General features: G+C 54.3%; 4 protein-coding genes, 1 long non-coding RNA gene and 1 other non-coding gene across 8 annotated transcripts; 5 read left to right on the plus strand and 1 right to left on the minus strand.

Moving 5' to 3' along the window:
• Window positions 1–23,998: 23,998 nt before the first annotated feature.
• LOC122233990 lies at window positions 23,999–41,402 on the minus strand. The gene is made up of 3 exons (XR_006211674.1): window positions 39,725–41,402; window positions 24,932–25,138; window positions 23,999–24,034 (listed from the first exon to the last, which is right to left on the minus strand). It is a non-coding gene; the product is annotated as an uncharacterized LOC122233990 (long non-coding RNA).
• A 2,475-nt stretch (window positions 41,403–43,877) lies between these two features.
• Window positions 43,878–47,133, plus strand: LOC122234006 (translation initiation factor IF-2-like). Its single transcript, XM_042968095.1, has 2 exons — window positions 43,878–43,911; window positions 46,115–47,133. Exons 1-2 carry the CDS (start codon window positions 43,878–43,880, stop codon window positions 47,131–47,133), a joined length of 1,053 nt encoding a protein of 350 aa, XP_042824029.1.
• An 11,684-nt stretch (window positions 47,134–58,817) lies between these two features.
• SPG7 (SPG7 matrix AAA peptidase subunit, paraplegin) lies at window positions 58,818–91,278 on the plus strand. Of its 2 annotated transcripts, none has more exons than XR_006211637.1 (17): window positions 58,818–59,148; window positions 61,599–61,701; window positions 63,764–63,853; window positions 70,920–71,161; window positions 73,144–73,283; window positions 74,164–74,266; window positions 75,847–75,972; window positions 76,294–76,456; window positions 76,824–76,997; window positions 82,741–82,865; window positions 83,594–83,696; window positions 84,397–84,507; window positions 86,302–86,417; window positions 87,908–88,064; window positions 88,472–88,638; window positions 89,139–89,289; window positions 90,865–90,945. XR_006211637.1 is itself a non-coding variant. In XM_042967938.1 (17 exons), the coding sequence occupies exons 1-17, from the start codon at window positions 58,966–58,968 to the stop codon at window positions 91,063–91,065; spliced, it is 2,382 nt and encodes a 793-aa protein (XP_042823872.1). In that variant the 5' UTR covers window positions 58,826–58,965; the 3' UTR covers window positions 91,066–91,278. The 2 variants fall into 2 exon arrangements, 1 of the variants encoding a protein (XP_042823872.1); XM_042967938.1 differs by having other exon boundaries at window positions 58,826–59,148; window positions 89,212–89,289; window positions 90,865–91,278.
• A 5,012-nt stretch (window positions 91,279–96,290) lies between these two features.
• On the plus strand, window positions 96,291–98,655 carry RPL13 (ribosomal protein L13). Its single transcript, XM_042967939.1, has 6 exons — window positions 96,291–96,391; window positions 96,601–96,721; window positions 96,869–97,010; window positions 97,206–97,379; window positions 97,784–97,840; window positions 98,474–98,655. Exons 2-6 carry the CDS (start codon window positions 96,618–96,620, stop codon window positions 98,630–98,632), a joined length of 636 nt encoding a protein of 211 aa, XP_042823873.1. The 5' UTR covers window positions 96,291–96,391; window positions 96,601–96,617; the 3' UTR covers window positions 98,633–98,655.
• Window positions 97,061–97,138, plus strand: LOC122234405. The gene has a single exon (XR_006212200.1). It is a non-coding gene; the product is annotated as a small nucleolar RNA MBII-202 (small nucleolar RNA).
• Window positions 98,656–112,307: 13,652 nt separating the features above from the next.
• On the plus strand, window positions 112,308–125,418 carry CPNE7 (copine 7). 2 transcript variants are annotated; one of them, XM_042968749.1, is made up of 14 exons: window positions 112,308–112,473; window positions 115,168–115,242; window positions 115,395–115,469; window positions 116,112–116,195; window positions 116,867–116,956; window positions 117,081–117,179; window positions 117,518–117,604; window positions 117,939–117,998; window positions 118,918–119,051; window positions 120,261–120,315; window positions 120,828–120,879; window positions 120,961–121,094; window positions 123,739–123,975; window positions 124,745–125,418. In XM_042968749.1, the coding sequence occupies exons 1-14, from the start codon at window positions 112,453–112,455 to the stop codon at window positions 124,928–124,930; spliced, it is 1,389 nt and encodes a 462-aa protein (XP_042824683.1). In that variant the 5' UTR covers window positions 112,308–112,452; the 3' UTR covers window positions 124,931–125,418. The 2 variants fall into 2 exon arrangements, with proteins under 2 accessions (XP_042824683.1, XP_042824682.1); XM_042968748.1 differs by having other exon boundaries at window positions 112,419–112,473; window positions 117,947–117,998; window positions 118,937–119,051.
• Window positions 125,419–130,489: the final 5,071 nt, after the last annotated feature.

The following is a 130,489-nucleotide window of genomic DNA, read 5'->3' on the forward strand; positions in this document are numbered from 1 at the left end:
CGCCAGGCTTTCCTTTCTGTATCTTGTACTACGGACACGTCGTACGTCTTCACTCGTAAAACATCCTGTTACACACCAGCCAATGCGTATGACGAGAATTATTCTGCCATCACTGTCAGTCCTCTCTACATCCTCAGTGCCCCACCGAGGCACCCAGCCCCACCTGGGTGGGCACCCGCCACCTCCTGAACTTTCACCCACAAGGCCCTCGTCCCCGACCCTGTCCCCAACCCTGCCCGACCCTCAGCTGCCCTGCATGCTTAGGCTCCTCTACAGTTCTATCCACTTGGTCAACTCCTAACCCGCGCCACAGAACCCAGGCCGGGAGTCCGGCTCCTCAGAAAGCAAGGGGACTGCCCCGGGGCAGTTCTGAGTCCTGTGAAAGCCGGTCACGTGAGCCGGCCACGTCTCTCATCGTCTCTCATCTATTCGGGAGGAAGCGGCCCCCGTTTCCTCTGGTCTTTGGAGGCAGTCCCGCCCGTGACAAAGCACAGCAAAGCTTCATCTACTAATGGGTTTCATCCTTCCCGAGGCTCCGTGAAGCACCCAGTCGTTGCTGTGCAACAAATATGGAACTGCCCTCGCTCGGCCAGACCCGGCGTGCGTCTCGTCGGCAGGGAGTGGGCCCTGCACACACAAGCACTTTCCCTTTCCTGGGGGAATCTCGGCGTGACTTTCCCAAAGACGTTCCAATATCAACTGCTTTCATGATTTTTAGTACCAACAATACACAACTCAACTAAGCTGACAACAGTGTGAACGACGATGACCAGGTCCCCCCAAGGGCCGGGAGTTCCAGCTCGTCAGGACTGTTGCCTGTGTCCATCCGACATCCCATTTCAGAGTCGTAAAATAATAGCTTTTGGGATCCATGGGACAGACACAATACCTGGTTCATAAGAACTGTTTTCTCAAACACAGCAAAGTCTCCCCAAGGGCAGGATCTTCCTTCTCCACTGGCATCCTAGCCCAGGCCCCGGAACAAGCTAGGTGTTCAATAAATAGTCACTGAAAAAATAAAGCAAAACAGAATCTCGAGAGGTGCAAAGTCCCTTCAAGGTCATGCGGGCCAGGAGTTCTCGCACTTTTCTGAACACAATCCACAGTGAGACACACAATTCACACCCTGACCAGGATACACCACACACGAGCAAAACGAAAATGTTCAGAGAGAGTATATACTGCACATGTGCCACACCAGTGTTTTCTATTCTGTGTCCTTAAAGGAACTGCCAAGACCCACTCCTCTGTGCTATCCGCTACCCTACCCAGCCAATGACTGCCCAGTTCACCCATCTAGGTACCATATTCCTAAGTGTTTGCCATAAGCATGCACTCACTTCCCAGACCGTCATTTAGCTGGTATTTTCTTTAAATAGAATAACATTCTTATCCCGTTGAAATGAAAATAAAAACTCCCTTTCCTAAGAGCACTATAATGAAAACAGAGCCCCAAAATGCACCATTGCCCGGCCCTCAAAGCCCTTGCTGCAGCCGTACTAGGAAGCAAACGCTGTGAGCCCCTCCAGGTGAGTCCCTGAGCCCCACCCACCTCCCAACCCTGCCAGAGCTCAGGGCAAGTTCCAGGGCTGCAGAGAGGAATGGGGGTCAGCCAATCCCTCAGTAGGACAGGAACGAGCCTCTGCGCCCATTCAAATCACCATCATCACACACGCTCACAAGTGCAACACTCAGCTCAACAGCAGTCTGGGAGTGTGAGTCCCACACTGGGCTCTGCGCTGTCGGGTCCTCTGTCCCCCTCTCTCTCTGCCCCTTCCCCGCTGGTTCTCTCTTTCTGAAAGTAAGCTCTTAATAAACAAAGTAAAATTTAAATAGAAAGGACAAGTACAATTAATACAAATGCAGTGTTCAAGAAAACACTCTCCATGATCTGTCAGAATTCACGCTGTGGGTTCCAAATCCTGCCAAGGTATTCAAAGTCTTGGCCTAAACAAACCTAATGCAGCATCTGAACACCCATTTCTGTTATCTTACAAAAACAAAAAAGTCTTAGTGTCGTATCACTAAAACTCTCAAGCCACAAACTGAAATTTAAAATACGAGCCTGGGGCACGTGGGTGGCTCGGTCAGTTAAGCATCAGACTTCGGCTCAGGTCATGATCTCACAGTTCGTGGGTTCAAGCCCCACACCGGGCTCTGTGCTGACAGCTCAAAGCCTGGAGCCTGCTTTGAGTTCCGTGTCTCCTCTCTCTCTGCCCCTCCCCCCGCCACACTGCCTCTCAAAATTAATAAACGTTAAGTAAATAAACAAAAATATAAACAAAACAGAAGCCTGATGCATAAGCACAAAAAGACCTTTCGTGTACCATTCATGTCTGCCTTATTAAAAGCAGGCACTAACCCACACGCATTTAACGTTTACGGGCAAAGATAAAGGCCAAGGCAGGCAGGGCAGGCCTTGCAGTCCCAGAAAAAACGTGCACCAGCGCTATCCCGGACACCAGCACCCACTGAGAGGGCTTGTCACCCCCATCTCTGGCTTGCTGAGTACAGCAGAACTCACTGCCTGGCCTGAGGCCCTAACGTGCCGTGGGCTCACGCACCACTTGCCCACACCCTTTCCTGCAGTCCTTGTTAGCAGCTACGAACCGTTTTATGAGCTAGCTTGTTACATTCTTCGCTATTCCAAATCAGCAAAGGAAAGAGAAAACCCAAGAACAGAAACACAGTAGTGGAGAGAAGTCAGCTATAATAGGCCAGTGTAAACAAGGTTGGTGCTTCAAACACAATTAGACACACACACACCTGGCACGCTTACATCCCTGTAAAGGGCGTGTATACCTTTCGCAGCGCTGCATGTCTCCTGAACAAGGTCAGTCACAAACTGCAACAAGGAGCAGATGACATGCTCCAAGCGGCACGGACAGGGTGGAGCCACACAGGGGGGTACAGCCCTCCTGGCTCCTAGTCCGGCCTCCTTCCACCACAGGTGCGCCCCCCACACGACTCCTGCCATCTGACAAGGGAGCACGTCTTTACTGCATGATTAGTAAAGGGCATTCTTTTCCCTGACCTTGTCACAGAGGTCTAATTATTTCTGTGTGGAGCATCTGACTTCAAGATGTGTCAACACTGGGGGAGCCTGGGGGCTCAACTGTTTAAGCTTCCAAAGTCGGCTCAGGTCGTCATCTCTCGGTTCACGAGTTTGAGGCACCCTCTCCCCACCCCCCCACCCCCCCCCCCCACATCAGGCTCTGTGCTGACAGCTCAGAGCCTGGAGCCTGTTTCAGATTCTGTGTCTCCCTCTCTCTCTGTTTCTCCTGGCTCACGCTCTGTCTCTCTCTCAAAAATAAAATAAAAACATTAAAAAAAAAAACCCGCATCGATCACCTTTAAAATAAAAAAAGATTTATAAACACTTACGCATTTGTTAAATGTGTCCTATTTCCCTCCATGTTACAGGGAAAGTGAACGGCTGGAAATACAATGGAACAATTCTGACTGTGCCCTCGGTTTCCCCTCGACCCCATGCCCAGATTGTCTGTCACGTGACTACTGCAGATCCCTCACTGAGCACCCAGCCCACACAGCTATCTCAGTTACCCAGCAGTCCTGAAAATTCTGGGAGCCAGTTTCTACTTAAAGGACATGCCATAAAATTTTTAGTCATCAAAATTGAAATATCTAAGAAATTCCCCCACCACCATGTTGTTACATATCCCTTTTCAAACTTAATTATAAACGTAGTGGGGCCAGGAGCAGGTCACAGTGTTTGTCAAACCCATTTTTTAGCTCCAGGAAACACTTTTTTTTTCATTATCGGTTCTACATAATTTACCTCAAATTCACTGATTACCAGTAAGACAGAACCATCTTCTTGTACTAAAAAAAAAAAAAAAAAAAAAATCACAAACCATTCTAACCTGTGCTCCATGTGTCTTCCAAGGAAAACCAGCATGGGCTCCAAGAAGGGACGCCTGGCAGCGTTAAATAACCCGAAGGCAGTGCACACACCTCGAAAGCTCTACTCTGGGGGCAGGCAGAGTCAGTGAAGTTACCCAGAAAGGCAACCTATGCGTTTTTACAGAAATTCAGTAGAGACAGAGGGCGACCAAGTTCATTCACCACTTAATCTTCCTCCCGAACCTCCTTTGTATCTCAGACACAAAAGTCATCAGAAGGAGAAAAACTATCTGAACCACCCCAGGATAAAATTCTGCCCTCAAAGAAGCCCAAGACAATTTCAAACCATGTCTCAATTCTATAGCATACAACCAATTGTCCCAAAACCAACCCAACAGTGCATTAATGCAAAAGGGCCAAACAACATTACATAGCAGAAATAAATCAAAATAAATCAGAAAGTGGGGTGCCCAGCTGGCTCAGTTAGTGGAGCATGCAACTCCTGATCTCGGGGTTGTGAGTTGGGGGTAGAGATTACTTATAAATAAATAAGATCTTTTAAAAGTAAATAAGAAAGTAATACATGATGTCAGTCACAGAAGTGGAAGCTGACTTATGCAAGGTCCTCACTATTGGTAATACTGTGAATGTCCACTTGAGATCAAACACCAGAGGAAGGAAAAATAAAGCCCACAGGTCAGAAGCACAAAGTCCTGAAGTCATGGGGGGTGGACTGATGATCCTTGGAGGTTCAGGGTGAATCCAGGCTAACTCTCAGTTAGCTTTTCACCTGAAGCTTCCTTGTAAACATGTGTCAGCAATGCATTCCCGCAGGCAGCAAACGCAACAGCACCCACAGCCTGGGAGAACGCCACTGCTGTCACTGTCCATGGTGTGTGTGCCTCAGGAAGTGGCAAGTGGGGGTGGGAGGAGAGAGGGTGAGGGGAGACCGCTGGAAGTACCCAAGTCCTGGTCTATAAGCCCGGCCCACAAGCAAGGGTCACTCCACTAGTAATGAACACTGTTGCCCCCATTTACTGGAGACCCGACCCCAGAGGCTCCAACACTGGGGCTCTGGGCAAGAGTGACAGCAGAGGGGAGCCCATCTGTAGGTGAGGAGAAAGTAATCCTCAGCAGAGGAGGCACTGTGCAGTTAGGGGGGAAGACAGGTGCATGCTAGAATCCCTGACTTTAAAAGCATGTATCTTGGGGCACCTGGATGGCTCAATTAAGCGTCCGGCTCTCCATTTCAGTTCAAGTCATGATCTCAGAGTTTCTGAGTTCGAACCCCACGTCAAGCTCTGCACTGACAGCATGAGGCCTACTTGGGATTCTCTCCCTCTCTCTCTGTCCCTCCCCTGCTCTCATCCACTCTCTGTCTCTCAAAATAAATAAGTAAACATTAAAAAGAAAAAAAAAAAAGTATGACCTTGTTCTCAGTGGTATCCTGGGAAACTTCTGTGTTCTTTCCTCAGATCCCAACGGAATGCCTGGCAGTTCAAGAGGGGGAGAAGAGAAGGGCACAAGAGAGTAACAGTGGGAGCAGAGAACCAAGATCCACAGCGCTGACTGGGGAAAGACCACAACTAAACAGTATACACTGTTTCCTCTCACATTTAAAAAACGTGGCTCAGTCAGTTAAGCATCTGACTAGATTTCAGCTCAGGTCATGATCTTACAATTTGTGACTTTGAGCCCCGCGTCAGGCTCAGTGCTGACAGCACAGAGCCTGCTTGGGATCCTCTCTCTCTCTCTCTCTCTCTCTCTCTCTCTCCCTCCCTCCCTCCCTCCCTCCCTCCCTCCCTCCCTCCCTCCCCAGTTCATGCATGCACACACATGCTCTCAAAATAAACTTTTTTAAAACATTACATTTTAAAATATATACACTTATTTTCATACACATCAGAAAGGCACTGCAGATTCTGTAAGATACAACCACCAACCGCAGTGCAGCTCTACGGAGTGGGTAAATATAGGGTTGCCAGTTTCTGCTGTGAAGACCTGAATGTTGCTCAGAATATTGTGCTTTTATAACTTTTGTAAAAAAGGACACAAAAACTTAAGACTGGAGACAGAATGTAAGAACCAGACTAAGTAAAGCTGACTAGAAAGATAACTATGCAGTCTGCCAGGACCATACCCACATCTAAGGGTCTAGAAGTACTTAGTTCTTCCAGTTAAATCTAACCCTGATCCATGTTTAAAATTCTCAAGTTTTAAGTGCTAAACTCCTCATTTTCATATTTATTGCTGATGAGTGCTTACTTATGAACCTACAAAACTCAAATCCTTTCTCATGGTTACAGTTCCCAGACCATCTAAAACCTACCATTTACGAATGTACTCATAAATTCCTAATTTCTCTGAATCGTCAGGATACCCTTAATATCAGCCATCGACATCACTGGTGGAAACATAAACTACCATGACCTCTAATCCTGGTTTTGACACAAAGTACAACAGGCTCACACCACTTTACCAATTATCTATGGCTACTCTCGTGGTTCATTGGCAAAGCTGGGTCCTTGCGACAGAGACCTATGTATGGCCCACAAAGTCCAAAGTATTTACCACCTGGCCCTTTATAGACAAAGTCTGCCAACCCCTTGACCTGTGCTCAGAGCCCAGGGTTTTACTCAACCAAAGATAAAGCGTTCACATGCTAGATAAGCAGGTAAGATTGCTGCTTTTAAAGATTTTTAAGGGCTTTTATTTTAAAAGTTAATTATCTGAATGACTTAGTCGGTTGAGCGTCTGACTCTTGATGATGGCTCAGTTTGTGACCTCATGGTCATGGCTCCACACTAAGCATGGAGCCAGCTTAAGATATTCTCTCTCTCTCTCTCTCTCTCTCTCTCTCTCTCTCTCTCTCTCTGTCCCTCTTGTCGCCTTGCATGCACTCTCTCTCTAAAATAAAAAAGAGGAGGGGCACCTGGGTGGCTCAGGAGGTTGAGCATCTGACTCTTGATTTTGGCTCAGGTCATGGCCTCACAGGAGTGTCAGGCTCCATGCTGACAGTTAAGGAATCTGCTTGGGATTCTCTCTCTCTCTCTCTCTCTCTCTCTCTCTCTCTCTCTGTCTGCCTTTCCCCCACTCACTCTCTTTCAAAAAAAAATTTTAATAAATAATAAATAAATGATAAAATCTTTAAAAAAAAAAAAATCCTGGGGCGCCTGGGTGGCTCAGTCGGTTAAGTGTCCAACTTCAGCTCAGGTCGTGATCTCAGTTTTAGGATGGAGCTCTGCATCTGACTCTGCTGACAGCTCGGAGCCTGGAGCCTGCTTCAGATTCTGTGTCTCCCTCTCTCTCTGCCCCTCCCCTGCTCACACACACTCTCTCTCTCTCTCTCTCTCTCAAAAATAAACATTAAAAAATATTTTTTTAATAAAAAAAAAATCCTGAAGCAGCAATCCCTCACAGAGCATTTATTTCCCTATTAGTTTCCTCAAAACTTCTAAAATGAATTTATAGGGTCACCTGGGTGGCTCAGTTGGTTAAGCATCCGACTTTGGCTCAGGTCCTTATCTCACGGTTCGTGGGCTTGAGCCCCACGTAGAGCTCTGGGCTGACAGCTCGGAGCCTGGGGCTGCTTTGGATTCTGTGTCTCCCCCTCTCTCTCTCTGCCCCTCCCCCACTCATGCTCTGTCTCTCTCTCTCTCTCTCTCTCTCTCTCTCTCTCAAAAATAAAGAAACATGAAAAAAATTTTTAATTAAAAAATCAAAAACATAAACGGAATCTATAGCTAAGTTAAAGCACTAATTAGCATAATTTCCCTCCCTTTATGCTACGAGCCAAACTGCCCTTCCTGTGAACAAGAACTGCCTGCTGCCATGGTGTCACCTAGGACAAAGTGTTAGTAACCAGCTTACTGGCGCTGGTCCTGGGCACTTCAAAGGGGATGGCTAGCAGGAGGCAAGAGAGATGTTTCTTGACTAAAACTACACAGCATCCTTTCATGAGCACGAACACGCACGGGCAGACAGAACAGCACGACGAGAAGATGTCAGCACAGGAGATACAGCTACCAACAAACAGACTTGTCCCCCAGCTCTATGGTTACGTACCTGCCCAAAGGCGGGGAGACAGCGCAGGTGAGCGACCAGAGTGGGGCTCTGGAGCCAGCTAGCCCGGGGGCTTGCCAGCCCAATTTTTCAGGCAATGCCAGCGTTGTCACTCATGACCTGTGTGACCTGGGCAGGTGGCTGGGCCTCTCTGTGCCTCGACGTACCCTCCTCTGCAACAGGGAGAAGAGCGGCACCAGCGCCTTGGGGGCACCGAGGTCAAGTGAATTACTGTGGTCTGGCACACAGAACGGCACCCGGCAAGAGGCCCCGTAACTGTGCTGCGGCACCGGGACTCACGGGGGAGGGGCTTTATGAAGGGCCCGGAGGTGGACACCACGGGGGAGGAGCAGAGTCCACCAGGAGCGGCAGAGCCCTGAAGAGCTGCTTTCAAGTAACTGAACGTGCAAAGTCCTGCAAAGTCCTGCCCTCCTGGAGGGGTCACGACCCCTGCAGGCCCGCAGATAAGGCCGAGAATAGACAGAGAAGAGCGGTGAGGCCAGCATTTAGCCCAGCATCGACTTTGTTCTAGATCAAACTGTTCTAGATCACCTACACGTGTAAGAGCCTGGCTCGCAGTTTGCAAATCCTCCACCTGACCCAATGGGTAAGGGAACCTTTAAGAATGGGCAAGTTCTTAGAGCAACCGTGCTGCACCCAGTTAAGGAGGTAATTTTTTAATAAGCCCTCCTCTTACATCACTGGCCAACTTTCTTCTTCATAAACTGCAAATTGGAGCTTTTTATTTTTTTATTTTTATTTTTTTTTAAACATGTATTTATCTTTGAGAGAGAGAGACCGAACATGAGCAGGGGAGGGAGATCGTGAGATCATGACCGTGAGATCATGACCTGAGCCGAAGTTGGACGCTGAACCGACTGAGCCACCCAAGTGCCCCTAAATCTGAGCTTTTTAAATGCAGCCTCCACAGACAAGTCCTCAAACTCCAAGTTCTTCAGCAGTGACAACGTCACAGACACCTCTGAATTGGTTCCACGTGAGGCACTGTGGCAGGGCACATCTCCGCAGCAAGACAAAGTCATGAAGACACGCACAGGTCTCAAAACATCACAGCAGGGGAAGATACCACCCAAAGGGACAGAACAGAGAACTCCAGGCCTCTATCCCTCCAAAACCGGCAACGAACAAGCAGTCAAAGTGGTCACAAGTACGAAGTACAGGATGCAAGGAAAAGCTCCCGTCTGAGGGAACAACAGCACTTAACGAGGAAGCTACTGGATCTCCCCAGGAGGTCACTGTGCCGATGGGCCTGCTCGCCAGCCCCCCACCCCCAGCCCACCCCCTTGAAGACAGCTGCCCACACCCATCAGGCGGGACGCTGGGAGCAGGGGGCGCGGTATTCTCAAAGAACCGTGCATGTGCTCCTGACCTATATGCTCAGGAAGCAAAATGATCCAACTACTGTGAGGGCCTGGTAATTCTTCACCAAGTTAAACACAGAACGGCCACATGACCCAGCCATCCCACTGCTAGGCATACGCCCAAAAGGTGTTCAAACAGACCTTTGCACACATGCGCTCCCAGCAGCACTGGTCACGAAGGCAGAAGGGTGAAAACAGCCCGCATGCCCATCCACAGGTGGGTGGCAGAATGTATCCATCCATATGGTGGAGTGTGGTGTTTTTTTTGTTTTTTTTTTTAAATTTCTTTAGTTTATTTAGAGAGAGAGAGAGAGAGAGAGAGAGAGAGAGAGAGGGGGAGGGGGGGAGGGAGGGAGGGTAGGGACGCAGGCGAGGGGCAGAGAGAGAGGCACAGAGAGAACCCCAGGCAGGCTCTGCATTGTCAGCTCAGAGCCCGATGTGGGGCTTGAACTCACGAACTGTGAGATCATGACCTGAGTCGAAACCAAGAGTCAGACGCTTAACCGACTGAGCCCCCTCAGGCACCCCTGGAGTATTTTTCACACGTGAAAAGTTCCAACATATGCTATGACATGGCTGAGCCCTGAAGACGTCCTACCAAGTTAAAGAAGCCAGACGCAAAAACCCAATCTTGTGGGGCGCTGTCAGCAGAGCACACGACTCCTAATCTCAGGGTCATGAGTTCAAACCCCACACTGGGCACAAAGATTACTTAAAAGGGGCAGGGGAAAAAAATCTAGTATGATTCATTTATATGAAATGTCCAGAACAGGCAAATCTACACAGAGCCAAAGGAGACTGCATGCCTGGCAGGGCATCTGAGGGAGGGAGAGGGGGCAGGAGCAGTGGCTGCTTAACGGGACAGAGTTTCTTTCCGAGGGTGGAAGTCTTCTTAAACCAGGTAGTGACGGGCGCAGAGCACTGTGAGCACTGCATTTCTTGTACTAATTTTTCCTCCATTTAAAAAAAATATCACGCTGTGGGAGTGACAGGAGACTCCAAATACTGCATGATTCCATGTATGCAAAATTCGGAAACAGGCAAAACACACCCGTGCCCAAGGAAAACCGGTGTCCGCTCAGGGTGAGGCTACAGCTGGGAGAGGGGGTTACAGGCTACAGAAGAACTTTCTGAGATAATGGGACTGTTCTAGATCAAAACTTGCTGTCGGTTACATGGGGTTAACACGACTATGAAAAGTCATTTAATTGCAGGTTTCAGAACGGGCAATTGTATTGTCTGAAGTATTCCTGTAGAAATGTCACCAACACATTCCCAAGTACATCAGTGATTATCATAAGAAACATGCAAACAAAACAAACAAACAAACAAAGGAAACACACAAACAGGGAGCTGGATGGACCAGGAGAAATGACACACAGAGGTTAACATGGGGTCAAGTCCAAGGACAGAGGCCATGGGTCTCCTAGAGCGAGCGTCTGTCGATGCAGTTGGCTTGGGCTCTCAGGGTGACACCGCTGCAGAGAAGTGACCACAGTGATGCTAAACAGTGCTCTAGCTTACTTTACAGTTCCAGTGGACGGCTAAACATGACCCTGGCGCATGCAGACGTGTTCCATTAATCACCTCCAAAGCTGCTACAAAGAAGCTGCTTCACTTAACAACATCGCAACAAAACTTGACTTAAATTCCCCCCAAACGAAAAAACCCTGACTTATTTCTTATTTACGTGTATCTTTTACATCCTAAAACTGCTTCCAATCCATCCAGTGCCGCCAGCCCTCAGCCATTTCCCCTTCGCGGTCTCCAGAGTTTCTCTACCCCGGCCGCGAAAGAAGAAGCGTCTTGAGATGAAAACCACCATCATAAAGGTTGAAGAGAGACCGTCCGTCCTCTCTCTGGAGTCCGTCACCTACTTGCGAGGAGGACCAAAGTGCTGGCAGCCCCGACAAATCCAGGCAGAATCTCCATCCACACTCCAGCCACACTCTTCATCACCATCCAATCCTAAGTTTCAAATGCCAGTGTCACTGAAGACTGCTCTGGGTTAATCAGCAAAAACCAATTTTATTAAGTTTCGACAAAGGACTACAGGTCATTTGAATCCTACGACAAAACCACAGAGGGCATGAAGCACACCTGCTGGAGGGCACAGTGTGAGGCCCTCGGGGAGAAAGCCCGTGTCTCGAGTGCAATTTGCTACAGAAAACCAAGTTGTATTGAACACGTGACACACCACAGTCACTCAAGTAAATAAACGTCAGTATTTGTGATCAATTATAAAATCTGCGCTTTCAGGAAAAAATACTAAAGTTCTAGAAAGTCCTGGCTTTGCCCAAGGTGGATTAAAAGGAACTGGACCTCTACTCCCCTTAAACCTGGACAGAAAGGAGGAAACAATGGTTTTCGAGACACTGGACGTCAAGCGATGAGGAAAGCGACCCCCGAGAGATGGAAAATAGGTGAAGTGAGCTCACACCTGCTCGGCTTCCTGCTTGGGGAGAGCTTCCAGGCCACGGCGTGGGCAGCGCAAACCCAGAAGAGTGGCCTCCCCGCCTGGAGAGGAAGACGCCATGCTCCCAGCAGCCCAAAGCAGCCGGACTTGGCCGCGAGGCCACAGAGGAAGAAGCGCACAAGCAGGTGTGAGGTCGGCTACGGAGCGCACGCAGCACCGGACCCCACAAAGGATGAAATGAACTAACAGAAGCAGACTGCTTCAGGGGGCCCGAAAACATCCACACCAGAGCCCGAGATGTTTGCAGTGATACAAAATATCCAACCACAAGTGGGATACAATGACCAGTGTCTGCAACGCCATCAAACATCGCCCAGCTCTGCAGAGAAGCAGGAGAACCTGAGCAGAAGCGAGACCCAGCAGCCAGAAGCGACACAGAGAAGACGAGTGAGAGTTAGGACACAGGAGACACGTGAAGATCTGAAAAGGGCCCAGATCACACTTCTTGAAATTAACACCACAAGGAATGAGGTAAAAAAAAAAAAAAATTGATACAAGGGGCACCTGTACGGGTGGCTCAGTGGGTTTACGCTTCCAACTTTGGCTCAGGGCTTGATCTTACACTTTGAGGGCCTGAGCCTCAGGTGGGGCTCCACACGAACAGTGCAGAGCCTGCCTGGGATTCTCTCTCTCCCTCTCTCTGCCCTTCGCCCACCTCTTTCTCTCTCTAAAATAAGTAAATAAACTTAAAAAAATTTTTTGAGACAAAAATGGCTGACATTTTAGACATTACAGAAGAAAAGAGTAGTGAGCATGGAAACACAGCAACAGAAATTATCCAAAATAAGACACAGAGAGGGGCGCCTAGGCGGCTCAGTCGGTTAAGCTTCCAACTTCCACTCAGGTCATGATTGTGAGTTCAAGCCCCCAATGAGGCTCTGTGCTGACAGCGCAGAGCCTGCTTGGGATTCTCTCTCTCTCTCTCTCTCTCTCTCTCTCTCTCTCTCTCTTTCTTTCTTTCTTTCTCTTTCTCTCTCTCTCTCTCCCCCCTCCTCCTCCTCCTCCTCCCCCTGCCCCTCCTCTACGTGTGCACACGTGCACACACATGCGCTGTCTCTCAAACAAACTTTAAAAAATAAAATGGTCAAAGGACTTGAGCAGACATTTCTCCAAAGAAAGTACACAAATGAACCATAAACACATGAAAAGATGCCTGACGTCGGTAGTCATTAGGAAGATGCAAATCAAAACAATGAGATACCAATCCACACTCATTAGGATGGCTACTATCAAACAGTCAACCAATCCAATCAATCAACCAAGAGCCGGTGTTGGCGGGGATGTGGAGAAAGTGGACCCTGCGCATTGCCGGCAGGAATGTAAGCTAGTGTAGTCGCTGTGGGAAACACTACACACTATGACGCTCCTCAAAAAGTGAAACAGAATTTTACCACTTGATCCAGCCACTCTACCTCTTTGTACACACACAGAAGTAGTCAAAGGAGGGACTTGAACATTTATTTGCACACTCGTGTTCACAGCAGCACTACTCACAATAACTGAAAAGTGGACACAACTTAAGTGTTCGTACGATAACGTGTCCAAATGATGGATTTCAAATAAACCAAATGTGGTCTATACAGACAAGGCAACGTCACTCATCCTTAAAGAGGAAGGATGCTCCAACAGCTGCTACAACATGGGTGAACCTTAAAGACATTATGCTGGGTGAGATAAGCCAGACAGAAAAGGACAAAATATTGTAGGATTCTACTTATATGTGAGGGACTAGAATAGTCAAATCCACAGACAGAAGACAGAATGGATGCAGGAGCGAGGGGAGGGAACCGCGGAGTCAGAGTTTAACGGGGAAAGAGTTTCGGTGTGGGAGGGAGGGTGATGAAACAGCTCTGGACACGGACGGTGCTGATGGCTGCACGGGATGTGACTACAACGCCACGAGACCGTACACTTAAAAATGGCCACAACGGCGTATCTTATGTTAGATATATTTTACCACAATAGAAAGAAAACTCAGGTTTGCAAGAATCCCGTTTTAAGGCGGGTTTAGCAGACAGGGAAAATTTCATACAGCCATTTCTTTACCATCCTATTTCAGCTGCCTAACTTTTCTCCAAACTTTTTCTCGTCATCTAGGAAAAGAAGGCTAAATGTCTCCTCGAACACTAATTAGTAGGGTCAGTTCTATTAAAATATTCCCTTTTAAAAACTCAGTTCTCTCTAAAAATCAGTAGCTTTACTACTAATTCAGCCTGTCCAACACTTTCCAGACTAAACCACCGTGCTCTCCCCCCTCAGCACCTGTGTGTGAGGCTCTGCACAGCACCCGCCACCGCGATCTCCACCTCCGTGCACCCTTAGCGGACGGTCTGGCGTCTGTCACAAGCTTCAGTTTACAAGCAGCCTTGTTAGCGCCAGCTCAGCCGTCCCAAATACTTCACGTCGCTTTTATTCCAGACCAAAGTGTTGAGTTCACATTTAATTCAAAATTAACGCCTGAGTCTAGCACGTGTGCACGACTGTTAACAAGGGACAACAGCTTTCTTTCCTCACCCCTTCTGGACAAGTCTGTGCACGTGTGAGGGAGGGGCCTCCTGTCCAGGACGCAATTACGCTCACAGAACATCAATGCTGCCAGATCGCAGTGCTGATCACTATACCCTTTTCGTCCAAAAGTTCTTAAAGTGACATTTTGGAAATACAGCCACATAAGAGCACCGGAAAACAGGATGATACACGCCAGGTCAGGTGGACAGATAACCCAAGTCTAGAATCACCGCCGAACAAACTACGCAGAAGGAAGGAGCAAAGTCAAAATTTCAGCAAAGTGAAAGAACCCTTCAAAGACCAGAGTCAATGTCGAGTGGTGCTGCGTTCATGTCATATGACAGGGTACGGCAAACAGAGGCCAGAAGGCACAATCCGGCCCAACGCCATTTTTCAGACAGTCCACAACCCACAAATGGTTTTACATTTGTATCTGATTCAAAAAACGCATTTTGTGACCACAAAAATTACATGAGATTCAAATTTCAGTGTCAGTAAATAAAGTTTTATTTGAACACAGCAGGTGTATTTGTTTATATGTGGTCTGTGGTCCTTTCATGAATTGAGAAGGTGGTCCACAAATGTAAAATATTTACTATCTGACCCCTGACTGAAAACCTTTAAACACAAATTTAAAAAGACAAGTCTAAGGGCACCTGGGTGGCTCAGTGGGTTAAGCACCTGACTCCTGATTTCAATTCAGGTCACCATCTCACAGTTTGTGGGTTCGAGCCCTTCATCAGGCTCCGTGCTCCCAGCATGGAACCTGCTTGGGATTCTCTGTCTCCCCGTCTCTCCACCCCCTCCCATGCTAGTGCTCTCTCTCTCTCTGAAAATAAATAAATAAAAATTTTAAAAATAATAAAAATAAAAAGACAAGTCTGCATATTGAAAGAGCTACTGAATTATGAGCAGTATGAAAATGTCAAATCCAAACCCTAATAGTCATGAAATTTCAGACTCCCTCAGATACACAGAAAATCAGGTCGTCTGGGGGGGCTCAGCCAGTTAAGCGTCCGACTCTTGATTTCAGCTCAGCTCATGATCTCACAGTTTCGTGAGTTGGAGCCCCGCATGGGCTCCGCACTGACAGCAAGGAGTCTGCTTGGGATTCTCTCTGTCCCTCCCCCTCTGCCCCTCCCTCTCTCTATCTCTCAAAATAAATAAATAAACTTTAAGGGGAAAAAAACCACTCCTGTAAATTTCCCATAAAATCCTAAAAGATTACCTACAAAGCTTTACGAATCAGATTGGCGACAGACTTCTCTCAACAGCAGATGCTCTGTGTCAGAGAACAAAGATCAGCAAAGTTTTAATATCAAGAACAAGACAGCGACTGTGTCCCTCTGCGGAGCCCTAGTTCCTGCCCATACACCTCAGCGGAAAGCTCGAGCCCAGAACAGCTGGGCCAGCAGGTGGCTGACCATCGCCCCTCCCCCACGAGTCCACAGCAAGACAAAGGAAAACCCTCTACAGAGCATCTGGCAACAAGCACATGTTTCTTGTTTACTCCCAAGATTCCCCATCTCCAGAAAGAAGCCTACTCAGCTGCACAGTCACCAGTGACACTTTCAAAAATGTCAGCATGCTGACAACAGGGACAAGAATGAGGTTATATCAGCATAAACTCAACACCGTGTCCAGAAAAAGATGCTGGCAAGACATGCGCCTCTAGCCGTAAGGCAGATACCTCATGCTAATGTATGAAGAACACGTAAATGCCCCTTTCTGTAACTAGCCCAAGTCTGCTGACAGTTCAATTCTCCGAAGAAGAAATTATTCTCCCATTTATCTTAAAATCTGAAAGCCTTACTTCTTAACCTCCTCGCTAAGCTTCACTCTGGTCATCAGTAAAATAGAAATCATCCTGCTGACCACACAAAACCATGCGGGGGGGGGGGGGGAATGCATACAATTAAGTACCTGGTAAACATTAACATTACTGTTGATTAAAAACTAAACAAATTTGGGAAGAAAATCACCCCGACATGGCGGGGGGGGGGGGGGGGGGGGAGTTACCTGCTCTCCAAGCTTAGGGGCCACAACAAGTCCTCAGTTAACATCTTGATACTGATAAATTCAGCATCAAAAGGCAGGGACCAGACTGGAGGCACCAGCGCCCACACTTACACAAAGCCATAAACAGTGCGTGCTCACATCCACTGTGCACACACAGATACATAATCGAGCACAGCATCACGGGATAATAGTGCGTGTTTATACACATCAGGCAGACCTGTGTTCCCTGCTACCATGGTCTTTAACACTTCACAACACTGTTACCAGGAAACCTAGCAAAGATCTGCTAATTCGGTCCTGTTCACCTGAAAAGGAAAACCAAAGCGGAGAAATGCACATTTGTTAGGATAATTAGAGCAAAACTAAGAGGATGTGGGTGTCTGCTCCTGAGGCGGCTGTGCACCACCGGAGACAGAACGTCCACACCCGCACTGGCCCACTGGCCGCACTGGGACTCTGAAGCACCAACCTGCCAACGGGTGCGTGGTGGGATCCAGCTCACTCCCCTTCCGTCCAGGCTGGCCTCGGGACTCGTGACCAGAAGCATGAGGCAGAAGTGACGCTCTGCAGGTCTTACGGCCCCTACTCTCGTCCTTCCACGGTTCTTAGGAACACAGCAGCTTCCACTGCATGGGGAACCCAAGCCCCGCCGCTGGACGATGGCGGGCACACGGCTGATCACCCACCCACCAGCCAGCCGTCTAGACAGCTAAGTGGCTTTGAACCCTGGAAGACAAGACCGGCTTAACATCTGAGAAAGAACCAACGCTCTTCACATATTTACAAACCAAAAAAGCAAAACCATACAATCAACTAAGTACATGCAAAAAGCTTTGGATATAATCCAACATCCATTCCTGAGAAAAACTCTGCAAACGTGGAATAAACGGGAACTTCTCCACCGGATGAAGCGCATCTCTGAAAACCCTACCCTGCCATTACAGGTAATGGTGAGAAGCTAGCACTCCCCTCCCACAGTAACAAGTGAGCCTCAGACTGAGCCTCGGACGCAGGTCTAGTCTCCCCACATCTGTCCAACACTGTGCTGGAAATTCCAGTCAGGGCAGTCAGATCAAAAGAAAAGAAGGGGCGCGTGGCTGGCTCGGTCGGTGGAGCACGTGACTTTTAATCTCAGGGTCGTGAGTTCAAGCCCCATGGCGGGCGTGGAGCCTACTTAAAATAAAAATGAAAAGTATCCAGATTAGAAAGAAGAAGAAAGACAGACTTCATTTGTGAACCACAACATCATCTATACAGAAAAAACCAACGGGGTCTATTAGAAAGCCACTAGCAGTGGCACGCCTGGGTGGCTCAGGCAGTTCAGCATGTGACTCTTGATTTCGGCTCAGGTCATGATCTCACGGTTCGTGAGTCTGAGCCCTACGTTGGGCTCTCTGCTGTCAGCACAGAGCCCGCTTCAGATCCTCTCTCTCTCTTAAAAATAAAGATCAAAACAAAACAAAAAAAAAGCCACTGGAACTAGTGAGTTTAGTGTGGTTGTAGGATACAAAATCATTTTTCTTAAATTGACACCTGTACTAGTGCCAAAATAATCAGAAAAAAAGTTTAAATGCCGTTTACAACAATGTCACAGTGTGAAATACCTTACGGATAAATGTAACAAAAGACGTGCACGAAGATTCCAACACTAAACACGGACGGAAGCACTGTTGGGGGGACTGCAGCCCACTGACTTCAACGGGAAGATGTGTTGTGTTCACGGGGCAAAGTCTCAACCGCACCAGACCAGCTCTCTGCAACTCAGCCAGGCAAGGCCATCCCCCTCCAGGTCCCGGCAGGCTCACCTCTACAGCCGTCCAGCCACTAAGCTGTAACCTGGAGCTAATTAACCCTCTGTGTCAGCTACACTTCAATTAAAAAAAGAAAACCCCCAGCAGGCTTTTTTGTGTATTTTGACATATTGATTGTAATATTCGTACGGAAATGTGAAAGACCTAAGATAACCAAACAACTTTGAAAAAAAAGAAAACACAAGCTTGAGGACTGATATTCCCAGACTTCAAGGCTTATTATAAAGCTACCAACATGGTGACACCATGCCATGACAAGGACAGAAATCGATGGGGCAGAAGAGAGTGTCCAGAAACAGATCCACCTGCATACAGACAGCTGATTTTTGACAAAGACACAAAAGGCAACGGAGAAAGAAATGATTCCATTTATATAAATGCTAAAAACTTCTGGAAATTTTATAAATAAATTATAGAAAACACAAAGTATTCTACAGCTACAGAAAGTAGACTGGGGGCAAGATAGGGCAGGGTGGGAGGGAGGGATTATGAAGGGTTCCCAAGAAACTTTCTAGGATGATAAATATATTATTATCTCCACTGTGGTACATAAATATGCCAAAATTTACCAAATTGTATACTTTAAGAAGTAGTTTATTGTATGACTGTACCTGAATAAAGCTAGTAAAAAAACAAAAACAAACAAACAGTAGTTACCAAGCATCAAATGTCACCCTTGGCAAAGCAAACCAGGAGGAAAAAAATAAAATTATTATTTAGGGCTATATGCAGTCACTGTGCTAGCTGCTTTAACAGTCATTAGCACATTTATTGTTTTTTTATTTGTTTGGGGTGGGGGGGGAGATGGCACACACGCACAGAGCAGGGGCATAGAGAAGGGGTGGGGGGAGAGAGAGGGAGAGGGAGGGAATCCCAAGCAGGCTCCGGACTCGGGGCTCAAACTCACCAAACCGTGAAATCATGACCTGAGCCAAAATCAAGAGTCAGAGGCTTAAATGACTGAGCCCCCCAGGCACCTGGTCATTAGCGCATTTAATCAGGAAAAAAAAAAAAAAAAGAAGCCCAGAGAGGCAGATATAATTCCACTTCTTACAAGAAAAGCAAGAGGGGCATTTGGCTGGCTCAGTTGGTGGAGCAGAAGACATTTTTTTTTTTTTTTAGTGTTTGTTTATTTTTGAGAGAGAGAGAGAGAGAGAGAGAGAGAGAGACAGAGTGTGAGCAGGGGAGGAGCAGAGAGAGAGGGAGACACAGAATCCGAAGCCGGCTCCAGGCTCCGAGCCGTCAGCACAGAGCCCGACGCGGGGCTCGAACCCACGAACCCCAAGACCATGACCTGAGCCAAAGCCGGACGCTCCACTGACTGAGCCACCCAGGTGCCCCTCTGAGCATGGGATTAGAGCAGGCCAAGGAAAACCCCGGGCTCAGCTCCACAAGGACCACAAGAGCAAACACACTGCCCGACAGCCCTGAGGAGCCCAACAGGAAGAGTGCGCTCTACCAGAGGCTGAAAGGTTCAGGCCGCCGTGGAGATGTTTAAGGTACAAGCAACTGCCCAACCCGGGCCCTAGTTCACACGCAGCGCCACACAGAACAGAAGGACAAGGACAAGGACAACCGTCGGCAGTGTACCGTAAGCACTTACGCCCTAACCATCGGGCCCTGTCCCCGAGCACAGGGCAGCTGGCCACCAGCACCGGGCAACGTAGCTTCACCCAGCGCAACAATGCACGTTTTATCCTGATTTTTTAAAAACTGTATTTACTCTCTGCCAAAGGGTACGTGAGCAGTAAACCAAACGTGATTAGCACCGCTCCCCACTTAGCAGGCATAAGGCATCACAAGTCAACACACAAGCCTCTGTGAGAGCAGAGGCCCACCTGCCCCCATGCGAGGCCTCCTCCAGTCTGACATCCAGGTGACTTCTTGTAAAGGCGCTCCCAACGGAGAAGGAGCCCCTCAGGATCACGGACAGAAACATCAAATGGCACCATGTTTCAGGGTTCTAAGTCCAAGAGGACATTGGCCATCCGTATTCTGAGGCTGAAATTGCAGACAAGCACTCCCAGGGCACAGAGCAACAGCTAAAAGGAAGCAAGAACGGGAGACAAGCAAGGACGTGGCCTTGATTCTCCAAGTTCCAAATACGGACACCACCTATGCTTTTATTTCTGCACAAAGAAGGAGAGGGAACCCACCTCTCTAAGTTAGGTGCAGTGTTGGGGAGAGCCAGGCAATGACTATGAGAACGAACTTCAGACTCACACAACAAACCCAGCTGTGAAAATAAGTAGATTTACTGACACTGAAAGCAAATGAAAAGCAAGAGGGTCAAGGCTGCCAGAGCCCAGGACTCACAAACACACCGCTTCCCTCTCAGTTCCCTCTTGAAGGCTTGCTGTGCGGTGATGCTGTTTCGCGAGGGGCCTGCCCACCAGGAGTGTGCCAAGGCCCGTGCCTGGTGTCTGCAGGCAGGGAAGACACCTAAGGAAGACTGTAACACAAAACCTGAAGTTATTACCAGAGAGTGGGGCAGAGGGCACCAGTCTTGCCAAGTGGGGGCAGAAGTCACACACGAGGAGGAAGCTAAGCCAGGAGACCAAGAAGGCTGCCTTGGAAGCTGAGGCCGGAAGGGTGAGCGTGCACTGCCGGGAAAAATGGGGAGCAGAGAATTCCAGGCAGAAGCCACACCATTTAGGGGCGCCTGGGTGGCTCTGCTGGTTGAATGTCCAACTCTGGATTTCAATTCAGGTCATGATATCACAGTTCATGAGATCGAGCCCTGTGCCAGCTCTGGGCTGACAGTGCACAGCCTGCTTGGGATTCTCTCTCTCCCTCCTCCCCTGTTGGGTCGCCCTCTCTCTCTCTAAATAAACTTAAAAGGAAAAAGAGAGACAGAGACAGAGACAAGTGGCCAATGCTGTCCAAAAGGCCTCTGAGCATGCTCCCCACCAAGGGTCCCACACACTCCACAGAGCCCAGGCTGGAGCAGCAGGACATCGGCGTGGCTAGAGCAAACTGACAGCCTGGACTTACTCCTAACCCTAACCCACTGTCACCCCACTGCCTGGAGAAAGACAAGGGGCAGTTTGGTTCACTTGGCTCGGAGCCTGGCATTCCACGGGCCCTGCCCAGCTGGCTCACTGACCACACCCATCATCTGCTCTTTACCACAAACCTGCCCGACAGGAGACACAGGGAAAATGTCAGCAGGTAGCAGGGCAAGCATCCAGTTCAATCCAAACTCTCTTTTCACCCAACCTGTGGCCATCAGTCTCGGTCCTACTCTCACCAGTGCAAGTGGGCCCAACAGCACAGAGAACAGAACAAGCAATCGGGGGAGAGCGTGCCAAAACAGATGCCACCCAAGACCGGCACGCCAGAATCTAGGGACTGAGAGCTCTAAAAAGCACCCCGTCCCTTGGGGCGCCTGGGTGGCTCAGTCGGTTAAGTGTCCGACTTCGGCTCAGGTCATGATCTCGCCGTTCATGAGTTCAAGCCCCGTGTCAGGCTCTGTGCTGATGGCTCAGAGCCTGGAGCCTGTTTCGGATTCTGTGTCTCCCTCTCTCTCTGACCCTCCCCCGTTCATGCTCTGTCTCTCTCTGTCTCAAAAATAAATAAACGTTAAAAAAAATTAAAAAAATAAAGTTGATATATTAAAAAGCACCCCGTCCCAATGGCACCCCAGATGGCCCACAGACCCTAAGAAGACCCCGCCTCTGAGGGGAGTCACTTCACCGGAGTGGAGAGTGGGTGGGACCCGTGACTTGCTTCTACCCAATGGAATATGGCAAAGGGTAGAGGATGTCTCTTCCTTGGTCAGGGGGGCAGTGTGGCAGAGCCAAACGTGTCGGCACCTCCGTAATACCTCCTGTTACGCAAGACCCCATCTTAGGCTGGAGCCCAAGACTTGCTACCTGTGAGAGGCTACCTGTCAGGGCAAGTAACTGCGGGGACCTCCCGGGACCAAGAGTGGGGACCTCCAGGTGGCGGCACAAAACAGGGACTTTACAACTGCAAGGAAATAAATTCTTCTGATGACCTCAGACCACTCCCCGCCCCCGCCTCCAGCTTCCACGGAGGCCACAATTCCACCTGACATCTGGACTGTGACCAAGTGGGACCATGAACGGAGGACCCTGCTAAGGCATGCCTGGACTCCTGAGCTACAGAAACCATCAGGTAATACCTGTGTATCGCTTTAAGCCACAACCCCCTGTGGTCACCTGTCCCGCGGCAGTAGGCACAGAACCCACCCGCACTACTCCACACGGCCTCCTTACCTACACAAATGACAGCTGGATACAGGCCTCTCAGCCGTGCATTTCAGGAGAACGTCTTCAGAACTTTAAGTCTCCGTTACAACATACGATTCAAACAAACTATGCCAACCGTGCTGAGACCAAGTTCTTCCTCACAGACCTTGTAGCTTCCAACAGCCACTGTACTGCAAGGTTTTCTTAGTAAGTTAACAGAACGCTGCTCTCTGGGGTGGAATCTGCCACCTAAGGACAGTCCTAAGGACGACGCACAACAGATTTGAAAATCCACAGTTCACACACAAAAAATCTCGTTTAAAATCGAACTTAAATCTTCAAATTGAAGGCACTGATCGCCTTCCTCCCTGCCCGGCAGGGTGCAGGGCCCTCCCTGCCCTCTCTTCCTGCCCTCGGCTGCAGAGAGACACAAGGGTCTCAATTGGGGGCTGGCTGCGGGGACTTGCACAGCTCAGGCCAAATTGTAGCATGTCTTAGTTAACAGCGATTCTCAACAAACCCTCCTGCCTGTGTCCTGAGAGAGGATCTTACAGGACAGGCGGAGAGGCTGGGAGACAGACGCACACACAGGAAGGAAGCCCAGGACCACTCAGCCAAAAAACAAAAGCCCCCAGCACTTAAGCTGGAGGGAAAGAAAATCACACTGTTCTAACCATCCAGATCCCGAAACCTCTGTGACCAAACAGGGTGAGAGAAGAGGACAATTCGGGGCCCTCCCTCCCGATTCCCGATTCCCGCTGCAGAGAGCTGCAGCGGGTGAACAGGAAGGGTAACCCAGCACTTGATTAGCACTCACTACCACACCTTACTGTTTCCATAGCAACCAGAAAGACACTGTACAGCAACCAGCTTTACATGAAAATCATTCTCCATTACAATGAAATGCTACAGTCAGGAGAAGCATTTTGATAAAGAACTAGATAAACAGTGACAATAATGCTAACTAGTCACCATCCACACAACCAACCAATTATTCTAAAATAATTTTATACTGTCCGCACCAGAAATCTCAAAGCTATTTTATGAGTACTAAAACTGCTCTCAATGAAGTACACCAGGTCCTCCGCTTTTGCATCCGGGAGCAGGGTCAAAAGCTACCACAAAAGCAATTACAATCAAAATCAAAAGTACAACCAAATCAAAGTTCTCACCTTTGTTCTAACATCTACATCAAGCAAGAAATGCCCTCCAAAGCCTGAAAAGATATAAGGGACATAAAGATCGCTGAGCAAAACAATGATGGAAAGATAGAAACACAGATTCTGAGAAGAAAACAATTCTAGCCAATACTCTCTCACAGCAAGACACAAAATCACAAAGCCAACTCAGGTCCTGTCAACCTGCTGTCAAAAAATGGAATCAAATTCACAAGACCTTGAGGCCCCAGGGCCAGCTCAGTCAGTGGAGCGTGCAACTCTTGACCCCGGGGCCTTGAGTTCAAGCCCTACATGGGGTGTGTAGAGATGACTTAAAGAAAATCTTGGGGCGCCTGGGTGGCTCAGTCGGTTGAGCGTCCAACTTCGGCTCAGGTCATGATCTCACCGTTCATGAGTTTCTGCCCCACGTCGGGCTCTGTGCTGACGGCTCGGAGCCTGGAGCCTGGAGCCTGGAGCCTGCTTCGGATTCTGTGTCTCCCTCTCTCTCTGACCCTCCCCTGCTCATGCTCTGCCTCTCTCTCTGTCAAAAATAAGTAAACATTAAAAATAAATAAATAAAACCTTAACAAAAAAATTCAAAAGACCTTTTCTTCAACACCTGGAGAGCTAATTCTTGCTTGTCACGATTCTTAATAACCCAGCCACACCCAGGAGGTAGAATCAGAACTCTGAATTGCAAGACGGTTAACGTTAACATTTCGTGTTACTCTCTGTTCTGAGCTTGTTTAAAGAACAGTAAAGCGACTTGCTTTGTAATGATATAATTATTATTTACATGTCAACATGAGGAAGAAATACAAACAAAGCTGGCCAAACCAGGAGAGGCGTCTGGACCATGAGGGCCCACACCTGCCTCGGACGGACCAGGCAAGCAGGCAGATCCGGACTCCGCGGGGCGGGGCTCTCCCAGCAGCCGCTGTGGATGGGGAGCCCTCCAGCTGCAGGGACTGGGCAGCCCAGGAAGACTCTTCTCCCTGTTCGCACACGGGGCGGGGTGGGTCCTTGTTCCCCCCAATGCCACTGTGACCGCTGCCACTCCATGCACAAACAGAAGACGACAAAGGAAGTCACCATCCACCACCTTCTTCCTGGACTTGGTATTCCTTCCCCAAATCCATTTGTGCTTCTGGAGACCAATCTCTGCCTTCAGAGAAGACAGTCCAAGAGAGACTTTCCCCTTCTTCCAGAACCAGATACAACCTTCAGCCGAGAACCATCCCCTGGCTTTGCAGGTGACTTGAACCTCCCAAGCTGACATGGTTACATGATCCTTGCGGTCCACAAGGGCTTTCACCATCATACAGACATGCAAACGCACTACAATCATGGCAAATATGAATAACATTAACTGTTTAACCATTAATTTTTTCAGCTTTTCCTAGACAGAAATAGAGAAATCTCTGTAAAATATACCCACCAAACACCGGTCCCTCAATGTATGAAACCTTTCCATCCATTCAGAAAGGATGACTGGTTTGACGTTCTCTCAAAAGTCAGAATTTTGCCCCAAGGTCACTTGGAAACATGTAGAACACGAAGCAGTTAAATGGTCTTTAAAAATAAATTGGAAGCATTCATACATCATTGGTGAACATGAGCCAGCACCATCTCAACTGAAAGCAATCTAGAAAACCAAAACAGAATTTTTTAAGTTTACTTATTTATCTGGAGAGAGAGCATGTGCCTACATGGCTTGCGCCAGTGGAGGAGAGGCAGAGAGAGCCCCAAGAGGGGCTCCCAAGCAGGCTCCTCAGGCTCAGCATGGAGCCGGACATGGGGCTCGAACTCTCGAACCACGAGATCGTGACCTGAGCCAAAATCCAGAGTTGGATGCCCACCCGACTGGTTCACCAAGGCGCCCCTAACATCGAAATTTTAAATACCCATAACCCGTGACCTAGCAATTCTAGGAACGCAGCCACTAGATATGACTTACACACACATACAAAAATGTTCCTCTGTCACAGTAAGACGCGGGGAACAAGGACACGCCGCCAGTAACAGGCAGGTTAAAGAAGCTGTGGCACACCCGCATCATGACGATGAGGGACAACCAAGCAGCTCCATACGTGTGAGTACGGAGTCGACCCCCAGAGGAAGTGCACAAGAGCGAGCCTCTGCCTCCAGCACCTGCACCAAGCACTGCACACGCTCAGCAGCGTGCACGCGCAAGGACCACCCCGCGGGGACACCCAAGGCGTGAAGCACTGGAAGGTCGAGGACCAGGGGCCAGACTTCCCGTGCCGGCCGACACAAAAAGAATCACAATCTGCAACACGAAAAGTGAGCATAAAGACAAAAGCAGAATAAGACCAAATTGCGTGAATATAAGAATATACAAAATTGTAGCTCTCACGACAGAATCAACCTGCATCACCATGCGGTCTTAACAACCCTAAGTACAGGGACTTCCGTTTTGTCCTATTTCACCTGAAAATTCTAGCCAACCTCTGTCAAATGTCAAGATTTTACTCTTCGTGTTGCTTATATATTCTCTATCATAAAAGTGGGCAAGACCTAAGCCATCTAACACACAAACATCTCTGTCTTTCATTCCTTTTTCCTTTTAATGTTTTTATTTTGAGAAACAGAGCATGAGCAGGGGAGGGGCAGAGAGAGAGGGAGACACAGACTCCCAAGCAGGCTCCAGGCTCCCAGCCCTCAGCACAGAGCCCGACGCGGGGCCTGAACCCACAAATGCGAGATCGTGATCTCGCTACCTGAGCCGAAGTCAGCCGCTGAACCGACCGAGCCTCCCCAGGAGCCCCCGTCTTTCATTCTTCACTCCTGTTTACTACCCGCACTGGAAACCGACACTGGAGCACACCCCACCTTCCTCCCCACACCTTGTCCTCTCCTCACTTCCCTAGGAACCTGGCCCTCTCAGAGGCATCAGAAGAACCGGGGCGTAGACCAGACATGGCCCTGACTTCACAGTCTCTCTGCAGACCCTTCCTCTTCTACAGGAGGACACACAACACACACTCACATATGTGCACAGACTGGCACCCAAGAGCCGACTGGCGATCGGTAACGCGTGGAGCTCTTCAAGCTCAGAGCTAATCAAGGGTAAAACAGGAAAAATGTGCAGAAGTCTACTCCATGAGCATCTATTAATGAAGACAAGCAGCTTAAGAAACAATGAGAACAAGGTTCTTTGGTCTCGTCCATCATTAAAAGGACACGGTTTAAGCATGCTAAATTTACCTCACCAAATGGTGCGGCAGGAAGTACTTCTCCCACTTTTGCGTGGGCACGTGAAACAGAGAAAAGATACGAACTAGCACAGGTACACGTGCCGGCCCCACACAGACTCAAAGGCTCACGCTTCCTCTCCGTCTGCATATCACTGGAGCAAAGTTATCGCCAACAAAACCACAAAATCATTACCATGCAGAAGCAAAATATCAGGGCACCTGGGTGGCTCAGCTGGTTGAGCATCTGACCCTAGATTTCAGCTCAGGTCACGATCCCAGGGTCGTGGGATCAAGCCCCACATCGGGCTCTGCACTCAGCATGGAACCTAAGATTCTCTCTCCCTCTCCCTCTGCCACCCACCCCAGCTTGCATTCTCTCTGAAAACGAAAGGAAAGGAAAGGAAAGGAAAGGAAAGGAAAGGAAAGGAAAGGAAAGGAAAGGAAAGGAAAGGATAGAATTCAGATTAATCATCTGATATCTAGTTCATATGTAAATGTACAAATGTCCCCATTTAAAAAAAAAAAATTTTAGAGAGTGAGAATGCATGCACAAAGGGGAGGGGGACAGAGGGAGAGAGAATCCCAAACACGCTCCAAACTGTCAGTGCAGAGCCCAATGCGGGGCTCAAACCCACGAACCACGAGAAGCCAAGAGTTGGACACTTAAACAACTGAGCTACCCAGGCGCCCCTCCAAACATTTTTTAAAAGCCATTGTGTTCCCTGCCTCCAAACCAGGATCCAAGCAAGGCTTCCTCATTGCACATGGTCATTAATACAGACTCAGGTGAAACATAAGGTAAGAACATCTGATAGATGACACTATGAATCAGGAGTGACGAGGAGTTACATCACATGGTTAAGGTAGGGACCACCAGGTCTTCCCACTTACAAAGAAACACATCAGGGGCGCCTTCTTGCCTCAGTAGGTAGAGCACACGACTCTTGATCTCAGGGTTGTGAGTTCAAGTCCCACGTTGGGCATGAAGCCCACTTTAAAAAGAAAAACACACACATGACCCTTTGCAACCAAGAAGTAATCTATGGAGTGATCCTTCATCACGATATGAATACTTTGAACCAATAATTTTGCCTATGTGGGTAAAAAGTGTTTAATCTAACTTTAATCAAGCCTTTCAACCGAACTTCCAATTTACAGGAAACACAGGACAAGGAACAAGTTAAACCACATAAGCAGGAAAAAGCCAGACGACTCAAGAATGCATTCCCCTCTACAGATGACTGGTCTGGACTCACGAAGAAAAAACAAAGCAAGGAGGGTTATTTGACATTAAATGACCAAAGACAAGCACATGAATGGGATGAACACACGTGTAGGTTCGACCTAGCATTATCGACCTAACGGGCTGTACTATCTAAAATGGTTTCTTAGGCGTAACGTGATGCTGCAGAATGCAGGGTGCAGTCACTGTACAGAGACGTCCATGAGGTAGAAGGGTCATGAGGTCTACATCTCACTTTCAATTTTCAGGCAACAGGACACATGGCAAATGTTAACAAAGGTTTAATCCAGATGGCAGTACACGGGGTGATCGCTGTACTCTCCCTGCTTCTCCGTATTTCTGAAAAGTTTCATATTAAAAAGTTGGGGTGGGGGGGGAAACACTGACTTGTTGCCCAAGTTTAGTAGACTAAAAGGTGCTTACAAAATCAATTAATCAAAGTACTCCAGGAGCACCTGGGTGGCTCAGTCGGTTAAGCATCCGACTCTTGCTTTCAGCTCATGGGTTGATGAGTTCGGGCCCCAGGTCAGGCTCTGCACTGACAGAGCGGAGCCTGCTTGGGATTCTCTCTTCCTCTCTCTCTGCCCCTTACCTGCTCTCTCTCTCTTTCTCTCTCTCTCTGTCAGAATAAATACAAACAAAACAGAGTACTCCATAAACTAAGCATTAAGACGACAGAAAATTATTGTCTGTTATGTTAAGTGTGACAAAGGTAATGTGACTGCGTAAGACACAGGCCTAAATGAAGTTTAAATAAAGTGTACGGTAAAGTGCTAATTGTTAAATCTGAGTGATACGCACAGGATGTTCATTTTACCACTCTACTTTTCTGTATTTCATGATAAAAAGTAAAACGAACGCTCCTTTAAAAAATGTGTTACTGGCGCAGCTGCTGTGGAAAACACGTTGGCAGTTCCTCAAAAAGTTAAACATAGAATCACCATGCGATCCCGCAGCTCCACTTCTGGGTATATCCCCAAAAGAACGGAAAGCAGGAACTCGGACAGACATATGCACACCAATGTCCACGGCAGCATTATTCACAGTGGCTAAGACACGGAAACAACCCAAGTATTCATCAACAGAGAAACAAAACCGGCGGGACGCCTGAGTGGCTCAGTCAGTCACAGTGGCCGACTTAGGTTCAGGTCATGATCTCTCAGTTCGTGGGTTTGAGCCCCGCGTCAGGCTCTGTGCCGACAGCCTGAAGCCTGGAACCTGCTTTAGATTCTGTGTCTCGTTCTCTCTGCTGCTCCCCTGCTTGTGCTCTCTCTCTCAAAAATAAATAAACATTAAAGAACAAAGAAAAAGAAAACTGGTATGTACATACAATGGCATATTATTCAGCCTTAAAAAGGAAGGAAATTCTGCTCACAACAGGATGAACCTTGAAAACATTATGCTAAGTGAAATAAGCCAGACACAAGTGTACAAATACTTATGATTCCACTTAAAGGAAGCACCTAGAGTCATCAAGTTGACAGAAAGTAGATGATGGTTAACAGGAACTGGGGGAGGGATAAATGCGGAGTTACTATTTAATGGGGACAGACTTTCCGTTTGGAGTGATAAAAACGTACTGGAAACAGTGGTGATGATTACACAACACTGTGAATGTCCTTAATGCCACTGAATTAGACACTTTAAGATAAAAGGGTAAATGTTGTTATTTATAATCACAATAAAAAATACAAAATAAAGATGGGGAGTTTATGAATATACAGACCAAGGTCACAACCCCCAACTCTACACCAGAGAGAGCTCTGGCTAAAAACGAACAAGTACAGATAACCTCACTTTTTTGAAAGTTTGAGTTAGGCCACTTGACTTTTATGAAAGACCTATACTGGTACCAGCTTTCACTAACCGAAAGAAATCCAAAGAGCATTTTTGCTTTTGCAAAACAAGAATTTCAGGGGCACCTGGGTGGCTCAGTTGGCTGAGCGTCCGACTCCTTGCTTCGGCTCAAGTCATGATCTCAGGGTTCACGGGACTGAGCCCCGAGTGGGGCTCTGTGCAGACAGTGCTGAGCCTGCTTGGGATTCTCTCTCTCCCTCTTGCTCTGCCCCTCCCCTCCCTCAAAAATAAATCAACTTAAAAGAACTGTTTTTACAAAAACAGAATTCAGGGGCCCCACCCAGCTCCTTCCCCAGGAACTACACTCAGAATCCTAGCATCAAGGGGCACCTGGGTGGCTCAGCTGGTTGAGCATCCAACTCTTTGTTTCAGCTCAGGTCATGATCTCACAGGTCCTGAGTTTGGGCCCCGCGTCCAGCTCTGCACTGGCAGCCTGGAGCCTGCTTGGTATTCTCCCTACCCCTCCTCCGTTTGCGCTGTCTCTGTCTCTCTCAAAATACAGAAATACAGCTTAAAAAAAAAAGGGGGGGTGGCGCTTGGGTGGCTCAGTCGTCTAAGCGTCTGACTTCGCCTCAGGTCACGATCTTGTGGTTTCAGAGTTCAAGCCTCCCTACAGGCTCTGTGCTGACAGCTCAGAGCCTGGAGCCTGCTTCTGATTCTGCGTCTCCCTCGCTCTCTGCCCCTCCCCCCCACTCATGCTCTGTCTCTCAAAAATGAATAAACGTTAAAAAAAATTGTTAAAAAAAAAAAAGAAGAATCTCTTCATCAAGCCTCCAGAGCTCTGAACTGGATCTTTAAGCTTCTGTCCTTTACCTCGATTTATTTTGTGTGACCATTAGCAGGAGGTGTCCTGAGATAGGAGAAAAGCCTAACAGACGTTTTTTGACTCTGGGAACACTCAAAATTTTTCCCATACAAATCAATGGTAACTGCTTCCTTGCTTTACATCATTTCAGCTTAGAAGAAAGCTTCTTAGGAGCGATCTACTTTCGGACAGGAGGAGAAACTTGTAAAAGGCAAAGATCAACCCTGCGATGCAGGAACTTTCTAAACTATTCCCTGAAAACCTGGCTAAGTATTGCAGTATTTAAGATGAGGATCACCCTTTTCTTTTCTTTCCTCTTCTTCTTCTTTTTTTTTTTTTTTTTTAATGTTTCCTCATTTTTGAGAGAGCGGGAGAGGGGCAGAGAGAGGGGGACAGAGGATCCGAAGTGGGATCTGCGCTGACAGCAGCGAGCCAGGATGCGGGGCTCAGACTCACGAACCCTCACGAACTGTGGGATCGTGACCTGAGCTGAAGTCGGACGCTCAACAGACTGGGCCCCCCAGGTGCCCTGACGAACACCATCTTCCTAACCAGCTTACTTCAACCACATCTTTAATGAAGATACCTCTTCATTAAACTGACTCACCTGATACAAAGTGCTTAGCTACGAGCAAGCTCTATCAAAATCTTGATAACGAGGACCCAGAACCCTACGTCAAAGCCATTACCCTTTTTCCTCAACACACTGGACGTAAGCTGACCTCATTGGACGCTAGAGCCGCAGAGAAGTTACAGGCAGAACACAGCCGGGGCGTGTTTTCTTCCTTTCTTCAAGTTTTCAGAGCACTGCTGATTGCACACCTTTGGATATGATTTAATTGTGCTTCATGAAAAAGGGCTCACCGTAAAATACTTTCAGAATTATTAAACACGACTGACACATTTTTAAATGTTAAACATTCGACCTCACATTTGTTTCTGGGTATTCTTCTATATCCAGCTTATTACGGCTTCAAAAGAAAAACAAAAGAAATGTTTTTAATGGTTTAACGTGCAGAGTGCTTAATAAATTGGTCCTGAGGCTTACTTTTTCAGAAACAGTTCCCAACTAGTCTCCACCAGGACACAAAGGACAAGTGCTCGGCCAGCCTGGACCCAGACTGTGGGGAGCAGCACGCACACCCTCGGGGCTGGCAGGCTCAGGCCCAGAAACTCCCCCACGACTCGAGGGCCGTGCTAGGACTGCCAGACTGCACGCGGGAACCATCACCCTGACAGACGGTCCGACTGCAACAACGACAGAAGGAAAGACGACAAGCAGAGGATAAGTAAAGGCAAATCGTTGGGGTCTACCCTTCTTTTGAAATCTCTCAAATCTATACAAAAATAAGAGATCCTATTCCTCACGTCAGCAGCAGTATGTAGACCCCACCCTACACCAGTAACCAACCTGATGTCCCCCGTCCCTCCAGAGAACATTCTCCCCTCACCCCCCAAGTCAACACACAGGGTCCCAAAGAGCCAGCGCTCGGGCCTCACAGCATCCCCCACAAGCCACCTGGAGGTCCTTCTCACGACAGCCTGGCACCCTTGCTGTACTCAACACACAGCAGCAGCGGGAGGCTCCTTCCTGGGACTGTGTCCTGTGCTCAGACCTGATGGCTGGTGGAGAGCAGTCCTCCGGCACATTCCTGGCACAACCACCAGCAATCAGCAGCTTCTTCCTAGGAATTTTTCGTTAGGACTTCTCATAAACAAGTCTCCATGCTTAATGAAAACCCTTATTCCCATAACTCTCACATCAAAGAACCACACCTCAACAAAATGAAACCTTGATCATTCCCAAGTTTTCCACAACGAGGTGGTATGGAAAACTAAACGTGCCTGAACTGAGCCACCCTCCGGCGACCCACGGGCCCTCACATGAAATGACCCATGCCAGGTAAACATCCCACCTCTGCTAACTCTACGGACAATGTGCCACCCTGCTGCCACAGTCCCTATGAGTTTTGGGTGTCAGGAAACTGACCTGGGAGAGGGTAGTGTCACCAGAAGAACATTAATTACCAGGCAGGTTTGCCTCCTCTATGAAACAGATGTGACTTGATACAAAAAAGATCTCATTACTCAGAAACGACTTTTCATAAAACTGAGGACTATTTAAAGCAGCCTGAAAAACTACTTCCCTAGACTAACCAGCACGTGACACTCACTCCTGTTATCAATTCGGTTTACAGACTATGTGTAAGTGCTAACCTTTCACATCTTTCCAAGCAAAGTCGCCCTACAGACGCACACTCCGGCCACAATGACTGGGCAGACAGGAGCAGCGGTCAGAGCCGGTGAGCCATGTGGACTTCAGAGCACTCCCAGCTGCCACAAAAATCCCGTGGCCTCGCCCTGTTCAAGAGGTTTTTAAATGGCACTCCTAGCACTAAGTGAACACCAGCGAGATCTTGCCATGATCTCTGTTTTTTTCCAGTTTTACTGGCAAATAATGGACACACATCCCTGTGTAAGTTTAAGGGGAACAACAGGCCAGCCTCATCTATCGTTCCTGTGTAATGATTTACACACCAGGTTCAGCTAACATCATCTTCCCACACAGACACAACAGAAAGGAAAATGAGAACAAAACCGTTTTCTCCTTGTGTAGAGAACTCTCAGGACTTACTCTTAACGACCAACCGTCCCGTGTGTCACACAGCGCCGGGAGCTCGGCACGCCCCTAGCGCTTACTCATCTGATAACTGGAAGTTTGTACCTTTTCACCACCACCTCCAAGTTCCCCCTCCCCCCACCAAGTCTGATCTCCTTTTCCGAGTTCGGCTTTTGTTTTGTTTTGTTTGGATTCCATAGAGTATTTATCTTTCTCTGCCTGACTTATTTCACTGAGCACAATGCCTTCAAGGTCCATCGTGTTGCCACCCACGGAGGATTGCCTCCTTTTTTAACGACTGAATAGTATTTCATCGGACCACAACTTTTTTATCCATCGCCTGTCAGCGGGACATTTAGGTTGTTTTCTCAGCTACCGTAAATAATGCTGCGATGAACGTAGGGTGCGGACACCTTCTCAAGTGAGCATCTGCATTTCCTGGGGATATATTCCTAGAATTGGTTGCTGGATCATAGGGTAGTTCTATTTTTACTTTTTGAGCATCCTCCATACTGTTTTCCATAATGGCCGCACCACTTTGCATTCCCACCAGCAGCGCTCAAGGGCTCCCTTTCCCCCACAGCCACGCCAGTATGTGTTATCTTTTGTGCTTTTTACCATGGCCGTTTCAACAGGTGTGAGGTGACAGCTCGTTATGGTTTTGATTTGCATCTGCCTGATGCCTAGTGATGCTGGGCATCTTTTCATGTATCCGCCGGCCTTTTGTACATCTCCTTTGGAGAAATGTCCACTCAGGTTCTTGGCCCATTTCTTAATTGCATTATTCGGGTTTTTGTTTTTTGGGGGGTTTTTGCTATTCAATTATATGAGTTTTTTATATATTTTGCATATTAACCCCGTATCAGATATATGGTTTACAAATATCTTCTCCCTTTTCGTAAGCAGTCCTTCCATTTTGTTGATTGTTCCCTTTGCTACCATGAACCTCTTTGTTAAGGAAAGCTCCATGCGACAAGAAGAGAAAACCCAAGTGATAACATGATGTTAACAACAGAACATTAGTATAAACTCACTAACATCTGGAACAAACTTGACTTTTACGTTTTACGATCCAAAGAGTAACTTTTACTGCTTAATTAAATCGCAACATTTGAGAAACAGGCCCATATGGGAATAAAAACTTAAAACCACTGCCTCAGTTATACAACGCTCTGCCCACCTGAAATCACAGCCCTCCAAAGGATTCCCGGACAAACAAACAATAACAACCCAACCTAGTGAGGGTGAGGAAAGGCCACGACTGCTGAGGGACTTTGCAGGAGTCCTCCAACCCACCCCCCTCCCTGCTGTGACTGGCAGCCGTCATCACTGGAGTCAGGGGCACCCGTAATTTACAAAATCCAGACTGCGTTGTTCTGCAGCTCTACATGCAGTCTGCAAATCAAGAAAGGATGACTGGCAGGGCAGCTGGGTGGCTCAGCGGGTTAAGTGTCCTCCTCTTGGTTTCGGCTCAGATCATGAGCCCTCGGTTCGCGAGTTCAAGCCCCACGTGGGGCTCTGTGCTGACAGCGCAGAGCCTACTTGGGATTCTCATTCTCTCTCTCTCTCTCTCTCTCTCTCTCTCTCTCTCTCTGTCTCTCCCCCCTGCCATGCACACGCGTGCTCTCTCAAAATAAACAAACTTAAAAAACAATTTTATTTATTTTTTTATTTTTGTACCAAGAAAGGAGAAGGGGCAAGAAAGGCAGAGACCTACAGAACTAACCATGGAACCAGAGGCTGGATTAGCTCTGTGACAGTATAACAGCTATAAAAATTTTTCTCCCTCAAAGAAACAGCAGCTGTCAACCAGTGGAAGGAAAAATGTGTAATGTTATAGAGGGGCTGGTAACAAGGAGATTTAGCCGAAGTGTGGACAGTGTAAGTAAAAGTAAACACAAAGGGGGCGCCTGGGTGGCTCAGTCGGTTGGGCGTCCGCCTTCAGCTCAGCTCATGATCTCACGGTTCATGGGTTCGAGCCCCACATCGGGCTCTGTGCTGACAGCTCAGAGCCTGGAGCCTGCTTCGGATTCTGTGTCTCCCTCTCTCTCTGACCCTCCCCCGTTCATGCTCTGTCTCTCTCTGTCTCAAAAATAAATAAACATTAAAAAAAAAAAAAGTAAACAGAAAGAAGTTAGCACACCACACACGAATAGTCCATCCGTGGCCGAGGCAACTCCCTTTAAGAGCACCCTGTCCTGGGCACCTGCAATGGTCAGGCTGTCCGAAACACGTATTTGCGCTCTACCCTGATTTCTGCAATGCGATGAAACTACATTCAACTTAGAGTCCAGCCAACAGAGACAGCCACACAACAGAAAGCTGCCTACGCCAGACGCCCAGAGTCTCACTACTGCCCAACCACAGACAGACACAAGGACAAAGCCCCTCTGCCCCAGCACATGGTAACAGTGCTGTGACGGAGCAGGAAAAAGCCTACATTCTACTGACTTAAAGCAAATCAGGAATACTCTCACTTAGTTAATATGCTTGGCACACGTTCCAAGTGTTACATGTTTGTTACATGGAGTACACTTCCTGACTGGTATCCTTCCTCTTCTCAAGCCACAAGCCCGTTTTCTAAGTCATTAACTTTTAAGATTGATCTTTCACGCAAACACTGATCAGGTATCTATTGATACATGCATTGACATATTTAAAATGTAAAACAAACACAAGTCATAAGTCTAACGAAGTACGGGGGGGGGGGGGGGGGGGGGGGGGGGGGTGTCTGGCTGGCCCTGTCAGTAGAGTCAGAGTGTATGTACCCTGATCTCAGGGTTGGGAGTTCAAGCCCATGCTGGGTGTAGAGATTACTTTGGGCAAAATAATAAGACAGCAAATCCTTCTGCATTGCCTGCACTAGCAGGTTATTTCTCCAGCCCCCCAAATCTCCAGCCCTCCTATATGAACCCAAAACTACTATCCTTGGCCTGCAGCTCACACGGTCTCAACCAGACTGCCCCTGTCTTGGACATGAGGTCTGGCCTCCTGGCCTCCGCCCGTCAGACTGCACCATGACAGCAGGGGCGTCTCCACCCCCTGGGCCCCAGCCCCCCTCCTGTCTCTCTTCCACGGCCTCCCACACTCCATCTCTGCCACACCTCCTCACCTGCCACCACCTCTCGCCAGACTGCCCCTCACTTGTCTGCCCCATTCCATCCACTGAGTCAACTCAACTCCCATTTTCCAGCATTGTGTATAAATACGTGTTAGTCAGCACCACTTGGCCTGGACGACTCGCTCACGCAGCGCACCTGAACCCCCTCCCCATTTCAAGGTCCTCTAGATGCTTTAGGAAGGTCTTAGCCCACGCTGCCCTCCTCCGATGACAGGGCCGCCTCCCCCCGCCCCCCGTCTGGGGCGCTCCCCAAGCTCTGCCAGGCCTTCGGCCAGGCTTTGTCACAAGCCCCCCACTCCTCACTTTTCTGGGATGGGCCTTGCTGCCACTCACTTGAATTCAAGTTATGCTCCTACGACAAATTTTACACCCCCCATCATCCATTTCCAACTAGCTGTTTTACATTTTTACCTGGAAAACGGTGCACCTACTTTCTACAGCAGTGTTGCTGGTGTGAGCTTTCCTAAACCTGATGATTTGCCCAGAAATGGACGGCGGTGGTCAAAGTACGAACTGGAAGACACAAGGCTGACCCTGCATTCACCTGCCTCCAAGAGCGGCAGCCAACTCCCCGTTTCTCCGCTCCTCCTCGAGTTCAGGCCCAGGAGCGCTGCAAAGCCTCCCCCGGTGCCACTCTGACCTCCATCTGGCCGTCCACCACCTTCACCCTGGGACACACCAGGGGCAGTGCCCCGCACCCTCCTCAGCAGACCCGGTCTTACACAATTTGAGCCCAGTCCGTTTTCCCAGCTTTATCTGCCGCGGTTTGTTTCCAAGGGCTGCGTGTTCAAACAGGTCTAGCTGGCAAGTCCCACATTACAGGCTATCTCCCAGTCCTTCCCACAGTCTTTGACAGCCTCACCCTGCGTTCTGCACCCCGATATCTCACCGATTCTTTTCAGTTTTTTTTAATGTTTATCTGCGAGAGACAGAGCGCAAGCAGGGGAGAGGCAGAGAGACAGGGAGACAGAGAATCCGAAGCAGGCTCCAGGCTCCAAGCCGTCAGCACAGAGCCCGACGTGGGGCTCCAACGCACACACGGCGAGACTATGACCTGAGCCAAAGTTGGAAGTTTAACAGATTGAGCCCCCCCAGGTACCCCTTTCACGGATTCTTAAATAACACTTCCTCCGTGACATCTCCCAGACTTCAGAGCCAGAAATGCTTTCTCTCCTCTCAACTCCTATTCTCATGTCACAGCACCCCCCCCCCAACCTCTCTTCCTTCCCAACCTCAGGGTGGGGCCATGTCTCAGTCCCTCTGTGCACCCACAACACAGCCTGGCCCAAGGAGCAGTGAGTAAGAGTGACTAAACCAATATAACGTGGGAAAAGCAAAGTGTGTCTAGTCTGACGAGTCCCCTGCATAAGACAAGTAATTCATTCCAGTTGCAAAAAAAATTTAAGACTGCTCTCCTACTATAAGGCAGCCTGCATTTAGAAAAGCAGAGAAACCCAGAAGTCAGTGGTACAGAGCTCTGTAACTGTGCCAAATGGGTGAATGGTTACAAAGACATAAAAACAAACCCTGTACTCTTCAAAATCGCCAAGGTCATGGGCACCTTGGTGGCTCAGTCGGTTGAGCATCCTTGGTAGGGGCTCAGGTCATGATCTCACGGTTTGTGAGATTGAGCCCCATGTCAGACTCCACACTGACAGCATGCAGCCTGCTTGGGATTCTCTCTCCCTCTCTCTCTGCCCCTCCTCCACTCATTCTCATTCTCTCCCTCTCTCTGTCTCTCTCAAATAAACAAACTTTAAAACCTGTCAAGGTCATAAAAAACAAGAGCCGAGAAACTGCTACAGACAGAAGAGACTAAAGAAACAGTAACTAAATGTCATGTGGGACCCTGAAACACTAAAAGGACCCCAGTGGAAACATGGGTGAAGTCTGAATGAAGTCTGGGGTTCAATCGAGAGTAACATACCAATGTTGATCTCACAGCTTTCACAACCTTAGCAGTGTTATGGGAAATGTTACCATTCAAGAACCTGGCCTAGTACTACTGTGTGTCCTACTTCTGTATATCTAAAATTATTCCAAAATAAAAGTTTATTTTATTTATTTTTTTTTTAATTTTTTTTTTTTTCTCAACGTTTTTTATTTATTTTTGGGACAGAGACAGACAGAGCATGAACGGGGGAGGGGCAGAGAGAGAGAGGGAGACACAGAATCGGAAACAGGCTCCAGGCTCCGAGCCATCAGCCCAGAGCCTGACGCGGGGCTCGAACTCACGGACCGCGAGATCGTGACCTGGCTGAAGTCGGACGCTTAACCGACTGCGCCACCCAGGCGCCCCAAAAGTTTATTTTAAAAAACAAACAAACAAAAAAGCCAGACCTCATCCAGGACAAGTATTTCTACCACATTCACTAACTCCCCATCAATGCCAGACTACACTGGCTGACTGATGGCTGAGTCTTCCCAGAGCCAAGATGGTTCTGGTGAACTGAGGCAAAGCACCGGAGCCAGCTCTATGACCTGATCCAACCTCACATGATGACCGCATCCATGGAACCCTAGCATAGCCAGCAAAACACTGCTCCCAAAGAGTCCCTATTCTAATCCCTGGAACTTGTGGGTATTTGAAGTCACACGGCAAAGGGGAATTACGTTTGCAGGTGGAATTAAGGTCTAATCAGCAGACAGGGTGCCTAGGCGAGATTATCCAGGTGGGCCCAATATAATCACAAGGGTCCTCAAAAGTGGACGAGTGAGACAGAACAGAGTAGAAAGGAGATGTGACATTGGAAAGTCAGAGAGATGCAAAACTGCTGGCTTCAAAGATGGAGAAGAGGGGGGCACCCGGGGGCTCAGGCTGTTGAGCGTCTGACTAGGGCTCAGGTCATGATCTCACAGCTCTCAAGTTCAAGCCCTGCATCAGGCTCACTGCTCCCCATGCAGTGCACAGTTAGAATCCTCTGTCCCCCTCCTCTCTCTGCCCCTTTCCCACTGGCACTCTCTCAAAAATAAATAAGACATTTTTTTTTAATTTTATAAAAGCCCTTAAAAAAAAAAAGAAAAAAGGTGGAGAAAGGAGCCACAGGCCTAGGAATGTGAAGAGCCAGTAAGAGACGAAGAGGCAAGGAAACAGTGTCCCCCGGAGCCCTCAGCAGGAAATGGCCCTGCCAACACCTGGATTTTCCCCCTTGAGATTCGCGTCAGGCTCCTAGTCTACAGGACTGTACAATAACACATCTATGTGGTTTTAAACCTCCAAGTCTGTGCTAATTTGTTACAGCAGCTATAGAAAAGTAAGTGACACGACTGAAATACAAAAACACAAGCGCTCCTCCCAAGTAGGAGTGCACGTGTTTCCCTCACCCCCCCCCCCCCACGTCCTGTGTCACCATCGAACGTAACTCACCCTTCCTCATCGTCTGTTCCTCAGCCCCCTTGGGCCAACACATTTGGGGGCGTCAAAGAAAACTATCAAGGAAAGGAAAGGAGGAGACTATAGGTTAGATTCCAGGACAAAGATGTTCTTCCCAACTTGCTAACCCCTCACTGCGCCTTTAGCCTTCAAATAGCCTTTTGCAGAAAATGAGAGTTACTGCTTCAACACAGTCCTCTTTAAAACGTCACTCATCTGGGGGCGCCTGGCTGGCGCAATGGGTGGAGCACGCAGCTCTCAACCTCAGGCTCGTAAGCTCTAGCTCCACGTTGGGTGTGGAGGCTGCTTTAAAAAATTAAGATAAATGAAAATAAATAAAACGTCCATCATCTGATGAGAACCCACTTTTAGAAGAATTAGATCTAATCGCTTCTCTGAAAAGAAATAAAGCTCCCGTGTAAATTTCACTAAGGCTGCATCTGCAGAAAATTAAACCATGAGCAAAAGCACAGATCACTTTTCCAAGCTTCATACATAAAGACAAAGGACACAATTCAAAGATTACCTCTTAAGTGTTAAGGAAAAATTTTCCTACAAGAAAATGCTTTGAGTTTTAGCGTATTTAATATAGTAATCTCGAAACTAAAATACTTCAAATTTCAGGTGGACTGTTCTCAACGTAATCCAAACACATCAGGAGCAAATCATCTACGTCTGGAAAGGAAAAGAGTCACAAAGTCTAAACACGCCTTGAAACCGGAGCCCCAGGAAGGGCTGGGGCATTAAACTAAGGACCCTGTCAGTTTCAGACCCCAAAACCTGGGCTTTCTTTCTATCATCCACAAGGTCAGAGTTTTTCTTTTTAAGTGTTCTGCACATCCTTGAAGTAGCCAGGCATTTTTGTAATTAAAAAAAAAAAAAAAATTCCTTCAAGAGTGCTGCTTTGGGGTTTTTTGTTGTTGTTGTTCTTTATTTTTACTTCCTGTTTTACAGGATGTAAAACCACACTTTAGAAACATGGTGCGTGCTAGCAAGGCTTTCTCTCTCAAGAGTAATAAGGTTCTTCACTGCTTCCCTCACCTTCTGTATTTTAGACACATTTATACGGTACACCTGCAATGATTTCAAGTTTACATCATCACACAGAATTAAGTGAAAATCTTATTTTGCTAGATATGAATGCAGTGGAACACAAAGCAATCATAACTTAAGCCAAAACCTTACACAAACTTCTCATTATTTAGAAAGTCATTATTCCAGGACATTAGCATCCTGGCTCTGGAGCTTGCCATTACAAGGAGTGGGGCACTTTCTATTAATGCCCTGAGAAAAGAACTCTATTTGCTACATTTTAGATGAAAACTAACCTCTGATATCACATTTATTAAGCACTCACAAGTTAAATTTCAATTTCACCATTCTAAAAGGTAACATTTTACAGTTAAACAATTGGAAGGGAGGGGGATTTTATGAAATTTTACTTAACCTTGACAAAAATTGTGATCTAGGTGATCAAAAATGTTTTACGTTGAGAAAAGGCCAACACTTTTATAAAGTGAACTGGTGCGCACTGGTTTCTTTACAAGTGGAAAACGAGTGCCTACAGATTTTGAGGCTAATAAATAATTCACTGCACAGATGCCAAGGGCAGAGCTGGCAACTTGGGTCCTGCCCTCAGCCAGCCGGGAAGGACACGGTAACTCCCACAACGGCCTCGGCCTAGGCTGGGGAAGGGGGGGGGGGGGGGGCGGGCAGCCTCCACCGGCAACAGAACTGTCAGTCCTTCCAGCCCTTGGAAACCTCAGCTGTACTAATGGGACAGACCTCTTTTATTTTCACAATGCAAACCCACTCAACTCTTTAGTCACAGATCAGCTTCAAAACTGTGGGATTTCTTAAGTTTTAGAATGGTGTCCCTAGATGCTTTCAACCACAACCAATTCCCCTCACCCCTTACTTACCTAAAAAGTTAAAACCACACAAATTAAGCACACTCTTATCCAAACCAAAAATTCAAGTCTCTGTCACCCAAATTATAGCCATAATTAGTCTCTTCAAAAATCAATCTTTTTGCCAATTACGTAACAGGTTCATTTTTTTTTTTTAAATCAGAAAACATAAGTGGTAAAAAAAAAATAACATACAGTTCCATTTTGGTGTATTTCCCTCCAAAGAGATTACTTTTTTGGTCATCAAAATGCTAAAACTGGGGTAGGAAGGACATTAAGGCACCAACTCCATTCTGGAGAATTTATATTTAAACAGAAGCTTTAGTCTCAAAGCTCAGGAGCATTTTTATTACAACAGCTTAGGAGTCAAAAAAAAAAAAAAAAAAAAAGGTAAGATAAAATGCTAAAACTTTCCAGGTACTCCACTGCCATACTAAACCACTGCTTACGTTACAAGGGGCCAGAAGGTGCTCAAAGTTCTAAACTAAACACAGCAGGAAACTACACTCAGCAGGCTTTCACCTTTGCCCCGAAAGCGGCAATCTCACTAAAACCGCTTCCAGGAGGCATTTTCCTTCCCACAAAGACAACCTTTCCGTTGATTATTGTCCTTAGGTGTTGTTCTGTGCCGATCTTAAATGTCATATCCCATACCTTTGTCTAAATTGTGAAGAAAATTTGTAATGAAAACAAATGGAAAAATGGCTGAAATCACAAAGCATCATTCCTAGTCAAATAAATGAAAGTTCCTCATCCCAAGTTTCTCCTTTCAAAGTCATTCAAATACTGTATTTTCATATAGAGTCTTTAAACAATTCAACAAGTCTTTCTTGAGCTACTTCTAGAACAAGTGTCATGCCCTAGGAGCAATCACGGAGACCAACCCTATTGTCACTAAGCATGCAGTCCTTCTTTTCACAGGGCAGATGTAATCCAACCCCTGCGTATTCCATCAATTCTGCTAAGTCCTTTTGTATTTATTTATTAACGTCTTCGAGAGAGGCAGTAAAGCAGGGGAGAAGGGGGGAGGCGGGGGGGTGGGGGGGGTGGGAGAGGGAGAGAGAGAACCTTAAACAGGCTCCACGCTTAGCGCAGAGCACAGCGCAGGGCTCGATCCCACAACCCTGGGATCATGACCTGGGCTGAAATCAAGAGCTGGAAGCTCAACCAACTAAGCCGCCCAGGCCCCCAACTGTGTTTATGTGGCTCTAACAAGGTGGGGTGGCATATTCCTTGGGAGTGAATATCTGACTAAGACCCAGAGGCTGGAGGGAGTCATCCTGTAGCTCTGGACGAGCAAAGATTTGCAAGGGAGGCAACAATGTGCACTCAGCAGGGCCCTGTTCCAGACGGAGGACCAGCATGTGTCGAGGCCATGAGAGAATACGGCACGTGTCCCGATCCAGGAAATGGAAGCCAATGTAGCCAAAGCATCCGGAGTTAAGAGGGAGAGTGATGGGGGATCACATGGGGGGCTTCGGGGAAGAGGTCACGCAATTAGGGTTAGATTGTTAATAACCACTTGGGACCTTACCATAAAAATAACATTTGTAGTTCTACTGTACCATAAAACACTATTTACAGACAGTTTTGAGTGTGGAGGGAGAGAAACAGAGAGTTAAGCACAGAAGAATAACAAAAACCAACAAGGAAACACATAGCTTGGTCTGACTTAGCTTAAAAGATACCACGAATAAGACCCATCAAACAGAAAAAAGAGCCACCTCGGAATAGAAACACCTTGATCAGAATTAACAACCTAGTTGTTAAAGTGGATCATTTCCTAAGCCTTTTAGGCTTTCTATGCTGATTATCTCTAACTGCCTGAGTTCCAGGAGCTGAGGACTGACCCCTTCTTTCCTACAGCTGTAAAATAAAACTGGAAAAGTTGAATAGCACAAAAAAATCCATTTGAAATACAACTAAGAGAACACATACTGGGGCACCCGGGTGGCTCAGTCGATTAAGCGTCTGACTTCGGCTCAGGTCACGATCTCACGGTTCATGGGTTCAAGCCCCCCCTTGTCAGGCTCTGTGCCGCCAGCTCGGAGCCTGGAGCCCGCTTTGGATCCTGTGTTCTCCCTCTCTCTCTGCCCCTCCCCCGCTCATGCTCAATCTCTCCCTAAAGGTAAACAAACAAAAAAATTAAGAAAACGCAGAGTAAAAAATGTCAAGACAATGACTTTTAGTCATTGGGGTTCATTTAATTTCTTCAGGAGGCTCTCGTCAAATGGGCCATGCACCGACCCAACGGCAGTGACACAGTGCGCAGTCAGCATTCTGCCCTTTAACTAGCAGATATCCTATTAGAGAAAGCTCACCCACCACGCTTACCATGTGAGGGATGAAGGGCCTTACGCGGGGCAGTGGACGGATCAAAACACTTATTTTGGCAACAAATGCAGATTATGCTCTGAACCAGCATTTACTGACACTCTCTAATTATGTTATTTCATTGATAATGGGCTCATTGCCCATATGCAAAATAACTGTGCTACACTGGATAAAACATAACCTTACTGTATCAAATGTACTTAAAAACCCAAGGCACACACAGCTTCTAGAAAAATACTCTCAAATACAAACAGCAGAGCTCAGCTCTGTCCGTGGAAAGTTCTGCTTGTCACCGTATCAACACTGTAATTACAGAGAACATGACAGCCTCCAGTCGTAAGCAGCCCATCTGGTTTAGAGAGATGAACGGCGGTGCCGTGTGATTAGCGTGGCTGGTCTGCAGCGGGTCTAGAACATCTGACAGGCCCCAGCGAGGAAGACAGCTGACACAAAGTTAGAACTGCAAATGAGGAACTTGAGACGATGTGACACCTTTCAAAACAAACTTCTGGTAAATTCTATGTATATTTTGCCACAACTTAAAAAAATATTGAGGAAAAAAACCTCTGAAACTTTCAAAGTTGGATCAAGTTTAGCAATATCTTGAGGGAGCTTTTTAACTAAGTCAGGAGGCACGCACAAAGGACACAGAAAAATGTCAAAGCTACTTGGTCTTTGTCTCCTCCCAGCCCATTCAGGAGGGCCAGCCTATCGACCGACGGGTATCCAGCTCGGAGCACCAACCACACAGAGGACAGCAGCTGAATGGAGGGCGGGGGAGGCAACTCCGAGATAAGGATCCGATTCAAGGGTCACAATCAAAGTTGAGCAAGATGTTTTTCCTTTTTTTCTTTTTTTAACTGCACTTTCAAAGGAATATCAGAAGACTTGTGCAATCAGTCTCCAAAGACACAACACAGAGCAGGTCTTCCGGGACAACATTTCGGATGAGAAATCAAGGTCCCCAAATGAACGGAACACACGTCTGGGGGTCTCTGATTTGCAACTATTCAAGCTATGCCATTGACCGGGTTTGCAGGAACCAAAATAGCAACTGTTTCAACTGCACTGTTTCCACCAGCAATATCCTGTTACACAGCTTTGCTGAGCGCCGCTCCTCACTCCGCCACAGGCACCAAAATATTCCAAGGTTTGCAACTCAACAACTGTGAGCACTTTCACTCCTTAGCTTAAAAGGAATGTTGAGCATACTGCTCAAATCACTTCAAAAACTGCCACCTTACAAGAAAGCCTGAAATGCGATTTTTCCACCGGGAAATCTGCAAAACCATCCTGTTCTTGCAAAGGGATAGAAAACTTCCTATAACCTGTAGGAACCAGGAAACCTAGGCATGCCGCATCTCAACTGCGGGAGAGAAAATGGTTTTCAAAGCACGGGGCCAGCTTAGGCCAGCTTAATCTTTCAAAGCCTCTTCCAAAAACCCTTGGACGCCGAGATACAGGCTAGCTTTCCAAAAGAACAGCAGAAGCAGTAAAACCTTGATGAGGCACCAGGAAAAGAGCAGACCTCAAGAAAAACGAAGAGTTCTTCACCCCCATCCACAAACGGCAAAGATACAAAATTTAACAGCACAATCCCTCTTTGAGAGAAGACTGAATCCATGTGGCATGGCCAGCCACACACACACACACACACGCTCACTCACATACACACGCTCACTCTCACACACACACACACACACACACACACACTCACTCACTCACTCACTCGCAGCTACCGCCCTGCCAGGGGATGATGAAATGAGGAACGGAAATTAACATTTCAGGCAACGTCTCACATTGTTCCTTGAGGCCAAGGACTGCTGTTGCAGCCGCCACCGCCACCGCTTCCCTCCCACCCGCCCCCCAGTCCCGCCTACCCTCCCCCCAGACGACACCCCCGCGCCGCTGCCCCGCATTCCTGCCCCTCCGCGGGCCTACGCGCGCCTCCTGCACCCCCGGCGCCCCCACTCTCCCTTCACGACTCCCGTCCGCCCGCCCCCTCCGGCTCGGAGCCCGAGAACCGCCTGCTCCCATTTCAAAACAGTGATAATAATAGGGACGCTGGGAATAACAACTACAACCGACACTGCGAACGCACCCCTCCCTCGGGTCAGAGGTCGGCGCACCCGCTCCCCAGGTGCCCGGGGCCCCCGTCGGCCCCTCACGGCCGCCCCGAGCCCTCCCAAGTCCCCCAGGCGCACTCTCAACCCCTCACGGCTGCCCAGCCCCCCCCCGCCCCCCGCCAGGCCCACCTGGAGCCCCCGTCGGCCCCGCGCGGCTGCCCAGAGCCCCCGCAGGCCCCTCACGGCTGTCTGGGCCCCCAGGCCCACCCAGAGCCGCCGTCAGTTCCTTCACGGCTGCCCCTGGCCCCGCAGGCCCACCCAGAACCCCACCCGGAGCCCCTCACGGCGGCCCCGGGGCCTCCAGGCCCACCCGGAGCCCCTCACGGCTGCCCGGGCCTCCCAGGCCCACCCGCAGCCCCGCGTCGGCCCTCCGCGGCTGCCCGGGCGCCCCCCCCCGCTTCCGGCCCCCCCAGGGGCCCCCCGTCAGCCCCTCACGGCTGCTCGGGCCCCCCGGAGCCCCAAGTCGGCCCCTCAGGCCCCCCGGCGCCTGCCGCGCTGCTCCGCCAAGAGAGGAGGCCTGCAGGCCTCGAGGCGGCCCCACGCCCGGGCGCCCGCCCCGACCCCCGGCCCGGCCCGCGGCGGCTCTCACCGGCTCCCGGCTGCACGGCTCCGCGGGGCTCAGCGGCGGCGCGCGGGCGAGGCCATGCAGCCCCAGCCCGTCTCCCGGCCCGAGCGGGAAGGCGGCGGCGGCGGGCTCCGAGCGCCGGCGAAGCGGCGAGGCCGGCGGGAGGCGAGCCCGCCCCTCGGGCGCGGCCAGGCTCGGGCGGCGCCGCGGCGGCGCGGGCGCTCACTGAGGGGACTTCGGGCCGCGCGCTCGGCGGCGGCGCCTCCCCGCCTGGGGCCCTCGCTCCATCGCGCTCCGGCTCGGCGGCCTCTGGCTCCCGGACCCGGCGGCGGCTGCGGCGGGCGCCGGCCGCATGAGACGCCGCCGCCCATTGGCCCGCCGTATCCGCCTCCGCCATTGGCCCGCTGCGGCCGGGCACAGGACTGCGCACGTCACGGCGTCGGGGAGGAAGTGCGCCGGCGGGGGTGAAGGGGCGGCAGCGAGAGGGACAGCTTCGGTGACAGGCCTGGGGCGGGACCAGAGGACGTTCCGGGACGGATTGGTCCAAGTCGTGCGTCCGGGCGCACGGCACGTTGGGAAGCGAGCAGCTGGATTGGCTGCTTGCCTCGCAGAGGGGGCGGGCCTTTTGTTCCCGGACGCGACGATTGGTCTTTCCAAATGCCGGAAGCGACGAGGGGAACGGTCGAAAGCCGGGATCCAGCGTCCACGGAGCGGGGAGATGAGGTATCGGCGGCGCTGGGCCTCAGCCCGGCAGCCTCGGCCCCTGGTCCGAGTCCCCCCGCCCGCGCGGCTTGAGGAGACCAGGCGGCGCGCGCTGGTGCGGGCGGACCGCGGCCGTCGCGCCCCTGCCCTGTGGTTAAGTGGAGGCGCGCGCGGTGCTCCGCGTGCGGCGGGTGCGGGCAGCGCGGGAAGCAAGGACCGCGCCCGCCTCGCAGGGCCACCGGGAGGACTGCGCGAGGAGTGTGCGCGGCCCTTGGCAGGGGCTCGGCACGTAGGAAACTGGAAGCGGTGGTCCCTCCGCAGCGGCTGCCTTCCGGGCTCCGATTTCCCCGCTCCCAGCCAGTAACTTCCCTGGGTGAGCGGGGCGCCGTGGGCTGTCGAGCACCCTCGGGATGATGACCCAGGGGCCCGGTGGACACCTCATTGTAAGGATTCCCTGGGAACACTGATAAAATTGGGACTCCGGCCCCCACGCCCACTTGCGTAAATCTAGATGGAGGGAAGGAGGAATTAGGATTTTCTATGTTGGTCTCTGATGATACTCATCCTTGGAAAATTTTCAAAATCACTGACCTTAGCCAATCCAATACTCTCTAGAGGGAGTTTGCCTTGGAAATAGTCTGACAAGATAAAAGCAAAGAATTTTAACAGAAACAGAACTTGTAAGTAAAAACTACAGTAGAGAAAAGAAATGCAGAGTAAAGTGAACGAAGCCATTTAGTGCATTTATTCACAGAGGTTTATTGCCATGGGCCAAACACTATATCAAGCCCTGGAAAGTCGACGGGAACAGAGCAGGTGGAGTCTCTACCAGCTGGGATTTAGCGTCAGGCGGGGAAAACGTGTTTATCAAACAGCCACACAATATGCACTTTGAGAAAGACGTACAAGGAGTTATGAAAGAATATTGAGTGAAAACCAGGTCTAGTCTGGGGGAGCGGCTTGCAAAAGATTTCCATAAGGTGCTACACTCGAACTGCTGCTGTCAGAAGTCTGAGGAAGAGGTGAGTAGATGGGAGAATATTCTAGGTCTGCTGTCCAATAGGATAGCTTCTAGCCACATAGGACTGTTAAGTCCTGGAGATGTGAGTCCAAACTGACATGTACTGTGAATATAAAATACACACCAGATTTCAGACTTAGCATGAAGAAGAAAAGAATGTAAAATATCTCAAAAAAATGTTTTTTATTACACATGGAAGTGATAGTACTTTGGATAATGGCATTAAATAAAATATAGCTTTGAAACTGATTTTATCCTTTTTTTTTTCCCTAATCATTGCTACCAGGAAATTTTGTTTTTATTACTAAGAAATGTTACTTTGTATAAGCAGGCTCCACACCCAACATGGGCCTCGAACTCTCGACCCGGAGATCAAGAGTTGGATGCTCTACCAACTGAGCCAGCCAGGCACCCCAACTGCTAGGAAATTTTGAATGCCATCCTGGCTGCATTCAGTTTCGTGGGCAAAGGAGCAAGCTAACTGGTGCCCTTAAGTTGGAGAGGGTTGCGGTGGCCCAAGGGGCCATATGCACGTATTTAAGGCTTTTAAGTGCCCGCTGTGTTTTCAGCACTGTTGTAAGACCTCCGTGAAATACAGGGCAATGGGGGCAGAGGAGGCATGCTGTTTAATATAAGTTAGTAGGTGAAGAACTCAGATAAGATCATCTTTGAGGAGGACCCCTCAAAGGACTGAAGCAAGGCGTGATTTGGAGAAAATCACCCCAGATGGGGCAGGAAGGAGCCCCACAAGCACAGAATAAAACCCAGGCAAACAAGATGAGGAAGATCACTGAGCAAGGGTCCCACTCGGAGTTGGGAAATCACCCGAAGCCACTGCAGGGTCGCAGGACCACGAGCCGTGGCCTGACCTGTTGAAGGATCACGCGAGACGACGAGAGCACAGAGAAGGTGGGGCGAGGTAGCAGTGCCATTATGCCCGCGAGTCTGGGATGTGTTTTGAAGACAGAGTTGGCAGGACTTGTGGGTTGTAAGAGAGAAGGGTCTGGGCTGAAGTCAGCACCGGATGGCAGGGCTCCAGGGGGGATAGAGCTTTGGGCTGAAAAACTGGGAGTTTACTTTTATACAGTTAAGTGCAAGATGCTTAGGTCTCCATGTGGGTAATGGGTTGGGGGGGGGGGCAACCACAGAAAGCAGAGAGGTAGCTAGGCACAGGTGAGGCCTCGCAGGCACACAAATGATTTTTTTTTTTTTTTAAGTTTATTTTTGAGAGAGAGAGGGAGACAGCATGAGCAGGGCAGAGGTAGAGAGAGGGAGACACAGGAACAGAAGCAGGCTCCAGGTCCCAGCTGTCAGCGCAGAGCCCGATTTGGGGCTCAAACTCACAAACCCAGAGATCGTGACCTGAGCCAAAGTCGGATGCTTAACTGACTGAGCCCCCCAGGTGCCCTGGCACACGAATTTTTTTTTTAGCCTGCAAGCAGCACCTGCCAGTGAAGGGCTTTAATCAGGAAGCACAGGGACAGAGTCCTGTTCTAAAACACCGCTTTTGAAACAGTGTGAAGGTTGAGACCATGATGAGAGGCCAGGTGGGAAGCTGTTGCAATAGTTCCAGAGAAAAGAGAAACAGGAAGGGGGGTGGCGAAGCGGTGAGGACGGCAGAGTAGGAGAGCAGGGGCCAGGTGGAGGTAGCATCGCTGAGGCTGGGGGGCTTGACGGGGGCTACCAAACAGCCAGCATTGCCACACCTTCCATTTTTTCCATGGAAACCAGAAACCAAATTTTTATAGGACAGTTCAGTAAAAACAATTTGCCAAACATGTGGGCCAAACAAAACAAATTAGATCTACAAATTCCTCCTCTGGATCCCCACAGGCTAGTTCTCCGCAGGGTAGTATCCTCCCCACAGGCTTTCCTGGCAAGCCTGTTTGCTTTAATGCAGTTACCTGGACCCACCGGGAGATTCAGGTTCAAGAAACCAAGATCCTGCCCAAAGCATTTATGTTGCAGTATGTCTCTGTTCCCCAGGAGCCAAAAGAAGAAATTATTGATTAAACATAAGCCAAATGTGGCTTCGGAAAAATCCAGTGCCCTGGTGATGCTTGACGCCCTCCCAGAGAAGAAATGATGTGACCTTTTACTCCTAAGCCAAGCTGCTTGAAGCGACTCTCCACCCTCCGCAGGACACCACCTGCCCCCCCCCCCCACGTGGACCTGGAGAGTGATGGTGCCTGGGTGAGGCTCTTCTCACCCTTGCAAAACTGCCGGAGGCTGCTGCTGAAAGGGAGGCGGCCCAGCCACCTTGCTTTCTGTCTGCTTCCTCTTCTACACAAGTGGCAGAAGTGGCCAGAGCAGGCCCACATTCTGATCCCTTCCCTTCTGCCTGTTACCCCAAGGCCAAGCCAGCCCCGCCTCAGCCCTGTGGTCAACCCCAGCTCTCCAGCATTCTTCACATTAGAATTTGGAACCACAACGAATTATCACATGCTTTGCTCCCACCGTAGCTCGTGACGCACGGCCCTCCCAAACCTCAGAGGAAGGACTAACTGCTGTGTGCGGCAAGAGTCAGATGTTCCTGGGACCCCTGGCCCCAGGACCACCGAGGCCACCCCGTCGTTTTTAAAACTTTGGACCCAGTATCTTTTCTGTAGCCTACCGGTTTTTATGTCATTTTAAAATCGATATGAAGTATTCTTCTCTTCAATTTCTCACAAATCCGACTAGAAAGGTTGAGAGTAAAAATAAATCTTCCTAAGACTTCTTTTCCTAGTGAGGGTGTCATAATATTGCATAATGTGTTTTATGTAATGAACGTCAGCTTGCAGAAAGCACGGAGCTTACTCAGCTGGGAGATGAATTGTGTACTCATTCAACAAATGCGTGGGTGCCTGCCGTGTGCTGGACAGCATTACAGCAGAGGCAGAACACAAATCTCTCAAACACTTTCATGGCCCAGACGGGGATTGAAAGACGGTCTTGTGGCTCTGCAGCTGGCATAGAACATTCCAGAAGCTTGGGTGGGTGGCCATGGTCAGGAAGTGATGTGACACCCATCTGCAGCCCAGAGACTCTGGGGTTTGTGAAGGAGCCATGGAGGCTTTGTCCTATTCAATCCCTGGAAACCAGCCCCTGCGGTACAGCTGAGCCCTACTGGTAAGGTGGTTGGGACGCCAGCCCTGGGGGGACCACAGTGCTCAGTGTCCGGAATGGTCCATTCACATCCTTTCGCTAATGCTGAATTCAGGGATGATTTAGTAACAAATTCCCCAAACTGTCCCTGGGTACTTCAAGATATCTTTAGCTGAAGAGGAACTCACAAAAGATAATCTTGAATCTAATCTGAGTCCCCTTTTTATTTTTTTAGTAATCTCTACACCCAACGTGGAGCTCGAACTCATGACCCTGAGATCAAGAATTACATGCTCTTCTGACTGAGCCAGCCAGGCACCCTCAAGTTCCCTTTTTAAGTGCATAAAATTCACATATCTTTGATAAAGAATAACCCTAATGACATTGGAATTGCCATGATTGAGACCAGGGGTTCACCAACTGTGGTTCAGGGACCCCTGGAGGCCACCCAAGACCTTTCTGGGGGTCAGCAAAAGTCTGGCAGTTTGGAGGGCATGGCTGCAGGCTGTCAGCAAAGGCAGCTATTCTCAAGAAGGCAATCCAGGGGCGCCTGGGTGGCTCAGTCGGTTAAGCGTCCGACTTCGGCTCAGGTCGTGATCTCACGGTCCGTGAGTTCAAGCCCCGCGTCAGGCTCTGTGCTGACTGCCCAGAGCCTGGAGCCTGTTTCGGATTCTGTGTCTCCCTCTCTCTCTGACCTTCCCCCGTTCATGCTCTGTCTCTCTCTGTCTCAAAAATAAATAAACGTTAAAAAAAAAAAAAATTTAAAAGAAGGCAATCCAGAGCCCTGGGTTCTGGAAGATTGAGTTGAATGTCACCAGACTGGAAGGTGTACCAGTTAACAAGGGAAGGAGGGAGAGAGGAGTGGTCCCACTGAGTCTGGGGAGAGGGTAAAAGGCTGTGTGCCAAGATAGAGAAGCACCAGGCCTCAGCAGTTTGGAGCTAGCAGATGGCCGCTGGAGCTGTCCTGCATCACGTATGTACCTGCCTGGTGGTGAGAAGCAGAAACCTTTGGAGATGAGCTTGCTGGAGGGGACATCCAGGCCCAGGCGGCAGAAGCCCGGAGGATGTCAGTCACTCAGCACTTTCCTGGAACAGGCAGCCTGGGAATGCTCACCCCTCCCTGCTTCACCAGCCTGCTCAGAGACGGAGACTGCGCTTTATGGGTACACGTATCTTTCAAAACAATTATACGGCACTGGGGACAGCAGAGATGCTCAGTATTAAAGGAATTAGTCAATGTTGTGCCCGAAACCCAGCTTTACTTTGCAACTTTAAAAAGTATTCAGAAAATAAAAGGACAGAAATGCTACCAGAAAAGAAAGAAAAGAAATGCTACAGGGCTGCTGCTGTGTTTCAGTGTTGAATACTGTGTCTGACCCTGTGGGTGGCACCCACACTGTCCAGCAAGGCTGGCTTCTTGGCACCTGCTAACCGCAGAGCTCCCAGGCGAATGTTTGAGTCCCTCCATTCTGCCTGGAGACAGGTTACGCCCACAGTCTATGGGCTCTGGGTCACTTTGTTTATTCTGCTCAAGAAACTGTAACCTTGGGGCACCTGGGGGGCTTGGTTAAGCATCCGGCTCTTGGCTTTGGCTCAGGTCATGATCTCACAGGTTGTGGGTTCGAGCGAGCCCCACATTGTGCTCTGTGCTGACAGCATAGAGCCTGCTTGGGATTCTCTCTCTTCCTCTCTCTCTTTGCCCCTACCCTGCTCACTCACTCTCTCACAAAATAGATAAATAAACTTTTAAAAAGGATATTTAAAAAATAATAATAATAGTAAAAATAATAGAGTCCCTTTCTCTGTGAAGTCGGCGCCGGCCACCCCATCTCACGCTTTGTCTCTGTGACCACTTACAATCTCACGGACCGTGTGCTTTGCTGACGTGGCTGACTTTTGTTTCTCACTAGAACAGAAGCTCAGTGAGGACAAGCATCTGTCCACTGCTGTGTCCCTAGCGCCTAGGTCGTGGCCACAAAGTACCTGTTAAGGGAAATTTCATTTTATCCCAAAAAATCTATTTTTTTCTCCAGGTTCTTTCATTTTCTGCGACTACTTTGAGGGCCTCTCACCAATCCCCCAAAAGTCACCACCTGGCCCTTTCGCCCTCCCTCCCCTTCCCCATCTTTCCTTTAGAACCAGTAACAGCTCTGGGGAAGGGGGGGGGCTCTTTCCCCTACCCCTCTGTATCTCTCCTCCTTTCTTTTGGCCTGGTTTTGTCCCTTCTCTTTTTGTTCTGCTTTACAGAACACGCGGGAATGAGCCAGCAGTCTGTGAGAACCGGGCGTTAGAAGGTCTCAGTGAATAAAGGCAAGGTTTTCCTTAGCGGGAGGCACACAGGGGAGGGACGTCTGGCAACACTGGTCTGTCGCTGTGTCTCTCCGTTACACTGCGGCTGTCCGAGTTCAGTGTGCCTCACAGCAACTTCTACGGAAGTAGGTCCACCGTTGATTTGCTGAAAAGCCATGATGGCCATAGACCTCTGGGATCTAGCACCAGCAAGCTGGTGAACACTCGGTGCCTTAATGGAAGGGCACAGAGACCTAGGACCGTCCTTGTTCAGGGGAAGAGCATGCTCTGTCCAACCCCGCGAAAAGGAGTCGCTCGGCTGCCCGCTGCTGACTGTGGGTCAGGGAGCGGAGGCACAGCGGACCTGGTCACTGGCTACATCCTAGACCAGCAAGCAGAGGACCCTGTTGGCTACAGGGCACATTCAACTGCAAGCGGTCTGGGGGACCATGTACAAAAAGTGAATGCCTTCTTCCTTCAAATGTCTTCTCATTCCCCGAAACAAGTGACCCCTGGGGCCAGGGAGATAGCAAGCTAGTGACTGCCAGGAATAGCTATAAACCAGACATCCCGACATGGTCCCTCTCTGCTGGTAGCTGAACCCAGATGAGACTTCTGAGCCCACACTGGGGGGTCATGGAGGGAGGGACCCCGGGGCCTCTGGCCAGTGACGACTCCCCAGTAGCTAGTGAACCTGGACAGGCAAACCCCAACTTGGACCAACAACACCCCAAAAACCCAACATAAACTTGCATCTAAAGAAACGGGGCGGCTCGTGATGAGGAGACGAGGCAGGGGGGTCCCACCCGCAGTGACTGGATCTAGGGCAAACCAGGTTGCCCCACGCCTCACCTGCAGCCTTTGCTCCTTTACACGTGGGCCTCCTTCTCTCCAACCACGGTCGGCTTTCTCCACAGGGTGGGAAAGGGGGGAGCGGCCTGCTCGGTCCATCCTCTCCATGACCCCAAAGGCAGTCCCTTCATCTTCAAACAGGAGCTCTAAGGAAGGACGCCATTGGCTGACTTTGCATTCCTGAACCAATCATCGCACGGATTAGTGCAGCCCTAGGAAGGGCTGGGGTCGCGTGACCCAGGGGATCAGGATCCGAGGGGTGGATGTTGCTGAACAGACGTGAACAACAGACACCTTCTGTAATCATCACTGTGGTCAGCGGGCTCTCAGGAGACCCTCGATGACGCCCGCCCCCTGGAATTCACACCCTGGGGCCGTCCCTGCCACACGCTCCACGTGGTGAAGAGCTCAGGTCTCCTGCCAACAGCCAGGTGAGGGCGCCCCCCTGGAGAGCCACCCTCCAGCACCCGGAAAGCTTCACCTGGACCGCACCCTTGGGTAAGAGCCAAAACTACTTTCTCAACCACACCCGGACGCCCAATCCTCAGAAAACCGTGTGACACGATGAACATTGTTCTAACTTGCCAAGCGTCAGGCTGGTTTGTTCCACAGCAATGGACGGCTGATCGAAGCAACACAGCAAGCTAAGTTAATAGATTCAGTAAGTGCTGTCCACAGCTATGAGGGGTAGGGTACGCACAGAGGGCGTGGACCCTACCCTCTCCAGGTGTCCCCCGAGACACCGGTCCAGAATCTCACACCCAGCAGTCTAGTGAAACACAGAGCATACGTGGCTCTTTAGTCACACACAAATTTCTATACAGGTTGTTTGCGAGTAGAAATGGGCTTTTTATCCCTTTAAGAACAAAATCTGTGATTACAAAATCTCATACATATGGTGACTAAAACCCAGCTAACGAGCGATATGAGAAGAAATCACTTCCTAAGAAAGAGCTTTAGTTCAGAAACAAAACCTCCCAAAATTCAAAGAAATGAACGAGTTTATTCAAATGCTCCACAAGGAAGTATATCTTATAGAAGACGTCCTAATATTGGCCAAATACCTCGTTGTAGAACAGGTCACTCAGAGCTCTGTGACTCAGCCTTGGCAGCAGGAGCTCAGCAGAGTGACTCTGGGAGCAGTGCTTGCACCGTGCAACTGTCCCAGGGCCTCAGAGGCCAGGGCAAGTGTGGAAGCACCTGTTCTAAGAAAAGAGAAACAGCTTACTTTACTTGCTGCCAAGCTGCCCAATTTAGGAAGAAGCAAATAATTGCTCTGATAGGAGAAAGGAAGCCTAGATATTAAACCCAAAAACGGCCCAAAAGATCAATTTCTGTCTTGACTGCTAACATGTCATTCCTGTTTTACAGACAAGGAGGACAGATGGGGAGCAGCTTGCCTGAAGCAGGAACTTGAGAGCCCAGGACCCCCACCAGCCAAGGAACAGCTGCAGGGGTGGGAGCAGCAGAGGTCCTCTCTGCTCCCTCCTTCCACACCCCCCACCAAGGGTCGCCTGGCTTACAAACACACCTGGTGTCGGAGTGGCAATGCAGGAATCTAGGACATGGGACTGCAACCCGTTCACCGTGAGGTTGCCTCCGCCAGTTAAGGGAAGCCGCGTCCTGATGGACACTGAGTGCACAGAGCCGAGGAAGGACAGTTGAGTAAACAGAGGTTAAGAGGCACAGACAGGGGGCACCTGGGAGCTCAGTCGGTTGAGCATCCGAGTCTCAGGTCATGGTCTCATGGTTCGTGGGTTTGAACCCCACGAGCCTGCTTGAGATTTTGTCTCCCTTTCTCTCTCGGCCCCTCCCCTGCTTGCTTTCTCAAAAATAAATGAATAAATATTTTGAATAAATGAATCGATAATCTGTTCTTCCAGAATCTCATTTGCTATGACATCCCAGGAATAACTCCCAGATACGAATGACTTCCGGCTTCATGAGCTGTTTTCACGTACTTTTATTGTATTTTATCTTTATGACAAGACTGTGGGAAACCCAAGGCTGCTATTAGCCTCACTCTGTAGATAATTATTATCCCCATTTTAATGATGAGAAAATTGAGGCTCTGAGAAGGTAGTAACTTGCTCAACGTCACAGGATGAGGACAGAAGCCAGTGTTGTTTCCACAGAGGTTGGCCCCTTGCCACTACCCAGTATTGCTTCCCACTGACTTGTCAGTCAACAGAGTCAGACCACAATAACAATTTCTCTTCAAGCAGTATTAGCGGGATCCTAGCTTATACTCTTCCTAAACACATTCCTAAACACATACACATCCTAAACACATGTTAGAGGCTTTGGGTGATGAGGGAACAGGGATGGGAGGGGGGCTTGGTCGCTTCCTGTCAGGGCACATTGCACAGCTTTGATAGGGTGCAAGAAACCACTCTCTCGGAAGTTCGGTTCCGGTCACAGGACTGGTCTGGGCAGAGTGAGGGCAGGACGCAGTGAGCCGGAAGGCAGAAAGTGGGTGGGACAATTTAACCAGCAAAGAAAAAAACAGTGGAGGGAAGGCTGGGGAGGAAGGATTGACGGTGAAGGACCAAGGCAGGACATAAAAAACAAAAGGAAAGGCAGTTCAGTTGTGTGAATCACAGGCAGCCCTGGGCCGAGGGGCTGCTCCCTCCATGAACCAGCCACGAATAAGAATCTCTACAGAGGCACCAGTTGCTGGGGAGCTGAGCACCCATAATCCGGACACTGAATTTTAAAAATGTCCCCAAAGGTGCCTGGAAGGGCCAATCGGTTAAACGTCTGACTGCTGACTCTTGACTTCAGCTCAGATCAAGATCTCACCCTTCGTGGAATCAAGCCCAGGGTCAGGTTCCAAGCGGACAGCAGGGAGCCTGCTAGGGATTCTCCCTCTCTGCCCCTCCTCTGCTCCCATGCATGCACCAGCGCTCTCTCTCAAAATAAATAATCACTTAAAAAGTCCCAAAGTTTTCAGCAGTGAGGGAGGGGAAGGATATACAAATCATGCTACTTTTGTAATACATAAGGAACAATGGTGGGGAGCAGCGCAGCCCCAGAAACCAGTCCGACCAGCTCTGAGGCTCTGCACAATCACTCCTTAGCTGTGACCTTGGATGGGATTTAATGTGTTTGAGTCTGTTGCCTCATCTGTAAAGTAGATATTAAAAGTACTTCAGAGTTGTGAATATTAAGAGCATCCGATAGGGAGCCAGGCGCCAGTTAGTACTAAGATTGCCTGCAGAAATTTCCAGAATACAGAAAGAAAAGCACATGGAGAGCCTGGGTGGCTCAGTCTGTTAAGCATCGGACTTCGACTCAGGTCAGGATCTCTCCGCTGCTGAGTTTGAGCCCCGCATAGGGCTCTGTGCTGACATCTGAGAGCCTGGAGCCTCCTGCTTCAGAGTCTGTGTCTCCCTCTCTCTCTCTGCCCCTCCCCCACTCATGCTCGCTCGCGCGCTCTCTCTCAAAATTAAACATAAATTTTTTTTAAGCAAAAAAGAAACACGTTACCATAACCCTACCTCTGTAAGACATCCACCTAGTTTTTGGTTTTTCTACTCAACAAGCTTTTCAGCTCTGAGCAGTCAGCAGCGTCAAAGCTAAGCACTAAAGCGCTGGGCCTCACGCAGGCTGGGAAAGAGGAGGAAAGGTGCAGACAGCGGCGGCCAGGGGCCGGGTCTGCCTGGGCCAGCGACGAACCAAAAGGCCCCTCCCTCCTGCCTCGGGCTGGGGACGACTTCCAGAAGTCTTCGTGCCCTCCGCAGAAAATAACTAGTTAAGATGGCTATCTGTCCGAAATTAAACGTCCTCAGGACGAGGCTCCTGCCTGCGCAAGGGCGCCCGGCCACCCTCCCTGCTCTGACCGCGAGCCCCGCGGGCCCCTTTCAACTGCCCGGCGGCGCGCTGCCGCCCGACCCCCGGAGACCCGCAGACGGACCAGGGTCCGCTTCCGGTCCCGGGAGGGGGGGGGGTTCGGGGTCCGAGTCCGGGTCCCGTGGGGTCTGGGGGTCGGGGTCCGAATCCCAGTCCCGGGAGCGGGTTGAGTCCGAGTCCGTGTACCGGTCCCGGGTGACGGTCCAGTCTTTTGGGCGCGTCTCCCTCCTTGCTCCGCCCGGGAAAAGGACGGCCGCCCCAGCAGCGGCGCCCCTGGCCGGCGTGGCTGCAGGATGCAGCCCGGCGCAGAGTCACGACACTCTTCTTTCAGGGCTCTATGCGCGGTGCCCCGCACAGGCTGCCACCTAATAAACCGCTAGGTTACGCCAGTCCGGTCGGGGTTGCGGCGGGACGCCGGGGGCACCGAGCCTTGGCAGCCCCCACCGCGCAGGCGCTCCCGGGTAGCCCGACTGCGCAGGCGCCGCTTCCGCGCCAACATGGCGGCCGTGTTGCTGCTGCTGCGTGCCCTCCGTCGGGGCCCGACTCCGGGGCCCGGGCGACTGCGGGGCTCCTGCTCGGGCTGGAGCCCAGGCCTCACCACCGAAGGCGGGAGGAGGTGCCAGCACTTCGTCTACAGGCCTCCGATCCGACTCGCGGGCGCCGGAGGCCAAGCCAAGCAGGTAACCGCCGACCCCAGGCTGGGACCCTGCCCCCTTCCTGAATCTGGGCCGGGCCTCTCCCGCCCCGCCTCCGCCCCGGCTGGGTCCCTCCCCCTTCCCCTGATCCCCCTCCGCAGCCCCGGGCAGGCCCCTCCCCCTCCCCCATAGGCCTCCCCCCGCTCTCCCCGCGCCCCCGCCGGCCCCTGAGCCCGAGCGTTGCCTTCCAGTCCAGTGATGCGGGGTGGTACGGAAGGGCCGGGGCAGCCTTGGAGAGACTCCGCACAGGCTCCAGCTTGGATTTTTCCAGCCCTTATTTCCTGTATTGATATTTTCTGCCTGTTTGCCTGAATTCCTGGCATCTTAAAATTGAATCCAAGGGCGCCTGGCTGGCTCAGTCGGTGGAGCGTGAGACTCTTGATCTCCAGGTTGAGTTCGAGCCCTACATTGGGTGTAGAGATTACTTAAAAATCTTTTTTTTTTTTTAATTTGTAAAAAATATTTATTTTTGAGGAAGAGAGAGAGAGAGAGAGAGACAGTATGAGCGGGGGAGGGGCAGAGAGACAGGGAGGCACAGAATCCGAAGCAGGCTCCAGGCTCCAAGCTGTCAGCACAGAGCCCGACCTGGGGGGCTCGAACTCATGAACTATGAGATCATGACCTGAGCCAAAGTCGGACGCTTAACCGACCGAGTCACTCAGGCACCCCTAAAAATAAAATCTTTAAAAAAAAATAGATAAATATGGGGCGCCTGGGTGTCTCAGTCGGTTGAACATCCGACTTCGGCTCAGGTCATGATCTCGCGGCCTGTGAGTTCAGCCCCGCATCGGGCTCTGTGCTGACAGCTCGGAGCCTGGAGCCTCCTTCCTATTCTGTGTCTCCCTCTCTCTGCCCCTCCCCCACCCATGCTGTCTCTCTCTCTCTCTCTCTCTCTCTCTCTCTCTCTCTCTCTGTCTCTGTCTCTGTCAAAAATAAACATTTTAAAAAATGTTTAAAAAAATAGATAAATAAATTGAATCTACTAAAAGTTTCACTGATTTTAGCGGAGAACAATTTCACAATGGGCTCATTTGGATCTGATCTCCTGAGGATTAGTTCCAAATAGTACTTGGCGTTCGGTTCGAAGTGGGCTGAGGTTTTGTGAGCCAAACACCACGTGATTGTATTTGACTTTTGTCTTGTAGCTTCACGTGTTATGAACTCAAATTCACGGAGCATTCTCTGGCCAGGACTGTTCTAGGCTCTGCTCAGGTTAACTCTTCATCCAGAAAACAAAGACCCTAAGTCCTGGTGCCTTTATGGCTGATTTTTTTTACCCAGTCTTAGGAGCTCAGCCTTGACATCCTAGGTCATAATTTATTGTTGTTATTATATTTTATCATAACTTGAGGACCAGTTTGAATTATAATTCTATTGTTTTCTAGCTTACTGACTGTCCTTCCTTAACCTGAGGGCAACTATAGGTTTATTACCTTTTTTCCTGCCTTTTAGTTCCGTTGAAAAGGAAGTTCGTGCTTTATTATCATCAGTCTGAACCTGTGCTCATTTTATGAAAATAACTGATGTAGTCAGGTCACACAGTGTGAAATCTCAGCAGGTTACCTCGCCAGTGGCTATAATAGTAGTAAAACTAAAGTAACCTGGTTTAAGCAAACTGTTTGGGTCTGACTTTGAAGAATGACAATTTTCGTTTTGTTTGCTGTATCTTTCACACTGATGTTAGTCATTTGTTGGGTCCAGTCCACGTTGTGTGGCTACCTCTTCTATGCCTGCTGCGTCTCACCGAACCAAGAATGTTAGTTTTAGTTAAATGGGACAGTAACTCGATAGACTAGGAATTTGCCTCTTGTTGCTAACGGGAGGTTACATGTTATGTGCTTGTTACCAGAAAGCGTTGAGCAAGGTGTTACTTTTCTTGATAGCAGCGGGACAGGGATGAACGAAGGGAGACATCAAAAGCAGATGAGGAAACTGCCAACAAAGAGAAAAAGTTAGGTTGGATCATTGACCTTAACATAACACGTATTCAAGTGGGAAAATGCTCACCCTGAGAGCAGAGCTTTGGAAAGACAGGCCAGTGAGCTGCTGTAGAGCCAGAAACGCTCTTCGTGGAACTGCTGTCTGGAGATGTCAGGATCAAGGGCCCTGGGCTCTCACAGCTGCCGTGTGTGTGTGTGTGTGTGTGTGTGTGTCTGTGTCTCTCTGTGTGCTTTTCCAGACTGTGATCCTTGGGTACAGAGTGGTAGCCAGCGCTCCCTGCCTGCCCCTCAGTATTTCTTGCGCTCACATCACGTTTGACGTTTTGATGTTACATTAAAACTCTGAAATGATGCTCAGGCCGTTCATGTTTCAGGGCAATGTAAGCACAATAAATGAGCATTGGAGTCGTCAGGAAAGGTCTGGCACAAGGAATCAGTCACACTGCGGTGGTGTGGTGTGGAATGGGTGACCGTCCTCTGTGTTTTCCTTTCCAGAACTTGCAGTCGTGCCTGCTGACCCCTACCTGTGACAGGTTCCAGGGACTGTTGCTGAAACAGCATCTCATCCAGGATCCAGTCAGACTCTGGAAACTCTTAGGTGTGTATCTTCTGAAATAGAGAATTGATAGGCAAATCCTGTGACATTTGTAAATAAGTTAGGATATCGTTGCTAGTCTGACATCGGCAGAGAAACAAAATCACTCAGATGACTTTTGGCTTTTTTTTAATTAAAAAAATTTTTTTATTTACTTTTTATTTGTTTTTAGTTTTTATGTTTTTAATATTTACTTTTTAAAAAGTTTTTTTTAATGTTTATTTATTTTTGAGACAGAGACAGAGGGAGACAGAGCACGAGTGGGGAGGGGCAGAGAGAGAGGGAGACACAGAATCGGAAGCAGGCTCCAGGCTCGGAGCTGTCAGCACAGGGCCCGACGCGGGGCTCGAACTCATGGAGTGTGAGATCATGACCCGAGCTGAAGTCGGATGCTCAACGACTGAGCCACCCAGACACCCTGTTGGGCTTCTAATTATTGTTGTTGTTGTTGTTGTTGTTTTACTCATTTGCTTATTTTGAGAGAGAGGCGGGTAGAAGGGGAGAGACAAACAAGCAGGTTCTGAGCCATCTGCACAGAGCCCAACTTGGGGCTTGACCTCACCACCCTGAGATCATGACCTGAGCCCAAATCGAGAGTCGGTTGCTTAACTGACTGACCCACCCAGGCGCCCCCTGGCTTCTATTTATTGTGAGCCCCTAGATGTTCTAAAGAGCAGTTTACAAAAGAGAAGATTGGCTAAGGCCTAATTGCTTCCTTGAGTGGACTTTTTTAAAATTCTGGTGCATAGCAATGATTGGGCTGCTTAAAAGAATTTTCGTCGTCAGGCTCTGGGCTGATGGCTCAGAGCCTGGAGCCTGTTTCTGATTCTGTGTCTCCCTCTCTCTCTGCCCCTCCCCCGTTCATGCTCTGTCTCTCTCTGTCCCAAAAATAAATTAAAAACGTTGAAAAAAAAAAAAAAATTTAAGGGGCGCCTGGGTGGCGCAGTCGGTTAAGCGTCCGACTTCAGCCAGGTCACGATCTCGCGGTCCGTGAGTTCGAGCCCCGCGTCAGGCTCTGGGCTGATGGCTCAGAGCCTGGAGCCTGTTTCTGATTCTGTGTCTCCCTCTCTCTCTGCCCCTCCCCCGTTCATGCTCTGTCTCTCTCTGTCCCAAAAATAAATTAAAAACGTTGAAAAGAATTTTCGTGTTCTCTAGCCAGCTGCAAGAACAGTTAGTAAGGCTCTTCAAAGTGTATGTTTTATATAAAGAAGGTAACTAAAAACAGCCCACAAATAACTTATTCTTAAAATAGTTTGCTTGTTTAATGAGATACTGTGACATCTTCAAGCGAGATCTTAGGTCAGAGGCCTTAGGATCTTCAGGATTGACACCTGGGACTTTACTCCCCGCTCCATCCAGTTGGAAAGGGCAAAAGTGAAACCTCCCAACTCCTAAAATACATTAAATGGCTTGGTTCCCCCGTGTGCTCGGGGAGGGCCACTTGGCAGCAGCTGTTTCCGCATTTAAATCTACACACGTCCCCAGGGACACACGCCTCGCCCTCCAGACAGCCTGACCCTCTTCAGAGGGCCATCAGGGTAGTCTTACTTGCGGTTCTGTGAGCGTCGTGAAGAAAGATCCAGCTCAGTCATGGCTGTGAGACTCTCTTTCCCCTCCTTTTAAACAGCAGTGGAATTAGACGGCGGACAAGGCCGAGCCTCTGGTGTGATGAGTGTCGTGTCCCAGTGGTGGCTGCTGGGAGGCTGCTGCCCACGTCACAGCCAGTGTGGCTCGTTTGCTCAGGTTCATTAAAGTGGCTGTGTGTGTGTGTGTGGAAGAGGCCATCCTCCAGCAGACTTCCGACGTTTCCTCAGTTTACATGCACGACTAAGTTTGCTTCCCTGGCTTGCTAACTGCAGTGACGAGACATTCCATAAGTTGAAGTAGCTTATTATTCTGTAAGTAGCAGCTGCCGTACTAAAAATGAGGACCCAACAGCGCTCAATCTCAGCATGTAGGTTTCGGATGGCTTCTGTTTGGGTTTGGTTATTGGAGAGCATACTCTTCTCCCGAGTGCTCCCCCGTAGTGGCAGATCTTGCTAAACGCTGTCCCTGTTCCTTACAGGTGGCACTTACTATTTTAACACGTCCAGGATGAAGCAGAAGACTAAGGACGATGATAAATCCAAGGCGAGGACCCCTGAAGATGACGAAGGTACATCTATGTGACATTCGTAAATAATGGCTGCCTCGGTTGTCTTCACATGTGTGTTCTGCTCTCCGCAGCAGGAAGTCAGTCTCAGAAGTAGAGGGAGCCCAGGCACCTCTGTCTCTCTTACCCTGAGCACACCTACCCCCAACCTTTGATGTGATCACTGGGTCTTCTCCTGCCAGTGTGGCAGTGTGCAGTGTGGCAACCTTTGATGTGATCACTGGGTCTCCTCTTCTCCTGTTGAGACAGGCTTCCATCCACACCTGTGTCCCTCGTCATGTCCAGAATGTCCGAAGGCAGGCAGGATTACTGTCCTCTGCATAGAAATGGTGACTCTCAGGTCTGCCCTGAACTCAGGAGTTCCAGGGTGGGGAGGAAGGCCCCAGGACACCTTGGTGAACCCACCCCCCACACCCCTGCTGCAGTGTGGCCTTGAGAAGCAGTCTCCCCGCCAGAGGAGAGGTTGGGACAGCGTATGGCCTCAAGGAGGGGGCAGAACACATACAACACTCCCGTGTGAGTGACCTCTTTACCTGTTAGCCCTGCCCCAGCCCCAGTTCACAACGACCTCACGTGTAAACCTTGAGTCTCACCTCCTATGGAATTAGGACTCTGATCGGGCGGAGGGGTGAGGGAAATTAAAAGGTCAGTTTGAATTGACCTCTAAGGTAGAAGCTGGCTGCTTAGAGGTAATGACAGTGGAAACCACTAACCCGTAAGAATGATTGGAGTGTACCCAGCAGTGCACTACATGATTTCTACATGTTCACAATTAATTCTCTCCTAATTCCCCGTTATCGTTCCCTTTTTATCCCTGAGGACATCGGGTGTCTGTCCTGTGCGGAGTCTGGGGAGGGACACACAGGTAGAGAAGTGGGTGTCTTTTGTCAAGGACCTTCCTCGTACTTAGATGCTGATTTTGTTTTGCTTGTTTTATTATTATTTTTTAAAGTAGTCTCTATGCCCAATGTGGGGCTCAAACTCACAAACCCCAAGATCGAGAGCCGCAGCTGTTCGGACTAAGCCAGCCGGGGGCCCCATCTTCAAGCTCGTGAGAGATGGGTCTTAACTCCCGGAAGCCGCCCGTGTGGTCATTGGCTGGGTTCTGTGGAGACCTTTCTCAGATATTTCTGGTTTCGAGCTCTGCGCTGATCTCACTGCCGCCTTCACGGGGCATCCACTTTGGCAGTGGCTCGTTTCTTTCACCCAGAGAGCTCCCCGGGAGCTCAGCTCTTCCCCAGCAGGCTTCTGAACTCGAACACACGCGCGTTTCCCACTGTGGGCTGCTACGTTCGTGTGCGTCCTTCACCCCAGAGGGACTCCGCGTTGAAAGGTTTTCAGGGGTGGGGGATGAGGGTGTGGCTTGTCAGGAAATCTGCAGGATTTTGAAACACAAATACTGGCGAGGCTGATATTGGCAGCTATTAAAATTTTTTTCTTCCCAAAATTTAACGTGTTGGTCCAGCAATAGGTAGGTAGCTCAGTGGAACAAAATAGAAAACTCAGTAGCAGAGCCTGGTTTATGTAAGAATTAGGGCGTAACTAGAGTGGCATTTCGTGCAGTCGCAGGAAGGATGGATTGTGTCAGAAATGGTTTGGAACAGTTGCTTCGTGACTTGGAGAGAGACGAAATCACACGTACCAAAATAAATCCTGGATGGATTAAATCGTTAAACCTAAACAGCAAAACTATAAAAGAATCAGGGGGAAATGTGGCAGAATACGGACATGGGAAAGGCCTTCCTAAATTAAGAAAGAGGTGACAAGGAAGCCAGGGTTTCCTGTAGAGAAACGGGCGCGGGCCTTGCGTGCACCGTCCGTTCCTCGTGCTCGGTCCTGCTGATAATTGTCACTTCTGCGGGGGTGGCCGCGGCCCTCGGTCCAGGTGCTGAACCACATGCTCACTGAGCCTGGTCGCCGCCACGGTGCCGTCAGCCAGTGCTGTGGCGCAGGGGACAGCGGGGGCAGAAGTAAATCCCGAGTAGGGGTCTCGCCCGCTGCTTCACCGCCGCAGGTGGCAGCCGCACGCGGCTAGAGGGCGTCTGCGTCTCCCCCACCTTCCCGGAGCGTGTAATACGTGTGAACTTCAGATTGAACGGTAGCGTGCCCTGAGAAAACGGGACGGAGTTCGTGTCTGTTGAGTTTTCATTAGAGGATGGTTATTTGTTTAGCCCGAGGATTTTTCCTGCTGGGAGAATCCACCGTGGATGTTCCCTGGCTCTGCCGCCTGTGCGGGCCCGGCTGCCCGCAAGCGCCCCGACCTGCCTGCGTGCAGCAGGCGCAGCCCGGCGTCTGGGCCTCCCACCCGCTGAGGGTCTGCAGCGAAAGAGCCGGCCATCGTGGAGGGGAACCCTGTCTTCGCCGGCGGTGGATGCGTGAGCGTTCACCTGTGCTAAGACTGCGCAAGGCAGTCCCGCACGGGAGCGCGTCAGCATCCTCGTTGCCCGCTTTGTACAGCGTCACCGTCGGAAGCAGCCGGGCAGACAAAGGGTGGCCTTGTGGTATGACTGGGACTCCATGGGGATCCACAGCTATAGGAAAAAGTTCAGCTAAAAAAAGCAGGTGCTGGAATTTCCGGACAACTTTTGTGTTAGTGCTTCTTGGCCCTGAGACGTGAGAACACCCCGTGAGGTAGGGTTCTCGGCCCCATCTGCGTCGGGACCGGTGCCAGGTGATGGCCGGAAAGAGCTGGATCGTCACTGTGATCCCCCTGCACCACTCGCCCCAGAGCTTGCGTTAGCAGTTGACGGGGGGGTGGGGGGGTGGGGGGGGTTTCTGGAGGGAAAACCGGGGACAGCTCTGGTAGCTGTGTCCTTGGGCCTCTGGCTTTAGGTGACTGATTCGGGGCACTCTGAGGTGACGGACAGTACCGCCTGGAAAGGAGTTTTGCCACCGGAATCTCGCAGGGGGTGTGCCCTGTAGGCCGCTGTCCGGTGGGTGGGCAGTGTGGTGGCCGGGAGGCAGCAGTGTCCCCTGGGTGCCTGGGGACGCGGGCAGCAGGAGCTGGCCTGTCGGCGTTCTACACGCCCGTCACCGGTGTCGGGAGCCGAAGGAGACGCGCGAGCCAAGGGGACGGGAGCGCCTGCGTGCGGTGCTCACCCGTGCAGACTCAGGCGGCGCCCCGGCCGTGAGGGGCCGAGGAGGAAGAGGGTCTTCCGGGGACAGGAGATGTCTTTTTGTGTCTGGAGCGTTTAAATGGCATTTCCTGTTCAGGATCTCAGGATCAGATTTTGTTTCACCTCCTCTACCTCAGAAATCTTACTCTGATTTACTTTGAGAGACACAGAGAGCCTGCACGAGTGGGGGAGGGGCCGAGAGAGAGAGAGAAGCCCTGGCAGACTCCATGCAGTCAGCGCGGAGCCCAACTTGGGGCTCGACTTCGTGACTCTGACCTCGTGGCCTGGGCCAAAACCGAGAGTCGGATGCTCAACCGACTGAGCCCCCCGGGCACCCCAAAAATCCTATTCTTATTTAGCCAGTCCTCTAAGTGTCTCATTTCCACATTTCCCTTTACTGTTTCCCTTTGTCTTTCTCGGACTGGCCCTCACGATTGCATACCTGACCAACACCACAGACAGGTGTCTGTTTTTAGACACTTTATTCTTAGTAATTTCTACAGCCAGCGTGGGGCTCGAACGCCAAGCCCGCGATCAAGAGTCGCGTGCTTCACCGACCAAGCCAGCCACGCACCCCCAGGTTTGTGTTTTCTGCATTTGGTTTCCTTGGCTACGGTTTGAGAAGTACACTTAGTGAGTTACAGAAAGCAAATGTTTTTGTGGCCCTGATACACCAGCCAAGTAGCTTTCAGGAGGGTTTACTCACTGGTCCCGCCCGACAGCGTGTGCGGGGCCGGTTCCCCGCACCCCGTGCACCCGGGTTCTACTTTGTCGTACGTGCGAATGGACGCAGCACGTGTTTGCGCACGTTTGTAACGATGCTGTCTGCCGGCACGGCCGTCTCTGTGTGTGTGTGAGGTCCTGTCAGGGTGGGCCTGCCGTGTCCGTCTCCTTCTGCCCGGGAGCAGGACTCAGGGCGATTTGGACTCAGAAGCCAGAGCAGGAGTTGTACTGAGAAGCACAGACGATTTTAACCTGCCTTCGGTGAACCGTCCTGACGCCCCAGAGCAGTTACCACTCTGGGCTGGGACCTCCCTGCTCTCTCCCCTGGAGAGTCCTCTGGGAACGTGATGCGCGGCCTCTAGGCCCGGCCTAGATCCTTCTCTCTGAAACAGGCCAGAGGCAGGCAGCTCCGTGTGTCAGAACACCTGGCTGGTATTTGAAAAGGGTTGGGTTTTTGGGAAGAAAGAAGACGTGTGTTTTGGAGCCTAAAGGCAAGCTGTCTTTTTTTTTTTTTTTGTATGTTTATTTATTTTTGAGAGAGGAGAACACACGCAAGCCTGCACGCACGCACGCGCACGTGATTGGGGGAGGGGCAGAGGCGGGGAGACGGAGGATCCAAAGCAGGCTCTACAGTGACAACAGAGAGCTCCCTGTGGGACTCGAACCCGCGAACCTCGAGATCATGACCTGAGCCGAAGTTGGACGCTTTTGTTGGCTAAGCCCCCCAGGTGCCCTGTCCAAGCTGTCTTTTGATTTTAAATGTTTGTTTATTTTGGAGGGAGAGAGCACACACGAGCACAAGCAGGGGAGGGGCAGAGACAGAGGGAGACGCAGAATCTGAAGCAGGCTCCAGGCTCCCAGCTGTCAGCAGAGTTCGACGCGGGGCTCAAACTCACAAACCGTGAGACCATCATCTGAGACCCTGAGCCGAAGTTGGATGCTTAACCGACTGACCCACCCAGGCGCCCCATGATTTTAGAAATTCTTGCAAAAAAGTGCAAAATTATCCTTGTTTAAAACCAAGCCATATCTGGGGCACCTGGCTGGCTCAGTTGGTGGGGCGTACAACTCTCGATCTCGGGGTTGTGAGTCTGAGCCCCACTTTGGGTATAGAGATTCCTTAAAAAAAAAAAAACTTTTTAAAAACAAGTAAATGAAACCAAACCATATTTTTTAAAAATCATAGCCCTGTCTCACAGTCTGCAAACAGATGCATGTGAGTCGCAGAATCGTTGCAAGCCTGTTTCCCCGCGGGGCGTGCCGGTGTGCTGGCCAGAGCAGCCAGGAAGGGCAGTGTCGCCACATGGCCTGGGCCCAAGTCTGTAAGTGCTTCCGGTGGACTCGTGCCCCGCGACCGCCGGCCAGGAACCAGGGATGCACAACAATTTGTGTGTGAGTGAGAGCCTGCCGATCATACAGAGCTTCTCAAACAGAGACGTTCATCCTGCTGGTGGAGTTTCACCCAGTTTGCCCAGTTTGGGGACGCTCAATATTATTAACTAGAAAACAAGATGGGAATTCAATAGACCAATTAGGTAGAAAATTAGACTGAAATACGTGGTCTCTACCTACTCACCGAGAACATAAATTTGCTCTCTAAAATAACCGCTACCTTTATTTCGCTGCCCTTTGCGACTGAGCTTTACATATTGGATAGGCTCTTATAGCCCGTTCTTTTTTTTTTTTAAAGTTTATTTATTTTGAGAGAAAGAGCATGAGTGTGCATGAGTGGGGGGAGGGGCAGAGAGAGGGGAGAGAGAATCCCAAGCAGGCTCCGAGCTGTGAGCGCAGAGCCTGATGCACGGCTCGAACTCATGAGGTCACGACCTGAGCCAAAATCAAGAGTCGGACGTTTAACCCACTGAGCCCCCCAGGCGCCCCCGTTCCAGTCTAAGGGAACATCTAAAATGCGCTTTCAGGTTTTCAGAACGATTGTAGACACAGCCTTCTCCATAAGCTTCGTTTTGTGTTTAAGCTGCCTTAAAATGCCTTTCAGCTCCTCTAAACTGTTGGGAGACGAGGGTGTGTTTGTGGACGGCTCCAGCTCCAAGCGGCACAGGGGGAAGCGGGCGGCACCGGTTCCGGTGCGTGTGCGCTTGGGCTGAGCCCTGTGTGCTGGGTCCCCCTGCTCCCGGGAGTGGGCCCCTGCTCTTCCCCCGAGCGGATGCTTGTGTTTGTGCCGGAAGGAGCAAATGGTGGAAACTTTGGTTGCCGAGCGAGGTCGGGGCCGTGGTGAGCACACGTGGTGAAGGCATCATTAATGACAGGCCTGGTTGGAGTCTGGGTGGCGTGTCGGGAGGATGGGCCGTGCCGCACAGGTGAGGGCCGCACGGCAGCCTGGTGTGTAAACAGAGGCGCCGGATCCTTCCAGGGACTGGGCTGGGTGGGCTGGTGAGATGACAGCATCGCGCAAATGAGAGGGTTTACCTGACTGGCTGTTTTGGGAGGAAGACTGTGGCCGGGCCTCTGGCGGCTGCAAGCAGGACTCTCCCATCTGCGCTCTGGGCCTGAGGGAAGCAGCTTCTGAACGTCCTTCTGGCCTCCTGGTCCGCTTGCTCTCCCTCCTTCTGGGAGCCTCCCTGGTGCCCGTGCTGGGAGCTGCTTCTCTGAGTTCCCTGTGCCGTGGGCTCTCCCCTCCCGCCCCGCCTCCACACGCTGCCGCTCGGGCCACCTTACCTCCCTGGGTTTCTGCACACCCCAAGCCGGGGCCGAGTCTCGGGTCCTCCTCTCACCCCTAAGAATGGGCACGATGCAGTCCATACCCTGGGTAGGGTATCAGTAGCCAAGTAATGTGATTTGGCAGAAGAGTTGGTCTTTGGGAACATTCTTGAATTAAGTGGACCCCACCATCTGTCCACGGACTAAACTGTTTAAATGTGTGGCTGTGGGGGAGGGGAGGCAGGTGTCTGGTTGTTATTAAAGACTTGCACGTGTGCGCACACCCCGCCGGTGACCACGCCAGGTCGGGGGGGTCGGCCGTGCTCCCGGCCGAGGGCTGACGGTGGAGACGTAGCACACGCTGGTCCCGGGAAGTGGAAAACCCTGGTTTTGTGCTCTACGCAGGCGGCGAACGGGGTGCTGGTGGCCCGGATGGCATGTGATTCGTATCTGTCTCAGGCCACTTTGTTGAAAACCGGCCAACACACAGGGCCGGCCTCCTCGCCACTGTGCTCTCCTGCCGCCCCGCCTGCGGCCTCTGTCTCACGGTCCCCCGGTTGCCCCGCCCGCAGAGGAGAGGAGACGCAAGGAGAGAGAGGACCAGATGTACCGCGAGCGGCTACGCACCCTGTTTGTCATCGCCGTGGTCATGAGCCTGCTGAACGCGCTCAGCACCAGCGGGGGCAACATTTCCTGGAACGACTTTGTCCACGAGATGCTGGCCAAGGGCGAGGTGCAGCGGGTGCAGGTGGTGCCCGAGAGCGACGTGGTGGAGGTCTACCTGCACCCCGGAGCCGTGGTGTTCGGGCGGCCTGTGAGTGTGGGCGGGCCCCTTTCCGTCCCCCCCGCCTCCCCTGCCCTGAGATCCCGTGATTGGGGGAGGGGGTGTTGTCCCAGACGGGAGCTGGGGGCCCGCGGCTGCGGTGGCCGTGTACAGAGAGGAGGAGGAGGGAACGTGAGCCAGCGGTGGCCCCGACGTCCCGCTCTGTGGGTCTGGCGCTGGCTGCAGGTTGGCACATGGGGCAGCTTTGGCGGATGCCGGTGAGTTGAGGTGCCAAGGCTGTTGGGGGTATTCCCTGGGGGCCGGGGGCAGGAGCCTACCCTCCCTGTGAGGGCGGCTGAGAGGTGGGGTTGGGCACGGGCTGGCCCTTGGACGGGAGGGAGGAAAGAGCAAGCGGGGCCTGCTTACCTCCCCGCCTCGGGTGCTCCCGAGAGAGAGGAGGCGTCAGACGGGTGGGATTTGGTCTCAGGGAGAGGGCTGGGCATCAGTGTGGGGCACTGGGCCCCGGAAGCCGACTGCGGAAACCCCGCTATGAGAGGGAACCACCGTCCAGTCCCCGCCTCTTTGTTCCCCTGCCCCCCACCCCATAACCACACCACCGGCAGGCCCAGGAGAGGCAGCGACACGAGACTATTTTCCAAAACACTTTTCCCTGATCCTGTTTGCTAGTCATCTCTGTACTGACGCTCAGAGCTGTGTTAGATGTTTGAGCCACGGTCCTGTCATGTTTTAGTCTCCTTCCTGTTGTTTGTTAGAGGTTTGGACAGCGGGAAAAGGAGACCAGGTAGAATGCTGGGAGACAGGCGTTCAGTGTGGACATACTGTGCGCACTTGGGGCACAAGTTTACTCGTGGGCGTAGGACTCTGTCCCTTAGGACAGCACCGTGGGCGCCGCTAGGGCTCTAGATAGGGCTAAGCGCCACGCACGTGTGCACAGCTGTTTGTCAGTTTACACGAGCTTGTGACTTAGTTGTGGGGGACAGGCCCCTCCCGGCCCTGACTGCTGTGTGACCTGGGTGACCTTGCAGAAGCAAGCGGGTCGTCCAGGGCCAGGCGGTCAGAGAGAAGATGGGGGAGTTGAATCGCTTTCTGGAGTCATACACTTTGCTCTTGGCTTCTGGGATAGAAAGGAGGACACTGTTGTGCTTCTCCATTCTGTTTCCACAGCCGGGCCGGGTGTGTGAGGGACGGGGGCATGAAGTGCACGTCAGACGTTTGGGTCTGTGGGGTTAGTCCAGCACAGACTGTGATCAGGGTGTTGTGGCCGGTGGCGCCCCCGCCTGCTTCTCCCATCTGGCCTTGTGACCCCACGACATCTTCTGAGGTTCTTAAGAGCCAGGGGGAAATCTGGCCGCTCCACGTAGATTGGAAGAGTGTGTCTAGAAGCTGAGCTTGGAACGGCTTAGTTCTAGAAAGCATTTGGACCAGGCCCTCACGAGAATGGTGTGGGACTGGCAGGACACCGTCTAGGCTGCTGGAGATCATCAGGACGGCTCACAGAGAAGGCATTCGGGGGCCCAGCGTGGACTTCGGGCCACGCTGCCTCCTCCCAGGGGAGCCTGTCCCCCTGGAGGCGGCGGTGACGTCATGCCAGGACACTCCACCTGCTCACTCCCTGAGCCTCCACCCGGGAAAGGCTTCCCGAGGACACAGAAAACCACTTAGCTGATTTGCCGATTTCGGGGTCAGCCAGCGGGCAGGCGCGAAACCTGTGCTCTGGCCTTAGACTTGCCTGCGTCCCGGCGGGGAGCTCCGGCCTGTCGCGTGTCTCTGTGCTCTGCACGCACGGCTGAGGCTCGGTGGGGGGTGTCAGTGTGGAGCACACCCTCCCTTTCTTAAAATGTCCCCATTCCTGAAGATAGAGAAAGCACACGTATTGAAGTTTTGCTGGAATTGTGACGCAGAAGTAGTTTCTGACCCTCAGATGAACCTTGTGCTGCTGGAGCCCTGCAGCGTCCGGGGGTCGTCCGTCTGGCCCATGTGTCACTCGCACCACCTGTGCTCTCTGCCTCCAGCGGCTGGCCTTGATGTACCGGATGCAGGTGGCAAACATCGACAGGTTTGAGGAGAAGCTCCGAGCCGCCGAAGACGCCCTGAACATTGAAGGCAAGGACAGGATCCCGGTCTCCTATAAGCGGACAGGATTCTTTGGAAAGTATGCTGGTCGTTATTTGGCCCCTGAACTAAACCAGGCGTGGCTCCGTAATGTGCTAACAAAGCACACACACCGGAAAGTGGCCTGGCCTGCACGAAGCAGACCCCCGTGTGGGAGGGCGAGTCCGGGACCACGTGTGGGGAGGGCGTCCGTGGGTCTGTGGCTTTTCTTGATCCAGCGCGTCGTGGGGCCGTTGGCTTCTACAAACGGGAAAGTGGAACAGAAAGGGAGAGGCGGGCCCGTCCGGTAGAAATCCCTGCTTCCGTGCGGCAGACGGAAGCGGGGACCGTGTTGGGCCCGTGGGACCTACAGACTCAGCGGGGACACGTCAGCTCCCAGTCGTGGCGTCTCACCACACGCTGGGCCCGACAGCGGCCGGAGCTTGCGTGCAGAGGCTCGCCGCTCACTGGCCGACACCGCTGACGCGCTGAGCTTCCTGTGCGGTGGCGGGTCTCTCCCGCAGGTGCAGGGCCAGGGCTGGCGGACTGCGGGCAGCGGCGGGAGGGCGGGCTGGCGCCCTAGGGTTCACTCGGTTTCCTGCTCTGCGAGTTTTGCCGTTGCATGCAAAACCGGTGGCCTGCTTCGGCGCACGTGAAAATCGGTTCTCGCTGGGCGTCATCGGTCGGCTCCGGAGGACGGGGCGAGCGTGTGGTGTCCACGTCCTGGCTTTGCGCCGTGGGGAGACGCTCCACCTGCCCATCTGGGAGAAGGTCACGAGAGAGCAGAGTTGGACAAGGAGACCCATTTTCACAACCACTCACTCCGCACGCTGCTCTCGGAGTGCGGGTCGCTCTTCCCATCTCTGAAGTGTCCGTGGCCCCGGACTTCGCGAGGCGTGCCCGTGGGCTTCCTGCCCGTGACTGACTCTCTCTCCCGCTAGTGCCCTCTACGCCTTGGGGATGACCGCAGTGGGCCTGGCCATCCTGTGGTACGTGTTCCGTCTGGCTGGGATGACAGGACGGGAAGGAGGACTCAGTGCTTTTGTAAGTTGGGCACGTGCCACCCATCCCCCTGCACCTGTGCTCTGTCCCGTGTCCCTGAACGTGTGCTCTGTCCCGTGTCCCTCCACGTGAGGTCTCTCCCATGTCCCTGAATGTGCGGTCTGTCCCATCTCCCTGAGCGTAAGGTCTGTCCCGCGTCCCTGAAAGTGTGCTCTTAGGGTCTGTCTGTGTTTGCTGAGTGTGGCTCCCAAGAGTGAGCACGCAGTGAAGGCTAAGCTGTCACAGAGAGGCCAGCCTGGAGCCGTGGCCTGCCAGCTCCTCTTTCTTTGTGCCTGGCCGACTAGGGGATCCACCTGAGGGCCACTCTCCCCCTGGCTCGTGGGGCAGCTGAGCCAGGCCAGCGTATAGGCCAGTTTATTCTGCTGTTTCAGTAGCTGGGCATGACTGTTTCTTTGGTTTCTCCTACTTGCTAAGATGCTGCGTATTTTTTAAGGCTGGCAACTGAGCCAGCCAGATGCCCCAAACCTAAATACACTTTTTAAAGATTTTATTTTAAAGTTTATTTATTCAGAGAGAGAGACAGACAGACAGACAGACTCCATAGTGAGATCATGACCTAAGCAGAGGTCAGACACTTAACTGGCTGAGCCATCCAGGCGCCCTGCGCCCCCCCCCCCAAATACACTGTAAAAGCATTCTCTTGGGGCACCTGGCTGGCTCAGTTTGAGGAGCATGCGACGCTTGATCTTGGGGTCTTGAATTTAAGCCCTGTGTTGGGTGTAGAGATTACTTAATGTGTACACACACACACACACACACACACACACCCGTCCTCTTGTGGTGGCCCTCGTTGTAACGTGAACCCTCCCTGGCAGGAGCATGTGGCCGGTTAGCCCATCAGCAGCAGAGCTGAGGGGCCCAAGCCCCGGCTGGAGCAAGTCTTCAGACAGCACCACCCAGCCCCTTCCCTGAGAACCGAGACCAAGAGTGTGTTCCTGGCTGTAGCTGAACGCTCACACTCTTTGAAGGGTGTCTCATCATGGGCCCGGGCTGTATTTTACTCGGCCAGTTTCACCGTTCTTGTGTATTTAGGGCTGTTTATTTTTACTGTCGTATTTAAATAGCACCGTGATAAATTCAGCGCACATGTTTTCTGAGCGCGGGCACGTCTGTGCGCCTCCTGAGGCAGAACTGAGCTCAAGTTTGCGCCCCTCACTACGAGCTTTCTCTTGCCTGGTTGCTTTCCAGAAATTTACCAGCCAACATTTCTACCAAACTTTCCTAGAGCTCGGTGTTATCTATATTGCTTTTAAAATCAGAGTATTACACAGTAGCGGGAAAAATCATATAGAAAAATACAGTTTATGTGCAAAAGACATAGTTAAATTACCTTGTTTGGGCGGGGGGTGGTTTTACGTCTTTTTTTTTTTTTAAGGCAAACCGTTAAATACTAGATAACTTTCTTACTGTTCATGACGCACAAGAAACATTTCCCTTCATATGCCTCGGAAGGGGTGTGGGAGAGGGGACCCTGGGCCGAGGGGAGGTGGGGCCCGGGGACGCTCACTTTCCCTGTTGTGCTGAGAGGTCACGGCACCCTGCCCTTCGTTCTTTCTGCCCAGAATCAGCTTAAGATGGCTCGTTTCACGATTGTGGACGGCAAGATGGGGAAAGGAGTCAGCTTCAAAGACGTAGCAGGAATGCATGAAGCCAAACTGGAAGTCAAAGAGTTCGTGGACTATCTGAAGGTAGGCGTGCCTGCCGAGCAGGAGGCAGGTGAGCACCATCCTGGAGGAAAGACCCGAAGTAGTCAGGTGGTGGAAGCCGGTATTAAACCCGCCGTGCAGGCCGAGTGCACGGTTTTCAACCAGCAGGAGGGCCGAGAGCCCACCGCCGGCTGCAGCTTAAGCCGTCCGGGACACCCGGTCAGTCCCGGACTGATTTGCGCCAGAACCGTGTGAACCATAGCTGATTCGTGACAGCGCATGAGCTGATCTCCACGTGTCCTGTCTTGAAAGTTCTCTCTGCAACACCTGCGATCAGCGCTGCGTTGTCTGCTGCTTTTCCAGAGCCCAGAGCGCTTCCTTCAGCTCGGCGCCAAAGTCCCAAAGGGCGCGCTGTTGCTCGGGCCCCCTGGCTGTGGGAAGACCCTTCTGGCCAAGGCAGTGGCGACGGAGGCCCGGGTGCCCTTCTTGGCAATGGCTGGCCCGGAGTTCGTGGAGGTCATTGGAGGTTGGTGTTGCCTGGGGGGCTGCGGACAGGACCGTCCGTGCAGGATGGCTCTGCCGTCACACGCCCTTCCTCAGGTGGCGGCCGGCCGGGGAATTGGGGGGACAGAGAGGCAAACAGAAGCCCCATGCTCCTGGGAATGCCGCTGGCGTAGAGAACTGGGCAGCGATGTTCTTTGAAGCCGCCTCCATGCGCGGCCTGGGGGTCCACGAGGGGGCGAGTACCGCCAGGGTGACTCTCCTGAGGCTTCGTCATCCTCCGTGGGCCGTTCTGGCCCCTGGCGCAACAGTTGGGCTCCCCTCCCGTTCCCCGTTCCCCGTTCCCCGTTCCCCGTTCCCCGTTCCCCGCCCGGTCCTCTGTGTCACCTTAGGCCTCGGCGCTGCCCGTGTGCGGAGCCTCTTCAAGGAAGCCCGGGCCCGGGCGCCCTGCATCGTGTACATTGACGAGATCGACGCCGTGGGCAAGAAGCGCTCCACCACCATGTCCGGCTTCTCCAACACAGAGGAGGAGCAGACACTCAACCAGCTCCTGGTGGAGATGGATGGTGGGTGCCCCCTCCGGTGCGGGGAAGCGGTTCTTTTCCTGAGACCCACTCGCGGGGTGGACCACGTGGCTCATGCGTGTTGTTCGGGAACACGCACTGATGTCCACGTACGCGGGCTGCGTCTCTCTGCCCTAGCACCTGCTGCAGGTGAGGGTGCCGTCAACACGCTCCCTAGTAGCTGATTCTGAGACAAGGCCACTTCCAGAGCTATTTGTCGCCTTGTTGCACTCAAGAAACACAGGTTTTCATTTTAAAAAGTCAAGGTCATGGTAGAAAAGAAAGAAAAAACCTGGGAACACAAAGGGCAGGGCAGGGCAGGGCAGGGCATGATTTCCAGTCTTGGATAAACCCAGGTGATGTGTTGTGCGCACCCCGCGGCCCGATGCAGGAAAGGTAAGCCCAGGGCGCTTGGCTGCCCCAGGTGGAGGCACATGTGACTCTTGATCTGGGGGTTCTGAGTGACACGGAATGGTTTTTCTTTTCAGTTACTTTCGTAAGATTTTGGGGTTTTTTTGGATAGGCATTGTATGTTTATTTTATTTTTATTTATATATTCCTTAAAGATTTTATTTTAAGCAATCTCTGTACCCAACGTGGGGCTCGGACTCAGGACCCCGAGATCCAGAGTCGCATATGCTCCACTGACGGAGCCAGCCTGGTACCCAGTTATTTTTATTGCAGCAAAATACACGTGGCATTTACCTTTTTATTTTTTTTTAAACTTTTTTTAACGTTTATTATTTTTGAGAGAGAGCGAGTGGGGAGGGGCAGACAGAGAGGGAGACACAGAATCTGAAACAGGCTCCAGGCTCTGAGCTGTCAGCACAGAGCCCGACGTGGGGCTTGAACTCACGAACCGTGAGATCATGACCTGAGCCGAAGTCGGACACTTAACCGACTGAGCCACCCAGACGCCCCAAAATTTACCATTTTAACCATTTATTAGTGTTATTCTCTCTGTTGTGCAACCACCATCTATCTCTAGAACCTTCTTATCTTCCCTGACTGGAACTCTGTCCCCATTAAACACCAGCCTCCCAGCCCTTGGCAGCCATGCCACTTTGTGTCTCCACGGGTCTGAGTCTTCTTGGACCCTCCTGTGGGTGACTCCTACTGCTGTTTGTCCTTCTGTGACTCACCCAGTGTGATGTCCTCCGGCTTCCGCCATGCTGTGGGGCGAAGGCTTAATTTTTTTTTCTTTTATGTTTATTTACTTTGGGAGAGAGCAGGTGGGGGAAGGGCAGAGAGAGAGAATCCCAAGCAGAGCCCAACATGGGGCTTGAACTCATGAACCGTGAGATCATGACCTGAGCTAAAATCAAGAGTCAGATGCTTAACTGACTGAGCCACCCAGGTGCCCCTTTATGTATTTATTTCATTTATTATTACTTTAAAATTTTTTTATGTATTTATTTTTAAGTAGATTGCACACCCAACATCGGACTGAGATCAAGAGTCATGCACTTCACTGACTGAGCCAGCCAGGCGCCCCCTGGTTGTCTTTGTAATCGAATCACAAGCGTCTCTCTCTTTTCCTCCTTCCCTCATGCTCTGTCTCTCTCTCTCTCAAAAATAAACATTAAAAAAAATTTTTTTTTAAAAAGGGGCGGCTGGGCGGCTCAGTCCGTTGAGTGTCTGACTTCGACTCAGGTCATGATATTGTGGTTCATCAGGTTCAAGCCCCGCGTCCGGCTCTGTGCTGACAGCTCAGAGCCTGGAGCCTGCTTCTGATTCTGTGTCTCCCTCGCTCTCTGCCCCTCTCCCACTCACGCACGCGCACCTTCTCTCTCTCAAAAATATTTAAAAAAAAAAAAGAATGACCGACATCTGTGATATCGAGTGGACAAGGGAGAACTGGCCATTGGAAGTCATCAGATGACCAGGTGGCCGTCCAAGCTTAAAGTGCCCTCTAGTCCCCGTTTCCCCTCCGGCTCCTGCAGATGCCCGTCGAGCACTAGATCCCTGGGTGAGAAGGTGCTGTGGGCGTGCATGCCTGCCCCCGCTTCTTCGGGCTGGTTTTCTGACCTGTGCAGCGTGGAGAGAGTGTGTGACCCCCCTGTGACTCTGTGGCCCATGTGCCACAGCTCATCATTGCAGGTGAGATGAAGGCACTCAGAGGTGAAGGCCCCCACACGCCTCCCACTGGGCCCACGGGAGGCCCACATAGGCCTTCCTGCTTATATCGGTGTTTGCACTTGAAGGCTGAGCCCACGTTTTGGGGCAGACCCGAGCCCACCAGGAAGCATTTACCAAACGGTGGCTTCCTCTGAGCCCAACCTCTGTGCTGCCGTGAATAGGGCTGCTTCCGCTCCAGGCCCACGAGCGCCCAGGAGCCCTGACTGAAGCCCCTTGTTGGGCTGGGCCAGCGGTGAACGGGTCCTTTTGTGTGCGGACACAGTGCGCATTCTTCGCCCTTCACAGGAGTCTGAGGGGTCTGTGTCAGTCCTCCCGGAGGGGCGGTGCTTGCTCATTGAGGCGCAGGGCACGGAGCAGACACTGTGCCGGTCGTGGGAAAAGCTCACCAGGAAGGGACTGCCCGCTCCCCCCCCCCCCCCCCCCCCCCCTCATGAGTCAGGGAGAGGTGGCCCTGCCGGAGGGCCAGGCCTCAGAGGACAGGCACCTGCGCGGAGCGTGCTGGGGTCAGCGTGACTCGGTACCTCTGTACGGCTGATCAGCAGAAAGAGGGCTCTGCGCTGAGTGCCCCTTCCCCGTGCCTTCACCGGAGCTTCTGTGTTAGCAAGAGTGTGTGGGGACGTGAGCTGCGTTCTCACGTGGAGTCAGAAAGTCCTAGCCACCATCCACATGGCCTTTTCCGTTTTAGTTTACTTTAATCTGTTTTTGAGAAAGCTTGAGTTGGGGAGGAGCAGATAGGGAGAATCCCAGGCAGGCTCTACACCGTGAGTGCGGAGCTGGACGCGGGGCTCGAACACCCGAACTCGGAGGTCACGCCCTGAGCCGAAGTTGGGTGCCCCGCCCACTGAGTCGCCTGGGCGCACCCCCACCCCCACCCCTTGGCCCGTGGACGTCTGTTTGCCCCAGCTCCATTTGCTGAAAAGGCTGAACTGCTTTTGTGCTCTGCCAGCGCTTAGCGGGGTCTGTAGAGTCTGGCCTCCTGGCCCGCGGAGGTCTTCTGCAGGCCCGCGCCTCCGCCACGCCGCGGGGCCCCCCGCACGCACCACGCGGCACAGACTCCTGCGGGGTGGCACCTCGCACCGTGTTCCCCTCGACCGATGGGGCTGCGGCTGCCGTGCTCCGTTTGCTTTTTCATGTAAGGTTTCGAACGCGCTCGTCCACACCCGCCAAACCCTTTTGTGAGAGTTGGGTGGGAACACACCTCCTAGGACAGCCAGAGCGGAGACGCGCGGCGCGCCGGGGTGGGGGGCGCACCGACGGCTCGGACGAGTCTGCGAGTGAGCCCGCACGACCCTCGCTGGAGTACGGCAGCCGGAAGCGTGAGCCGGCCCACGCTCGGCCAGCCGCTCTGGGAGACAGAACCGAACTCACACCTCCCCTCTGGCCCGGGGCTCACGCGCCTGCCTGCGGCCCCAAGAAAGGTCCGCTTACGTGTGGCAGCTGGAAACTCCCCGCATGCAGCTTCTAAACCGAGCCTGCGTGTCCTTGCCGTGGTTACCGTGAAGCAAGGGAAAGAAACTGAGTGCTCACACACCGCCGTTCGGATGGATCCCGAGGGAATTCTGCTGAGCAGAAAGGGCCAGCGTCAAGCGGCTACAGGTTGTACGAGAACACTTACGCAAGACTGTCAAAGTGACAGAATCCCAGAGAAGAGAACAGACTGGTGGTGGGGTGGCCGTGGAGCAGGCCTGCGTACCGCGGGGACGTGGAGAGAGGCGGGCAGGGGGGCCGCGTGCAGGGGACCTGCAGAGAAGAAAGCTCCTGGCCGAGTGCGTTAGTCGAGGCGGTGAGAAGGCTCTGCCCTGCACGGCCAGCTTGCTGGCTCTGAGCGACCCTCGAAAGGACTTCTCTGTACCAAGCTGCACCTGTGTATCTGTAACTAGGTCAAAATGCAGAGTTTGTAGAGCAATCCGTCCGGCCCCGGGGGGCTATGCCCTCTATGTGATCGTGACCCCAGTGACGCAGGGTGCCTGGCCCGGGTGAGAGGGGCTGGCTCTGTGGGGAGGTGGAGCTGAGACCCGCCAGCAGAGCTCTGAGCGCTCCTGCAGCTCGTGCTGGGGCTGGCTGGCACCGCTTGCGCCCCTGCCCGGCCGCTGCTCTTCCGCAGCCATCACTCCCACCGTCGTCCCGTGTGTCTTCAGTTCATGTGACTTCGGAATTCCGTGTCCATGGCCTTCGGGAATCCTGGCAGGGCCCTCTCTCCAGTCAGCCTCTTGTTTGCCGGGTCACAGGGTGACTTCTCCTAACACCACGGTGCAGGCAGATCGAACACGGGCACACGCTGCATGTGCTGGCTGGTGCTGGCTGGTTTCCGGGTTCTTTTCAGAAGTCACGGTTATGTGCTGCACTCTCCCCTGACACAGAAATGTCAAGTAAGCATCCTGGCTGCTCGCCTTCCATGGAGAATGCACACATACAGGGTTCTCGAGGATTTCCTTGGGAGGTGGGTGTGGTTTGGGCGTCCTAGTGGCTGCTGCTCGGTGACTCAGGGGTCAGTTCCTTGGTACGGTGGGTCCCAGGCCCGTGCACTCGGCCAGGCCCCTCACCGCTGTCACGCAGAGTGGAGTCAGTGACAGTCGGCTGGGAGATGGCAGTGCCTAACAGGCCATAATTCTGCAACCGTTTTTTTAAATTTCACTTAAGACAGGTAGTTTTAAGTTATATTTGTCAGTGTCAACTTATCAAGATTTTTTTTTTTTACTAGCAAAAGATCAGGATATCTTCATTTTACTTATTGTTTAAGTGGGCTCTACGCCCAACGTGGGCTTTGAACTCAAGACCCTGAGATCAAGAGTTGCTCTGTTGCTCTGTTGACCGAGTCAACCAGGCGCCTCCGGCATTTTTAACTCTATTCCGGAACTTGTCAAGCATACATCAGAGCAGAGAGAGATGTGCGGCAAACCTCCACGTCGCAGGCCAGCCCTGTTCCAGCCACCCCGCTCCGTTCCTCTCCTCGGGTGGGTTATTTTAAAGCAAATCCAAATTTCTGAATCTTACGTGTTCTAAATCTTCTATGCTCTGAACGTAGTTCTTTACATCCAGAGAGATGCCACAGTATCATCGTAATGCGTAATTTACAAACACAGATACAACACTCAGGTATCCAGTCAGGCTCAGATTCGCCCCACTGCTCCTTAGGCGCACTTCTGCAGTGGCTTTATTCAAATTGGGTCCAGTCTGGTTCTCCTACAGATCTGGGCCATCGGTGGAACTTTCTGTCTGCACTTGTTTTTAAATTCCTGTGAGAAAGCTAGGGCCTAAACGCAGGCTACACACCAGCATTAGGGACAAAATGTCCCAGACGTCTTGCTGCAGTGGCTCTGGCCCACAGCCAGTGCAGTGAAGGAGCGTGGGGACAGTGTCCCCTCGTTCCCCAGGCCTGCTGGGCAGTTCTCTAAAAACGAGGTCCCCCCCAGGCGCTGTCTGGATGGCAGTGCAGTTCTGGTCTGTGGTTCAGCCTGGGGGAGACGGGTGAATTCTTGCTCTGTGGGGATTTTGATCCTCATTCAGAACAACGTACGTGTTCCTTTCTTGCGGACCCCAGGGGGAAATCAGTCCCACCCTGTGTCCTGACAGGGGAGCTCTACCTGAACGGCTGTCATCCCTCCAGGAATGGGCACCACGGACCATGTCATTGTCTTGGCATCCACCAACCGAGCTGACATCTTGGACAACGCTCTGCTGAGGCCAGGCCGACTGGATCGACACGTCTTCATCGACCTTCCCACGCTGCAGGTCAGGGTGGCCGGGGGCCGGCCTTTCCTGGCCCAGCTGCGGCCGCACAGTCCTGGTGCCTGTCTGTCCAGACTTTCTTTGGCTTCCCGCTCTTCCCACCGTTTTGCAGTTCATTTGGTTCACCCACATTTTCTCTTTATCCCTAAACATTGGGGCTGAGTTTTGTAGCAGAACCTCAGGAGTCTCGTCCTGACCCCAAGTCTGCAGGCTGTCCGTGGGTTTGGAACATGAGCTGTGTTGCCCTGGGAGCAGGTGTGAGCCCTGCCGGTGTCTCAGCCCCTCCAGCCTCCTTGGGCCTCTGGAGAGACGTCCGCCCTCTGGTGGCCAGGCCTTGGTGGTGCCCCGAGGCAGCAGGAACCAGCAGGCAGTGATGGCGACCTCACATGGGTGTCACCCTGGGTCTGACACTCGAACGGCTCCTAGGCTCTAAGGAGCAGAATGGAGCTCCCCGCTGCCACTGCTTCCAGAACAGCACCTTTCCCTTTCTCTGACCGCGTAAGGAGCATTCCCATCAGGGTCTAGAAAACACAGAACGTCTACGAACCAGACGTCCTACGAAGTAAGCCCTTACTACGCGTGACCTAATCTTTCATTTTGAGATGCTGCCTGTGGCTCTCAATTGGCCTCACATATGAAGGTCGGGAGTGATGACAAAGACAGGGATCTAACAGCCAGGGGCCCCGTCTGTGGGGCAGGAGTGAGCCTACACTCGTGTCCTTTCTCTGTAGGAAAGGCGGGAGATTTTTGAGCAGCACCTGAAGAGCCTGAAGCTGACCCAGGCCAGCAGCTTCTACTCCCAGCGTCTGGCAGAGCTGACGCCGGGGTTCAGTGGTACGGAAACTGGTTCCTGCCAGTCCTAAGGGTGCAGGCCCCCCCCCCCAAGTGCCCCACATCCCCCGCTCCGGGGTGGGGGTGAGGGTGAGGGTGTGCACGGGGAGCCAGACCCACAGCACTTCCCTCCAGGAGTGGTGCCAGAGCCCATGGCACTGCTCCCGCCGGCGGCGCGGGCCTTCAGGGCGTACCGTGCGCGTGCGCGTGCCCGCCAGGGGGCGCTCCTGCCTTCCGGGCTCTGCACACCGCTCTCGGGGGGGGGGGGGGGGGGGGGGCCCTCCTGGGCTCGGGCTGTGCGCCATTGATGAGTAGAATCTGATCACAAATCAGGATATTTTCTGCGCAGCCCTCATTTTAAAGGGCAATAGAAACAAAATCCCTTTTATTGTAATTTCTTCCCTTTGGATTTTTTTTAATGCCCTCAGCTAGAATCTTGTGGAACCTGGAAAACTAACTTCTTTCCCCTCAGTGCACGTGTGAATTACTAGCTGGAATAAAACAGCACTTGGTGCTCTGCGTGCTGACGACAGTTGTGCAGTAAAGAGCCCGGAGGTTAGGGTTAGGCTGGAAGGCACGAGGGGGAATGCTTTGGGTCTGTCAGTAGTGTGGGTGGGGTCAGCAAAGGGCATGGGCGTCGCCTGCCCGCCTGTCTGCCAGTCGTCAGCCCCGTGCCCTCCCCCCTCCCCCTCTGTGTGGACAGGTGCCGACATCGCCAATATCTGTAACGAGGCCGCGCTGCACGCTGCGCGAGAGGGCCACACGTCCGTCCACACGTTCAACTTCGAGTACGCCGTGGAACGAGTCATTGCCGGTACGAGGGACGTGTTCTCAGCAGGGCTGGGGCCCCAGGAGCAGCCAGATGGAAGGCAGGGTGGTGGGAGCCAGGTCACCTTCCACATGTGACAGAAGCAATTAGCAAACAATTATGATCGGACAAGGGAACAGTACCAAAGTTCTATTTTTACGTCAGGTTGTTACCACGAGACTTATCCTTAGTGTAAAATACCGAGAATCTGCCAAAGAGCAGACTCTTCAAGTAGAAATATAAAAGGATCTCCCACAGCCAAGGGTGAGTGGCACGCAGCCCCGAGGTGGTCATCAGTGCCCCCAAGCTGCAGGCCACCCACCGTGGGGCTGAGGCCACGGCTGCCTGGGGACAGAGGGTCTCCCGAGATCTGAGCTCTGCTGTCCCGCCTGTCTCTGCTTCGGGGTCTCGGCAGGACAGGGGCAGGGAGGGGGTGGCTTCCGGCAGTGCTTAATGGTCACTGCTCCAAGTGGGGTCCCTGGGTTTCTGTCAGAAGAACGACCGACACGATCTCTAGAAGTTTCCGCGGCCCTCCATGGCTTGTTCTTGAGCAGTGTTCGATCTAAGATCCTGAAAGTTTTTGAAAAAGGGAAACTATTCCTTCCAAAGGTGTATGAGAAGCACAGGCCTTGTCTGTGGAGGGGAAGCACTCAGTCATGAGTCATCCCTAGAAGGGGCTCGTCCCTGTCACCCTCCACCGGAGTTAAAGTCTGCTAAAAATACCGCCAGGTGCCCATACTGCTGGTTAGGAATTGGCGTGGACAGAAGGAACTAAAGTGGCTGTTTCTTAAATGTTTTTGTTTTTTACTTTTTAATGTTTATTCTTGAGAGAGAGAGAGAGAGACAGAACACGAGCAGGGGAGGGGCAGAGAGAGAGAGGCAGACACAGAATCCGAAGCAGGTTCCGGGCTCTGAGCTGTCAGCACAGAGCCCAACGCGGGGCTCAAGCTCACAAACCGTGAGATCGCGACCTGAGCCAAAGTCTGACACTGAACTGACTGAGCCACCTGGGTGCCCCTAAAGTGGCTGTTTCTTACTACAAACTCGGTTTTACACAAGCCCCTTATTTTTACGTGGGAATTGATACGCTTGCAGTAATGGTGTGAAGGCGAGAAAGACGCCTGTCAATACGGACGACGCTGGCCCTGTGAGCAGGCACCAGAGCCCCCCGGCCTCACTCCGCGGCCTGCCTGGGCTACAGCACGTCGCGTTCAAGCCCACCCTCGTGTGTAGATGCTCACATCACCAGCTCTGGTTGAGATGATTGAGCTGCTACAGCCAGTGTGAGGAAGGATTTATAACCTTGCAGTAAATGGAGGTGACCCTCCTACCAAATACCCCAAACCCAGAGCTGATCCAGGATGCCTCAAGTGGAAACTCAGGGAGGTGTGACGGTGTGACGGGAGCAGAGGGTCACCAGGTGGGAGGCATCGGGACTGCGGCTTGCATTGCCCGTCTGGGGGGAACGGCAGCGCGCAGCCCGGAACCCACTCGGGACCCCATCCAATCACAGCAGCCCCGCGGGCCCCTGAGCGGAGGGTGTTCCTAAAGCCTGCAGGAGCTTGACTGGCTGCTCCCGCATTCACAGACGCACAAACGGGGAGCCTCCGGCATCCCCCTCACCAAATGAGCTTCACACAGTGAGGAACACAGTTCTTGGTGTTGGCTGGGGGCCGAGACGCGGGAGGCGAGCGTCCGGTGAGGACGTTGCTCTGGTGACACAGGGTGGAACTCCGTGAGGCCAGGCGGAGTGCCTGGGACACTCACCCGGGACCCTCGGACTCTCCGGCCCTCTTGCAGGGACCGCCAAAAAGAGCAAGATCCTCTCCAAGGAAGAACAGAAGGTGGTCGCGTTCCACGAGTCGGGCCACGCCTTGGTCGGCTGGCTGCTGGAGCACACGGAGGCCGTGATGAAGGTGGGCTGTCCCACGCGCGCGTGTGGCCGCGGGCGGGTCTGGGGCGTCGGCGGGCGTGAGCCCCACTGGCCCTTGGACCACGCTGGCCTCGGAAGCACCGCGTGTCCTCGCTCGAAGAGCAGGCACGGTGTGAGGTGGACAGGGGCACAGGGCAGAGGTGACCGTGCAGGGTCCCTCATCCCGGGAGGCAGAGGGCAGGACACGTGGCTCCAGCTATGGGGCGAGGCCACTGGAGAGCCACGCGACGACTCGGGGGCCCCCTCTCCTGTCTGCACCCTCAATCTCGGAATTAAGAGTTGTCAAGTTTACCACCATCTCTGAAAGCAGTAATGTAACGACTCCTAACCTTAAAAATAGGTGCGTGGGGCTCACCTTAAAGAACTACCACTCTGATAAGCATTTGGGAGTTTGATGAAAATTTATTTGTTCAAATGCCTATAGTGTAAACAACTCCTCCGGAATGGTGGATTCATGACCAGGGAACCGAGTGACCCTTCAGGAAAACGTGAAGGTGTGGGAGGCGGGTGCGCATTGAACTGTGCCCTGTGTCCGGCCTAGAGGGGGCCGGTGGGTACAGGGAGGGAGCTGCAGCGCCGAGCATCCCCGGCACCGAAGAAGGGGACACGTGGCCACTGCCAGCCGGCACGTCTGTTTACTGTCCTTGAACTTCTTTTCAGAGGTGTCAGTTGTAGCCAAGTAGATTGTTAGTCTGGTCGTGTCTGAGAGGCCTTCCCCCAGAGGGCCCAAGGTCCAGTGTTTGTGACAGACAAGTGGACGCAGCCGTCATTGAGGTGACCTGGGTCAGACTGAGGACAGTCACCAAGGGTGTGACATTTATGGGACACTAAATATTTCAGTAAGCAAGATAAATACTTGAATGCAGTATCTCAAGAAAAATTAATGCAGAAAAATCCTGGATGAAGTAAACGTAATTTAAAAGTACCCGTTTGACGGCCAAAAGATAAATCTGTCCATGAGAACCACCCCCCACCCCACCCCCACCCGGCCTGGCACTCTGCCACTTATGGATGTGATCATCACTTAGAGCATTTTACAGTGTAATTCGCTTAAGTGTTAGACTCTCAGCTTCCTCTTCAGAGCCCCTGCGTGCCAACCTGGTGCTGCGCTGGTGGGGGAGAAAGGAAGGATGGTCTCCAGTCTTGGTGTCCCCAAGGGTTTGTGCAGTCCCATGTCCACCGCGGTGGGCGGTGACAGGAGGGCACGACGACTGGCCCGGGGTGGGGGCGGGGCAGGGTCCCGTCTCCTTGGCGCCACCCAGGAAGCCGTCTTTGCTGTGCTTTGCGTGGCGCGCCAGGACGACACCGCCCGACAGCACGCGAGCTGTTCTCCTCGGTCACAAAAGCGAGGCCGGTGCAGACTTGCTCTGACTGCTTTGAAAGCCTCCAGTTAAAGATCCGTCTTGCCCCGCCCCACCTTCGTCCTCAAAGTCCAGATCCCGCCTGCTCACTCGGCCCCCTGACACCCCGCAGGTCTCCATCGCCCCGCGGACAAACGCAGCCCTGGGCTTTGCTCAGATGCTTCCAAGAGACCAGCACCTCTTCACCAGCGAGCAGCTGTTCGAGCGGATGTGCATGGCCTTGGGTGGCCGCGTGTCGGAATCCATCTCCTTCAACAAGGTCACTTCCGGTGAGGAGCTGGCCCGTGCTGGTTCTGGCGTTCTCAAAGTGCTTTTACATCCACCGCGCCTTCCTCGTGGGGTTGGGAGGGTGAATCCGTGGAGGAATTCGAAGGGTGGCTTGCACACGTACTTCTGAATTTCGCTAAGTGTTCTCAAGCTACTGGTACAGGTGCTCGTGTTCCCAGTGACACGGGGGTTCAGCGTTGACAGGGGTGCTGTCAGAGCTGGACGTGTGCTGGGGAGCTGCCAGGGAAGCGAACCCAGAGGTGCACCCCACGTAGCGTTTAGAGTTTTAAGACTCTGTCCTTTAAAGAACAGTAACAGGGCACAGTTGTCCCCTGGGTCCTCTGCGGTCAGGCCCAGGCCCGTGCCCCTCTGCCAGGAGAGAAACCTCTTTCTCGGCCCCATGCTCCAGGGGCTCAGGATGACCTGAGGAAGGTCACGCGCATCGCCTACTCCATGGTGAGGCAGTTTGGCATGGCCCCAAGCATCGGGCCCGTGTCCTTTCCCGAGGCGCAGGAGGGACTCACGGGAGTTGGACGGCGTCCCTTCAGCCAGGGCCTCCAGCAGATGATGGATCACGTGAGTGCGTGCCGCCCCCTCTCACGGCGCAGTGGGTCAGGGAGCAGGTGTCTGAGGTGCTGGCGCTGTGCCGTCGCGTGGTCCACGTGGTGGGCTTTCCAGTCCCGACCCCTTGTGGCTCTCACGTTCTGAGCGTCTGCTCTCGGGTGAGGACTTGTGTGGCCCCTGGTGAAACTGTCCGTGAAACACCCCGAACGACGCAGCCGGTGCCCGGCGGTCCCCACACTTGCAGGACACATGCACGCTCCCTGCGCGACCTGGCCGGGCCCACGTCCAGCCCGGTGCGCACGTGAGGTGGCCGCACGCTCCCCGGCCTCCAGGAGCTGGTGGGCGCCTGCAGCCGTGAAGGGGGAAGGGGTGGGAACAGGGGCATTCGCAGGGGATGGGGTCAGGGCAGGAAATGCCACTGGCAGCCAAGCTCTCCTGGTCCCTGTGAGCTGGAGGTTGGCTTCCTGCCCCGTGGCTCTAACGTGTGCTCTGATGCCAGAATTCTGTGCCAGAATCAGGCACAGGAGAGGTCGTGAGCATTGGTCCGCCGTCCTGCTCGTGACAGATCTGTTCGCCCATTGGCAGGAAGCCAAAGTGCTGGTAGCAAAGGCCCACAGGCACACGGAGAAGGTGCTGCGGGACAACCAGGACAAGCTGCAGGCGGTAAGGTTCTGGGCACCGGCCTGTCCTCCCCTCGGCGGGGGTGGGGGCAGGCAACCATCGCCACACGGTGCCGATGTGGCTGTCACTCCTCGAGGGACTCTTTCCAGCACACACACAGCCACAGAAAAAGCAGCCGTTCTACACTCCCCCCAGTTCAACTGAAATCTCACCTTTTTCAAAGACCACTTGGGGCATGGCAGTCTTTATTTTTCCTTTATTTATCTTTTGGGAGGGGGAGAGGCAGAGAGAGAGAGAGGATCCCAAGCAGGCTCTGTGCTGGCGGCTCAATCTCATGAACCGTGAGATCATGACCTGAGTTGAAATCAAGAGTCGAATGCTCAACCGAGCCACCCGGGGGCCCCTATCTTAAGTCATGTCTGTGCCACACATGGGGCTTGAACTCTTGACTTTGATTTCAAGTTTAGAATAATCTCAGATTTATAGAAAAGCTGCAAATATAGCACAAGACCCTTCTACCCCGTGGCCAGTTTTCTGTATCGTTAACATCTCCCCTTAACGTGCTGGGTTTTCTACGAGCTAGTGAACCAGTGTCGATACGTCATTAACTGAAGTCTGCGCTAAATTCACGTTTCCTTCATTTTTATCTAATGTCGTTTCCTGTCCCTGAACCCCACTTCACTCTTGGTTGTGATGTCTCGTTACGCTTCCCTGGGCTGTGAATTCCTGCTTGCCTGTTGGCTGCGGGCTCTGGCAGTTTTCAGAGCAGTGGCTTGGTGGGTGTGGCATGTCCCCCAGCTGGGATCTGTCTGCAGTTCTCAGTGAGGCTGGGAAGGTGGCATCTGAAGCGGGTGCCTCCCGTGTCCCTCGTAGAAGCGGGCAGCACTTTGTGGACAGGCCACGTTTCGTCACTTCCTTATTCCATTCAAATGAGGCGCTGGTCCCCCAGGCTGGGGTGCTGCCCTCACAGTGCTGCCCGTGGACCAGGGGGCTGTGGGCAGCGCAGGGACCTGCTGAGCCAGAACCCGCCGTTTACCAGGCCCAGGTGCCACACGTGCGCGCTGCGGCCGCTGCTTGGCAGGACTGGGTGGGGCTCCTCCTGTGGGGGCCCCGGGTGTCCCCCCTCTGCACCATGGGGAGTGGGGCATGTTCCAGGGCTTAGCAGCTCTGTCCGTCCCGAGGAAGCAGTGGCCCTGCTCAGAAGTGCCTGGGGCTCATCCCTCATGGCCGGTGCAGGCTCTCTGGGACCACGTCTAGGGAGGCAGAGGCTCCCTTGCTAGCCCTGGGCACTAGCACCCCGTCCCCACGTTCCAGCTCCCACTTGTTCCCCGACGTGAAGACACATGCACCTTGTTTGCTAAAGGAAACTAAAGTGGCCCCAGAAAACAGACTTGGGAGGGAAGCAGAAAAATGACGGAGGCTGGCAGCCAGGAGGCTGCCTGTAAGGTGGAGGCAAGGGTTCTGTGCATGAGCTGCCCGCTTACACTGCTTCCCTGGGAAGCCGCCTGCCCAGGGCGTCCCGCTCCAGACGCCCCCTCCCTGCTGGGTGCTCGGCTCTCAAAAGGCTCATCTGTTTCCTTGTCTGGGGCTCACACACCACTCGCTGTGTTCCGTTAGCTGGCAAATGCCCTGTTGGAGAAGGAAGTGATAAACTACGAGGATATCGAGGCCCTCATCGGTCCGCCCCCTCACGGGCCCAAGAAGATGATCGCGCCTCAAAGGTGGAGTGAGGCCGAGAGGGAGAAGCAAGACGCCGGGGAGGAGGAGGCGCCTCAGCAGCCCCCACTTCGCGGGGAGGAGCCATCTTGGCCCAAATAGATGGGCCTCCTGGATTGTGCCTCGACTGTGCCGTGGGGACGCGGCGTCCCCTGCAGACCCAGGAAGGGAACGCCTCACTGAGTGCCCCGCCCCTGCCGTTCCTCTTTTGCCCAGACTGGTACCCCCTCCCAGCCCTCACTGGTCTCTGAAAAGACTTCTGAGATCTATTTATTGACTGCCCTCCCGGTGAGAGGTAAACGTTTTTGCAGATGACTTGGCTTTGTGAGATTGTTTTATCCGTGCCGGGTACAGGTGCGCATGGGGTACAGGTGGGCATATGGATCCGAACTCCCAGGCCAGTGACCCGGTGACAAGGTGGTTTTGTGTGCGAGCAGCTTCCTCCCGCCAGGAGTTCGTGCGGGGGCTGTCCCCGGCTGCTGGGACTTCATCAGAGCGCTAACAGGACCCCCGAGCCAGCTGCCGCCTGTCCTCCCTCCGGTGGGCCTGTCCTGCTGGCAAGTCCACAGGGTCAGCATCAGGGCCAGGCCCTGGGCTCTCGGGCGTTAAAATACTGCCACCTACTGCTGTGCAGACCCGGGCGCCAGCCTGTCCTGCTGGCCTGGCCTCCACATGAGGGGTAAGCCCTGAGGCCTGCTGCGGCATTTGTAGTAAGTTCCAAGGGCAGAGTCCATCTTGCGCCACGGGGCCACGCGTTTCAGTTTAGAATGTCAGCCCAAGATAACCAACAGAAGAGCCCTGTTGTAGGAATCTGGGGGAAAGGCCCTGGGACGCCCCCTCACCGCAGCAAGCGAGGTACACTCGGTCCCCTCGGCCCCCTTGTGCCCAGCGGTGTGCCACACGCACTCCGGTGTCCCCACCCACTGCTCTCACTGTGCCTGCCCTCCCTGCGCAGCAGTGTTCAGAGCCATGGACTGCAGGTGCTTCCTGACAGAAGGGGTAGTTCGGCCGCCCATCCCACAGTTCGGCCCGAGGGATGCAGTATGTAAGCAGGTGGGGGTCACACCCGAGGGAGGGCAGCTCTGAGAGCACTGTGGCCTTTGCCCCACGTCCCCAAATTCACTTCCAAAGATGGATATGCAGTTAGGAGGGTTCTGGTCTCTTCGCCCCAGGGTGGCACCCTCCATACCCGAACCATGGACGGATGTGGTCAAGCTTATCCCCCTCCTACCTTACCAATAAATTGGCCCGTGCCTCTTTATTCTCTGGAAAATCATTTGCTGACCACAAGATACACAGAAACCAAACGTAAATGGCATGAAAGCGGCCCCTCCCTGCAGCGGAAGCAGGGGAGCCTGACTTCCTAGCACTCACTGGTGGCATGGGGGAGGTTCGCGATGCTGACTTAGAGAAGCTCAAGGCGTCTGCCGACTTTGGGCCCCCAAGTGGTCACAAGTGATGTCACCTCCGGGTCATCAGGTGCTCGAGCGCCAGAAGTCACACCTCCTCTGCCATCTCAGGCGGGGACTGAGGCTGCCCCTCAGACTTCCCGTAAAGAGCCTCCTTCAACTGCATGTTGGTCTGGGGCAGCCAGACCACACGGGGCAACTGGTGTGTTCAACACCCGAGCCGCAGCCCTGACCCTCTGCCCTCCACCCGGCAAAGGGGGTATAACATGGCCTGACTGTAGCTTCTGGAACTGGCTTCACCTGAGCCAGGTATGCGAGGTCTCCTCACCAAGAAAAACATGTTTTCTTTTGTTTGTTTTTTAGTAATCTCTCCTTCCAACGTGGGGCTCAAATTCACGATCTGCAGATCAAGAGTCGCACGCTCTTATGATTGAGACAGCCAGGCACCCCGAGAAAGTCACATTTTCAAAGTAAAGGTGTGTTTAACACCATCAGCCTAATAACTTACATCCTTTAACGATACAAACTGTTCTCTGTAATCTACACTTGTGCTTATGATTTTTTTATGTTCCCTAAAACCTTTTTGTTGCAGTGTAACAGACACACACACACACTCTGATGTTCGTATGTGCCGCAGGGTGATCACAATGAGCCTAGTTAACACCTGTCACCGCACAGGTATTTAATCTGGTGAGAACTTTTAAGGTCATACTCTTAGCAATTTTTAAATAAAACATTTATGATTATGACACTAATATTCTTTCCACTGCCTTTCACTGACATCAAGTATTCCTTCAGGTTTTAGGAACCTCTGTATCAGCCTATATCTGATTTACAGGTAGGCCACGATTCTGGAAAGCTAAGATGATGGATAGTTATGAGTTCTGTGATCAAGCAGCGAACATTAGCCTGTCCTTGCTGTTATTAGGCTACTGCTTTTCCTAACTCAACCATGAGCCCATATTCATATAACATAACATGCAAATTTTACAAAGTGCTTTGGGATATAACCTCCCCCACTTCCCCAAACACTATAAAATCACTTCCGCTATGATATTAACTTAAAAAATCAAGGGGCACCTGGGTGGCTCAGTCAGTTCAGTGTCCGACTCTTGATTTCAGCTCAAGTCATGATTTCGTGGTTCACGGGATTGAGCCCCACATCATGCTCTGCTCTGAAAGTGCAGAACCTGCATGGGATTCTCTCTCTCCCTCTCTCTCCAAAATAAATAAACATTAAAAAAAAAAAAAAATGACCGTGTGTCTGACAGAGTTCCAAAAACTATTGTTGACCGCCTCAGGTGGAATTCCTCTGAAGCCAACACCCACAGCACCAGCTGGAAGGCACTGGTCAGGTGCAGGTGCTGAGTGACAAGGCACTGCTGGGAGTAACTGGGGCTCCCTCTTGCAAGGAAATTCTGGGAGGCTGTGCAGGGGACACTCCAACACCTTCAGGCATGTTTATCCAGGAATCCCTGGCTACCTTATTTATGTGCGTGCAGTTTCCAGGGGCATTAGCTGGCTCCTTCAGTGGCCCCTGCAGGCCCAAGCCCAGGGCAAGCGCTCTGGAGCAGAGATGTGGCTGTGGAATTCTGTGCCCAGGGAGACACGGCCTGTCCCTATAGCTGATGATTTTTTAAATGCGTGGGCCAGCCAAGTCTTTGTATCAGAAGGATTCCTGCTTAACACTTTAGAACAGTTTGGGGTGCCTGGGTGGCTCAGTCGGTTAGGCAGCTGACTTCGGCTCAGGTCATGATCTCGCGGTGCGTGAATTCGAGCCCCGCGTCGGGCTCTGTGCTGATGGCTCAGAGCCTGGAGCCTGCTTCAGATTCTGTGTCTCCCCCTCTCTCAGCCCCTCCCGTGCTCATGCTCTCTCAATAATAAATTAAAATTAAAAAAAAAAAAACAAAACACAGTTTATAACAGTTCATTTTCCTCTTTCCCAACAAGAAAGTTGAGCCTGTTTCTAGCAGATTTCCTGTCAGAACCGTTTTTATTTCACTATTCTGCATACTGTTCAAAGGAAGTAAGCATGTGGAGTGTTCAAGCACGGGATCCTGGAGTCTGCATCGGGCATAGTGTGCGCAGCAGACCGAGGTCCTTGAATTACAACCTCGCTTTCTTACTGCCAACTTGATTCTGATCAGTGTTTCTATTTTCTGACCTCCAGCCCCCAACCGGTGACCCACGGCAGCACCTCAACCATGAGCGGCTACAGCTCGGGTCAAGATGTGGCTCGGGGCACATGAACTGCACGGGTCTGGGGTGTGTCCGGAAAGAGAAACCGGGGATGGGGACAGGAGTGTGCTTGAGACTCAAAAGAACGCGGTATCTGGCCACGACGACCCACCGAAAGGGGTCTGAGAAAGACCAGGGAGGCGCGGGCTGACATTTGACGGACTACGTTCAAGGAAAATCCGCACGGGCCAAGGCAAGTATGTATTTGGCAGATGTTTCCGCAATGTCCCTCTGCTGAAGTTATGGGGGGTCCACGTTCCAGTTCCACCAGAAAGAAGGGACTTGTGAGGCAGATGACAATCCCTCTCACGGTTTCCGTGAGGACTGATGGAGGGATCACTTGCTCTCTTCTCTCCCGCACTGGCTCCCAGCACGTCACACGGAAGCGGAGCTGTGTGACATCCGTGACAGCCAGTACATTCACTCACCCTGTACTGGGCACCGCACGACGTGCTGGGGTCTAACACACTCTCCCCTCCCACTTCACAGAAGGGAAAAATTCAAACGATGCCCAACGTCTCACAACTAGTACAAAGGTGCCCAAGCAACTCCAGCCACTTTCCTACTGACTCGCCAGTGACTCTCAGTTGAGCCCATCTGTTCGTGAAAGTGGCAGACCACACTTTAAACGTTACCTGAACGTCACAGGTAGATACCATTCCCAAGTTCGTGAGAAGTACTTTCAGCCTCTCCTGTGCTGACAACAGTCACAAAGTGGGGCTAACACAGTCCTTGGCTCCTAACTGAGCACCCAGAGCTAGGGTCTGGACTTTCCGTGCAGGCTCAGTGCATTCGTCTCAGGAGACTGCAGGTGCTTCATAAATGACACATGTTCTCTGTCTTTTCCACCTGTTCCGTGTCCCTGGCCAAACCCTGTAATTCCTCAATGAATCTCAACCTGATACTTCTAACACCCAAGCGTGTCTCAATAGGGCAGAAAACTGTATCGGCACCCTATTTACTCAGTGAAGCACACAGGCCTCCACGTTTCTCATTTTGCGTCATAAAATTCTTCGAGTGTTAAGTTTTGTTAGGAAGAAGCTTAGCGTTTGGGGGAGGGTGGGAAAGAAGGAGAGTTACCAGGCTGCAAAGGCTCACGGAAAGGTACAGGGTGTTGGCGGTTTCCTAGACCCACCGTGGAGAACGGGAGACGCGCGGGGCACAGGTCACGGAGCTATGTCGGGCTATTTATCGAATACATGTTTTCCATGACGCCCGTCTCTGCAGGGTCTGCAGTCCGTCACCCGGATTCTTACCCCCCCTCTGCCCGACTCGGGGAAGGTACAGCGCTCGTGGCGTGCAGCGTGAAAACGCATGCGAAGTACTTACGCTCCGGTTAGAGCACTCAACAAGTGTCACTTCTGGGTAAACAAAGAAGCACAAATGTTTCAAAAGGCTGGGGAGGCACAAAGACGGACGCGGAGGCGAAGCTTTAGGGTTAGGGGCACGTACCGAGTCCCGTGACGTGCAGGAGCAGGAAAGACTCGGCACCCAAACGGCCGCTGCTCTCCTCCGGCCTGGCCGTTCCTCCTTGAGGGCCGCGGAGTCCCGCAGGACCCGCCGTCCTCCGAGCACGGCCCGGGACCCAGCCCGCGGGAAGCGGGAGGCGCCACGTCCGCCCAGGCCGCGAGGTCTGCTGGGAGAGCGTGGACGTCACTTCCGGGATCCCGGGCTCTGACTGGCCGGAACGCTTCGGCGCTTTTGATTGGCCGAGCCCAACACCATCCCAGGGTGCTTTGTGGCAGCAGTTCCTTTCCGCTGGCCGTTCTCCTCCGGAGGAGGTGAGTGTGCTCGATTCCGGCGCCTTTGGCCGCATCGGGTGGCATCCGCCGCCATCGGTGTAGGGCCGCGTCGGGCGCGGCCGCAGAGGGGCCTCGGGCCCTTGCCGCAGACGGGAGAGGGCCGTGGCTCGGGTTCTGGGGCCGGGCGGGCCGCCGCGTCCTGCCGGAGCCCGGGGCCTGACTCGCTCCCCTCTCCCGCGGCTCCCCAGGCCCGTAGGCAGCAGCCATGGCGCCCAGCCGGAATGGCATGATCCTGAAGCCCCACTTCCACAAGGACTGGCAGCGGCGCGTGGCCACGTGGTTCAACCAGCCGGCGCGGAAGATCCGCAGGTGAGCCGCCGCTGCCGGGTGGGGCCGCGGGGAGCCCACGGTCAGGTGCGCTTGAACCCCTTGGCCCGGTGAGCGCGCGGCCGTCGGGAGCGTGCGTCGGGGCCGGGCCGGGGGCCAGCTGACCGCCGGCCGCCTCTGTCCGCCCAGACGCAAGGCCCGGCAAGCCAAGGCACGCCGCATCGCCCCGCGCCCCGCGTCCGGACCCATCCGGCCCATCGTCAGGTGCCCCACGGTGCGGTATCACACCAAAGTGCGAGCCGGCAGGGGCTTCAGCCTGGAGGAGCTGCGGGTGAGTGCGCCGGGAGGCGCGGGAGGCTCTGCTTGGCGGCCCCCGGTCCATGATGACATTCTCCGGAATCGCTGCACCTCCTTGATGAGAGCGCATTTGAACCCTTTTCCATCTGACGGCCGGGCACCCGGGTGGGGGCGCGGCGAGCGGAGGCCCCGGGGTGGGGGTCCTGCATCCGTGTCTGTCTGGGGGCAGGTGGCTGGCATCCACAAGAAGGTGGCGCGGACCATCGGGATCTCCGTGGATCCGAGACGGCGGAACAAGTCCACGGAGTCCCTGCAGGCCAACGTGCAGCGGCTGAAGGAGTACCGCTCCAAGCTGCTCCTGTTCCCGCGGAGGCCGGCGGCCCCCAAGAAGGGGGACAGCTCGGTGAGTGCGCCCTCCCCGCCGGGTCAGGGTAATCTCTGCGTCCCCGCGGATACAGGGACGCGTGTGGGTGGAGAAGGGCAGAGTTCCTGGCGTTTCCCTAGTTGTGCAGAGCGCCCGGAGCCCGGCTTTCCCATCTGGGTCGCGGTCAGAGCTGTTGGCTGGAGGCCGGGGGTTTAGGGGTTCATCTTGTTTGCTTTGTAAGTTGGCTCACGTACAAACGCTCCCCCGGCGTCTCCGAGTCTCTGCTCCACGGAACGGGGGTTCGGTGACTTGTCACCCAGGCCTATGTGTGTGCACCCGTAGGTGGGGTCGCCCAGCAAGCGGGGCTGTTGTCCAGGGTTAGAAGCTTGGCAGCCTTTGGGCACTTGAGGTGAGCCCGGGTGACTCTTGTCCTTAACCAACAGGCCGAGGAACTCAAGCTGGCCACGCAGCTGACAGGACCGGTCATGCCCATACGGAATGTAAGTGGGCTTTGGGGGGTGAAGCAGTGAGTTTTCGGGGCGGAGATTGCGTTGAAGGGTGGCAGCCAGGGCCTGTGTCAAGATTTATGGGTTTGTGAAGAAGAAACCTTTTTTGACTTTGGGAGCAACACCCTTCACTCTTAACAGATGGGCTCCTTGAGGGAGGGCCTTGTCTTCATCTTTGGGGACTCATTTGTTGCACCTCCTTGGGGTTTTTTTTTTTGGTTTTTTTTTTTGTTTTTTTGTTTTTTTTGTGCCTCTCTTTGCTATTTGAAAGGCCAGGCCACAGGTAATTGCACGTTTGGTGATCCAGGACGTGACTGGCCCCTTGACTTTCTCTGCCAGGGAGGTGGGCCCGGGCCTCCCTCGGTCCATGTTCTCTGTTGTTGACGGTGATACAATGTCTGTCTCAGCACATCGTCCCCCAACGGTTGTTCGCACAGTTCAGGGGGTCGCTTCTGCCTCTGCTGTGTGTTTGGCGGGGGCATTAAAGTCTGTCTTGGTGTCAGCGTGGCCTTTCAGCAGTCGATGGGCAGACAGCGTGCACCTCCACGGTCTCTGCTGTCATCATATGCTGGTTTTGTCTCCGGCCTCACTGCATGCAAGGGTTTTGACTCCTGTGCTCCGTTCCAGGTCTACAAGAAAGAGAAAGCCAGAGTCATTACCGAGGAGGAGAAGAACTTCAAGGCGTTTGCCAGTCTTCGCATGGCCCGTGCCCATGCCCGGCTGTTTGGCATCCGGGCCAAAAGGGCCAAAGAAGCTGCAGAACAGGATGTGGAAAAGAAAAAATAAAGCGCCGTTGGCATCTTGAGATATTTGCGGTCTCCGTGTGACGGCGGTCTCCCGTGAGGGGTGGGGCAAGGACGTGGGGATGTGTGCCCTTGCTGAGGAGACCTGGCAGGGGGTGACAGCATCTTTGCGGGGCAGTCCAAAGACCGAACTGCTTTTTTTTAGTTTCAGAGAGCAGATCCCAAGCAGGCTCTGCGCTCTCAGTGTGGGGCCTGACACAGGCTCAAACTCTTAAACTTTGGTACTTTTTTTTTGCAGAGGTGTTATAACAGTTTATTGGCTTCATTGTTAATGAGTATTTGCCAGTTACTTGAGTGTTTCAGGGGTCAGACCCTTCCTGGGCCTGTCTGCACTTCTCCTGTGCCCAGTAGCAGCCCCTTCACCCACATTTGCAAGGCATCCAAGCTTTGGTGCAGAAAGCTGGCCTTTGTCCATCCTGAACACACATTCGGGCTACTGAGCCTGTGTGGCGGCCAAGCGTGCCCTCATGGGCAGGCGGCACTGTCCCTGGACCCTTTGTGACAGCATGATGCCCCAGTTCTTTGAAACCAGAGCTTGGTTTCTCTACGGGTGGGTACTGAGGTCCAGCCCTGAGCTGGTCCCTCGTCCCAGCGGGGCCCACTCTGGGGACTGGCACTCAGCAAGTTTTGCTTCAATGCTCCAGCCCTGTGGGTATAAGCGGCCACAAGCCATGAGAGGTGTGTGTTTCTGTGCCCGGCACCTGTGCTGCCACCTGAGTGTGTTTGGAACCAGATTCCAGATAGGTTTTCATCCAACAGATGATTTGGAAGGCACTTTACTCCACACCTGAAGTAAGTTTGTAAGGGGCTGACCTCCATGCTCCTGCACTTGGAGATCCTGTGCCAGGAAGGGTCAGCTGACGGGTGGGAATTTGAGGCCAAGCTGTGTCCTGGACCATCCTGTGAAGAGGGGATATCCTGGTGGCACGGTTTCCACAGCATTTGTGCAGAGAACCCAGTAAGGAGTGGGATTAAGCTACCTGACCGCAGGTGGCTCTGTGCTTGGGCTGGACCCCAGGCCTCCAGGAAAGTGCACGGCCGTGGCCTCCACCACCCCAGCACCTGTGATCCAACCTTTGGAGTAAGGGGAAGAGACCTTTGCGTGGCCTTCAGTCACCTCTGGACATACCCTGTCCCCCTTTTGGCATTGTGATACCAGAATGAAGGGCCTTTCCTGCCCTCAGGAGCCCCTGGGACAGGCTGGACACCTGAGAAGCTTGGGGTAGGGGACCCGCACGCTAGGACCCTGTTCACTGGGTTCTCTGCAGCAGCCCTCTGGTTCTGTCACAGTGCTGGGTCACCTGAACTAAGCAGCTTCCAGGGGTCACTTAGCGCAGTGCCACGAACTTTTGGTGAGCGGGACCGGCCCCACCTCTGCAGGTAAGCTACCTGAGCCGTCTGGTAAAGCCAGGCGGGAAGTAAGCCGGATCCTAGGACTTGGGGCTCCTGAACCCCACCAAACGGGCTTCTGAAGGTGCCGGGCCCAGCTGGTTCTCCCCCCTACTTGATGCGCTAAACTCCCTGACCTGCAGTTGTGAGGACTTCTTTCCTCTGCAGTCTGGAATGCTCTTGGTGGGGTCGTAGATTTTTACATCACCCAGGACTTGGGTGAGTCTGGTACCAGAAGTGATTATGGATTGGACAGCCCAGCTGGTGTCCACTCTGAGCTGTGGCCCTGTCTGGGGAGCAGGGGGCCCCGGCCCAGCCTTTCCCGAGGCTGAGGAAGGATCCCTGCGAGGTGGAGCTGGGAGCCTGGAGGGCAGGCGGTGCCAACCAGCCTGGAAAGCCTAAGTTCTTTTTTTTTTTAATTTTTTTTTTTTTAACGTTTATTTATTTTTGAGACAGAGCATGAACGGGGGAGGGTCAGAGAGAGGGAGACACAGAATCTGAAACAGGCTCCAGCCTCTGAGCTGTCAGCACAAAGCCCGACGCGGGGCTCGAACTCACGGACTGCGAGATCATGACCTGAGCCGAAGTCGGCCGCTCAACCAACTGAGCCACCCAGGCACCCCCGGAAAGCCCAAGTTCTGCTGGACTGGTGGTGGAACCCTGATGCCTGTGACCCGGGAGCTGGGGAACGACCGGGTGAGAGTGAGCTCATGCGCGTGGTAGGCACTGCAAGGAGGCTGGGAGGACTTCCCCCCGCGACTGGTCCCTGTGTGTCCGTCGGCTCCAAGGCAGCCCTCGCCACGGCCAGGGTGACGGGGTCCTCTGTCAACTGGCCGTCCCCTGGCATTCCGGCTCCTGGAGGGTTTCGCCTGGAGTGTGTGCGGAACTGCCCGGGACAGATGACTCCTCACTCGGCTGCGTGTCTGGTGGGGCGGCAGAGGCGTGAGGCCACAGAGCAACAAGAAAACGGGGCCTCCGTCCTCTCTCTGGTGAGCGACTGAATCTTTCCGGCAAGCACGGCCTCTGACGAGGTGCCCCAGAGCAGAGAACCGGCTGTGCTGTGCCCTCCCCCGTGTGTGGTTTTAGCCACTGTGTGTGGTCATCTGATGCGCAGCGTAGGAGACTAACCCTGTGCGGGGCAGATTCCTTCACCCCTTTCTACACCCGGGTAACGTTCCACCAGCTGGTGCGCTCCGGGACACCCGAGCGGGGGTCTGACGCGGAGTTCGGCTCGTCAGGCCGGTCGTGTGTGGGGTGCAAGTGCGTTTTGAGGTCAGATTCCCAAAGTGGGTTCACGGGTGTCACTAGCTATGGCCATGGCGGCCCACAGGGGTGCCTGGGCTCCTGCCACCCACCAGATGGCCCGTGTCACACGTGTACCTCTTTGCCAGTTTTCGGATAAGCATTGTTCTGATAGAAGTTGCAAAGGTTTTTTTTCTCAAAGTATTACTTGTTTTCTTTTTTTTTATTTTTTAAACAGTTTTTGTTTCTTGTTTTTTGTTTTTTACTTATTTATGAGAGACAAAGAGCGTGCATGAGCAGGGGAGGGGCAGAGAGAGAGAGGGGAACAGAGGGTCCTAAGAGGGCTCTGCGCTGACAGCAGCGAGCCTGAGGCGGGACTCAAAGTCACGAGCTGTGAGATCATGACCTGAGCTGAGGTCAGACGCTTAACTGACACCCAGGCACCCTATCCTGTAGTTGCTTTGTTAAAATATCTACAATTGTGGTGTTTTTATTTTATTTTAGTATTATTTTTTTCAATATTGGTATTTTTTTAAGGAAGAATTAAGATTAACGCTAATTTCCACTTGCTTGAAACTGTTGTAATTTAGGGGAAAAACTACAGTTGTTTTAGGTTATTTAGGCTTTTTGCCACTTAGTTCAAGCCAGAGAGTTGAAGGAGCTAAGTGCACGTGCAAAGGGCTCCGGGTTCTTTTCTCTACTTTTTTTGTGTCTCACACATTACTTTTTATTTACAGGTACTTATATTCATCATGTTTTCTTTTATTGTTTCTGGATGTTCGCTTTTTTTTCTTTTCTAAGTTACAGAAAATATGCTCTTTGTTAAAAAAAAAAAAAAAAATCCAGAAAAGAGAAGAGAATAAACGGAAGTGAAGGGTCCCCTGAATCACCCCCACCCTCCAAGCACCTAGAACAGCTTCTGCATCTACCCAGAGTGGTTTCCGTGAAGTTATTTTCTGGTATAGACAGCTGGCCCTTTTGTTTTCATAAGAGCAAATGGCGGGGGTGCCCAGCTGGCACAGCTGGAAGAGCGTGCCACCCTTGACCTCGAGGTTTGTGGGTTCAAGCCCCACACTGGGTGCAAAGATCACTTAAATGTTTTTTTTGACAGCAAATGGAGTCACACTGTGTGCGCTGCTCCGTATCATTCCAGCTCACCCACGTCTCTCCCTTCACTCCTGTGCCTGTAGAGGACCCCTGAAGGGGTTTTATTTAAGCAGGCCTCTATAGGTGAGGAGCCCTGGAATGCTGCTGTTAACTTGCATTTCTTTATTATTTGTGAGGCTGAGCCTCTTCTCATATTTGCTGGCAAATTATCTTTGTGTGTGTGTGTGTGGTTCCTCTGTTACATTCTTTGTCCATTTTTCTATTGTGATGTCTTTTTCTTGAGTTGTAGCAGCTCTTTGCATATTAAGGAAATCTGCCTTCTGTCATATGTTGACGATTTTTCTTCTAGTTTATTCTTTTCCTTTTGAGTCTTGCTTATATCTTTTTTTTTTTTTTTTTTTTTTTAAGTCATTGCTGCACTCAACGTGGGGCTCTTACGACCTTGTGATCAAGTCTTGGGTGCTCTACCAACTGAGCCAGCCAGGCTCCCTGAGCCTTGTATGTTGACTGTGGTCTGGAGGGGGGACGGAGCGCTGTCTTTTAGGAGACAGTGTGCTGTGGTAGGAATACCACAGTCTGGCCTCTGTAGTAGACACGGCTTATTCTTTTTTTTTGGCTTTTCAGCATTAGAACTCACGTTGGGAGCTTCTTTGAGTCCCGTGAGAAGCAGAACCCGCCTCTTTTGTAGGAGCTGAAGGCACCTACTCTCTGCCCTGCTTCCTGGCCCGCTTCCTGGTCACATGACCAGGCTCCACACTTCACAGACTGGTCCCCTGTCCCCGGCCAGGGAACATCCTTGGTGATGCAACCTCACCGTCCTCTCCGTGGTCTTGGGGTGCCCCCCCACCAATCCCAGGGCTTCCCCAGTGTTTGGCTCCCTCAGCTGGAACCTGTTTCCAGTTGCTTGGAACTAGACCAGACATACTGAGCACGCGGACCCGGGTCTGGCTCTGGGCCTGCCTGGCACTGACCATCCAGGAGGTTTCCCTCGACATGCACCGAGTGCCGACCACAGACGGGGCACCGCGGTAGGGGAGGGAATCAGGCTGCAGGATGTAAGCAGAGCCCGATGATGGGGTAGGCACTGGGCAGCAGATCGTTGGAGGGGCCGGGGACGGTGGAAAGTAAGCTGGAGGAAATTATTGAAGGACACGGAGATGAAGGGGGAACAGGCATTCATTCACTCAGGTATTTATTCGGCACCTACTGTGTGCCAGGCGTCGCCCGGCTGCAGGGACTATATCTGCCTTGTCTTTGTGGGGTTTTCATTCTGAAGGATCCCCAGACACAGGCTCTGGCAGGCCCGCTCTGTCCGCTTCCTGCAGTGTTCTGGGCACACGTCTGTCACGGGTCAGTGGCGGGAGGTCAGAGCCCTCCGCCATCAGGTGCCTGCGGCTCCTCGCCCCCACCCCTCCTTCAGTGTGTCTTCACGTGGTCCTGGGGCGGAGCAGGAAGTGCACAGCGCGTGTTGAGCGCCCCCTGCAGGCCAGGCCCTGGGGCTGCCACCGTGACTGAGCCACAAGACCCCTCTTCACAGGTAAACCGGAACAGAAAGTGGAAGCACAGGGTGGGGCAGCTGCCTTGGCTCCAGAGAGGAAGACCGGCCACCTGGTGCCAGGCTGCAGGGGGACAGGTGGCCCGGGGCCTACAGAAGGGCCGTCAGCAGGAAGGGAAGGCTGGCCTTGCAGAGTCTTCTCCAGACCTACCCTTCCCGGAGGGGGTTTGAGTGCCCCCCCCCCCCCCCCGCCCCGGGACATCCACCTTCTCACGGCTGCTCCTCCAGAACGCTAAGGTCCGGGGCACATGAGAGGGGTCTTGGTGACAGGCACCTGATCGCTGCCAGAAGGCCATATGGGGCTGTGGGAAAGGTGTGTGTGAGCCCTGGCTCCCCACTCTCCCCTGCAGAGCCTTAGCTGGGGCCCCTCGTTTTCAAGACTCAGTTTCTACAGCTGCAGAGGGACCCTGATTCCAGAGTGCTGGGGGACAGAAAGCGGCATAGCTCCTGCCCTTCTGGAAACTTCCCCAGAAAGGGGGATGCTTTCTGGGGAGGAGGAGGCAAAACTGGGTCACTGATGAAAGGTCTGGGGATGGAGGCAGTGTCAAAGCACCACCCAGGTGGCTCTTACCGAGAATATCATCAAAAGCCCCGGATGAGTCAGGTGAGAAGAAAACCAGGACGTCCGTCAGTCGGAGATGCCAGCCCCGTGGACACTGCACCTGCCTGCCGCCCTGACCCACACCACCGTCACCCCCCCCCCCCCCCGGGGACCCTGTGGGCAGCTGTGTCCTGTGGTCTGCCTGTTCCGGCCCTGGTCCTGTGGTCCCCGCCAGCTGACATCCACGTCCTGGTCTGATACCGTCCCTGAAGTGTGTAGCTGGACCCAGCAGCTTGCTACTACTTGAACAGAGCGCAAGTGGAGGGCACCAGGCTGAGACAAGGTTACCGTGGCTCTTTGTGGCTCCTGTGTCAACCACCTCCCTCCCCCTCGGATAACTAGCCCTGGGGAAGCAGGCCGCTGGGGTCCCTGAGGCAAGCCCCGAGCACGGGAGGCCTCCTAGGTCAGGGGAACCCAAGGAAGGGACAGCTGGTTCTGGATCACCTCTGGCCTGTGGCCCTGGCCTTGGCAGGCGCTCTATACCCTCGCAGTCGGTTGTGACCTCCCAGGGGGTGAGGGAACAGCAAAGCCCCTGAGACACACTGGGGGGCCAGGATGGGCCAAGGAAGGCGAGGTACTAGGTTCTGAGTGGCGTTGCGGGGTCCAGTTAGAATCCCAGCTCTGCCCCTGCTGTGTGACCTCAGGCAAGGCATCATCCACTCTGAGCCATGGTCTTCTCATTGACAAAACAGGCGATACCACCTGCCTGGCAGGGGCTTGGGGCAGGAGGGGATGGCAGCCAGGGACTGAATGTGGGAAGTCACCAAGATAAGGGACACAGTGTCCTTGGAGGAGAAGGGTCCTGTCAGGGCTCCTTGTGTCTGAATGTGTTTGCGCTCAGGCACGTCTGTGTGTCCATGTCACGTGCATGTCTGCACGCATTTGATGCGTGTGTGCACATGGTCAGTGAACGCACGTGTGCATTTGACATGTACCTGTGCCTGGCCCATCGTGTGCCCGTGTGATCCACGTGTGTTGTGTCTGTGTGTGGTGTACGTGTGTACGGGGTGTGCACACGCGTGTGGGGTGAGGGAGGAAAGTCCCATCAGCCCCGCCTCAGTCCCGGCTCTCCGATGCTGTCATGACAACATGGCTGAGGGTCTGAAGCCCAGCTAGGACCACGGATTGCGTGTTGTCCCAGCCGGGTGGGCCCTCTGGGTGCGACTGTCTGATTTCTAAAGTAAGACAAGTGCCACATCTTGTAGGAAAACAATCCAATCGAGACAGGTTGCAGATGTTCTGAGATAAAATAGCATTTCTCAGGAGGAAAGAAACAAAGGAAGAGAGTACGTTTGCAACCAGCTTATAAAAGGAAGAACCCAGACAGCCATATGTAGCCTGTTCCCTTTCTGGAAATCCTGTTGTTCCCCCCACCCCACCCCTGCCTATAATTTCTACAGTCAACAAGCGTTCCCAAACAACCTCTTGGCTTGTGGGGCGGTGGCCTGCGGTGGCCCGTGTCCTCCGTCTAATGAGGAGCAGGACCTGAGCCGGGGGCGGGGGGCGGGGGGGGTGCGGGGAGGGGCACGTGCGCATACATGCAAGGACTTGCCCTGAGCTAGCACGCCTCTCATACACAGCCTGGAGGTGACTCTGCTCTTGTCCCACTTTCCAGGTGATCCTGGAGGCATGAGTGGTTCTGGAACTTGCTCGAGTTCAATGCTGTGGGACAAGGGCCAGGAGCTCGGGGAAGCCTGCTGGAGTCGGCTGGTGGAGAGCACAGTGGCCTGAAATGCCAGTCGTCCAAAGCAAGGATTCTTTGGAAGCATCAAAAGAACCAAATGGGGGTGCCTGCCTGGGGAGCTCGGTCGGTTTCAGCTCAGGTCATCATCTCCAGGTTCAGGAGTTGGAGCCCCGTGTCGGGCTCTGTGCTGACAGAGCAGATCCTGCTTGGGATTCTCTGTCTCCCTCTCTCTGCCCTTCCCCTGCTCACTCGCTCTCTCTCTCTCAAAATAATAAATAAATAAACTTAAAAAGAACCAAATGGGAGTTAGTTTAATACCTCAGGGACGGTTGGTTTGATCGGCTGATCCCTCAGTGACCCCTCCCGAGCCCCTGGCTGGGCGGGAGCTGGGTTAGCGGGTGCCAGGGTGAGGCAGCGGGAGTAGGGAGGCAGACCAGGGCTTGGCAAACATTGTCCTCAAGGGAGAGGTAGTTAAGCGTGTCAGGCTCTCTGGGCCACAGCTCCTCAGCTCTGCTCTGGAGCAAACTCAACCCCAGCCAAAATGTGAGCGGACAGGCGAGGCCGTGCTCCAGTGAAACCTTATTTACAGAACAGGCGGCTACCAGACTGGGTCCCTGGTAACCTGCGGTAGCCTACTTTTATTGAGGTAGAATGCCGGTCTGTTTGGGCTGCTGAAACCAAAATACCACAGACTGGGCAATTCTAAACAACAGACATCGATTTCACAGTCCTGGAGGCTGAAAGTCCAGGATCAAGGTGCCGGGAGCCTCAGTATCTGGTGAGGGACTCCCCTTCTTCGTCTGTCCTCACGTTGGCGGAAGGGCGAGGGGGCTCTGAGGGTCCCTTTCTCACCTAACCCCACTCATAAGGCTCCACCCTTACGGACCCAAGGGCCTCCCAAAGTTCCCACCTCCTTTTTTTTTTTTTTAACTTTTTTTAAGTTTATTTATTTTGAGAAAGAGACCGCGTGAGCAGGGGCGGGGCAGAGAGAGGGAAAGAACCTCCAGCAGGCCCCAGGCTCTGGGCTGCGGGGCTTGAAGTCACAAAACCACAAGATAGTGACCTGAGCCGAAACCAAGAGTTGGACGCTTAACCTACTGAGCCACCCGGGCCCCCCGCCAAAGGTCCCACCTCCTAATACCATCACATTGGGGCTCAGGATTTCAACACATGAATTCGGGGGAGGGGCATAAATATTCAGTCCATGGCATGGAAGAAGGCCATAAACCATTAATAAAAGAAGAAACAAGTTACAAACAGAAATAGTTTGCGCCAAGACCTCATTCAACAAACGTACTGAGCACGTAGTACGTGCCGGGCACAGTCAACCGTGACATGGCAGGCTGGTCCCTCACGCTGACAGTCTGATGAGCCATGTGGTAAGGGCTCAGACGCTGGAGGCAACTTTTGAAAAGTAATACAGACTTGCATGGGGAAAAGGCTGGAAGGGCAAACATCACAATGGTGTTTATGTCTGGGCGCTAGAACTCTTGTTTCTACGTGCTTCTCCACACTCTCTAAGTTTTCGACGAGGAACGTGTACTCTTATTTCCTGTACAACCATCACAACAACACATACGAACGGGGGTCTCCTCTCCCATGTCTGGCTGCCGGCCCTCCCCCTGCCCCTGCCTTCCCGGCCCTCCCTTGTCCCCAGGGTTCTTGTGGGCTGGTGGGTGAGGAGGGAGCCCCGCCACCACCGCATGTCCTGGGAACTCAGGAAGGCCACACTGGCCCAGGCCTCACGGACCAGGGTTGCGGGAAACCTGCTTTCTCTTCTGTGGCTTCTTTCCATTACTGCCATCTGGAGCCGAGGCGCAGGGTCACCCCGTGGAGACAGCCACGTCCTGTGAGGCTGTGGCCGGAGACCCCAGGGGGTCCGTTAAAATCTCTCGACCTCAGACGCTCCAACTCCCCAAGTCTGATGGTCTTTCCTCTCTCCCCTCGATGGAAGCGTCACCTGTTACTGTGGTGCTGGGTGATGTGTGTGTGATGGTGAAGAACCGAACCGCGGTCAGGACCGATGCCCTGCACCCCCACTGGCGAGTCAGGTGTCCCAGGGCGGGTTGCCGAACTTTCAGTGCCCCCCGCCCTCACCTGTGGAATGGGGCTGACTTCCACACCGCTGCAGTGAGCGCGGAGGTGTGCAGCAGGGTGGCGGGTCCACGGCCATCCACACGGGACGGCCGCCACCCGTCAGCTGCAGAGGTCAAGCGTGGAAGTTGAGCTTGGGGGAGCCGGTCCTCAGGGGAAGGTCCCCCGGGTCCTGGCAGACCGAGGAGCCGGGCAGGGAGGCCCCTGGGCCCTCGCAGGAGAGGCCGGGCCAGGCAGCGTGGTGCTGGGTTGCCCACCTGAGCCCGGGCCCTTAGTCCCACGGACGTTCAGAGAGGCCAGGAGACTTTGCCCAGCGTGCACGTGGGGCCGCGTCGCGGAGGAGCTGGCTCTGGGAGGCCTGGGGCCTGTGAGCCCAAGAGCCACCACCAAAAGCCCACATGTGTGGCTGGTGGGCCCAACACGACTCCCCTCGGCTCCGAGAAGCTGGTCTGGGAAAGATGCAGGGGCCAGAAGGCCCGGGGGGGCCAGGCTACTCACAGTGGAGAGTGGCTAGCCCTTGACAGCTGGATCCCAAAGCTGTCTGGCCCTGTGCCGGCTCCCGAGAAGGAGTGACGGGGAGGCTGGATGGGGCAGAACGGGGCACTGACGGGCCTCAAATCCCTCTCTGCGTCTCACTGCCCTTTGCCTCTTTTCCCCAGGTGCCCAGGAAGTAGGCCCTTGTGCCGGAGACCAACTCACTAACCCCAGCTGCAAGGATTTCCCTTTTTTTGCCAACCGGCACATGGCGTTTGGCTTCCAGGTGTGCCTGGGGTTCAGTCCCGTCATCTCTGTGCCAGGATGCCGTCCAGGCACAGGGGCCGGGAAGACCTCTCCTGCCTGACCCTGTCTTGCCGTTGGCAGGCCCTCTGGCCTCAGAATCTTCTTCTGCAGCCCAGGAGGCCAAGGCTGAGCCCTGATCAGCCTGAGGGCATAGAGCCAGGCCCGCCAGACATGGGTCTCCGCTCCCCCCACCCCCACCCCATCCTGTCAGTCCACCTTAAAGCCTCTCCTTGTCCCCCTCCCACTATGGCTTTGGGTCAGATCTGTGCCCTCTTTTTAGGCAAAAATTGGCAAAGAGAATGGGTTGGGACGTGGTTTCTGCCTCTGTTAACACCTCCTCTTCTGCAGGCCTTCTGCTGCGGGTGGTCCAGAGCAGGGCGGGGAGGAGGGGGGGTCCCCCTCCCATGGCACCCAGCAACCGACTGCAGGGGATAAATGGCAGGGCGCCAGGCACTGTCCTGGTCAGATTCTGACCCTCAGCCCCGACACCCCCAGGGCAGCAGGGGCTCCCCTCTTGGACCACAGGTCTCACGAAGGTGGGGACCTGTTCTTTCATTTCCAGCCCCAGCCCAGGGGGTGCCTGGCACACAGTGTGTGCCCGGGAAACGCTTGCTGATGGCAGTGATTCATCACCAGATGCCGCGGGGCCTCCACATGGGCTCCTGGGGAGGAAGGCCGGGAGCGCTGGACCCCTCCTGCCCGGCCCTGGGGCAGCCGAGTGCCCCCGCCCCAGAGGGCCTGCGCGGTCTGGGAGGGCGCTGCCTGGCCTGACCCCAAACCTCTCCGCCGGGTTCCCCCCACCCCACCCCGAGAATTTGAACCCGGTGAACCCCTGGCAACCCCTGCTGCGGGACTGAGGGCGGGGTCTGGCCTCCCGCAGACCCCTCCTCGCCCGCGCCCCGCCCCTCCACGGCTCCCCATCCTCTGCCGGCCCGGCCCCCCGCCAGGCTTCGTCCCTTGCGCCGCCCCCTCCTCTGTCCCCCTTCCCCAGCCCCCCTCCCGCCGTCCCCGCGCGGTGGCGGCCGCCGGAGCCACGTGTGCGGGCGTGCAGGGAAGCGCGGCCACGCCTGGCCCGGCCATCATTCCCGACGCGGCGGCCCCTCGGTGCGCCCGGCCGGGTCCCCGAGCGCCGGGTCCCCGAGATGAGCGCGGGCTCCGAGCGCCCGGCGGCGGCGGCCCCCGGAGCGGTGCCCGCGCCCCGCGCCTCCAGGGTGGAGCTGCGGCTTAGCTGCCGCCACCTGCTGGACCGCGACCCGCTCACCAAGTCCGATCCCAGCGTGCTGCTGCTGCTGCGGTCCCAGAATCAGTGGGTGCAGGTAGGGGCGCCGGCCGGGCCGAGCCCAGCGGCGACTGGGGGCCTGGAGCTGCGGACGCGGAGACCGGAGGCGGTGGGCAGGGGACCGGGTCTAGAGAGGGGGTGTCCGGCACTTGGGGGGCGCTGGACCGGAGGCGACTGAGAGGACCCCCAGGTAGGGAGAGGGAGCACCCCAGTGCGGGTTGCGAGCAGGTTCCCGTTTGGGGGGCTTGGGGACAAGAGTGAGGCACCCAGGCTTGAGGGTGCTGGCAGGGAGCTTTCCTAAGGGGCACAGAAGGGCCTGGGGGCTGCAGAAGTGAGTGGCGTGGCCCGAGTGGTGACGCAGGGTCGGCCTGGGCTCGTGGGTCCCCCCGGCCTGCGGGGCACGCAGGAGGGACACTTGTCTGCCAGGTCCTCACCCATCAGGCAGAGGCACCCAGACCGCAGACCAGGGAGCACCGAGGGTCGGGCAGGGCTGCTGGGTTAGGGGGAGCTGCTGCCCGAGGCTGGGGCATTAGGGAGCCAGAGATTGATCTCTGGCCCACCTGGAGGGCGGCCAGTCGCCTGCTTTCCTGTAGGGTCCTGCGGACTCCAGCATGAGTGCCGAGCCCCAGGTGACCCAGCGCAGTGCACGTGGCTGGGCTGGGACAGCTGGGGTCTGGTTTGTGCTCCCCACAGACCCAGTTCTTCCTGTGATACCTTCTGGTCCTGGGGGTCACTGGGGTGCCTGTCCAGCCTGCCGCCCCTAGTCACCCCCAGCCCAGCCCTCCCCGTGTGCAGGTCGTGGCAACAGCTCAGGGCCCTGTGCGTTGTGCAAAGCACTGTCTCAGTCACCACTCCTGTGTGTACATCACCTTGAAAGGCCAAGAAAGGCGGGTTGTGGGCTGGAGAGGTTGGGGGTTGAAGCCTCCCTGTGCTCTAGCGCGCCCCCTGGGGAGGACCTGGGTGGGGAAGCGGACAGGACGTGGTGGAGGCAGACCCGCGGGGCCCCCACCTGTGAGGACACAGTGCTGGAGGCTCCAGGCGCCAGCTTCTGGGGACCTGCTTTTTGCTCCCCCGATGCCGTGACCTGGTCTCTTGTGGTCTCTGGACCACCAGCCTCCTGGGGCCGCAAAACCCTGCCCGTCTTCGACCTTGGAGGCAAAGGGCCTGCCCCAGCCCAGTGTCTTTGTGGGGGGGGGGGGGACACTGGGGAGGATCTGTGACGAGGGGTGTCTGTGCCCTAGCCTCCCGTTAGTCTTTGTTTCTTGGCCTTGGCACTACTGGGTGCGGATGTCCCTGAGGAAGGATGGCCCACAAAGGCCCTCCATCTGCGAGCGTGGGAGTTTGTGGACACTGGAGGGACCCTCCCCAGGCTGGGCTGTGCTTTGGGGACAGAGAGGGGCCCAAGATGTAGGAGAGATATGGCACCCAGGGGGAGTCTCTGCCCCCCACCCCAGTCTCCCTGCCTGCCCAGCTGGGGAGAGATCTCCATTTTGGGTTTGTCCAGCCCAGGATTCTGATCCAACTCTGTTCCTGATCGGACTGCTTTTGCACGGGACCCTTCCCCTCTCCGAGCCTCAGTTTCCCCATCTGTGCCGGGGGTGGAGCAGGCTGTGGTGGGCATGACATGAGAAAATGCAGAGACTGCAGCCTGTGGCTGGTCAGGGGTGGGGGTCTTTATTTCAGGGAGGGAGGTGCCCCCCACCCAGGGGTGGCCGGAAGCCATGTGGGGTTTGGAGTCCTGAGGATTAGAGTGCAGGTTGCTGGGGGAGGGGGACTTCCCAGGGTACGGCCTGGAAGTGAGTCCTTCAGGAGCACGAGGGCAGGGGAGCAGAGGCTGCGGGCCAGTGCCAGGCACAGGGCGCTAGGGAGAGGCGGGCGGGGGGCGACCTACTCCTATTGGCTGCTTGCAGGTGGACAGAACGGAAGTTGTCCAGAGCAGCCTGCACCCTGTGTTCTCCAAGGTCTTCACGCTCGACTACTACTTTGAAGAGGTGCAGAAGCTGCGCTTTGAGGTCTATGACACCCGGGGACCCAGCGACCTCGGCTATCAGGACGATGACTTCCTTGGGGGCATGGAGTGCACCTTGGGGCAGGTGGGCTCCGTCCCCTCGGGAGGGAGGAGGGCAAGAGAGATCCCGGCGCGTGGAAAGTGCAGCTGGGCTAATGCTGAGGGCTGGGGGCGGGGCGTGGGGGAGGGTGGGGGACAGCGGAGCCCCAGGCTCCGCAGAGGTCCCTCCCTCCCGGACAAGTATCCTGCTCTGCCCGTCTCCACGGTGACTTCCCTTAAAAATTCCTTATTAGCTTTAAAAACGCGTGGTTTTGAGCTGGGTAACACAGGCATATAATTCAAAATTCAGGAAGTGTAGGGGCGCCTGGGTGGCGCAGTCGGTTAAGCGTCCGACTTCAGCCAGGTCACGATCTCGCGGTCCGTGAGTTCGAGCCCCGCGTCGGGCTCTGGGCTGATGGCTCGGAGCCTGGAGCCTGTTTCCGATTCTGTGTCTCCCTCTCTCTCTCTGCCCCTCCCCCGTTCATGCTCTGTCTCTCTCTCTGTCCCAAAAATAAATAAAAAAAAAAGTTGAAAAAAAACAAAATTCAGGAAGTGTGAAAGGCAAGCCATGGGACGCGCACCCTCGCCTGTCCACGAGTTCACACTCTTGCGTGAGAACGTGAGGGGGTATTTCTTCTCTGTGTGTATATACGTATATATTTTAACACAAATTACGTACACTATTACTGTTCTGTGCTGCTTTCTTCGCTGCCGTGGCACGAGATCACTTCCACCCCGTGACGTCAACGTGTCCCCGCTCCGCCCTGCAGCCGGCCGGCCAGCCCGCTGGGGGCTGCTGTCACCAGAGGGACAGTTTGCAGTCCTCAGATGATGTCCCGTCCGCTAGCTGTTCCGTTAGCCGCATAGCAAGAGTGCTTGCCAGCCACCACTGAGACAGCCTGGGCACCGGGCTGCGGGCCACACGCTTCGCTCTCAGCCTGTGATGGGAGATGCTTCCTTTTTACGGAGGCATGATTTCCATCCAGGAGAACGCGGAGACCTTAAGGGTTGATGTTGATGAGTTTAGGCACCTGTCTTCCTGCCCATCACCAGCTCACATCACCCTACAGACCCCTCCTCTCCAGCACGCCCCTGCTAGTTTTGCCTGTTCTAGAACTTCCTGTTCATGAATCACACAGTGTGTTCTCATTTGTGCCCGGTTTCTTGCACCCAACGTGATGTCTGCATGACTCATCCCCATGGCCGTCTGCGTCGGAGCTGATCTGGGGTGGGCCCCCTGTCATCCCATTTTATAGATGACAGCACGGATCACTGCACAGCAGCAGAGCGGGATTTGACACGTATGCATGGACTGCATGTACACACGGGCACGAGTGCACGGACGCGTGTATGGATGCATGCACGGACACAGAGAAACATGTGTGAGCACACACGTGTCGAGATCGACTTGTAAACTGTAGACAGTGAAAAGGCCCATCGAGGCCGGCATGGCCCTCAGGGCAGCTGCAGTCAGTGGTCAAGGGTATGGACAGTGGCCCTGAACCCCAGCTGCATGACCTTGAGCAAGCCCCTGACCCCTGTCCGAACCTCCAAGCATCAGGCACCTCAGTGGGTATTGGAAGGGACCAAGAAGAAAGGGCTTATTGACCATACACTGGTTCACACAGCAGCTTTCCCACTTCTCCTGATCGGAGAGCCCGTAGCAGTGCAGCCCGTAAGTGGGAGAACCTGGGGCCACACGGCCTCCCTCCCTTCACGCCTTGCGGAGAGCTTTCCCACCCTTAGCCCGTTTTGACCTTCCGGCACGCAGGCAATGTTCCCGTGTGCTCGGAAGCCGCTAGGTAGGCAGGAGCCGAGGGGCGGGTGGCTGGGAATACGCCGTGTGCTGCCTGGACTTAGCTCACTTTGCACGGTCGCCCCCGCTCCAGGAGCTGGCCGCAGGTGGGGCCAGGTGAGCATTGATGAGCGTCGGGGGTGCTGTCACCATGGCGATAGCGCGTGTTTCTGCGTTGGCCAGCAACGAGTGGAGTCCCCTATGAAGTCATGGGCACTTTGGCAGCCGTGGGGCGGGGTGGGGGCGCGGGGGCGGCGGGGGGGGGGGGGGTGCGGGCTGTCATCCTTGAGCTCTTCTACAGACCAGGGCGCATACTGCCTCAGTGCTGCCCTCTGGTGAGCAGGTGCCCTGGCTGCATACAGCTGCCCTGTGTCAACTCTCGGCCCCAGTTAGGGGCTTGTAGCCAAATGAGGGCCAGGTGAAGGGGAGGGGGTGGCCCAGGTGGGCAGGGGCAGGGGGGAGCCCACGGGGAGGCCGCACAGGGTGGTGGAGAGCCAGGTCGCACTCTTGCTCCCGACCCTTGGCCACCTCCACAGCCGGGAGTCCAGTGTGGCGCCCAGGAACACCCTCGGCCCCCTGCTGGCCGGGGGGCTGTTTGAAGCCCCCCGCTGCCCTTGGGGCAGGGACCGGGGACACCCCACACAGCCTCCCTGAGCTGCTGGGGAGCTGGGGCTGGGTGGGCGTTCCTGACCCAGCATGTGGGGCTGTGGCCCCAGGCGGTGCCTCCTCACAGAGCCTGTCTCCCCTCCTGACAGGAGGGCCAGGTCCCGGGTGAGGGGCGGTGGCCACACAGAGGGATGTCAGGTGGCCGAGCGACTCAAGGGAGGGCGTGGGGCCCTGGGGTGTTGATTTGGAGGAGCTGGGCTGCCCCGGGAGACTGAGGGCCGGGTCGGCGTGCCCGGCGGGGACCGGAGCTGACCCCTCCCTGGCTGTTCTGACTTCCAGATTGTGGCCCAGAAGAAGGTGACCCGTGCCCTGCTGCTCAAGTTCGGCAGGAATGCCGGCAAGTCCACCATCACGGTGAGGCCGCCCGCCTTCCCGCCCAGCCCCTCCACCCCGCAGACCCCACCCCTTTCTCCTCATGGCTCTCAGAGGCCTGCCCCGAAGGCAGCTGGCGAGGCCCCGGGCCGCCTGGGGGCCTGTGGAGCTCGGAGCCCTGGCTTTCCTCCCAGGTGACAGCTGAGGACATCTCCGGGAACAATGGCTACGTGGAGCTTTCCTTCCGGGCCAGGAAGCTGGACGACAAGGTGAGTGGAGGCTGCCCGCGTGGGCCCAGGGCACGTACTGCCGATGCCACGAGACCCGCCCCCCCCCCCCCCAGCTTTGCCCTCCTGCGTCGGAGCCTTCGTCTCTAGACGCCACAGACGCAGGGCTGCCGAGTGAGGAGCACGCCGGCCACCCCTGTCACCATTGTTCCTGTGCCCTGAGCCCCTTCCTGCCACATCTGTAAGTGCTCGTGCCTCCTGAGGCAGGGGCACTCGTGGCCCCTGTTTAGTGACGGGGACACGTGCTCAGGGCCGTCACCATCCGGACAGTGGAAGAACTGGCCGTGAGCTTGGCTCCGTTGGGTGCTCACACAGGGTGGGGGCCCAGAGCAGGGTCTCAGCTGGTAGAGGCCGTCCCCTGGGGGGGAGGAGCAGGGGCGGTGGGGGTGCCAGCTGGGGGTGTGCACACGTGGCTGGAGGGAGGCTGGGCCCGGGCCCGGGAGTTACAACAAAGCTGCTGGGGGGCCAGCGAAGGCTCTAGAGGGGAGGACAAGGCGTTGGATCATTCTGAGAGGCTCTTGGGAAGGGTCACGCCCTCATTTCCTAGCTAAGGAGATAGAGGCTCCAGGGGTGCAGCCTCTGTCCCCCCTCCAGGACCAAGCACTGCCTCTGCCCCTCCTCCAGGACCTCTTCAGCAAGTCAGACCCCTTCCTGGAGCTATACCGGGTCAATGACGATGGGAGTGAGCAGCTGGTGTACCGGACCGAGGTGAGGGCTCCCTGCCCTGCACCTTGACATCCCCCGCAGAACTTTGGGGACGGAATGAGAAGAGAGGGGCAGAAGCCAGCCTGTCTCCCCCCGACCCCGGGTCCTCCCAGCACCCCGACGGCTGCGGGGGCCTTCACCCCCGGCACCCAGCTCCTTGCATCAGGGAGCCAGCAGGCCAGGCCGTCTGCCACTAGAATTCACAATTGTGTTTTGTTGTCCCTGCCTACAGGTGAGATGGCATTTTAGTTACAGCAGTGAGAGAGCACTTCCTTTTTTTTTTTAAGCGTATTTATTTTGAGAGAGAGAGCGCGTGTGCACGTGCAAGCAGGGGAGAGGCAGAGGGAGGGAGAGAGAATCCCAAGCAGGCTCTGAGCTGTCAGCATCGAGTCCGACAAGGGCTCCGTGTCAAGACCGTGACCTGAGCCAAAACCAAGAGTCAGGCGCTCCACAAACTAAGCCACCAGGCGCCCCAAGAACATTTGCTTGTGAGATAAATTAATTTGAGTAAAAAAAAGAGGCTATTTAAAGAAAAAGCTGGGGGTCCAGAGGGTCCAGGAACGTGGCACAAGTTACGAAGATGGTTCCTGAAGGACCGGGTTCAGAACTACAGGGGCCCTGGGCCCCCAGTCCTGCCTGGAACCTGAGCCGGCCCCCCCACCCCCGGCCCACAGGTGGTGAAGGACAACCTCAGCCCCGTGTGGGAGCCTTTCAAGGTGTCGCTGAACAACCTCTGCAGCTGTGAGGAGACGCGGCCTCTGAAGGTGGGGGTGGCAGGGGGGGTGGCAGGTGGGGGGTGGCAGGGGGCTGGCCTGGCTGCAGGGGAATGGAGACGTCCAGGTGGGGGGCCCGGAGGGGCCGGTGGCCTGAGGGGCCTGGGCTCCCCAGTGCCTCGTCTGGGATCACGACTCCCGCGGAAAGCACGACTTCATCGGGGAATTCTCCACCACCTTTGAGGAAATGCAGAAAGCCTTTGGGGAGGACCAGGTGAGCTGGGGCCCCTCCCTGTCCGCCCCCCCAAATAGGGTGGAAACAGGGTGAAAGTGGGGCCCTGCCCCATCTGCTAAGGGTTCTCTGGCAGGAGCCTCAAGAAGCAGGTAGGGCACCAGCCTGAGCTGAGTCGGCCCCAGAAATTGCTATTGTCAGCAAACCCCCGAGATCGAGGACCACGCCTGCCGGGTGGCCAGAGTAGGGACGACAGTCACTGTGTTACAGGTGGAAAATGCTGTCCGGGGCTGGGGTTTTGAGGCCTCCCTGCCCCCTTGGAGCGGGGTTTGGGCACTGGCGCTCTGGGGTGGGGGTCTCCGTCTCTCCCTGTGCCCCAGGCCCAGTGGGACTGCGTGAATGCCAAGTACAGGCAGAGGAAGCGTAATTACAAGAACTCTGGGGTCGTCATCCTGGCAGACCTGAAGGTGAGCTGCGGCCCCTGCCCGCAGACGCCCCACTCACCCACAGTGGGGAGGGGGCTGGCTCCCGCCTAAACTCGACAGAGAGGCAACGGGGCACAGGCACACCCCTCCCTGCAAATCTCCCCGTTGTCAGATGGACGCCAGGGGTCTGATGGTCCCCAGTACGTGCGGGAGGGAGGTGGGAGGGATGGACGGGAGGGGGAGACAGAGGAGGGGAATGGGGGGGGGCTGCCCCAGGCAGAGAGCTGGGGGAGAAGGGCAGGTGCCCGGGGCTCCGGCCTCAGTTTCAGGGTGTGGGGCGTCCTGGGCGGGCCCTGCCGACCTCCCTGCCTGGAAGTCCTACAGGGTTCACTCTTTCCTGGACTACATCATGGGCGGCTGTCAGATTCACTTCACCGTGAGTGCACGGGCCCCTCCACACCAGCAGAGCCCGGGCGCCCTGCCCACCCTGGATGTAACTCGGAGCCTGACCCGGGGCCCGGGGCGGATGTGCAGAAGTGGGTACAGTGAGGCCCCTGCCCGGGCTCGGGGCCCTTCCCGTGCAGATGAAGTGGGCAGTTGGGTCTCAGGAGCTGCCCAGGGTCACCCTCCAAGAGAGCAGTGACAGCAAGACGTGTGTGGCAAGAATGCAGTGGCACCCGTGGCGGCCGGGGACAGCGCCAGAAGCCACGAGACCCAACAGCGGTGGCTCTGGTCCGGAGCTGTGGGTGTCAGTGGGGCGGGAGGGCCCGGCGTCCGTGCCTCTGTGTCGCCTCACCGCTCGCTCGTGGCTGCACGGGTCCGGGTCTTGCCACCCAGTGGCAGCCAGATTGGCCTGAGGGAAGCGTCCCGGCGGGGCCGCGTGGGGACCCCAGCCCGGGGCTTGAACTCGCAGTCCCTGCCCAGGCAGCAGAGAAGAGATGCGCCTGGTCATGGCACGGGTCCCTTGCCAGCAGCCCGCCCCGCGCCCAGGGCACTTGGCTGCAGGTGCTCGGGGCTCAATGTGACCACGCCCTGGGCCGTGGGCCGGTATCACCCGCGTGGTGCTTCTTTCCACCTGGGGATCTGCGTAGACGGGGTTGGCAGGGTCCGGGCTTGCTGCTCAGAGCCAGTGCCCACTCTCCCCAGGGTGCCCTTTGCCCCAGCACAGAGCCCGGCCCTGGGACTGTCACCTCAGGAATCTCCTCAGACGGGCCCCGGGAACTGCTCTAGTTTGTACCCCTCACCAAGCAGCTCCCCACGCCTCCTTCCCCCTGCCTGTCAAATGGGGGCTCTGGGTGCCTAGTCCCGCCCAGGTGGGAGAGGGGCCCCCGGCTCATGAGCCCGGGTCTCTGCAGGTGGCCATCGATTTCACAGCCTCCAACGGTGACCCGCGGAACAGCTGCTCTCTGCACTATATCAACCCTTTCCAGCCCAACGAGTATCTGCAGGCCCTGGTGGCCGTGGGAGAGATCTGCCAGGACTATGACAGGTGCGGTCCCTGTCCCCCCCCCGCCACTGGCCTTGTCCCCAGGACTATGACAGGTGTGGCCCTGCCCCTACTGCCCTGTCCCCAGGGTGATGACGGGTGTGGCCCCACACCCACTGTCCTGTCCCCAGGATTATGACAGGTGCGGTCCCTGCCCTTCCACTAGCCCTGTCCCCAGGACGATGACAGGTGAAGCCCTGCCCTTACTGCCCTGTTCCCAGGACGATGACAGGTGTGGTCCCTGTCCCCCCCACTGGCTTTGTCCCCAGGATGATAACAGGTGTGGCCCTGGCCCCACTGCCCTGGACCTAGGATGGTGACAGGTGTGGCCCTGCCCCCACTGTCCCTGTCCCCAGGACTATGGCAGGTGTGGTCCCTGACCCTCCACTAACCCTGTCCCCAGGACTATGACAGGTGCGGCCCTGCCCCCCACTGCCCTGTCCCCAGGACTATGACCAGGTACCACCCTGCCCCCCCATCACCCTGTGCCCAGGACGATGATGGGTGCGGCCTCTACCCCCCACTTGCCCCTCGCCTCCCAGCCTCCCTGGACTCCAGCGCAGACTTGGGCCCAGAGGGTCATCATGACTCTACACTGACCAGAGGAACCTGCCTGAGGCTGGCAGTGCGTGGGCCACGGTGGGTGGGGCTCGCTCCACGGGCCAGACCCGATGTCCTGCGTGGCTGATCTCTGAGGTGAAGCTCGGGTCAAAACCGGCATGTGTTGACATGGGGCTGGGCCTCAGTCACATGGCTTTCACCCTGCGTGCACGCACACACACACACACACACACACACACACACACACACACGGGATCTGTGTCCCACTTTACAGACCAGTAAACTGAGGCCATGGACAAACAGAAAGCTGTCGGGGTGGGTGGCAGACAGCGGAGGTCCCAAGTCAGGAGGCCAACGCTTCCCAGGGTCTGGTTGCCTCCCCAGGAGGTACCTGCTGCTCCCAGAGCAAAGACAGAGACTGAGGAGACGGCTCCACCCCTGCCTGGGTGTCTTCACTGCTCAGTGCCTCAGTTTCCCCCACGCGGCTCGGAGCAGAACCAGCCCCTCGGGAAAGTGTCAGCCTGGGCCTGGTCACCCAGGGGTGGATCAGAGCCTGGCTGTCCTGGTTCTGGTGAATGTCTCCCCAAAGCACCCCCGCCCCGCCCTCAGGGAAGTCAGGGGCCCCGTGTGAGACCGCTGCTTCTTTTCCAGTGACAAGAGATTTTCTGCTCTGGGGTTTGGAGCACGGATCCCTCCCAAGTATGAGGTAGGGGAGCCTGGGGACCGGGTCCCCACCCCCTTGCCTCTGCCGGGGGGCCCCCAGGGCCCTGCCGCTTCTCCCCAGCACAGGCTGTCCTGGGTCACCTGCTGCCTCTGCCTCTCATTGCTGGGAACCGGCTCCTAAGTGACAGTGGGCAGACGGCGGAGACCCTGCGCTTGCGGCCAGAGAGGCTGACCTTGGTCACCCAGCACTAGTGACCTCTGGAGAACTGAACACAAACTCCGTGTCTCTGTCAGGAGAAGGGGAATGAGTCTGGAATCTTCAGCCACAAATAGCAGTTCACCTGGCTTAAGCCCGAAAACGTGGTGGGAGGGACTTCTTGGTTAATGCAACTCAAAGCCTGGGGCCTCCTGTCTGCCCTCTGACCCGGGGTACTCCCTCCGTGAGGCTCTTTCCACATGCTGGTCCCGGGGGCTGCAAACCTACCGCCCCCCGTAGGCAGGGGTGTGGGGGTCCTGAGGGGTCGCCCAGCTGACAGTCCCTCTGTGCCCACCCAGGTGTCCCATGACTTTGCCATCAACTTCAACCCTGAGGACGATGAGTGTGAAGGTAAAGGGCACGAGGCAGGCCTGGGCGGGGGGGGGGGGGTGCGGCGTGGACCGGGCCGGACTCACCCTCCTTCCCCTGTAGGGATCCAGGGCGTGGTGGAGGCCTATCGGAACTGCCTGCCCAGGGTCCAGCTCTATGGCCCCACCAACGTGGCCCCTGTCATCTCCAAGGTGGCCCGCATGGCAGCGGCCGAGGAGAGCACTGGGGAGGCCTCCGTAGGTACCTGGGGCAGGTGGTGCGCTGGGGGCTGGGTGTTTTAGAAGGGGTGTGTGCCGTGGGGGGCCTGGGGCCAGGGTATGGTCTTCTCTCCTCCCCCTCCTTCCCTCCCTCCCCTTCCTTCTCTCCCCCCTCTTCCCTCCCTCCCCTCCTTCTCTCCCCCCTCTTCCCTCCCTCCCCCTCCTTCTCTCCCCCTTCCCTCCCTCCCCCTCATTCTCTCCCCCTTCCCTCCCTCCCCTTCTTCCCTCCCCCTCCCTCCCTCCCTCCCCCTCCTTCTCTCTCCCCTCTTTCCTCCCTCCCCCTCCTCTCCCCCGTCTTCCCTCCCTCCCCCTCCTTGTCTCTCCCCCTTCCCTTCCCTCCCCCTCCTTCCCTCCCCCCTCTTCCTTCCTCCATTTCCCTCTCGCCTTCCTCCCACCTGGTTCCCCCTTCCCTCTCTCTCTCCATGTGTGTATGCTACTATTGTTTTCTTTCCAAACCATTTGAGAGTTGGCTGCTGGCCTCCTGGTGCCTCCGCCCCCAGCAGCAGGGACATTCTGTGCACAACCGCAGCTCAGCTTCCAAGCCCAAGGCATTGAAACAGACCCCCTTCCCATGTCACGCCTTTCCCCATGTGTCCACATTTGCCTGTGGTCCCCGGATCTGCCTGGTGTGCCGGTCTCCTGACCTGCGTTGTTCCTCAGCCTTACCCTGACCACGTGACTTGCCCTTGTCCAGACTCCGGCTAGACTGTCTCTCATCCTGTGTTGGGGAAGCCCCACAGTTTACACTTTCTCTCCCAGGCACAGAGCCCCCAGAAGCTACAGTCTGCAGCCTCTTGCCCGGTTACCTCTTAGTGTTTTGGTGTGTATTTTCTACTATCCCTGTATTCTCTTACATAATCATAGCACAAATATCAATTTCAGGAAATGTAACTTAGCTACTGCACTTTTATCTAATCTATGGAATATGTTCCAATTTCATTAACTTCCCCGATTATAATTCCCTAGCACTACGTTTCTGGCACAGGATCCAGGCCAGAATCAAGGATAGCAGGCATCTTCCCATATTAGTTTGAAGCAAGTCCTAGATACATAGCTTCATCTGCAAATATCAGTATAAATGCCCAGAAGAGAGATAAAACATAGCTGCAATGCACTGTCTCCCCTGAAAGACAAGGTTGGTCCCCTAGGATGGAATACCTAGGTGGTATATGCACGTCCAGCTGGATAATTCATGTCCTGGTGGTTTTCACAGGCAGAGCAGGGTTAAAACGGCCCCTTGTGTGATTGGCGGACCCCTCCCCTCCCCACTCTGCCCATCACCAGCTTCCCGTACTGCGCAGCCGGCTTGTGTGTCCCGTAGGGTCTCCTGGTCTGGACTCTGCTGACCGTGTCCCTTGGTGGCATTCACCACATTCTTGTCGTCTGATTCCCAGGAACAGGGCTCAGACTTCCCCCGAGGTGACGGGAATGTCCCCAGGAGTCACTCACGTCTGCTTCTCCCCTCGGTCAGAGCCTGCATCTTAACCGAGATGCTTCATGGGGTTTTGTGGGCTGTTAGACCCCCTCTCAGAGCAGCGCCGATACTGTGCGTAGGCGCTAGGTGTGACCTGGGACCACCCGATCTTCTCCTCTCTTTCCGTCCTGAGGGAAAGCAGGGTCCCTTCTTTCCAAGGCAGATACAGCCTCCTGGGGCCGGGCCACAGCCACCCGCTGCCCAGCCCTGGGAGGCCCCGAGCTCGGGGGCCTCAGAGCAAATCTGCCGTTCTGGCGGCGGGTGACGGAGGTCAGCGTTTGAGTAGCTGGCAAAGCTCGGGGCTGTGAGGTCTTAGGGGGCCCTGGACCGAGGCTGGGGGGCAGGAGGAGGGCGTGGGGGCTTTCCCGAGGAGGGGCCGCCTATGTGGGGCTGAGGGCTGGGCTGGGTCCTGCCGGGAGACTGCCGGGTACAAGGCCACTCGTCCCACGGGCCTGGGGCTCAGAGGGGGAGCGGAGATTGGGTGGCAGGGGCCCCCCGTCGGATTGCCCTTGGTCCTTCCCTCAAGTGGTGGTGTAGGGCCAGCGCCCACTGGGCCAGGTGGTTCTTTCTTCTCCTTTATGTTTTCTCTTGTCCGGATTTTTAGTAGTTCTGTTTTGTTTTTGTTTTGTTTTTTTAACAATGGAAATGGACTTTTATTTGAAACAAGACCCGGTCCGTCTGTGCAGATGCGCCCAGGGCACCAGGCCCAGCTGTACCAGAGTTGTCCTTTCTCAATTGTTCCTTGGGCCCCGGGCCACCTACAGGGTGTAGGAGGCCCGGTCGGGTCGCTCCTTCTCCGGCCTCAGGCTTGGGTTCGGACCCAGGCTCCACCAGCTCAGCCCCTCCATCTGTGAGAGGCTGAGGCCGGGGGAGGGGGGGCTGGGAGATGAGAAGCATCGGGCACAGAGGGGGGCATGAGCTCAAGTTGTATTGTGACTGTGATTATCGCCCTTTAGCAAACAACAGTCTCCGAAAAGCCTGAAAACCAGCAGCGAGGGATGCCTGCAGTGGCTTCCGGGTGGCTGGGGGACGTGGGGTTGCCCGGGGCGGGGGGGGGGGGGACACCTGGCCCAGAGGGCCCCCAGGCAACCCCCAAGGGCCTGAGGAAGGGGTGGGGTGCCCGTGCCCACTCTGTCCCTGTGTCCCCAGCAATACTACATCCTGCTGGTCCTGACTGACGGAGTGGTGACCGACATGGCAGATACCCGGGAGGCCATCGTGCGCGCCTCCTACCTGCCCATGTCCATCATCATCGTGGGGGTGGGCAACGCTGACTTCACGGACATGCAGACCCTGGACGGGGACGAGGGCATCCTGCGCTCCCCGAGGGGCGAGCCGGCGCTCCGCGACATCGTGCAGTTTGTTCCCTTCCGGGAGCTCAAGAGCGTGAGTGCTGGTGGGGGTGTCATAGGCTTGCCTGCCGGGGAGGGGGGTGCCACAGGCCTGCCTTCGGGGGGTGGGGGTCACAGGCCTGCCTTCCAGGGGTAGGGCGGGTCACAGGCCTGCCTGCTGGGGGTGGGGGTCACAGGCCTGCCTTCCGGGAGTGGGGGTCACAGGCCTGCCTTCCAGGGGTGGAGGTCACAGGCCTGCCTTCCGGGGAGCTGCCAGGCTCCCAGGCCGCTCCCCCGCTCCTGTCGTGAGCAGGATTTCGGCCACTTTTGAGCAGCTAGAAACCTTCCTATTTTGAAAACATCAAGCCTACACATACGAGAGAGGGCGGCACGGTGGGCTCCTGGGAGGGCACCACACAGTTTCTAGCACTTCCAGACCCTTTGTGAGACAGACACACAAAGGAAGTTCATGGCCAGTGGACACACTCACGGGGCTTTACGGGACGGGGGATGGGTACAACCCACCTCCTTCCTGCCTCTGACTGTGTGCCTGGATGGGTGGCAGGGCCCTGGGGGCGCAGGGGCCCCACTCAGGACGGTGCCTGGAGCCCGTCCGAGGTCACCCCATGCCAGCGCTGTGCGCAGGGCAACCTCACACTCCGGGTGTCACAAAGGCTCGCCTGGCCACCAGGCGACTTACTGGTCGGCCACTGGGACAGATTCCATCACCGCTAGAGGGTGATGCTGGGGTTTGAGCAGCTCGGGGGCAAGAGGGTCTGGAGGGCCCCCAGCTGTGACGTAACCACGTTGTCCCCGCTCTGAAGGCGTCCCCGGCGGCTCTGGCCAAGTGCGTGCTGGCTGAGGTGCCCAGGCAGGTGGTGGAATACTTCAGCTACAGGGAGCTGCCTCCCAGAGGCCTCGGCACCCACACCTACGACGCTGGCCCCGAGAGGGCGGGGCAGCCAGGAGTGCGGCCAGTCTCTGTCTCAAGCACCCTTGGGGTGCCTTAGGCCCTCCCCACCACACGTTCCAGAGCCCTCCTGTACCCCGCCCCCAGGCCCACCTCTTACCCTCCTGTGACCCTGCTGCCCAGACCAGCCTCTGGGGGCCCCCAAGGCTGAAGGATGAACAAATCCAGGCCCGGGGAACCCTGAAACAGGAGCGGAAGGTGTGGGGTGCGGGTGGTAGCCCCCATGCCTGGCCCTGCCCCAGCCTGGCAGGTGTAGGGTCAGGGGGTGGGGAGGGTTCCCTGAGAGAGCAGGAGGAGGCCCCAGCAGCTCAGCCCAACGCGAAGGGAAGCTTATGGATCGGGGTGGGTGGGGGGGTTCCTGCTTCGCATCTGGTTCTCACAAGGAGGGGCCCGCAGCCTGCATCCCAGCTGTGGGGGAGACCGGGGTGCCCCCAGAGCTCCTGACCGGTCAGATTCCTCTTTCTTCCTGCCTTCCTCCCCTGTTGCTTCCCCCAGCTCAGCACCCAGGCCTTGGGGTCCGCAGGTGGGGGCTTAGGCATAATAAAGTGTCATCTTGTCCTCGAAGTGCTTTGTGCCTTTACTGCCCCCTCCCAGCCCCCACCCTGGGACAGGGGGTCTCTAGACTCAGGTTCTCGGGGTCCTTCCCGGACTGAAGGGAGGAGCCTCTCGGAAATGCCGGGAGGCAGTGCTGCCCCTCCCCCTGATCCACTGCCTGGACTCAGCCAGGCCCAGGTGGAGAGGGGCCGCCAGGCAGGAACCCAGGTGCCTTGAACTTGCAACTCAACTTCACAAGGACCTACTATGCGCTCCATGCTACACACTCTGTCAGAGAAGGAGCACCACCTGTCAAACCTCCGGGCCCTCTGGGGGTGGGCTTCTGATTGAGATTTCCCCTGGAATATCTTGTCTGGGAAAAAAAACAAAACAAAACTGTCCTGACCCTGAATCTATTCTCTCCTACCCACTCACCCGTTCTCCATCCCTCCATCCATCCATCTACCTGTCCCCCCACACATCCACCCTTCTCGCCCTCCATTTATCCACCAATCCATCCGTCTGTCTGTCCATCCATCCCTCCATCCCTCCCTCCATCCATCCATCCATCCACCTGTCCATCCATCCATCTATCCCTCCCCACATCCACCCTTCTCGCCCTCATTTATCTACCAATCCATCCGTCCACCTGTCCATCCATCTGTCCATCCATCCATCCATCCACCCACTCACTCTGGAGACCTATTTTTAGCTTCTGATTCATCTCCTGTTAGGGAGAGATAATAGGCTTTGCCATGGTAACTTAGCTACTGCTGAATTCTGGAAGGGACGATGTTGGTCTCTTTGGGGATGGAGAGGACACTGGAGAAACAGCCCCCTCCATCTACACTGGGAGACAGCAGGGCCATAGGGTGGGGGAGGCTGTGGGCCCCAAGACGGGAGGGTGTGTCAGCTGTGTCCTGACCCAGCCACCGAGTCCTGTTATGACTGGACTGTTTTAGTGGCAGAAAGCCTCAGACGGTTCAGGCGTGAGGCCAAGGGAAGTTGGTCAGTTCCGACCCCAGGGGGCACAAAATGCACAGAGAGCCAGCTAAGGAGAAGCGGAGGGGGTCTGCGCACAGCCCCAAGGCAGCAGGGGCGGGCAGTGGCTCTGGGCCAGAGGGCAGGGCAGTGGAGGAAGGGTATCATCTTGCAGCTGATGCCTTAGCAGAAATGCAGCCACTTCCAGAACAGGTGAGGTGGGGAGGGAGCGGAGGCGTGAGGCCCTCGCCTCTACCCTCCACCCTTCCCCTCTGCCCTTTCTTCTCCGGCCAACAGGAAGCAGGGAGCAGCTGGGGGCGGGCGGGGGGGGGGGGGGAGGCCTATGGAGGATCCCCTACTGGACTGGAGGGAGGCAGGAGGCTGTGGGCGTGGGGCCTGGCCAGCGGGCAGACTCAGCTGGGCACCTGTCGGAGGAGGTAGGGTGAGGATGTAGGGTCAGGACGGGGTCACCAGATCAGCCGTCAGGATGCAGTGATTTTTACCAGTTAGAGCCCAACCTCCTCCTAGGTCTGAACTGGCTAATGGGACTCGGTCCTGGGACTTTTGCTGACCTTTGGTTTTCCTTGAGTGGCTGAGCTGGTGGCATGGGAGCCAGGAACGGCTGGTGACCACTCTGCCGCCTCGTGGGCTGGACCTACCTGGGGACAAAGCCGACACAAATGGGTGGGCCAGAGAAGTGGCCCTGTGAGCTCCCTCTCTACCGAGGCAGCTGGAGCTGGGTTTCCATCGAGTTTCCACCCCAAGATTCCGGCCCAGAGAGATGGCAAATACGCCCATCGCACAGACGAGAAAAGCAGGGTCCAGGACAGTCAAGTGAGTTGCTCAGGGTCACGGTTAAGGACCCACCAGCTCCAGGCAATTCCAGGATTTATGTCTTTCCACACGTCTTCCATCAAGGGATGTGAGATCTGGCTCTGGACTCCAGACAGGCTTCCAGGGAGGGAACGTGGACTGAAATCCTGCCAGCGCCTTGCTCTTGGCTCATAACAGCACAGGCCTGGGTTTCCTCAGTCATCAGAACCAGAAAGTGTGCACGGGCCGGGGACCCCATGGCAGGAGCCACCCCGGGCTAGGCTTCCTTCAGAAATTGCCTCCAGGACACTTTGTGGAACCGCCCCCTCGTCAGAGGAAGGACTTGGGATTTGCAGACAGAGTGGTTAGCTGCTTGGGCACTGGGCCCGAGTCGAACTGGACGCCTGGACAAGTTACCTCGTCATCTGTCACACGGGAGTGTGACGGCTCTAATTCCTTGGCAGCCCCTCCCACTGAGAGGTGGGGTGAGCGTCCCTTCTCCTGGCACCTGGGAAGGCTTGGGGTCCCATGTAACCCTCTAAGGCTTGGTCATGAAAATGCCACATTCTGCTGCCTTGCTTAGTTGAGACACCGGTGCTTGGGACCCAGTTGCCAAGCTGCAAAGAAGCCCAAGCGGCCCCCGTGGCACCAAGGCCCCAGCCAACAGCACGCAAGACTGGCTGGCCGTGTGCCGTGGGCTCCTCTAGCCTGGCTGAGACCCCCACTGCATCCACAGGGCAGGCTCTGAGCCAGAACCCCCCAGCCCATCCTCTCCTGTGTTCCGGAACCACAGAAATGGTCTGAATCCATCCATGCTTGTTGTTGTTCTAAACCACCAAGTTTGGGTATCATCTGTTACGTGGCAGCAGGTAACTGATACACCCTCTTCACGGGGGGCTTGTGAGGACGGATGGGTGGTGCACAGGCCTCGGAGCAAAATGCCTGTTCAGTAAACGAACAGCAGTTTTGCACAGGAGCTGGGCTTCTCTCTCTTGTTCTGGGGGACAATTGTGCCAAAGCCCATCTCTCTGATTATAAGCTTGCCCCTCCCCCACAGAGCCCAGGCTGGGCCTCAGAGGCTAAGGACTCCCGGTCACAGTCCCCCACCCCAGGACCCGCCCTCTGGGTCTCAGAACCGTGGGCTGGAGGGGGTGGGAACAGGGGCAGCTGGGCATCAAGGCTGTTCTTTCTTCCGCTGCTGAGGAGAAGCACAGGCGGGGACTGTAAGTGCTTGTAATTGGTGCGGGGGCGGCAGCCGGCTGCCAGACGTGGCACCCGGGCGCCGTGGGCGACCGATTTCCTTGTTCCCCGCCCCTCCTCCCACTGCACTGACGTGTGCCCTGGGCAGGAGCCCCTGGAGCCCTTGCCTGGGGCCGGCCGCTTCCTCCCGTCAAGGCCTGCCACTACCACGGGGCCCCCGGGAAGGGGACATTCTACTGGCCCGGGTCCTCACCAGGTGGCCGTCTCTCGTGAGTGCCATTTCCCCGAAGGGGGCCAGGCTCAGACAAGTGAAGCCACTTGGCTCAGTAAGCACAGCTGGGGCCGTGGAGCGAGTCCCGAGCTGGGCCTTGGCGCTTGTTCTAAGGGGCCGGAGCCGCGGTCCCCGGCCGTTCGCTCGTGTGTGAGCGTGTGCACGTGGGGGGGGCGTCCCTGTCCTCAGCTGCTTTAGCGAAGCGTCTTTCTGAGCCCCCAGCAGCACGCACGCTCGGGCCTCACACGGCCGCCCTTTCTCTGTGTCCCGAAGCCGGGTGGGGCCGGCCGGGCTGACGGCCACCGTGGGTCGCAGGAGCCCTGGTGCCCTGCTCACCGCGGGTATTTCTTTCTCCCGTCATCCCCCTGGTGGAACAGCAAACATTTATTACGTGCCCGCTGCGTGCCAACAGCAAGAACACAGGAGCTCGGCATTCTGTCCAGGTGACACAGGCCGGCCGTGACCATGTGCCGAGGGGCGGCTGTGGGAGGCGGCTTGAGGCAGGCTGCCTCTTCTGCCGTGCCTACTGAGGGGAGTGTCCGGTCCATGGGACACAGATACTCGGGGCCACCTGACGCTCGTCCTCTCCTCTCCTGTGGTGACAAGGCCCCAGATGCCAGCAGGGCACACGGTTGTCCTGATAAAGACCACCCGTCCTTTGGCGCTGGCTGTGGCCCCCCGATTACACTTTAGCTCATGGCGTGAGGACGAGAGGCATGTGCTACGGGTGTGCTTCTCCCCTCCCTGAGCTCCCGTGGCTTGGATTGAGATGTAATGGCTGGAGGTCAGCAGCCGTCTTGCACCACAGGTGAACTTGGAAGTAGAAGCCATACCACCAAGATCAAAAAGACAGGAGGGCCCAGTTCCTGGACACGGTCCTGAAACAACCACCGCTGAATTTCTTGAATGTGAGAGAGAAACTTCAGTCATCCACGTGACAGGGCCTCACGCACTCCGCATCCACATCAAATAAGCTTCTGGAAAATACCATCATTGTCATGGGTGTTGCTGTAGACCAAACCTCGGAAGGGGCAGCGGGCGCAAGCATGGTGGTCCGGGAAGACTTCCCTGAAGAGGTGGCGTAAGTGGAGAGCCGACGAGCGGAAGCGAGGAAGTTCTGGGGCAGTGACCTCACGGAGCCCCTTGCTGGGAGCCCTGCCCCCTGTGTGGGACCGTCAGAAGCTCTCTCCCGGCTCCTGAATTCTGTCTTTACTCCCTGCTTGCTGGCCAGGGCCTGCCTCAGGCCCCAGGACTGCCTTCAGGGCGGTGGGTCTTGTCTTCCTCTCCTTCTGGGTCTTGGACCTCGTTACCGAGCATAAAGATTTTCTCTTCTTTAACAGACGCAATTTGTGTTCTTTGTGGAAATTAGAAAATCTAAGTAAGCAAAAATAATGACAAAAATCACCAGCACATCCACCCCCACGGCAGCCATGGGAACACCTTGGGGACTTCCCCCACCGACTCCCCATGAATATTCACACGCTCATTCTGCACCAGAGGAAAACCACCGCCACTGGGGTGAGTACTGCTTCATAACAGGACTGTGCGGCCCACGCGCGTCACACCTGCCGACGCCCTTGATTGTGTCCACAGCCAGAGAGGGGGCGCTAGGACCCCCATGGTGCGTGCCCGAGGACGGCGTGCGTGGGCAGCACGGAGCGGGGGACCTAGGGCCTCCCCGAGAGGAAGGGAAGGACAGGACAGGCTTGCAACAGTGGCAGCCCGGGTGCCACACAGGGACCCCAGCTGTTCCGCGTCAGCATCGCTCCGATGGCCTGAAAGTGACCCTCCGACAGAAGC

Source organism: Panthera tigris, chromosome E2, assembly GCF_018350195.1.
Source record: "Panthera tigris isolate Pti1 chromosome E2, P.tigris_Pti1_mat1.1, whole genome shotgun sequence".
Taxonomy (NCBI): domain Eukaryota; kingdom Metazoa; phylum Chordata; class Mammalia; order Carnivora; family Felidae; genus Panthera; species Panthera tigris.

Excerpts from the sequence above, each read along its gene's own strand:
- SPG7 (XM_042967938.1), top strand. The coding sequence starts at position 58,966 with ATGGCGGCCGTGTTGCTGCTGCTGCGTGCCCTCCGTCGGGGCCCGACT. Across the intron at positions 59,149-61,598 it reads CCGGAGGCCAAGCCAAGCAG|AACTTGCAGTCGTGCCTGCT; the intron begins GTAACCGCCGAC and ends TTTCCTTTCCAG. Across the intron at positions 63,854-70,919 it reads GACCCCTGAAGATGACGAAG|AGGAGAGGAGACGCAAGGAG; the intron begins GTACATCTATGT and ends CCCCGCCCGCAG.
- LOC122234006 (XM_042968095.1), top strand. The coding sequence starts at position 43,878 with ATGCACCGACCCAACGGCAGTGACACAGTGCGCA. Across the intron at positions 43,912-46,114 it reads CGGCAGTGACACAGTGCGCA|GTGCCCGGGGCCCCCGTCGG; the intron begins GTCAGCATTCTG and ends CCCGCTCCCCAG.
- CPNE7 (XM_042968749.1), top strand. The coding sequence starts at position 112,453 with ATGGAGTGCACCTTGGGGCAG. Across the intron at positions 115,470-116,111 it reads CCAGGAAGCTGGACGACAAG|GACCTCTTCAGCAAGTCAGA; the intron begins GTGAGTGGAGGC and ends CCCCTCCTCCAG. Across the intron at positions 117,605-117,938 it reads TCATCCTGGCAGACCTGAAG|TCCTACAGGGTTCACTCTTT; the intron begins GTGAGCTGCGGC and ends CCTGCCTGGAAG.
- RPL13 (XM_042967939.1), top strand. The coding sequence starts at position 96,618 with ATGGCGCCCAGCCGGAATGGCATGATCCTGAAGCCCCACTTCCACAAG. Across the intron at positions 96,722-96,868 it reads CCGGCGCGGAAGATCCGCAG|ACGCAAGGCCCGGCAAGCCA; the intron begins GTGAGCCGCCGC and ends CTGTCCGCCCAG. Across the intron at positions 97,011-97,205 it reads TCAGCCTGGAGGAGCTGCGG|GTGGCTGGCATCCACAAGAA; the intron begins GTGAGTGCGCCG and ends GTCTGGGGGCAG.